Below are 144,179 nucleotides of genomic sequence, written 5' to 3' on the forward strand. Positions count from 1 at the left end.
CTTTGGTAAGCTCGCTCCCTTTCCTAGGTGGAAAGAAGATTACTTATTGCCTTTTCCTGCTTGTTCACTGCCCCCAGAAGATGTCACTCATATGGAAGCATTAGGAAGGGCTCATGTCCCCTTCTGCCTCTGCAACCGCCCAGGCCATGAGCCATCATGGAGGTGGGTCATTTTCATGTGACTCAGCATTAAGCTGATGCCCAGAGAGGGAAGGCGGGGGCAGAAGGATGAGAGAGAGGGCATGAATGAATTGGTGTGTAAGTGGATGTGTGTGAATAGATGAGTGTGTCATCCCACCACTTGGGAAGTGAAGGATCAGAATGGCAAGGTAATCCTTGGCTACAAAGCGAGTTCAAGGCCTTATAAAAAACTAAGGAACTGGGAAGATAGTTCAGTCGATAAATATTTGCCTTACTTTTAAAATGTATTTTAAGGATATCCATGACCTCACCATGCCTGACACTACCTACACAAGACCATCTTAAGAGGAGGAAAAGATCATGACATCAAAATAAAAGAGAGACTGATTGAGATGGGGAGGGAATATGATGGAGAATGGAATTTAAAAGGGGAAAGTGGGGGAAATGAGGGAGGGTATTACCATGGGATATTTTTTATAATCATGGAAAATGTTAATAAAAATTGAGAAAAAAATAGAAAACAATGTATTTTAATTTGAGGATGAGAGAGAGAGAGAGAGAGAGAGAGAGAGAGAGAGAGAGAGAATGGGCACTCCAGGACCTCTAGCTTCTACACACAAACTCCAGATGCATGTGCCCCCTTGTTCATCTGGCTTATATGGGACCTGGAGAATCAAACCTGGATCCTTAGGCTTCACAGGCAAATGCCTTACCCACTAAGCCATCTCTCCAGCCCAGTATTTGGCTTGTAAACATGAAGGTTCCTGAGTTCATTCCTCATACCCATGTAACAGAGCCGGGCGTGGTGACACGTGGCCATAAACCCAGCACTGGGGAAGCAGAGCCAGAGCTGCGGGATTCACTGACCAGCTAGTCTGGTCGACTTGGTGAGTATGTGGAAAACCTAAAGACAGGGACTGGCCTTGGGAACAGATGTTCTGCCCTGAGTTCTAAAAAGAACATAGGCCAGAGAAGACGCCTGGTGAGTGGGCTCCACTCATATAGCCAGGGCCCCACGGGACAGCGGGGCAGGGGTCACTGCATGGGTCTGGAGCCCCATCTCCGCAGAACTCAGGTGAACATAAATGAGGTAAAAGCAGACAGCCCATAACTTCCTAAAGACAGGCTGAAGTGCCCCCCCCCCAAAAAAATCTAACGGGAACATTTTATTCATTCATTCATTCATTGACTTTTTTTTTTTTTTCCCCATGGTAGGGTCTCACTCTAGCCCATGCTGACCTGGAATTCACTATGTAGTCTCAAGGTGGCCTTGAACTCACAGCGATCCTCCTACCTCTGCCTCTCAAGTGCTGGGATTAAAGGCGTGTGCCACCACACCCCAGCTTCACCATGCCTTCTTACGTGTACAGTGTACAAGTGTGTATGTGCTCATACATGTGTGTGGACACCTGTGTGTGAGGTGTATGTGCACATGTCTATGTGGAGGCCAGAGGTCAATGTCACATATACCGTTCAACTCAGTCACTCTCCACCTACGTTATTTTTAAAATTTTTTTTAAATTTTTAATTTTTATCTTTCTTTTTTTTAAATTTTCATTAGCATTTTCCATGATTATAAAAAAAAACCCATGGCAATTCCCTCCCTGCCCCACCTACATTATTTTTTGAGACAGGGTCACTCACTGATATGACTAGATAAGCTAGCCAGCAAGCCCTGGGGATCCTCTTGCGTCTGCCTCCCCAGTGCTGGGGGTGACAGAGGCACGCTGCAACACCTGGCTTTTACATTGGTGCTGAGGGCCAGAGCTCGGGTCTTCACGCTTGTGCGGCAAGCACTTCGCTTCCCGAACCTTCTCCTCAGCCCCATTCACCACATTCTCTAGCAGCAGCTAATTTCATACCCTCTGGACAGCCATGAACCAAGATTCCTGCCCTCGAGGAAGGAGTTGACCATGGAGGGGAAGATATATTAATAAGTGAGTAAACAGACAAATGGACGAAGCCATTCTCTTGGTGACAAACGGCATGGAAACAAATCACAGGAAGGAAAATGGGTCAGAGTGACATGCGTGCTATCAGCAAGGGACACTGAAGGGGCATCTCTTGTAGCTGGAGACACATTCCAGCCACTGACTCACCCACTGCCCTCCAATACAGAATTTAACCTCTTATGCTTTACTTAGTTTTTATAAAAAATGTTTCCTTGGAGCTGGATAGATGGCTTAGCAGTTAAGGCACTGGCCCATGAAACCTAAGGACCCAGGTTCAATTCCCCAGTACCCACATAAGCAGATGCACAAGGCGGCGTGTGCATCTGGTGTTCATTTGCAGTGGCTAGAGGTCCTGGTGCACCCATTCTCTCTCTGCCTCTTTTTCTCTCTCAAATAAATAAATACATTAAAATTTTTAAATTTTTTTAACTTTATTTTTTATTTATTTATTTGAGAGCGAGAGAGAAAGAGGCAGAGAGAAGCGAATGGGCACGCAAGGGCCTCCAACCACTGCAAACGAACGAACTCCAGACGCATGTGCCCCTTGTTCATCTGGCTTTTGTGAGTCCTGGAGAGTTGAACTGGGATCCTTTGGCTTTGCAGGCAAACGTCTTAACCGCTAAGCCATCTCCCCAGCCCCTAAAAAAATGTTTTATTTGCAAGCACAGAGGGACAGGCATGCCAGGACCTCTAGCCACTGTAAATGAACTCTAGATGCATGCACCACTTTGTACATCTGGCTTATGTGGGTACTAGTGAATTGAATCTGGGCTGTCAGACTTTGCAAGCAAGTATCCTTAACTACTGAGCCATCTCTTGTGTCCCTTAGTATTTTTTGTTTTGTTTTGGTTTTTTGAAGTAGGGTCTCACTTCTGGCCCAGGCTGATCTGGAATTCACTATGGAGTCTCAGGGTGGCCTTGAACTCACAGTGATCCACCTACCTCTGCCTCCCGAGTGCTGGGATTAAAGGCGTGCGCCACCACGCCCAGCTTCCTTATGTTTTTTTTTTTTTGAGTTAGGGTCTCACTCTAGCCCAGGCTAGCTCACAGCAGTCCTCCTACCACAGCATGTGCTGTGACTAAAGGTGTGTGCAACCATACCTGGCTAACCTCTTATTCTTTAACCTCACCAGGCAAGGGGCCAGTGGACTTTTCTGTTAACGACCAGGTAGCACATATGGGGGCTGTAGGCAACTCTGCCACTCAATTACTTAAGACTGGTAAAGGAGCTGGGCACTCAGGAGGCTGGGGTAGGAAGATCACTGTGAGTATGAGGCCAGCCTGGGACTATAGCCTGGGCTAGAGTGAAACCTTGCCTCCAAACACCAGCTAAGACTGATAATGTGACATAGCCCTACAGACAGCATGTAGTAAGTGGGTGCAACTGTGTTCCCATAAAACTTTATTTACAAACACGGGCAGTTGCTAGCCAGTTTGCCAGCTCCTTGAGTGAGTTTAAAAATTAATAGAATTTGAATGCTGAAGGACTGCAGAACAAGGAAGGAGGTGGGGGGGGGGGGGGGGGGTGATAGCAGCATGTCCTGGCTTGTTTGTTGCCATGTAGCACATGGGAGGAATTCGGTGGCCAAACAAGCGAGGCTGTGGGCACAAAGAAGGAAGTGGCCGCACAGTGCTGCATGACACAGAAACCCAGGGCAGCAGGCATGCCAGGGGAAGAACGGGCGTGCCATAGGGAGGGCGGGTGTGCCAACAATAATACAAAACCACATTCCTCCACTATGCAGAATGGCACCAAATTGAGGGAAGTGGAGACCCAGAGGCCACTGGCTTGTTTGAACAGATGGTCACACACAGAAAGCAAGGGCTGGGGGTGTGAAAAGTGAAGTACTTGCCCAGCAGGTGAGGGGCTCTAGGTTAAAAAAAAAAAAAAAAAGAAGTAGTAATAGGCTCGGGAGAGGGCTCAGCGGTTAAAAGTGTTTGCTTGCAAAGCCTGCAGGTTCAGAGTCCAACTGCCTAGTACCTACATAAGGACAAATGCACGAAATGGTGCATGTGTCTGGAGAGGGCCCTGGTGCACCCATTCTCTCTCAAATGAATAAATAAATAAATAAATATATGAAAAGCATAATAAGGGGGCTGGAGAGATGGGTCAGTGGTTAAGGTGCTTGCCTGTGAAACCTATGGACCTGTAATGGGGTGCTCAGGGTCCAGGAAAGTCCTTGAACCCCAAATCCTAGGTTTGTTTCTAATTTTCAAAGATCTGAATAAAAAAAGACTGAGAACTATTAAATTGTATGAATTGAGGGAAGTACAGAGCCAAGGAAAAGCACCCATGTGTCTAGAGAACCCATGTAGAGAGCTTGGAAAAACCATGGAAAAAGAGATTTCAAGGTGCTCCTGCCATGTGAGGAGCTGAAGGGAATAGAGATCCCACGTAAAGCCTGAGGCCGAGGGGCCTCCCTTCAGCTCAACCTGACGGCACAGGTTGAGTCCAGGCCCAGCTGAAGGAAAACTCACCCACAGCTAGAAGTTCCCAAGTGGCCAGAGAGCCTGTACCCCTTTGCGAAGGTATTTATAACCTTATGGTTGGTGGGCTGTCTTCCAGCTCAGGTGAACCTGAGGGACAGCTGGTTGGTCAGGGCTAGGGTCTGTCTCAGGAAGAGGCTATCCTTGACACCAAGTTCCAGGGGCTGAACTTGACCAACCACAATGTTTAAATCCTAAACCCTCCCTCCCAGGAGGGGTCCTGGCTGTTTGTGGAGGCCTAGGGAACTAGGCCAGAGATAAGAAGTCAGATCATCTTTGATTTCTGGTAAGTGCAGACTTACTTTCAGGGGGCCAGTCACCCTAACTGTAACCCTCTCAGACCCAGGTTCAATTCCCCAGTACCCATGTAAAGCCAGATACACAAAATGGTGCATGTGCTTGTTTGCAATGGTAGAGGCCCTGGTGTGCCCTTTCTCTCTGTGTGTGTGCTTGCAAATAGATAAAAATATTTAAAATAATATTAATAACAACAAATAAATAGGGTTGGGGACGTAGTTCGGTTGGCAGAGTGCTGGCCCAGCACGCAGAAGCCCTGGTCCTACCCTCAGCACTGCATAAACTGGGGTGCATGTCTGTAATACCAGCAATGAGGAAGAGCAGGAGGGGGCCACAGGACAGCCGTCAGCTCCAGCTCATTCTCAGCGATGCAGTGATGGACCAGGATGAACTGGTGATGGAACAGAGAAGAAAGCCAGGTGTCTACCTTCATGGAATTTCATCTTGGGGGGCTGCCGGCAAACACAGTGTGAAGGGAGAGGAACCCTGGGAATAGAGCAGAGTAGGAAGGGCGAGGGCACCCTAGTTTGAGCGCTTCTCCAGGGGCTCCCCAGGGAAATTTTATTTACTAGTATTTATTTATTTATTTTGGTTTTCTAAGGTAAGGTCTCACTCTAGCTCAGGCCAACCTGGAATTCACTATGTAGTCTCAGGGTGGCCTCAAACTCTCGGCGATCCTCCTACCTCTGCCTCCCGAGTGCTGGGATTAAAGGTGCAAGCCACCATGCCCAGATCTCTCCAGGGATTTTGATATTTATGGGAGGAAGCGCTCACCATGGAAAAAGGTCTCCAAAACAGTTAAGTAATGGACTTAAGGCAATCACAGAACCGTTTAAAAAACTCAAGTGTCTTTATTTCCCTATATATACATGTAAGCATGTACACGTCAAAAGTGCTAAAGGAGAGAGATGTAAAATCTTTCCAGCAAGCATTGCTTTTGTAATAAAATTCCTTTTCAGCTGTGGCTGTGAATAAATGCTATTAGGCCATATGCAAAAAAAAAAAAAAAAAAAAAAAAAAAAGAAAAGAAAGAAAAGCAGCTGTGAGAAGTTACATTTCCTTGGACCCAGCTGCTCACTTCGTGACCTCAGACACTGCATGGCTTCCATTCCTCTACAACAGCTGCCTCCAGAGTCACCTGATGTCTGGTGACATTTCGGGTTGGCAGCCAGCAGCAGAGGCTAGGAGTGCTGGACATCCCACCACGTGCTGTGTACCCTAAAGTGGCTCCCCGTCCTTCCTCACATGGAAAACCTGGCCTGTGAAATGACAAATGGCACTCAAGCCAGGCAGCTGGACGGCATGATGGCGTTGTGTCCTGGGTGCTCTGACAAGTCCCCTCAGCACATGGCAACTATTACTAGGTGATTCTGAGTGGTGGTAATAGTGCGAATCTATCCTGTCGAGTTCCAGGTCTGCTGTCTGAGGGGACTGGTAACCACATAGAAACACCAATTGTTGTTACACAGTGTCACATCCGCCAGCTATATGGCCAGTAAAGAGCTTCCGGCTCCTCCTGTCAGTGCTGGTATTTAATAACGTTTTTATTTTTATTCATTTATGACAGAGAATGGGTGTGTCAGGACCTCTAGCCACTGCAAACAAATTTCAGATGCGCCACCATATGCATCTGGTTTATATGGGTTCTGGGGAATTGAACCTAGGTCCTTAGGCTTTGCAGGCAAGTGCCTTAATGGTTAAGCCATCTCTCAGCCCAGTGCTGGTGTTTAAAACCCTCCCCTGCTGCAGATTCAGGCACGGTCCTCAGGGCCACCCATCAGTTGGGCCCTCCTCAGTTGATGTACCCTGTGGACCAAAAGCTTTGCTTGAAAAGCCAGAGCCCAGATTCTCCCCGTCCTCGCTGGTTCTTCCAACCCAGTCTGCACTTTTCGTCCCTTCAGGTGAGGTTCCAGAGGCCCTGCCCTCCCTGCTAAGTCATTTCCATGGCCTGCTCTATGGTGGCTGCCCTCAGCAGGTCAGCAAGGTGGCCTCTGTCACATTGCCAAGGTCTCCCCGCTGCCAGTTCATTTGTGTGTTGTGTGGAGGCTGAAGGACGGTGCTTCCTCCCTCCTCCCCCAGCCCCTTTACTTCCTTGAGACAGTCTTTCCCTGAATCTGGAGCTCTCTGGTCTTGTGTTATACTGATGACCAGTGAGTCCCAGCCATCCGCATCAGGCTCAGCTTTTTTTATTTTTTTTAATTATTTATTTATTTGAGAGTGACAGGCACAGAGAGAAAGACAGGCAGAGGGAGAGAGAGAGAATGGGTGCGCCAGGGCTTCCAGCCTCTGCAAACGAACTCCAGACGCGTGCGCCCCCTTGTGCATCTGGCTAACGTGGGACCTGGGGAACCGAGCCTCAAACCGGGGTCCTTAGGCTTCGCAGGCAAGCGCTTAACCGCTAAGCCATCTCTCCAGCCCCAGGCCCAGCTTTTGATGTGTGGGTTCCTGGAATTGAACTCAGGTCCTCATGCTTATACACAAGCGCTCTTACCATTGAGCCATCTCCTTGGCTCTTAGTTGTTTTCATCGTCCCATGTCATTTCGCGGTGGTGTTCAGTGGTCTCGAGCAGACACTGCTGCCAGCACCTCCTCTTCCACTCCACACTTGCCCCCAGTGGTGGCGCCATGGGCATGTGGCAGCTCTGCTTACCCCAAGGCTGCCTGGGGCTTGCGAGCTGCTGGGGGTGAGGCTCCTTGGGACACGGAGGCCCCACGTGGGCACCCTAGTACAAAGAGCCGACCACCACAGTTTGGTTCTTGAATATGTATTTTTTTTTTACTGAAAAAATCATTCATAAATTAACATACAAAAATGTACAAACACATGAGTAAATAATGTAATGGTAAGGGACTATTTTGTGAAAAGTGTTTTTAAAACATCTTTAGATTTCAGTGCAAAAATGTACCCTGGCACCTCTTCAAACAAAGAGCGAGCTCACAAGAGAAAAAAAGTAGTGATGGAAAGAAGCCAGCTGCATTCAATGCCACTGCCGCAGGGGTGGACACAACCAGTACAAGGCCGCTGCCTGGCTAGCGTCTGCGGAAGGGATGCCCTCTGACTGACCAGCATCCCTCTTGTATCAAAGTGAATGTTTTTGTAAATCCCCCCAAAAAAATCAACATGAAAAGAGGGCCCTCCCCATACATGGCAATCAAAAGCAAGATTGATCTGAGGGTCCCATAGCCTTGCAGAATTTCAGCTGCCAAATATACGCAGGGTTGCACTTGGTTCTTGTTTAGTTAATGTAAGAACGTCGTGCTCCAACGGCACATGGCCTGGCAGACAGTCCACACAGCACTGTACACTTGGACATGATTGCAGGAGAATCCACGTGACTCTACTTGAGCAGTAAGAGACTTTCCTTTTGCCCCCAAATCAGTGTTTCCTTTTTTCCATCAAGCATTGGCCTTTGTCCAGCAGTAGTCCCCCACCTGCACCAGGCAACTGTGGAACAGACATCCAATGGGACAAGGCTCACAAGGCCACTGCACCCGTCATGCCAGACACCTTTCCAGACGACACGCCACAGTTGTGCCACAGTGAAAGCGGCTCATGGTGTTCGGTGACAGGGAGGGAGAGAAGGGTGAGGGCTGGGGAGGTGGCTCAGTCGTAGAGCACTTGCCCAGCATGCGCAAGGCCCTGGGTTCCATTCCAGTACTGGAGAGACGAGGGCGGGGGTGTTAAAGGGCCAAGGCTGGCACAAAGGGCGGGGCAAGAAGAAAGAAAGAAAGAAGTCATATTGCTAAGTGCACCATAAGACAGAGGAACAATCAAATGAGCCTGTGTGTGTGTCGCTCCCTGAAAAGTATTTAAACGTGAGCGACACCTTACCGGCCCTTCCAAGGGCAGCGCCTGCTCTCTCATGCGGGCCGATAAGCACTTCGCAATACAATTTGTTTCCTAACCACACTATATTCTTCAAAAAAATAAAAATAAAAATAACAACAACAAAAAAAGGCCTGGTCAATCACGCCCACAGTCTGTGGGGATCATATGTCCACGGAACCAACAAGTGACAGAAAAACTCCAAAGCACACATATATACACCCCACCCCCACCCGTGTAAACCACAAAGATCAGGACGAACAAGGCCATGAACGCAATACAAAGTACTCTTCAGAAAGTCCTCATCACAACGTAGAAGTGAGTCTGCTGTGTGGGAGAGGGGACCAGCACTGAGACCCTGTAGACAGAGAGAGGGACGGACGGAGGGCTTTGGCTCAGGGAAAGAGGCACATGTTCAAAAACCATTTGGAATCTGGCTCCAGAGGCCTGTCTGGCTGAGCAGTGCAGCACCACCTGCTCCTGAGCGCACTGCTCACTGCCACACGCGACGCACAATTGCATGGGGACAAGGACACTTTCCAGAAGCCAAAAGGGAAACAGAGGTCTCACTGAAGCCAGCTGGTCTTGTAAGACACAGCTCTCAGAAACTACAGCAAGCTCCAAAAGAAGGGGAAAGACACTACTCCCATCCCTGATGTCAAAAGGGCTCCAGAGCTGGGGTGTGCCCACTGTGAGCCCTGGAGGATCCTGCTTTGTACTCCAGGCCAGCCTGGAACTTGCTGGATAGCACAGAATGGCCTCAAACTTGTGATCCTCTTCTCTGCCTCCCGAGCACTGGATGACAGACCTGCACCACTATGCCTGGTCCGAGGGCTTTTTGAGAAGGTAGAGTGTGCCCTGTCACAGCAGCCTACTGCTTAGTACAGAGCCATGGGGACAGGGACTCCACTCCAGGTGGAGAGGAGGGGAGAGGAGGGAGCACTGACGTGGGCTCCAGTGAGAAAGGCTGGATTCTCCTCTTCTGTGACAGCCCTGTGTCCAGTCCCTTCCATAGTGACCGCAGTCTGGGAGATGGTCTTCCTCAGTCAGCTGCATTGGCTCTTGCAGTTACCAGCCAAACAAGCAACCTGGTGTACAGATCCTCTCGGAAATAGAGCCAGCTATAAAATTAAATCTTCAAGGGCATTTTACACGGCATATTTACAATTACACTTCTTCAAGAAGTGACTGTGATTTGTCTATTTACCATCCCTAGGCCCTCCCTCCACCCTCAGTCCCAACCCAAAGCAGGTAATGTTTTAAAAACGAAAGCAGAGAACACCCAGGGTGCAGAGGATGGCGAGGTGTTCCACCTGCTTCCGAGCCAGCGGATGGCAGCAGCCCGGAGGCCATCCCAGGGCGGACTCCACACGGGCGCCGGCCCTCCAGACCCATCTCCTCTGGGGCTCTGGAGCTTGTGGCTGAGACAGGATACTGGAGAGGGGCTGGGAGGGAGCAGCAGGGCAGACGTCCGTCAGTCATGGTGGAACAGAGAGCCAGTGCTGACGGGGTATCCCGAAGCTGACCTCGATCCCAGCGGGTCCTCATGAAGGCGTTTGTGCGTGTGCTCTGTCACCCTGTGGTCCTTCATTTGACTCCGTACTTCTGTCCTCGTCCGGTGGCGACCCCCAGGACGGCCCACCAGACCCTGCTGCCGTGGTGGGAAGTGCACGTGTCTTCCCACCGTGTCTCAGTACTCAGTAACCTGAGCCAGCTCAGGGGTCAGGTTGACAGTTACGTTCTTATACAAGGCGTCATATGTGACGTTTGCAGAGTAGTTCAGGTTGTTGAGGCCATCCAGCCCTTGTCGCTCCTTTGATTTCCTCAACAGAGCATACCTGAAAGCCAAGGACACCCAGGGCTCCAGGTGAGAACCCCAGTTCAGCAAGACCACACAGGGAGTGCCAGAGCTGCTGCCCCCCGCCAGGCCGTTGACCAGAGGCCTGCAGCGTATCCCCCTTACTAACCTCGTCATCACGTCTAATGTGCCCCCAATCCCAAGTAAATGAAAAAACCCAGCCTCAGTCACATTAAGTGACTTGCCCCAGGTCACAGAGAGGAGGACGTCCAGGAAAGAGATTACCAACAGGTCAGAAGACAAAAAAAGGCCACCTGGGCTCCGTGCCTTCCACTCCTATGTAGACACAAGGTGACTGTGGCCCCAGGAACCAATGCGGTAAAGGAAGGTATCGTGCTCAAAGCCACCCGGGGTCACTGGTGAGGAGAGCATCAAAAGGTGGTACCAACCTTCCAAGAAACTGGACCTCTCCTCGGTGGTGGTGAGGGATGGACTTGTACTTCCCCGTGTCCCCTTCTGGCCGGCTCACAGAATAGCCTGCGTTCTGCACTCTGTCCAAAACCAAAGGGGTCGGGGAGGGGGGGGAGGTTGAGACCTGAAGCTTACAACCCTGAAGGGACCAAAGCCCAAAAGATGCACCGCTGGCCCCAGCAGCAAGCACCTCCCCATTCACCTCCCTCTGACCCACGGCACTTATTCTCAGTTAACATTTCTTTCTCTTTTTCTATGTTTTGCATGCATGTGCACACATGTACAAGTGCAGGCCAGACTACTACCTCGGGTGTCACCCTCGGGAACACTGTCTACCTTTTTCTCTTCTTTTGGTTTCTCAAGGTAGGGTCTCACTGACCTGGAATTCACTATGTAATCTCAGGCTAGCCTGAAACTCAGCAAGCCTCCTACCTCTGCCTCCCAAGTGCTGGAATTAAAGGTATGTACCACCATACCACCATGCCTGGCAATATTATTATTATTTTTGTTTTGTTTTGTTTTTCAAGGTAAGGTTTCTCTCTAGCCCAGCCTGACCTAGCATTCAATATGTAGCCTCAGATTGACCTCGAACCCACGGTGATCCTCCTACCTCTGCCTCCTAAGTGCTGGGACTAAAGGCGCACACCACCATGCCCGGCTTCAACCTTTTTTTTTTTGGTTTTCCGAGGTAGGGTCTCACTTTAGCTCAGGCTGACCTGGAATTCATTATGTAGTCCCCTCGAACTCACAGGGATCCTCCTACTCTGGCTCCTGAGTGCTGGGATTAAAGGCATCACCACATCTGGCCAACTTTTTTTTTTTTTTTAACGTAACAAAGTTTTATTTTATTTTATTTTGGTTTTTCGAAGTAGGGTCTCACTCTAGTCCAAGCTGACCTGGAATTCATTATGGAGTCTCAGGGTGGCCTCAAACTCACAGCAATCCTCCAACCTCTGCCTCCCAAGTGCTGGGATTAAAGGTGTGCACCACCACGACTGGCCAAAGTTTTACTTTTAAAAGTTTTTAAAAATTTATTTATGTGTGTGTGTGTGTGAGAGAGAGAGAGAGGGGGGTAGGGTGGGGTGGGGGGTGGGGGGAGAATGGGCATGCCGGGCCTTCAGCTGCTACAGATGAACTCCAAACACATACACCACCTTGTGCATTTGGCTTACATGGGTACCTGGAGAATTGAATCTGGGTCCTTTGGCTTTGCAAGCAAGTATGTCAACCACCAAGCCATCTCTCTAGCCCTCAATATTTTTGTTTTATTTTATTTATTTATTTGAGAGTGACAGGCAGAGAAAGAGAGAGAGAGAAAATGGGTGCATCAGGGCCTCCAGCCACTGCAAACATACTCCAGATGCATGTGCCACCTTGTGCATCCAGCTTACATGGATACTGAGGAATTGAGCCTTGAACCAGGGTCCTTTGGCTTCACAGGCAAACACTTAACCCCTAAGCCATCTCTCTAGCCCCCCAATATTTTTGGGGGGATAGGGTCTGTCATGGAACTACAGCTTACCAAGTAGGCTGGAATGGCTAGCCAGTGGATCCCAGGTGTCCTTCTGTTCCTCCTGAAGTCGGGATTATAATTGTACCACCATACCTGGCATTTCTGTGTGGGTACCAGGGGTCAAACTTGGGTCTTCATACTTGTGAAGCAAGCACTTTACTAAGTGAGCCATCTCCAAAGTCAAGGAAAGCTGACTGGAGCAGCTCTGCCCATTGTGGTGCGTTTATTCCTGATTAGTTACTGCTCACTTTCTACTTCAGAAACACTATGACACACAAACGTTCACACAGGGCGGAGCAAGCCTGTGTGAGGGCATGAACTCATCTGGGCACAGGTCACCTAACAATCTTCCCCAGTCTGGGAAGGTTTCAATGACATGGACACTTAGTACATAGAATGTTCTGGAGGGTCAATTTTAGTCCTGTAAGAGCTTTACAATGATCTTACTCAGGCCAAATTCATCGGTAGGATGTTTTCCCCAGCAGCAATCAGTATCAGTCAAGAGAATGCTTGTTGTCAGAATCCATTCCTGGAAAACTGCACTGTACTGGGAGGTTATGTGAGTGATGGACCCCCTTCCATCTAGAGGAATCTAGTGGAATCCAGCAGAGCACCCAGCAGCATCTATTGTCTCAAGTGCTAAGAGCACTATGCAATTGGTATCATGAAGAAGCTTGACATTCGTCACTTGCTAGACCCTCATTGTTCCAAGACTGACCACTGTCACTTGCAGATGTGAAAAACTGACACACAGGGGGGTTTTAGATCATTATTTCTCCAATACTTTTTAAAGACAAGACTGCTGACACAGTGACAATGTGTGATTTCAGGGTTTTCAGCGTGTGTTGGTAATTTTTTTTTTTACTCATCTTTTATGATGAGTATCTCCTCTTTCTTTTAAAAAATTATATATTTATTGGGGCGGGATAGATGGCTCAGTGGTCAAAGGTACTTGCTTGCAAAGCCTGGCAGCCCGAGGTTCGATTTCCCAGTTCCCATGTAAAGCCAGATGCATAAAGGGAAGGGTGTATGTATCTGAAGCTCATTTACAGTGGCAGAAAGCCCAGGGGTGCCCATTCTCTCCTTTTCTCTTTCTCTCAAATAAGCAAATAATTTAACAAACTTACTTGCTTATTTATTTGAATGTGTGTGTGTGGGTGCACTGGAGTCTCTTGCTGTTACAAATGGAGCCCAGATGCTTGTATCTCTAGCTTAAACTGGGCAGCTGGCAAATTGAACCTGGGCCGGAAGACTTTGAAAGCAAGAGCCTTTAACTGCTGGGCCATCTCCCCAATTTGTCCTTTTTTAAAATTTTTTGTTTTTTGAAACAGATTCTCCTTCTGTAGCCAAGCCTTGCCTGGGAACTAGAGGCAATCCTTGTACCTCAGCCTCTCGAGTGCTGAGATTACAGGTGTTAGACACCACACCCAGCTAGCATAGTCTAACATTTTTCAAAAGGAGAATAAAAGGAAAATAGCTGCCTTGGATGGGATAGAGTTATTTTGGTTTAAATCATTTTTAGGACAGTAAAGGTTTTGCTATGGTTTTCATATTAAAAAATAACAAAGCCGGACATGGTGGTGCATGCCTTTAATCCTAGCACTCAGGAGGCAGAGGTAGGAGGATCACCATGAGTTCAAGGCTACCCTAAGACTATACAGTGAATTCCAGGTCAGCCTGAGCTAGAGTGAGACCCTACTTTGAGGAAAAAAAAAAGTACTAGGTGTGGTGGCACAAGCCTCCAATCCTAGAACTGGGGAGGTAGAAGGATCACTGTGAGTTCGAGGCCACCCTGAGACTACATAGTAAATTCCAGGTCAGCCTGGGCTGGAGCAAGACTCTACCCAGAAAAACCAAAAAAAGGTTAAAAATAACAAAATAAATACACATCATTTTCCTGACACCAAGTACTCATCTCTGTCATAAAAGAAAATAATTCAGCTATTCCTTAGACCCAAGGCAGCTGGGGCTGCTGTGAAGGGTGGTGGCCGCTAAGCGCAGTAGGGACGTGACCACTCAGAAGGAAGACTGCTGAGCAGACTGCTGCGGGCCAGCGAGAGCTTGTCTGTGCACTACGTCCACCACAACCCACACCAGCACCATGCGAAGCCGTGCTCGGTGTGGCGACACTGATGACACTCATAGTCTATCTTCCTGACGCCAGAGGGAGGGCAGTACCTGTTCCACAGGTCATCGTCTTCGCCGCCCCAGCCCCAGAAAGCATTTGGAAAGCCATTGATTTTCCGGAACTGTTCCACTGTCAGTCCACTCACTCCACCAAAGAACTCAGTGTAGGGAAGCCTAAAGAAAGAGAGATCCTGGGATCACTGTGTGCTCCAGAGCTAATTCTCCCAACTTATTTACTGTCCCGCCCTGTTGGGGATAATGCCCAGGGTTGCACACCTGCTAGGCAATGTTCTACCATCCAGCTCCCCACTAGGCCCAAATGACTTCTAACTTTAAAGTGTCTTAAGTGACATGCCCCGCCATCCCCTCAGTTACAGCATGTGATGTGATGTTTCTAGTCTGTTCAATGAGTAGTATGACTGTGACCACCATCAATATCAGTGAATTTCATTCCCCTCCAAAAAAAGCCTTGTAGCCACTGCTGTCACCGCTCTTAGGCCCTACCCCTGACAACTAGCCAGGAACCTACACTTTCTATGTGGTAACTGTAGTCACAGCACAAGGCCGCGTGCCTGGCGCCTTACACTCAGCCCGATACTCTCAAGGTCCTCCGTGCTGTCGCGCTGCAGTCCTTCTCGTTGCTGAGCAGCCCAGCACACATGAGTATGCTACTGTCACCCGTCCATCACTGATGGACATGTGGCCACAGCTAATCGCAAGTCATCACTTCTGTAGTTCCCAGCCTTGGAGAGCAAAGCTCTGGGGAAGGAGGAAAAGACACTCACAGATACATGTACTTATCCAATTTGGTTGCAAAGTGTCTGGGCATCTGTCCACAGCCGTAATAGTTGCGATCACTCTCTGGGATGTGGTCCACATCATGAAAGATCAGACAGTCCCAGTCCAAGTCCTTCATTGCTTCTTGAAAACCCACGTTGAAGAGCATGGCTCTGTTAAAGGGCTGTGTGCCCGCCTAGAAGAAGCAGAGCTCCTCTGAAAATTCTGATTCTGTGTGCGTGTGTAAGTGTGCACATGTGTGTGTGTGCACATACATGGCATGTGTGTGTCATGGCGCACATGTGGAGGTCAGAGGGCAACCTTTGGGTGCTGGTCCTCTCCTCCCACCTTGTTTAGGACAGTCTCTCGTTACTGTTGGCCTGTGTGAATTTCAGGATTCTCCTGACTCCATCCCTTTGCTGCAGGTCTTTTGGGACTACTGATGCGCTTTGCATCAGGCTTTACACAGGTGCTAGGGATCTGAACTCTAGTTGGCAGGACAAGCACCTTTCACCACTGGGTCATCTTCCCAGTCCCTGCAAAGGATTCTTGAAGCGAAGCCTTCACCACACCCTGGCTCATGTGAGCCCGCGTGCACCACTCATTGAGGACGCATGGTGAACCTTGACGTCAATTAACAGCAGTAGCACACCCAAGCTCCTCTGGTCCAGGCCAGTGACAGAAGAGAGCCACTGTGTGACAGGATGTGGACAGAACAAGACTGAGGGACCATTATTACTTCTACTCCCCTTGTGCACAATGCTCATACTTTCCCGCCATTACCTTCAGCCTTTGACCAAGAGAGGGCTCTGTTTGTTACCTCATCTTGTTTCACTCTGAAGACCCAATTATGACAGTTCTGAGCCCTCCCCAGGGACTGGAAGTGACTAGTCCATAGCAACAATCGCCTCGCTAAACTAAATGCTAACATTCGCTCATGTTAGCCACTACAAAATATCCACTCAGGACAGGCATAAAGAGTGTAGTATTAAATCAAATTCAAGTATGTGATCTGACATTTAATCAAGCAAGGGATATTAGGCAACAATTTCAACCAACCACAAACACAGCAAAAATATAAGTCTCTACGTTTCTTTCCTTTGGTGTATGTTGTAATACAGGGTCTCTCTACATAGCCCAGGCTGGCCTCAAACTCATGACCCTCCTACTTCAGCCTCTAGAGTACTAGGACTATATGCATGCAATACTATACCCAGCTCCAACACAGATGTAAAAGTTCCTTTCTAGAAAGCTCTGTACTATTTATTCTGTTCTATTTCCAGCTAAGCCTTCCCTTTTCAGAACAGTGGGACTTACCCTTTTCCTTGTCCTGCCTGAGGCCACCACATACTACAACCACTGAGCCCAGTACAGGCCACAGGTCTGAGGAGTGTGTGCTGGTGGGAGGGAGAGTCTGAATCACGTTGAGGGGCTCTGCATACCTGTCTGTCTGTGGAGCCCTGAGTTAAAGGATCTAAAAGTATGCCCAAGAATCAAGAGCAATCGTGTGAACACATGAAGTAGGCGGTGAAAGAATATCACAGGGGCTGGGGAGATGGCTCTGTCATTAAGTGCACTTCCTGCAATAGCACTGGGGCCTGAGGGGGCCTGAAACTGCCAGTTCAAACTTCCAAATCCCACATAAACACTGGAGTGTGGCAACACATGCCTGTAATCCCAGGCCTACACAGGAGACTCATGAAAAACAACAAACTCTGGGATAAGTAAGTGACTCCAGCTCAAATAAGAGCAGCCAGACAGCTATGGAGCTGGACACCAGAGGTTCAGCTCCAGCCATTGAAGGCGAGTGTCCCCTGCTACAGGCAAGTGCATGGGGCTCTGCAAGGGCACATACATGTCTGTACACAATATCCCACTACACACACAGTACACAGACATGCAAGCAAGAAAAAAAGGAGCTGCAAACAGAATCTCAACACTCATTAAGATAAAAACAAAAACAAATCCTGAGGCTCAGAAATCCATGAAAGGCCCAGAGCACATGGTTAGTCAACACCAGGTCTGGCTTCCTGACTCCAAGGCCATTTCTGCCATACTGGACTATGATGCAGCTCCTTAGCATAAGGGGAGTTTCCTGGTTGGAGCAGGAAAACATCTCCCACATCACACCAGAGCAAAACAGGAGGTCTTTGTTCCCAGGCAAACAAGAGTTCCACTCTGTCCTTGAACCTGCCAGCTTTGGCAGCAACCAAGAGCGTGGCCCCTCTGTTCCCTCCAGCTGCTGCGGCTTGGCCCTGAGGCCTCAGCTCTGCTGGCTCTTCCCTGGACTTCAGAGAGAGGCAGGTCGCTCACCTGCTCCACCACGTAGAAGGCGAACTGCAGGCGCTGGCGCTGAAGCATAGGGATCAGGTGACGCAGCAGGACCGGAAGGTGCTCGTGGCGGTTCCGGAAGGGGATGAGGATGGCTACCTGCAGTGGGTCACGGAAAAAGAAAACCCCCAGTTAAACCCCTGAACTTCTGCCGCACAGCTGGACATCCCTCTGCGAGGCCAGCTGCCTTGTCCCTGACATATTTTTTAAGGCTATTCTTTTATTAATTTTTATTTATTTTTGAGAGACAGAAAGAGGGGAACTAAGATTCTGAAAACAGGACTCAGGAAAAAAAAAAAAAAAGAAAGAGGGGAAGATAGAGAATGGGCACGCTAGGGCCTTCAGCCACTGTAAATGAACTCCAGATGCATGTGCCACCTTGTGCCTCTGGCTTATGTGTTCTGGGGAATTGCACCTGGATCCTTTGGCTTCCCAGGCAAACACCTCAACTACTAAGCCATCTCTCCAGCCCATCCCTGACATATTCTAATGCCAACCCACTCTGGCCAGGCCCTCTTAGCACTAGCTGGATCTTACGTGGGCTGCGCCCTGGGCACTGCAGGCCTGCTGACCGAACCCTTTCCAGACCCCAGCCTCGAGCAGACATACATCCCCTGACTCAGCACATAAGTGCATCTACAGACAGGCAAGCATACAAGGAAATTAAGCTTTAATGACATGTTGCATGCTTACACACAGCGCTGTACACTATATATATATATGTATGTACACACACACACACACATACATACTGCACCTCTACAATCACTGTGTATTCTGTTTCCCAGCGCTCATCATTAAACTGAGCTTACTCCTGGCCTGCCTGCTCTCTGTTGCACTGCCAGCCTCGCTGGCATCAAATGAGTAGTCAACAGACAGTGAAGCTGGGGTCACAACCAGATCCACACTGGCCTCAGACTCTGGCTAGATAACTCTGCCTTTCTTCTAGTAACCATGGAGATCAGGCAGGAAGCACTACTCCAAGAGGACATCTGTACACATGACATCAGACCCAGCAGCCCTTCCCTTGCTGTTGATATTCCCGTGACCACAGGTGAGGCAGGGCATAAATAATGTGAGGTCACAACTCCCGCCTCACCCCCCTGGGTTTCCAGCCACCTTCCATCGGGGCACACAGTCGGAAGGTCTCCAGTGGCCTCCAAGCTTGATGGCTGGGTCTCTGGAGAAGAGCTCGTGAATGGTGTCCATCCCAATTTCACTCATGTTTACGTCTATTGGGCCCTCTGACAGACAGAGAGGGAGAGAAAGGGTTAGGATGCCAGGTTTCTCCTTGGCTGCAAGTCCTGACCTTATACCCACTGCCCATCTCTCTTCATCACTACCACCAGGTAAAGAAGCACTCCACAGGATCAAGATCCTACAGATCTCACTGTGCATGTTCATGACCCTGTGCTGGGAGGTGGGGACAGAAGCCGGCAGCCACCTCCTGATCAGCCCCAGGCGCAGTGAGAAACTGCCTCAGAGAAGTAGGATGGAGGAGCCATGGAGCAGGACACCAGACATCTTTCTCTGGCCTCCACACACAAGGACAAGGGTCTGGTCTTTCCATGACATCTGAAGAGACTCCAAGTCATAAATGAGGAGCATTACACGACACTGCTAGGAACAGCCACCTATAGCAGGCTGGGTTGAAGAGGAACTGGGATCACAGAGACTCTCCAGACTGCTCCCAGGGGCAGGGAGTCACTTCACCCTGCAAAGAGGCACGCAGGAAGACGGGCCATGCTCTTCTGCTGTGAGAGGCTTGGAGGCGGGCAGAGCTGCAGTCTACTCACTCATGGAAGGGAGCCTCTCCGGGCAGGGGAGGTTGGCAAAGTAGGTGAAGTCTTCAGGAAGAAACGTTGTGGTCGGAGGGAAGGTTTCACTGTGGTTCAAGTCAAGGGGATAATCTAGGGAGGGAAGCAAAGGTGGCTCAGACAGTGTGCCCACATCCCACACTTCCTTCCACCCCATGCAAGTGCTTTGTACCCATGGGACTTGGAGGGAGAGGGCACAGGATGGCTCCACATGGGAGCTAAAACCAGGAAACCATCAAAGGGAAAGTAAGCAGACGACTGGCGTGATGGTGCTCCTGTTCTCACTGGCATCGTGGACTCTTAAGCGCTTGGTCTCAGCTAACTGTGATTACAGCGAGGCTAAACAGCACAGCCTCTTCCCACCTCTTCTGGAGCTGGCAGCATTCACACAGAGTTCATGCCTCAGCCTGCACGCTGGCCTCACGCTTCCACTTGGCCGCCTTGATTGGTCCCACAGCAGATGGGACAGGCTACCTGCATTTCCTTCTTGCCACCCCATACCTGACCACTTCCTGGCACCTAGTACTTAAGCGCTGATATGATGTTGTAGCTATCAGTCATGGCTGGGGAATGTGGGAAGCAACACCTGGCTTTCACCTGGCATGACTCTCATCTTCTGCTGGCTCACTTAACATGCTCACCTACTAGCTCAGCTCCAACCCCTCCCCTCCACGTGACACCTACCATACCTGTGTTTCCTCACCTGCAGCCTCCTGCAGGGCAGGCACCTTGGGCCTTTCCTGTGGACCGACCATGCCGCTGCCACTCTAGGACCTGCCACGCTGCCTGGGAGTCTACAGTCACCTCCCCACAATGGTACTGAGCCCAACTTAGCCTAGTTCACTTTCTCCTTTCTCTTGTCTGAGGAGGAGGAAGGAAGTGATTCTTAAACCCAGTGAGCCTGGTGACGTCTGCTCTGCTCACTTGACTCAAGAGTGTGTGAGTTGTGCAAGTCTGGGCTTCAGATAACGAGTACTCGCCACTGCCATCTAGAATGTCCTGTGCAGGTGCAGATGGGGCTCATTCCAATTCCTAACTTTTGTGGGTGACAATAACTTTTCCCTGGAAGTGTGAAGAACCTATTGTTTGTTCCCTTGCTATGGCCATTTAGTGACCTATCAAGTCCAGAAAAGTGGTCACTGGTTCTAGACTGTCCGGGGCAGGAGTCAGCCCTCCTGCATTCTCCTTTTCCTTGTTCCGCCTCTAGCACAGTGGCCCAGGGTCACTAAGCTTTAAGAGTGAGGCACTCAGCTGCTAACTGCAAGGGCATGGCCAGAGGGCCACATGAGAGGACATTGGCTTGAAACTTGGTCAGGAGACCTAGAGTGTCATTGTCTTTAGGTCTTTCATGAGGTCTGGCCAGATTCTGCAGAGAAATCAGTTCCAGTCCCCTGGGTCCTGGCTAAGTATCCTGGGACAGAGCAGTACGGTCATAAGAAACCTCTATCTTTTCATATCCTCTAGTCATACCAGATGTCCCTATGTTGAAAGCACCCTGCTTTGCATATGGGGGTGCTCAGGGCTCCAGTTCCTCCCCAGGACGGAGAGAGTGCTCCGGACATCTGGGGGTTTAACTACTGTCAGGTTCCCTTGATCTAGGTGGCTACCTTTATTATTTGCTTAGTCTTTGAGTCATGTAAGACACGGCTGGCCTTGAATTCACAATGTAGCTGAGGATAGCCATGAATTCCTGATCCTGCCTCTACCTCCCAATTGATGGTATTACAGTTGTGTACCATCACACCTGACACCTTTATTTCTGTTTCCAAAGGTATTGAACACTTGCCATTCCCAAGCATAAAGAGTCTAGGGAACTTTGGGGACACCCTGGGCAGTGAGGTGTTCCTGCCCAGCACCAGTGGCCAGTTGTCCTGGATCTGTTTAATCCTTTATCCTTGGCTCATTTGCTTCCGAACTTCCAGGAAGAAGTCTCTTTTCCCTTTCTTCTTCTTTTTTTAATTTTTATTTTTTGAGGTATCCCAGGCTGACATGGAGTTCACTATATAGTCTTAGGGTAGCCTCAAACTCATGGTGATTCTCCTACCTCTGCCATCAGAGTGCTGGGATTAAAGGTGTGCACCACCACACCCAGCTTCTCCTTACTTTTGAGGGTTTGTGGCACTGAAAAAAAAAAAAAAGAAAAAAAAAACCACCATCCTCTCCTATCATTTTAGTGGGATTTGGAGTGAAATCAGGAGTCTCTTTCCTAAGCAACTATAACTACCCCATATAACAGCACCCTTGCAGCCACCCCTCCACAAGAAGCCCCAGCAGTGCTGACCCCTGACCCTTCAGAGCTATGGGCTGCCTGTTTTACATTCACTTGGCAGGAAAGACTCTTTATAGAGCTTTCAATTCTGCCCCCCAACCCCCAAGGTAGGGTCTCACTCTAGCCCAAGCTGATCTGTAGTCCCAGGCTGGTCTCAAAATCACACATCATCCTCCTACCTCTGCCTCTTAAGTGCTGGGATTAAAGGCATGTGCTACCACATCTGGCCTGATTTTTTTTTTAACTACCATGAACCGTATCTCAGCCTTTTAGAGGGCCCTCAAGAGTCAACTACCTACCACAGACCCCTTTACAACAGGTACAAGGCTGCCAACTAAAAGACAGCTGGAAGAGCACTGTGACTATCTCACTGAAGGGAGAATGTGCTCCGCCCTTCAGTGACAGCTTCCCTAAGAACACTAAGCCTGCATGCACAGTGACTAGTGGAGATTAGCCTGGATAAAGTCTTAAGCCAACTGAGCAGGGGCTTTCCAACAGAATTATTTACACAGAAAATTAGCTCAGGGTTCTCAATTTATCCACACAACCTATCCTGGGGTAATCCTTTGAAAGGGAGTAACTACTTCAAAAATGAATGCTGGGCTGGAGAGATGGCTTAGCGGTTAAGCGCTTGCCTGTGAAGCCTAAGGACCCCGGTTCGAGGCTCGGTTCCCCAGGTCCCACGTTAGCCAGATGCACAAGGGGGAGCACACGTCTGGAGTTCGTTTGCAGAGGCTGGAAGCCCTGGCGCGCCCATTCTCTCTCTCTCCCTCTATCTGTCTTTCTCTAAAAAAAAAAAATTAAAAAAAAAATAATGAATGCTGACAAACTTCCACACTATTCTCCATGATGGCTTATTTCTATTTTTCAGTTGTATGTGTGCGTGTGTGTGTACATACACACACATGTGGATGCTCAAGGCCTCTGCTGCTGCAAACAAATGCCATTTTTTTTGTATCTGGCTCAGGTAGGCAGCTTGGGAACTGAACCCCAGGCTGGCAAGTGTCTTTGACCAATGAGCCATCTTCCAGCCCCTGCTAGATGACAACTTTTTTTTTTCCCCCCCTGAGGTAGGATCTTGCTGTAACCCAGGCTGACCTCGAATTCACTATGTAGTCTCAGGTGGTCTTGAACTCACAGCAATCCTTCTACCTCTGCCTCCTGAGCACTGGGATTAAAGACGTGCACCACCATTCCTGGATAGATGACAACTTTTTAAAAAAACACTGTTGGTTGGGACTTCTGTTTGGGGTTTAAAAACAAGAGGAGCACACATTTCACACCAGGCCCCACACTAAACAGGTTGTGGAAGTGGACAGACCCCAGAGCCTCAGGCATGCTAGGCAAGCATCATATAACTAAGCCACATTCACTGGCTGGCCTGAAATTCACTATGTAGACCAGGCTAGCCTTAAACTTGACCTTGAAGTGATCCTCCTGCCTCTACCTCCCTAGTGCTAGGATTTCAAGTGCAATGTTACCATGCCTGGAATTATTCTAGATGACTTTGGTGTGTGTGTTTGTATGTGCACACGCACGAGCATCTTTAAGACAAACTAAGATTTCACATGTACTAGAAATCATGTATATGATGCATGTGTCTATGCAATGCTCACATGTGGAGAGGCAAAGTGGCCAGCGGTAGCTGGCTACTCCATGCTGCTAGAAGGCAATGCAATCCCCAAAGATGTAACACTAAATGTTTTCTCAAACAAAACCAAGCAGCAAGAATTCTGAGCGATGGCAGAGCCACGCTCAGTCAGTTACAAGCTAAACAGGAAGCAGGGAGTTGGAAAGAAAGGAAACAGGGAGTTAGAGAAAAAGGACACAAACCTTCCTAAGCGGAGGGCCCTGCAAAATGGGGCTAGTTTGAAGCCATAGCCACTTTCCACTTCTTTCAGCGCAGAGCAGATCTCATGAGACACACTTCCGACGTGCACTGAGTGAGGAGCCCATGCTACTTTCTAAAAGCAACGCTCTAGAGTGAGAGTCCTCTCCACACTCACCCTACACCTGGGAGGGAGGGGCCATAAACCACTTCCTCATTTCCCCCCCCCCTTTTTATTTTTTTTTTTTTTGAGGTAGGGTTTCACTCTAGTCCAGGCTGACCTGGAACTCACTATGCAGTCTCAGGGTGGCCTCGAACCTATGGCAATCTTCCTACCTTTGCTTCCTGAGTGCTGGGATCAAAGGCATGAGCCACCACACCAAGCTCCTAATTTTTAAAAAATTTTTATTTACTTATTTTTTTTGTGTGTGGAGGTCAGGAGTTGCCTGTCCTCCACCTTCTTTGAGACAGTTTCTTGGCTGGCCCACGAGCAGCTTGACGTGGACGCTAGGGAAGTGAAGCTGGAAGGCTTTGCAAGCGAGTGCCTTTAACCAGTCAGCCATTTCCTCCAGCCCTGAAAGCTTCACATAAAAGTATAAAAAAATCCATGTCCTCAGTAGCTGCAAAATCCTTTTGAAGTGAAAGGGGCTAGAGCGACAGCTCAGCCGTTAAAGGCGCTTGCTGACAAAGCCCAATAGCCTGGGTTCAACTCTCCAGGACCCATGTCAAGCCAGGCACAAAGTGGTGTGTGCGTCTGGAGTTCACTTGTAGTGAGTGGCAGGATGCCCTGAGTGCCCATATTCTCATTCTCTCTCTTCTTGCAAATAAATAAACCTTTTCTTAAAAACTGAAAGGGAGGGAGGGAATTACCATGGGATATTTTTTTATAATCATGGAAAATGCTAATAAAAATTTAAAAAAATAAAATATTTAAAGTGATATATTTTAAATGGCACATAAAATATCTTGGCAGGGCTGGAGGGATGGCTTAGTGGTTAAGGCATTTGGCTGCAAAGCCAAAGGACCCAGGTTCGATTCCTCAAAACCCACATTAGTCAGATGCACAAGGGGGCACACACGTCTGGAGTACATTTGCAGTGGCTGGGCCCTGGCACACCCATTCTCTCTCTCTCTCCCCCCTTTCTCTGTCAAATAAATAAATCAATCAAAATACAATATATTTTTTAAAAGGAAATAAAAAAATAAAAATAAAAATAAAAAATGAAAGGGACAGAGGAAATCAACTGCTCATATCCTGGGGAGCCCTGGCAAATGACAGCTGCTGTGAAGGGACAGAGCTCTCTGCACACCCTCAGCGTCACTGTTCCTGTCCTGGACATGCCCCTACGTTGGTCTCAAACACACTATAGTTCAAGCTTGTTTTGAACTCAAGACCTTCCTGCCTCCCCCATCCCCCAGTGCTGGGATCACAGGCGTACATCAGCACACCCAGCTCCAGCAGGGAGGTGGAGGCAGCGCTCCTGCAGTTCATGGAGGAGACAGCAGACGTGGCCTCCGGGGCGGGGTGCCAAGCTGTCTGCCTCAGCAGCTGCTATCTGCCAGACCCTCGCCAGGCATGCTGAAGGGTGGGGACTGGCAAAGTCATCGAGGAAGCCCTGAGGAACCCTAATCCCATACTCTCCCTCTGGCGTCATGTGTAGACATGGGGCATTTTAGAGCAACCTGAAGATCCCAGTGGCCAGTCAGGTTTGTACAATTGCCTCAACACTGGGGAGCAGTGAAAGCTGCTCTCCCCCCAAATCACCAAACCCAGCTGAGTGGGAACCAGAAAGTGCTGACATGCAGGTTTCAGAGAGCTACACTTTCCTCTCCACTTGAAAAAGACAAAGCACTGTCTTTGTGCGAGAAGAGTCAGCACCGCCGGGCCTGCTGCCTCACGCTCACCAGCAACCCCAGCAGCGGAGGCTGGTGCGGAAGGACTGTCCAAGTTCTAGGCTAGTCTGGGCTACAAAGTGAGACCCTGGCTCAACACAGCACAAACAAAAGAATGAAAAGGGTTGGGGAGATGGCTAAATGGGTAAAGCATTTGCTGCATAAGCACAAGGACCTGAGTTCAGATCCCCAGACCCCACTTCAAGCTGGAGGCTCAGCACTGGGGAAGCAGAGGCAGGATGACCCTTGCTGCATGCTGGGCAGTTAGGCCGAGAATGGGTAAGCTCCCTGTTTATTGAGACACTCTACCTCAAAAGAAGGGGCACCTGAAATTGACCTCTGGCCTTCATAAACATGCACACATGGATACCCACATACATACAAACATGCACACACGTAGGGAAAAAAATTAGCATTCTCAGGAGTTAAAATGATGCCCACCTTAAAGGGACAGCAAGCCCAAGAGAAAAGGGCTCAGACATCCACCCCAGGGCCACATCCTCCACGAGAGCACAGCTGACTGCGGCCAAAGACTGCTTTGAAGTGGGTGAGAGGATATTTCTTCTGAGTATGTGACCAGCAGTTGTGGGAGCTCCGTGTGCACGCATGCACATATAGGAACACAGGAGCAGGCTACCCCAGCCCAGCCTGCTGTTCAAAACCCAGTGGAACGGCACCTGAAGCTCACAGAGGAAAGACCCACACCAGTCACTTAACCTGGAGGAATCTCTGGATGCCAAGACTCTTTGGAACTCCCTTCCTTAGTTCCCGTCTCTCAGCTCATGGGAAGTCCTATAGGATGTGACATGTTATATCCCAATGCCTTTCAGTGACAACAGGAAGCTGCTCCAAGGCACATCATCAAGCCTATTTCCAGACTCCAAGTTCTGACCGACCACAGGACATGCTGCATGTGTGTAGAGATCAAGGACAACTTTGGAGTCCATCCTCACCTACCCACTTCGTTTGGAGGTGGGGTTCTCTTGAGACGTCCCCTCGCCTGGTGTTTTTGCTGCACTCACTGCCAGGAGCTTGTGGACGTTTCTGTTTCCATCCCACACTGCGCATCAGTGCTGGGGTTACAGACGCCCATCATGGCCTCCCGCTTTCATATAGGCTTTGGAGAGGACGCAGCTCAGTACTCAGGCTTGAGCAGTGAGCACTGTATCCACTGAGCCATCTCCCCAGCCCCCAAGTGCATTTTCTTAAGGCACTGACCACTTGGGTTTGTAAGCTTAGAGGCTAACGTTACTAAAATGTCACACTGAGCTTTTTAGCTATTTTTAGTTTAATAAAGGCTGTAAGGTGTGTGCGTTGGGTGGCTGCCTGGCAGAATTCCAGTGCAGGCTAAGGAAGTGGGGTCACCAAGTCAGAGGTTACAGGCCTCTGGCTAACTGAGCAGATACCCTTGTAGACTGTGTGAGGCTAAAATGAACATGAATGGTGGGTTTTCCCTGGATAAGCTTCCCATGGGGTGGTATTTCCTTCCCAACACTCATTCATCAAGAATAGACGGTAACACAGCTGGGCGTGGTGGCACACGCCTTTAATCCCAGCACTCGGGGGGCAGAGGTAGGAGTTCTAGGCCACCCTGAGACTCCATAGTGAATTCCAGGTCAGCCTGGACCAGAGTGAGACCCTACCTTGAAAAACCAAAAAAAAAAAAAAAAAAAAAAAAAAAAGATGGTAACACAGGAGCCAAGATGTGATGTCATCAGAAATATGTTACAGCACTTACATTGGTCATGCCCTGTGTGCCAGGCAGTCCCTGGCAGTGGGGACACAAAGGTAACAAAGGAAAGACGGTGACCTAACCCTGACTGAAAGTTTCATGAAGTTCTGTAACTTCTCAGTGCCTTGGCACCTTCATCCTGGGGATTGGGGACAAGAGTGACTTTCCTGAACACCTGAGAAAGTTACATGAAAAAATCAAGTCAAGCATCCAGCATACGCTGGGCACTAGAAGGTTTGGGACAAGCCTTAGGAAGTCATGTGGCCAAGCCACCACATACATACATACAACACCCTGAGGTTGTTTGCACTGCATGTAGAAAGTAGAGGGGCTGGCAGTGTGACTCAGTGGAACATCCTAGCATACACAAGGATGCAGACTTGAAGAAACACCATCAAATCTTGCCTTACCTGACAGCCCCTGGCTGAGTCCCCTGAAACCATGTGTGAGACCATCTGAAAACCTGATGGCACACATGCTCGTTCCTCTGCTGGGCACAAACAGCCAAGACCTCAGGCAGCGCACGCCAGCAGAATGAGGAGCATCTAAAAAGCTTCGGGAAGTCTTCTGCTTGCTCTTGGCAAACCCGAAGAGTCAAAAGGTTATCTGGGGCTGGAGAGATGGCTTAGCGGTTAAGCGCTTGCCTGTGAAGCCTAAGGACCCCGGTTCGAGGCTCGGTTCCCCAGGTCCCACGTTAGCCAGATGCACAAGGGGGCGCACGCGTCTGGAGTTCGTTTGCAGAGGCTGGAAGCCCTGGCGCGCCCATTCTCTCTCTCTCCCTCTATCTGTCTTTCTCTCTGTGTCTGTCGCTCTCAAATAAATAAAAATAAAAAAAAAATGTGTGCCACAACACCAGGACACTATTAAAAAAAAAAAAAAAAGGTTACCTGTTTGCTGCTACTAACTTAGCCAGCAGTGCACACTGATAAATTAGGACGCCGTTCCTTCTGTTAAGGGTCTCACTTCCCACTGAGACACAGCACCTTCTCTTGACTTCCCAAGCACATTGGAGTGTGTGTGTGTGTGTGTGTGTAACTTCAGACACATGCACCATTTTTTGAAATATCTATTTAAGGGGGAGTGGGTGGAGAATGTATGCTTCAGGGCCTCTAGCCACTGCAAACAAACTCCAGACACATGTGCCACCTTGTGCATCTGGCTTTATGTGGATACTAGGGAATTGAACTTGGGTCCTTTGGCTTTGCAGGTAAGCGCCTTAACGGTTAAACCATCTCTCCAGCCCGTGTGTACCATTTTGTACATCTGACTTTACATGGGTACTGGGGAGTCAAGTCCAGGCATGCAGGCTTTGCAAGCAACAAGCACCTTTAACCACTGAGCCATCTCCTCCTTAGCCCACCCTTTTCTTTCTTTCTTTCTCCCTTTTTGTTTTTGTTTGTTTTTTGAAGTAGGGTTTCACTCTAGCCCAGGATGACCTGGAGTTCAGTATGTAGTCTCAGGGTTGCTTCAAACTCATGGTGATCCTCCTACCTCTGCCTCCTGAGTACCTCCACCACGCCCAGCTCCACCCTTTTCCTTTTGAGAGAGGGTCACATGTAGATCAAGCTGGACTCAAACTCACTTTGATGAGCTTCTTTCTGATGCTCCTGGCTCCACTTCCCAAGTGCTGTGACAACAAACACACCCTACCATACCTGGCTGAAGAGTATTTTAAAACACACACATGTCATTTATACCAAGGTTGGTGGGATCAGTCCAAAGCCACAGAAACATGACTCTCATAAAGCACCAGCCAATCTTGAATGTGTGCCAAGAGGGAATCCTGAAACAGCCATGCCTGGCAACATAAAGCCTCCAGGCAATAGAAGTTACTTCTACCAAGTTCTCAAAGTCCAAAAGAAAAACAGCTTTGGGCTGGTGGGTAGCTTCAGTGGTAGGGCACATGGTAAAGCATGTACAATGGCCTACATTCAATCCCTAGTAACACACACACACACACACACACACTTTATCTTAAAGGTGAAGACCTTTCCACATCATTATCTTTTATGAAAACACATATACAATGGTCTATGTTCAACCCCTAGTGTCTGTCTGTCTGTTTGTCTCTCTCTCTCTCACACACACACTCTTTTACTTTATCTTAAAGGTGAAGACCTTTCCACATCACTGTCTTTTATAAAAACACATGGAATGGGTCATGAAGCACACACATGGTTCCAGGAGCCGCTGCTGAGATGCAACACATGGCAGGATGTGATGACCCCAATAGGCTTACAAAGCCATTGGAAGATGGACCACGGTTTGCATGAAGACCCAAAGATGTTTGAGAAATACCAGGACTGTGCAAGGGCTACTGTGGAAGCTGTTGGTTTGGATAAATGTTTTCCCTGGCTACCCAGCCCAGCTGGTGGGCAAAATTAGAAAATCTAGAGACTGTCAGTCATTAGTTATGATATCAGACTTAAGCTGCAAAAGTTTGATGTCTGCTTGATGGTTACTGAGTTTACATTGTTCCACTCTCCTTGCTATGCCTTATAACAGTTAAAAATGTTGCCAGGCATGGTGGCACACACGTTTAATCCCAGCACTTGGGAGGCAGAGGTAGGAGGATCACTGTGAGTTGGAGACCACCCTGACACTACACAGACAATTCCAGGTCAGCCTGGGCTAGAGTGAGATCCTACCTCAAAAAAAAAAAAAAAAAAAAAAAAAAAAAGTTTACTCTGTGCCTTTACATGTTGAAAGTACATAACTTGTTTTGATTTTACAGGGCTCATAACTAAGAGACAATCTTAAACCTCAGATAAGACTTAGGACTTTAAAAGTATTTTAAATTGGGCAAGGCATGGTGGCACACACTGTTAATCCCAGCATTTAGGAGGCTGAGGTAAGAGTTCAAGACCACCCTGAGACTACAAAGTGAGTTCAAGCCTGGGCTAGAGCAAGACCTTACCTTGAAAAACCAAAGAAATAAAAAACAACAAAAACAATTTTTTAAATCTTAAGTTGATAAAGACTGTGGGACCTTTAAATTTGACAATATACAACGTGAGATGGTTATGAAGTTATTGGGGGCCAGGGGCAGAATGTGGTAGTTTGAATGGATGATCCCCAATATATTCAGGCTTTTATTAAAGTATGTCACTTAGATCTATAGCCATCTAGCTGGAGGAGGTGTCACTGTGGGTGGATCCTAGAGTCCAGCCCTAAGGTGTGGTGGTAGATTTGGAATTCCAGTCCAAAAATATACAAAGTGCCTAAACTTTGCCTGGAATTCCTAAGCGTGCTGTGTGGTGTGGTTTTTTGGGGGTTTGCTTATGGATCTTCTCTCTCTCTGCAAGGACCTGTGAAAACAGACCAGCTTCTTCTGCCATTATAAAACTTCCCCTGGGCCAGGCATGGTGGCACATGCCTTTAATCCTAGTATTCGGGAGGCAGAGGTAGGAGGATCACCGTGAGTTCAAGGCCACCCTGAAATGACATAGTGAATTCCAGGTCAGCCTGAGCTAGAATGAGACCCTACCACAAAAAAATAAAACAACAACAACAACAAAAAACCTTCCCCATGATCTGTGTCAATAAATATTCCTTCTTCCATAACTGTCTGGTTTAAAAGTTCATCTCAGCAACATGAGGCTGTCTACTACTGACACTGTCCACAGAAGTGAGTGAGCTAGGACTCTTGTGGCAAGCTTCTTTCTCAATACACTTTTCTCCTTTGAAAATAATGTGCCAAATTTGCCTCTTGGAAAGAGACACTCTGGCCAGACCACCCCATCACCAAAACATACCTGAGTCGTTCAGGCTGCTGTTCCTCTTGGCATAGGCACTGCGGACCACCTGCTCGTACACCTGAGCACCAATGGTTCTCACGTTGTCCCGCAGCAGAATGCCTTGAGCTTGCATCATGAAGAGGTAGGTGTTCACTACAGAAAGCAGAAGGAACAAGAGGTGAGCTCAAAAGCAAGGATGAAACAGCCACCACATAGCTTGGGTTTCTATTTCTTCTGGGGACCTCAAAGCCTTCCTCAGGTCTAACATCCCATGGCTACATCTCTATTTCCTACGACTCAGAACATGTTTCTGAAGTGTCCTATAGGACTCGGGAATTTTGGCCAATACCCAGTAGCTTTAGAAAAGCCATCAGCAAAAAAAAAAAAAAAAAAAAAGATGGCTTTTAATCCTAGCACTTGGGAGGCAAAGGTAGGAGGATCACCATGAGTTTGAGGCCACCCTGAGACTACATAGTGAATTCCAGGTCAGCCTGGGCTAGAGTGAAATACTGCCGAAAGGAAAGAAAGAAAAGAAAGAAAGAAAGAAAAAGAAAAGCCATCAGCTTCCAGATTACATCCTACCTGCTTTGCAAATACTCAAACTACCTTCCCTGATGATCCAAAACACTTTGACAAACAAACCTTTAAAAGGTGCCTGCACTCTGACCACTCTCCCTTGCTTATGGTCAGAGAATCATGCCCCAGACCTCTCTGTTCTTCAGATGTGAAATCTAACGATCCTGGCCACCTTTATAACATGGTGGCCTGTGACGCACAGAGAAAAGGATGATGGAGCTGCTTGCTTCCCGCCCAATCTGCCAAGCAGCCTAAGTGCAGCACATATACTAAGACTGGAATGGTACAGGGAAGATTAGCAGGGCCCCTGTGCAAGGATGGCATGCAAATTCGTGAAACACTGAATAATAAAGTATGTGGACTGGCCTGCCAGTTGCCTCTGGGTGCTCTCTGAGTGGATGCTCCTGAAGTCCCTCTAGGGCACAAACTAGGAGGTTACCTCCATAGCATAGTGGAACCATGCAGCTCTTTTAACAGAAGCTGCAAGAGTTAAACACCTTCTTTCCCAACCAGCCATTCTAAATGACTCACTCCCCTCCTCCCTGGGAAAAGGGGTGTCTAACAAGTGAGGCCAATTTACAAGTTAGTTCTGCCAGTATCTGAAGGTGGAAATCTTCAACACCTGGCTGGCTTCCAAGCTGGCCTCGGGCAGGACAGGGCCTACTGTTTGGGCCATTCCTCCTCACTTGGGTGCACACAGCCTCTGGCTATCACTTTCAGCTCCTTAACAACCTGGGTCTAGTGACTCGCACACTATTATCACAGTGTCCTGTGCATAATGGGCAACAAATGATGACTGAATGATGAAAGGAAGACACCAGCTGACTTAACCCAAGCAGCTCGGTTTGGTCTGTGCTGGTAGAGGGAACAAGAAGTATGGGACGATTTTCAGTGCCAAGACCCCACTGGCCAGCATGAAGTGCTGGTGAGAACTCTTGCGCAAGTTTTCAAGTCATTGCTATGAGCCATAGGCTAATGTCAGAACACTTTCAGAAAAGAGGCAGTGGCCTCAAAGCCAGCCAGCTCTGCTCTGGAAGATACACTCACCCTAACCTTCCCGCACCAGAGAACAGACCAGACACAGAGTTCATCCTCCAGTGGCTGCAAGTTAAGGGAAGGGAGCCTCAAACCTCAAAGCCTACGCAACATGAGCAGCGCCACATCTTGGACGGCACTTAAAGCAGCGCAGGGTCACATCTGAGGGCAGCCTACGAGCTGCTCCTAAGTACAGACATAAACTGTCTATCACAGCTGTCACTGGCTTCTGTGGTAGGGTTATTATGTAGGCTATAAATGTCCCCAATGCCCTAAAATCCTCCTTTCATCTCCCACACACTAAACCAGTTGTCAGTAACTAAAAACAAGCAGCTAACAAGTGCATGGCTTAGGTACTCAGGAATTACCTCCTCCCTTCACACATTGCCAAGGCCGCAACCGCTCCTCCCCCCTCAGCCTCCCTCAGCTCAGGACTGCCTCTGGCCTAGCCTTCTTACTTACCCCAGTCTCCCCCATCTGCATCAGCACCTGCCCCCAGAGATTGTCCCTTTTGGCAGGTCTGAGTGAGGCCCATGAATCTGCACTTGTAATAACCTCACAGGTGACATCAATGTTGTTGGTTGGCCCAAGGGCCACTCTTCAAGACACACTGCTACTGCCAACTTCCAAGATTTACTGTGCATTCAGATGCACACTTCCTTATCCTGTGCGATCACCTTAACCATCCTAAGAGGCAAGACACACAAGAGTCACTGTCAACTGCCAGGCTCCAGCTTCTCCAAGTGCCTCCATTGAGGTCAGTGAGGAACAACATGTATGAGCCCGGTGTCCCTGGCCACCACTCAGGAGTTTGGTTCACTTTTTAAATTTTTTATTTATTTTTATTTGAGAGCAAGAGAGAGAGAGAGAGAGAAGGAAGCAGACACAGAGAAAGTATGGGCACACCAGGGCCACCATCCACTGCAAAGGAACTCCAGACGCATGCACCACCTTGTGCATCTGGCTTACGTAGGTACTGGGGAATTGAACCTTGAACCAGGGTCCGTAGGCTTCACAGGCAAGCGCTGAACCACTAAGCCATCTCCCCAGCCCTGGTCCACTTTTTTTTCTCAGCTTGAGTGCTGGGACTACAAGTATGTGTCACCATGCCAGACTACCATTATGCTTGTTTTTTTCTAAGATTTTATTTTTATTTATTTATTTATTACAGAGAGAGAGAATGGGCACACCAGGGCCTTTAGCCACTGCAAACGAACTCCAAACATATGCGCCACCATGTGCTTATGTGGGACCTGAAGAACTGAACCTGGGTCCTTAGGCTTCGCAGGCATGTGCCTTAACCAGTAAGCCATCTCTCTAGCCCCCATTATGGTTTAATACCTATTCAAACAGATTGTCCCCATCAAGGTGTCAAGCAGCCACAGGGCTTAAATGATTACTCAGAAGGAACAAGCTTCCCATCTTCACCTCTTGCAAAGAACTGCCGGGTAGCTTTTTCTTCATCCATGCTTCCTCCTTCACCACAGGCTGCTGCTGATCCACACTAGACTGCCTGCTCTACTGCCATGCCATTCCCACAAAACCTTCAAACCCAGGTCTACCACCTTCCCCTCTCTCCAACCCATCGACAAATGTTGTCTTTTGTTGACATTCTGTCTGTTTGCTAGTGCTGCCGCATGTGCTGGTCTTGTCATTACAACTAAGAAAGTCACACAGAGCACACATTACTAAAAGCCTTTCTCATCACCCACAGGGACTAGCTGAATGCTGCAAAAATAAAGACTGAGAAGGGCTGGGCATGGGCCTTTAATCCCAGCACTCGGGAGGCAGAAGTAGGAGAATCTCCATGAGTTCAAGGCCACCCTGAGACTACATAGTTAATTCCAGGTCAGCTAGAGTGAGATCCTACCTCAAAAAACAAAACAGGAAAAACCCCCACAAAAACATCAACCTCCCCCTGACACCCCCCCCCCCCCCCACCAGGACTTCCAAGAACACAGGCAGTCTATAAGGCACTTGCAGAGAAAACTACTTTGGGTTGGGTCCAGAATGCTTCCCGCTGGCATTCACCCACGGTGTCTCATTCAGCCCTCCCTAGCCACCCCAGACGGCCCCCGCTTCATGCTCATTCCACCCACGGCAGCGTCACAGCTCCATCCTGGCTGCGCTAAGGATGGCCCAGCTGTTGGCATTGACAGAGTGGGCGCCCATGCTGACGGAGGGGTCCAGGTGCAGCAACAAGACCACCAGCAGCCTGTGCATCTGTTCCGAAGAACTGCTAACCTTGGAGAAATGCCACCCTGGAGACTGACGGCAGATGACTGAAGATTGTACGTAGCCTGTCAATTATCTGACCTGCCTTTGCAAGGCAGCGAGACTTCTTCCGCACCGTGGGAAGCTCTGCGTACAGTGTGGGTGTTCCATTAGCCACACATGCATGCCTTGGTGAGATTCAGGTGACAACTGCTTTGGGTTGGTGAGTAACAACCTCAGCACACTATTAATTCATATTAAGCTTGCCGGAGGCAAAGTCCCCTTAATCTTAACAGCGATGCGATGCGCTAAGCCGCCCTCTGTTAGGCACTCAAACTGGTCAGCGGCTCAACCTGCAGGACCTTGGCAAGTCTCCCGTGCTGGCCGGCCTGAGGAGTGTGTAAGTAGAAATGCTGCTTCCAGCACCAATGCTCGCTCGCAAGCACACCTCTAGGAAGTAGACACTTGGCTTGGTTTCTGCTAAGTCTTGGGCTTTTGACTTGAAACGGCTTCCAGAAAAATACCCAGGTCCTAAGGACAAAGAGTCTCCAACCAGTCAGCCCAGAGCTTAGGGATGCCAGACATTTGAGCTTTTCTTCTGAAAAGCATTGCTTTTCATACCACGCTCCCAACCAACAATGGCTGAGTCACACTTCAAAGCCAATTTTGGGATTCCCATTTTGGATCCCCTCCTCCCACGAGGAGTCTGTGTACACTCTCTGTGTCTTATTTTCACTTTTAAATTATCTTTGCTCTTCTTTACATTAAAGGAAAAAACAAAACCAATTTTAACTTAGCACACAGTTGTTAGTAGGTCCAAGCTCAATGTGTCAAGGGGTTGCACTGAGGTGCTCAGCACACACTCAAGTCTTCTTAGACCCTTAGCAGCTCTGTCGGTTAACAGCCCTGGCTCTGAATGGAGGAATCTCTTCGAAGCACAGCTCAGCTGAGAAAATGAAGTCCCACAGAGGCACGCATGATGGGAAACTTCCACATAGATACCCATGTAAGCAGCCACGGGCCTTGGGTTTACCTGGAGCTCCTCTGGAGCCGAGCCTGCAGCTCCTGCCCTGTGTCCCTCTTGGCCACAGAGCTTTCCTGGGATTCCAACAAGAAGACCGGCTCTCCCTTCCTCCCTCCCAATCCCAGTCAGTCTTCATCTCCATGTGAATCAGGTACCATGGTTTCACTTAACACACACACTGGAAATGACTAGGACCTGGAAAAATTCCTCACTAAACAATGTAATCTGACATTGTAGGTTAAAAATAAAATAATCTGACACAATGAACCCAAGAGCAAACAAACTAAGAGTCTGTACACTTCAAAGCTGAGTGGTTACCTACGCACGTGCCCCTTTAACATTTGTCAGCTGGCCTGGGAAACTAAATAAAGCCTAAGAAGCAGAAAATAAGCTGGGCAGGAAGATGCCCAGTTCAAGGCCAACCTGAGCAACTTAGCAAAACTGTATCAAAATAAAAATGGGGAGGAAAAAAACAAAAAGGCTGGTAACTTAGTTCTGTGGCAGACTGCCTGCCATTCACAAAGGAGTTGTCTACAAGCTCCTGAGCCCAAGGAGAAGTAGGTGTGGGATCTCAGCCTTCCTCTGTTTGATATCACCCTCCTCCTCTGAGAGGAACGAAAATGTATATATGCAAATCAGCTTCGCCATACTAACCTGCTTCTAAGAAAAGCTTACCAACTCCCTTCCAGTGAGCACAGCTGCCACACAGATCCACTTTCTCCTCAAAATGTTCCATTCCTTTCATCCACCCCAAAGCTTTTAAAAAAATGTTCCTTTTAGCCAGGTATGGTGGTGCATACCTTTAATCCCAGCACTCAAGAGGCAGAGGTAGGAGGACCGATGTGCGTTCGAGGCCACCCTGAGACTACATAGTGAAGCCAGCTTGCGCTAGAGACCCTACCTCAAAAAACCAAAAAAAATTAAAATAAAATAAAAAGTTCCTTTTAGGGCTAGGAAGAAGGCTCAGCAGGTAAAGTGCCTCTCACAGGTGTGAGGACTGGCATTCCATCCGCATCACCTACCTAAAAAGCCAGGTGTGGTGGCATGTACCTGTAACCCCAGTGACGGGGAAGTGGAGACAGGAGGATCCCTGGAACTCACTGACCAGCTTGTTTAACCTACTTAGTAAGCTTCTGGCCTGCTGCAAAAAAAAAGTTTACAAGGGCTGGAGGGATGGCTTAGTGGTTAAGGCATTTGTCTGCAAAGCCAAAGGACCCAGGCTCGATTCCCTAGGACCCACGTTAGCCAGATGCACAAGGGGGCACATGTGTCTGGAGTTCATCTGCAGTGGCTGGAGGCCATGGCACACCCATTCTCTCACTCTCTCTCCCTCTTTCTCTGTCAAATAAATAAATAAAAATAAAACATTTTTAAACAAGGTGGACAAGCCAGGTGTGGTGGTACACACCTTTTTAATCCTAGCGCTCAGGAGGCCAGATGCAAAAAGTGGCCATGCATCTTGAGTTCATTTGAAGTGGCAAGAAGTCCTGGTATGCCCATTCTCACATTCTCATTCTCTCCCCATGAAAATGAATTAAAAAAAAAAATAAGCTATATTTCTTTTCTTTTCTCTCTCTCTTTTTTTTTTTTTTTTTTTTTTTGAGGTTGGGTCTCCCTCTAGCCCAGGCTGACCTGGAATTCACTATGTAGTCTCAGACTGGCCTCAAACTCAGGGCAATCCTCTTACCTCTGCCTCCCAAGTGCTGAGATTAAAGGTGTGTGCCACCATGCAAGGCCTTTAAAAAAAAAAAAAAAGATGCGAGACATTTTTTGGCAACACACTTTACACCCTTATCACATCTATTTAAATGTTTTGGGGGGCACCGGTGTGATAATTTTCACCCAGAAAGTGTTTAAAGAAAACTGGAGGTGGGGTAGCACATATTAACAAGCAAAGAATCTCAAAACTGGGAGAGGAACAGCTCAATGCAACTTTGCATTCATAGCCCTTCCCTGAGGCAGAGAAGCCATCAACTATCCCAGGCTGCTTTCCAGTACTAAATTAAGGTATTAAAATTAACAGCTATGAAGTATCCTGCAAACATTTCTAACACTCTCCTTGTCTGTTATCTGGATTATCTAACTATGTATGTGATTAGACATAAAATGATATCTAGCCAGGTATGGTGGCACAAGCCTTTAATCCCAGCATTTGGGAGGCAGAGGTAAAATAGCTGTGAGTTCGAGGCTACATAGTGAATTCCAAGTCAGCCTGGAGTAAAGTGATTTACTCTACCTCGAAAAACAAAACAGAAAGTTATCTAAACAAAAATGAACTGGACAGTTTCTGATAATCACTTACTCGACAGGGCTTCAGCGTTCACCATCTTTATGAAATGTAAGTGCTTGGAGTAGGGGAGATGATTCGGTGCTTAAAGGTACTTATTTGCAAAGCCAGCCGACCCAGGTTCAATTTCCCAGCATACACAAAGCCAAGACCCTGTTATTGACCCCCACCGCCAACACACATAAATAAATTAAAAACTTTTACACAAGAATGTATGTTTTGGGCGTGTGCGGGCTGCCATGTGACCCCTGCTGGCGTGAGACCCCACTGCCGCCCGCACAGAAGGACAAAGCTGAGGCGAGAAGCAAGCCATGGGCAGCGTGAAGCAGGTTTGCTGGATGCCTGCATGGAGACCCGATGGAGCCATGAAGATGGACTATGGGGTTGCAGTGGAGACCCAGTAGAGATGCCAGGACCACAAGATGGCTGCTAAGGAGAGCTGCCAGTCCCAGATGAAGTGTTCCAGGATTGTGAGCAGCCTAGCTGTAGGGGCAGAATTGGAACTCCAGAGACTTGCTGCTGGTCAGAATTATCAGACTTGGAAACTTGTCATTGGCTAGAGTGGTTGGAGCTACAAAGTTTGATATTTTCCCTGGGGTTTTTTTTTTTTAATCTCATATTGGTTGAATATTTCTTTGCTATAACCTAAAAAAAAAAATGTAAGTTTTAGCCAGGTGTGACAGCACATACTTTTCCCTTTCTTTCCTCCTTTCTTTCTTCCTTTCTTCCTTTCCTCCTTTCCTCCTTTCCTCCTTTCCTCCTTTCTTTCTTTCTTTCTTTCTTTCTTTCTTTCTTTCTTTCTTTCTTTCTTTCTTTCTTTCTTTCTTTCTTTCTTTCTTTCTTTCTTTTTGGTGGTTGTTGCTTTCTGAGGTAGGGTCTCATCTAGCTCAGGCTGACCTGGAATTCACTCTGTAGCCTTACACTCATGGCGGTCCCCCTACCTCTGCTTCCCAAGAGCCGGGATTAAAGGAATGAGCCACCATGCCCAGCACACACGCTTTTTAAAAAATACTTTATTTTTATTTATTTGAAAAAGAGAGAGAGAAATGAGTGTGAATGAGCATGCTAGGGCCTCCAGCCACTGAAAACAAACTTCAGACGCATGTGCCACCTTGTGCATCTGGCTATACGTGGGTTCTGAGGTAATCAAACCTGGGTCCTTTGGCTTTGCAGGCAAGCACCTTAACCACTAAGCCATCTCTTTAGCCCTCACACTTTTAATCCCAGCACGTGGGAGGCAGAGGTAGGAGGATCCCTGAGAGTTTGAGGCCACTCTGAGACTAAATAGTGAATATAATAAAGTCAGCTTGGGCTAGAGTGATACCCTACCTCTACAAACAAACAAAAAAATGTAATTTCTTATTTACAATCTTTTCATCATTGTATAGATCAGAATAGAAATCCTAATTATAACCAAGAATTGAAAATTGTGAAGTACCCACATCTAGGCACAGGCCTCAGAGAAGCACAGAACACAAAGATATCTGATCGTACATCACACAGCCTGCAGGGAACCCTGGCCACAGAAAGCGAATGCCTGAGGCCTCAGTGAGAGGAGATGCTCACTGCCACCATAGCAGGGCTGGCTACCTTTTCGGCCAAGCCCGCTCTGTTCTTGAAATGCACCCCTGCCTGGGTGTCTGTGGCTTAAAGGGCCACTGCTGACTCATCCGCGCACCCTTCCCACCACGTCCTGATCTCATTTCACTCCCACCTTCTGCTTCCTTCTCTCCGCACACAGAACCTTTTTACGCAGGGCTATCTCTTGCAGAGGCTGTAGGCTCCTCACGAACATGGGCGCTGTGTCTTCCCCTACAGTGTCAGGTGAACAGTAGGCATTAGCTGTTTATAATTAATGAGTTACAGCCTGGCACAGAGCATGCTGTGATGGCCACTTCCAGCTTCCACACCTGAATAACCTCCTCATCAACATTCCGCTCTGGAAAGGCTGCCAATGATGACTGCTACATTCTCACGACTTTCTTGTCCTGAAGCCTAAAAGAGCTTATCAGAACCAGAGTTACTGACAGAAACTAAGAACTTAGGTACTGACAAGGACAGTATTTCATTTCATGGGAGTCATGTATATCCATATCGCACAAGTGACAGGCATAATTGAAGGAGTTGATATCCTTTTTTATATATTTTATTTTTATTTATTTGATGGGGGGGCAGGGAGAGAGAGAAAGAGATAGAGGGAATGGGCATGCCAGGGCCTTCAGCCACTGCAAACGAACTCCAGACACGTATGTCCCCTGTTAGCATCTGGCTAACCTGGGTCCTGGGGAACTGAACCAGGGTCCTTTGGCTTTGCAGGCAAATGCCTTAAAAGCTAAGTTGCTTTCCTACAAAGCCTAAGGACCCAGGTTTGATTCCCCAGTACCCACGTAAGCCAGATGCACAAGATGGTGCATACATCTGGAGTTCGTCTGCAGTGGCTGGAGGCCCTGGCATGCCAATTTTTTTCCTCTCTCTCTCCTCCTCTGCCTCTCTCTCTGTCACTCTCAAATAAATAAATAAAATTAAACAAAAAAAATTTTTTAAAAAGGAATCAGGCCAAATGAGTCAATGGGTGCAATAGTGTCATGTCTGTTATAGGGGAAAGCCAACCACTCTCTAATTAGACTGGAAGCCCACTCCACAGAAGGGAATACATGCCTAATACTGAAAACCTATGATGGAGGAGGTCATGAGCCCTAAGGGTGTAATGCCTGCTGGTGTCTGGCTAAATGCATATATTAGGCTCACCAAACTATCCAGTAAACACTAGTTTTTTTGTGTGAGGTAGAGTCTTGCTCTAGTCCAGGCTGACCTAGAATTCACTCTGTAGTCTCATGGTGGGCTTGAACTCATGGCAATCCTCCTACCTCTGCTTCTCAAGTGCGGGGATTAAAGGCGTGCACCTCTTAATGTCCATACCCATATATTAATGCTACTCTACACTTTTGGTTAGGGAAGCTTCTCTTTTCAGATGGCAGTGACCTCTGGGATGACTCAAAAGGCAAAATAGTGCTGAGAAGAAGTGACAGAGGAGTGTTCAGCACTGAAACCTCTTTATCACACCTTCCAAGACTCAGGGTCATACTCAACCATGAGATCCAGTCTTTAAAAAAAAGAAAGAAAAGAAAGACTGCTGAGTGCTCAGCACTCGATGTGACATCTCAATGAGACACCCTCCAGGGCTCACTACAGAGAACATTGCAGAAGGGGGCAGAAAGAAAATAAGAGCCACAGGACGGGCAGAGGCTTTGGAAGAGAGTCCTCTGGACATGAAGTGGCTGCTGCATTCATGATCTCACAGCAGTAGTTGTTGCCTGTGCACGACCTGAGCTCTACTGGGCCCATCGACATTCTGATATAGATCGTGGAGGAAAAAAGACATAAAAGTTAGATTGGGGGCTGCAGTGAGGGGCAAAGGAGGCCAACCATGGTTTGGACCTTTTTGGTGACCCACTAAATTCCTCTCAACTAGGAACAATTTAAAGAATACAAGTCCAGGGGCTGGGGAGATGGCTCAGCAGTTAAGGTGCTTGCTTGGGCAGGGTCAATCCCCAGCACCCATGTAGAGGTGAATACAAAGTACCTGGGAGGCCTCAAAGCTGTCCTCCAGCCTCCATACAAGCACCGTGGCACGCACACTCAGACATATACAAATAAGAGAGATGGCTTAGCTGTTAAGGCACTTGCCTGCAAAGCCTGAAGAGCAAGGTCTGACTCCCCAGAACCCACATAAGCCAGATGCACAAGGTGGCATGGAGTTCATGTGCAGCAGCTAGAGGCCCTGGTGAGCCCATTCTCTCTCTCTCACAAATAAATAAATAAATAAACAAACATTTAAAAAAATACAATTCTAGGGCAAGGAGCCCTGTTTCTTCAACTCTTCTAACGCTCTGCAAACAAGAACAAAACCTAAGGCTGAAGCTAAAATCTGATGAGGACTGGTAAGGCATAAGGAAACACCCTCTCATTACCTGTCCATGGACACAAACTGTTATAAACTGGTAACTGCCTCTAGAGGGCAACTGGGCCACACAAACAGAAGCAACACATTCACATTACATCCAGTAGCTCCTCCTGGCAGGGATTTGCTCTAAAGACAAGCTGCACAGAGAAGCATGCTGAGTTCAAAATAGACTCTGGAGAAGGCATTTTATGTGACCATGAGAAGCTGAACTTTTAAACAAGAACAGAGCATGGATGGAGAGATGGCTTAGCAGTTAAGGTGCTTGCCTGTGAAGCTTAGGACCCACGTAAGCCTGATGCACAAGGTGGCACATGCGTCTGGAGTTCATTTGCAGTGGCTAAAGGCCCTGGCATACCCGTGCTCTCTCTCCGCCTCTTTCTCTGTCAAATAAATAAACAAATAAATAAAATATTAAGAGAGGAGGAGTGATAAGAATTTTCTAAGGCAAAATTAGGAAAGCTTATTTTTTGAGTTGAGAGTCAGTGATAGAAAGACTGACTGACAGGAAGTATCAGTTCTCCTACGGAGTGAAGACAGAATCTGAGGTACCCTCTGCCAAAAAGGAAGCATGCTTGAGGGTGTTTATGTCTGTATTGCTATCCAAGGCACAACTACAACCTGAGCTCCAAGTGCAACAAGGCTCTAGGGAAAAAAATCAGGTGACATTATACCATGGCAAACTAATCAGTGAAAAGTTCTCATTTGAGGAATACCACAATTTCCTTAGTTAAAAACCTATCACATAAGCTAGGAGTGGTGGCGCATGCCTTTAATCCCAGCACTCGGGAGGCAGAGGTAGGATCACCTTGAGTTCGAGGCCACCCTGAGACTCCATAGTGAATTCCAGGTCAGCCTGGGCTACAGTGAGACCCTACCTCAAAAAAAACAAAAAACAAAAAATTCCATCACAGGAGAATGGAATTTCAAAGGGTAAAGGGGGGGGGGTATTACCATGGGATATTTTTTATAATCATGAAAAATGTTAATAAAAATTTAGAAAAAAAAACTGATTTCAATAAAAAAAAAATCCATCACAGTGCTGGAGAGATGGCTTAGCAGTTAAGGGCTTGCCTGTGAAGCCTAAGGACCGTGGTTCAAGGCTCAATTCCCCAGGACCCATGTAAGCCAGATGTACAAGGAGGTGCATGCATCTGGAGTTAGTCTGCAGTGGCTGGAGACCCTGGCGCACCCATTCTCTATCTATCTATCTGCCTCCTTCTCTCTTTGTCAGTCTCAAATAAACAAATAAAAAATAAACAAGAAATTTTTTTTAAAAAAATCCATCACACCGGGGCTGGAGAGATGGCTTAGCGGTTAAGGCACTTGCCTGTGAAGTCTAAGGATCCAGGTTCGATTATCCAGGTCCCACATAAGCCAAATGCACTATGGTAGTGCATGCAACTGGAGTTTGTTTGCAGTGGCCAGAGGCCCTGGCATGCCCATTCTCTCTCCCTCTTTCTCTGTCTCGAATAAATAAATAAATAAAAATAAAAATCTTTTTAAAAAATCCATCACATGTAATAATGTACACACTATGTTACACCTGTGTGAGGGAACAAGGGTAAGAAAACTGCCGAGTTTTCCAAAGTATATGGCAGGACCCACAGCTATGTGCATGCCCATAGACTACCCTCACCCGCGTGGTCATGATGTGGCCTCCTTTCTAAGACAAAGGTGTTCTCTGTTCACAGCGAAGGTTCCTACAGTCTCCCAGTCTGTTTGGGCTGAATGACCTTGATAGCTCCCCGCTTCACGCAGTGCCTGGGGAGCATCCATGAGCACACCCTAGGACAGTGGGCCGTCCTGGGACATGGTCTTTGCTTAGTTCTTCCCTTTGTAAACTGTGACCACACATTCTTTGTATGGGGGAGCACAAAAACCCGGCGTGGTGGCACACTCATGAGTCCAAGGCCACCCTGAGACCACACAGTTGAATTCCAGGTCAGCCTGGGCTATAGCAAGACCTTACCTTGGGGAGGGGGGCCACCAAGCTTCTGCTCTATCAAGGCCCTTCATCCCTGCTCCAGTCACAGGCCCCTAGTGAGTCCTTGTTGCCCTAGAGCTTCTGAGCTGGCAAGCTAACACTTCACCCAAACTTCCTCCCTCTGGCCTCCAGTGCAAACCAAATAAATAAATAAATAAATAAATAAATAAATAAATAAATAAGACCAGGCTGGCCTTGAATTTATGACCCTCCTTGTCTCAATCTGAGTCACCAGACTTCAATGTATCCTTCCACAGACTCTCCTCTGCTCCCCGCCCAGATTCTCTTTTGAGAAGATTATTCTTCTTCCTGTCTGGTGAGGATAATGTTTCATAATCACATTACCATCAGTCTCAAAGACTGTGACAGACTAGTGGGGTAATCTATGTGTTAGGCATCTGTCAGCAAGAAGGGGCCACTCATTGTAGCTGATGATACCAGCAGCTCGTCAAACACTGGAGCTCAGAGTCATGCTTCCCCCAGGAAGGCAGGAGACTTCCGAGAATGTGTGCGAAACTACCCAGCCTGGGCTCCGAGTAGCGAGGGGCAGCCTTCCCAGAGCAGCCTGTGCGTGGAGGCCGTGCCTGCTGTCCAGAGCAAGTCTTCAGCCAGCACCCCACTGCAGAACTGGAGTGGGCTCTAAGACTGCTTCTCCTAGTGTAACTTTGATGTGCTCAATTGCTTGTTTGTTTGTTTTTTTTTTCCTTGAGACAGGGTCCCATGTAGCCAAGGCTGGCCTCAAAGTTGCACACACCAGAGTGCTGTGCCATGAGGCAGGGGTGGTGGACAGAATGCAGGCTTCGAGTGCGCTAGTCAAGCACTCTCGCAACTCAACTACATCCCCGAGCCCAGTGTTTCAAACAGGAAACCGTCTCCACCAAAACGAAGCAGGAGGAAAACTGAAGAGGAAAGGGGTGTGACGGGAGGGCGGGAAAAGACCAAAAGCTCCTGTTACATTCAACACAGAATCCTGGAGCAGCCTGCCTGGTGGCTCTCTTCAGTCCCGCCTGCAGGCTCACCAACACACAGATGATGGGTTCTGGAGGTTCATGGTACCCTCTCTTTAGTTTTTGGTTTTTCGAGGTAGGGTCTGGCACCAGCTCAGGCTGACCTGTCATTGACTAGGTAATCTAAGGGTGGCCTCAATGCTACCTCTGCCTCTGGAGTGCTGGTATTGAAGGTGTGCACCACCACACCCGGCTCCTGTTTCTCTTATCCCTAGACCTCACACTCCTAGAGAACTGAAGTGGGTAATGGTTCAAACTCAGCCCAAAGACCTCAGGACACAATCCCATGCTGGCACCACTGCAACTCCACAAAAATTAAATTACGATGGCTTAATAGATTTAGCACTTTATTTTTAAATATTAACGAGATTGCCAGAGGGAGTGTATTTATCAAGGGAGGAGAACAGTCCCTCCAACAGTACCTCCTGTTCCACTCAGAGGCCAATTAGCACTTCCCAGCACCCTGGCAACCAGCCTCTGCTGTTCAAGGCTGCTCTGCCTCTGCCCGTGGTCTATGAGGAGCAATGCACCAGGGGCCTGGGCACCGGGAGGCAGTGCCTGCACTGACAGCAACTGAGGGAACCTAAGATCTCAGCTTGGCTGGTTCCCTTGTCATCTGAAGACTAAAACCTGGCATAGGTTTTAGAAGGTGGAAGCAGGAGATTCAGGAGTTATACAAAGATGGAGGCCAGCCTGGGCACAGAAGCTTTGTGCTGTTTTGTGTTTGTTTTTGTTTTTAAAAAGGCAGCTTGAGCCGGGCGTGGTGGCGCATGCCTTTGATCCCAGCACTCGGGAGGCAGAGGTAGGAGGATTGCTAGGAGTTCAAGGCCACCCTGGATGACAGAGTTAATTCCAGGTCAGCCTGGACCAGAGTGAAAAAAAGAAAAAAAAACAAAAAACTAAGCCTAAGGGCTGAGATATGTGGCTCAGTGATACACTGGTTGCCTCATGTATTTAAGGCCCTGGGTTTGGTTCCCTAAACCAAAAAGGCAGCTTGATGCGAGTCCTTCCTCTTACCAGGCTTTCCACCTGGGTTACTGTTAAAGCTAGTGCATGCCACACATGGTGGTGAATGCCTCTAGTTGTAGCACTCAGGAGTCCAAGGTAGGAGTTCGAGGCTAGCCTGAGAGTACATAGTGAATTCCAGGTCAGCCTGGGCTAGCACAAGAACCCTACCTCAAAAAAAAAAAAAATTACGGGCTGGAGGAATGGCTTAGTGGTTAAGGCGTTTGCCTGCAAAGCCAAAGGACCCAGGTTCTATTCCTTAGGACCCATGTTAGCCAGAAGCACAAGGGGGTGCAAGCGTCTAGAGTTTGTTTGCAGTGGCTGGAAGCCCTGACACACCCATTCTCTCCCCGCCTTCTCTGTCAAATAAATAAAATATTTTTTTAAAGAATGGGGCTGGAGAGATGGCTTAGTGGTTAAGTGTTTGCCTGTGAAGGCTAAGGACCTCAGTTGGAGGCTTGATTCCCTAGTAAACCTGTAAGCCAGATGCACAAGGTGGTGCATACATATGGAATTTGTTTGCAGTGGCTGGAGGCCCTGATGCACCCATTCTCTCCCTCTCTCCCTCCCTCCCTCCCTCTCGCTCTCTCTCTCTCTGCCTCAGTCTTTCTCAGTCTGTCTGTCTCTCTCAAATAAATAAAAATAAACAAAAATTAAATATATGTATAATTTTTAATTTTTTTGTTGTTTTTGAGGTAAGGTCTCACTATAGACCAGGCTGATCTGGAATTCACTATGTAGTCTCAGGGTGGCCTCAAACTCACAGCGATTCTCCTACCTCTACCTCCCAAGTGCTAGGACTAAGGTGTGCACCACCATGCCCAGCTTAACAACCAGAAATAGGGCTGGAGAGATGGCTTAGCAGTTAAGGTGCATGCCTGTGAAGTCTAAGGACCCAGGTTCGATTTTCCAGGTCCCATGTAAGCCAGATGTACATGGTGGTACATGCATCTGGAGTTTGTTTGCAGTGGCTAGAGGCCCTGGCATGCAGCCACCCCCCCATGTTTCTAATAAATAAATAAATAATCTTTTAAAAATAAATAAAAACACATTTTAAAAAGCTGGCCCATGCCCACATTAGGAAGCTGTCAGGAGCCACCTGTGCTTTTCACTGTCCCGTGTCAGAAAGGAGCACAGTTACAGTTCCAGGCTGGGTGACCTCATCTTCAGAGTGGGCGGGTGCACGGAGGCTACCCTAAGACACTCATCCCAGCACCTTAGGCCCTCCAGAGCCTCAGGGCCAGTGTTCATGGTGTCCTCCCCAAGCCCCAGCCCCACACACCAAGATCTACATTTTCGGATCCCTGGCGTTGTCCACAGATGAACGACTGACAAATCCTCCAGGGACTAAAATACAATCAGATGAAAAGTGAATTAAAAATATCCACATGAGCTTGTTGTGGTCATGTGTGCCTGTATCCCAGCACTCAGGAGCTACAGCAGGAGACTGCAAGCTTGAGGCCAGCATATGCTACATATAACAAGAGGCTGTCTCAAGAAAAACAAAAAGCATTCATGGATGATCACGCTCATGTATGCACATACACACGCACACACACAGGGTTACAGGAGAGCTGTTAGCTGATTAATAAAAGAAGAGACCCAGGCCTGGAGGGCACACCTTTAATCCCAGCACTCGGGAGGCAGAGGTAGCAAGACTGCCATGAATACGAAGTCACTCTGTGACTACATAGTGAATTCCAGGTCAGCTTAGGCTATAGCAAGACCCTACCTTGAAAAACAAAAAAACAAAAGAAGATAGAAAGAAAGAAAATGTCCAGTGAGGACCAATTACAACTTCCTGACCAAACTACCCTCTAAATGAATACTCAGGCATACTTTCTGGAAGTATCTCGATAATTTTCAATAAGAGCAAAACATACTCAAGAAAATGATGCTCCCAGCAGGACCCTGGCACTCCATGGCTCATGGGACTGTGCCTGCTTCAGTGCTCAGTACCGGCCAGAGAGCAGCACAGCGGTGAGAGAGGACGGCCCGCCACCGCGCAGACACGCCAACACTGCTGGGAGCGACCAAGAGCCTGATCACACAGCCCTGCCAACCGGCCTCACCCTAATATGCCCAGCAGGGATGGGCAGGGCAGGATTCTGGGCTAGCTTAAAAGGTCAGGGTTGGGGTGTAGCTGGCCTCACATGCATGAAGCCCTTGGTTCAAGCCCCAGCAGCACCAAGAAGAAACAAAGAAAACTGATGAAGGTCACCTTGGCTTGGACTTTCACAGTGCCACTCACTGACCAGGTCAGGGAACAGTGACCTGGCTGGAGAAGAACAGCTCTGTCCACAGGCTTGCTCCTCTATCGTCCAAGACCATGGAAGCTGTCTGTGGTAGTTTGAATTTATGTCCCCCAATAGACTCAAATGTTTTATTTAAGCTTATAACTTGGATTTCCAGCTGCTTGGCTGGAGGAGGTGTCACTGTGCGTGGATCTGAATTCCAGCCTAAGGTATACAGAGTCCTAAGTGGTCATACCCTGTGAAGGACAAACCTAGACTTAGGAAACAGCCTACTGGGCATGCTTGGTGATGTGTGTTATCAGTAAGCTGGGAGCCAGCCAGGCGCGTACCAGGGCTCTACGAGGGTGAAGTGATGGCCTTGTAACAAGGACATGGTCTGCTCAGACTTCCTCCCTGGACACACCCCAGCCAAGAAGAAAATGCAAAGTCCAGAGGTCTCATTTTATTTGGATGAGTAATTTATAGAAAAGCAATCGGTCACTGCTCTGCTCTGGCTGGGAGCCCACTACTACATGGGCCACTAAAACCTTGGTGATTCTCAGCGTCCTGTCCACCTCAATGTCAACACTCAGTGTTCTATGCTAATGGCAAGCATTACTGTCTTCAGGGCTCCTGAAGTCCCAAGCAAAGCTACCTACAACCTTCTGGACAGATGAACAGTAGTCAACTACACGAAGGGAGGGGCTGGGGCCAAGGCCAAGGCCGATCCAATGCAGACAACCCAGGCCATCTAAACTCCCTGTCCTCTTCTTGTAGCTGACTTTAGAACTGCTGGCACCACTCCATGTTAAGGGAAACCACCTGAGAGGTCTCCTGGACACTAGACTAAACCAACCCCATCTTCAAATTAACCTCTGTTTCTCTCTCTCTCCCTCTCTCTGTCTTTTTCCCTCCCTCGCTCCCTCTCTATCCCTTTTCTCCCTATTTCTCTCCCTTCCTCCCTCTCCTAAAAGGGGTTTGCTGTTCTGTTTTTGCAACTGCTAGTCCTGATACCTACAAGTCAGTGTCCATCCCATCCTCAGCTATCCCCCATCACCACAGAGAAGAAGTTCTGAGCCCGCCTGTTTCTGGGTGCAGAACACAGGTGTGCACATTGCAGCCGACAGGCAGGATGACGAGCAGGCTGAGGAGACATGGCAAACAACATGGCTTGTCAATGTGCCAGCCTCAAACAGCAAGCCCGCTGCCAGCAGGCTGGGTTTGGGCTGGCTACCTCAATGACTCCGTCTACCCTACAGGGTTTGGGATGTGTGCCAAGGTCAGCTGTTGGGCTGGATCCTGACATATAATTTTACACCTATTTAATCCTTAGCTCAGAAGTTGCAAATAAATGTTTGCACATAAAAGTCTTGAGTTTCGTCTCCTGGTGTTTTCTGTTTCCTTTTCTTTTTAATGGAATAGACTGCAAAGTAAATTGTCTGATGGTTCAAGGTACAAACTCTGAAGAGGGCCATGTAGGCTGATATACTGAGAAGCTTTGTGACTCTGAGCAAATGACGTAACTTCTGAGCTTCTGTCTCTCGGCCCTACAGTGGTGTGCAGAGTCCAATCATTTAGGATGAAGTGAGCCAAGCAGGAGCTACACTTCTATTCAAATATATGCTACTGACATTCACTGAAAACTCCATATTTTCAGAGTCCCTGGAAACACTGAAAGATCGAACGACAGTGGCTGTCCCATTGTGATGCAATCATGAGATGCTATGGTGTTTCCTCTCCTCCCAACAGAATACAGTCTGCAGAGACCCAAGTCCTCACCAGGGCCCCATCAGCATTTATATGAATGCCCTCTGACCTAAGCGAAAAGGGTAATACTTTATATAGTCAGAATATCATTGTTTCAACCCTCCAAGGAGTTATTTTATATCCACCGATTTTTTTTTTAATGGGGGTCTCATGCAGCCCAAGCTGGCAATGAACTCACTATGTATCTCAGGATGAATCTGAACTTCTTTCTGATCCTCCTGCCCCTGCCTCCCCAGTGCTGGCTGGGATTACAGGTATGTACTACCATGCCTGGTTTATTTTTTCCATTTAAAACAACAAGGTGTCAGGCTCTTTTCTTTTCTGTGGTTATGATCTTCCTACAAGAACATGCTTCTTGCAACTCCCTTCTCCCTTGGCACAGGAGAATAGGGTTTCTAAGAAGTCATGTCTGGTGCAGAGCCCAAGTCCTGCTTCATGAATGTGGAGCACCCAAGATACTATTGAAGCCCCAGGGTCTCTAGCCATTAACACTTGTGCCAACCTGCCAGGGGGGAAGGAAGGCCTGAGAAGGATGCTTCTTCAAGCAGCACTAACACCGCCCTGAAAAGAGATGAGTGAGGATCAACAAAGAAAAAGACAGGCAAAAAAATTAAAAAAAAAAAAAAAGAAACAGAGCTAGGCATGGTGATGCACACCTTTAATCCCAGAGGTAGGAGGATCGCTGTGACTTCAAGGCCATGCTGAAACTACATAGTGAATTCTAGGTCAGCCTGGGCTAAAGCGAGACCCTACCTTGAAAGACAAAAAACAGGAAAAAAAAAAAAAAAAAAAAAGAAGAAAAGAAAAAGGCTGGAGAAATGGCTTAGCAATTAAGGCACCTACCTTCAAAGTCCAAAGGATCCAGGTTTGATTCCCCAGGACCCATGTAAGCCAGACACACAAGGTGGTGCCTGAGCATTTACAGCAGCTGGAGGTTCTGGAATGCCCGTTCTCTCTCTCTCTCTCTCTCAAATAAAAAAATAAAAAATACTTCTAAAACTTAAATAAGGAAGGGGCTTCCACACAGCAGGGGGGGGAATTTAGCAAGTCTGTTTGCCTGTGTCACAGTTTAAGGCTGGCATGAGGAAGAGGCCCCTTCAGCCCACACCACATCCTTTCTCTTCGAGGCTCTCTCAAAATACAGCATCTCCTCACCTGCAGAAAAGGAAGAAGAAAAAAAAAAGCAAGCTGGGGTCTACAGGGAGAGCAGCTGCTGAGCCCCAGAAAGTGGGACACTGGAGAGGCACCCAGAAAGCTGCGAGTAAGAAAGGTGGGAGGGAAACCACTGGGTCCAGGTCAGCCTCCCAAAGCTCACAGAGTCAATATTGACACAACTGCCCATCACAAAGACGGTGTGAAGACATTTTTAAACGTATCTTATTTATATATTAGAGAGAATGGGCACACCAGGGTCTCCAGCCACTGGAAATGAACTCCAAGTATATGCAACACCTTGTGCATCTGGCTTTACGGGGGTATTGGGGAATGGAACTTGGGTCATTAGGCTTTGCAGGCAAGTGCCTTAAAAACTGATAAGCCATCTCTCTAGCCCTGACATTTTTAACTTTATAGAAACTAGAGGTTTAGAAGAGACATATCCAGACCCCCAGCTAGACAGGCAGAAGATTAATAACTACCAACACAGAAATAAAAGGCTGTCTCCATTTAGACCTGCTTTTCAGATCTGAGAGACCTCAAATCATTCTAGATACTTGTGGAGAAGTTGTACAGTGTACTTTAGCAGTAAGAGAAACCTATCCTCTAAGTGGAAGTTTTAAAGGATTTAAGATGAAAACATGGGGCTGGGGAGATAGCCCAGTGGTTAAAGACACTTGTTTGCAAAGCCTGATGGCTTGGGTTCAATTGCCTAGTACCCACATAAAGCCAGATGCATAGTGGATCATGTCTGGAGTTCCTTTACAGTGGCTAGAGACCCTGCCACACCTATTTTCATATTCTTTCTCTCTCTACTTGCAAATAAATACAAGTAAATAAATACAAGGTGAAAATCTTGTTATAGAACAAACATTCATGAAAAACCACCAATCAGAATAGAGGAAACTCCTCTTTCCTGTCTCCAGCTACTGCTGTGAGTCTCCTGACTCAGCAACATAAGTTGAAGGTCATACTTGGCAACACAGTGAGATGGAGGCAAGCTTGGGAGGTCTCTCACCAGGCAAAAAAAAAAAAAAAAAAAATAGAATTGAGCAATATAGTAGCTGAAATTAGAAGACAAGAAAGACAGAGAATGAATTAATGAACTAGAACCCAAATCAACAGAAATTCTGCAGACTGAAGTTTAGAGAAAAACAAACCAGCTTTGGCAAACAAACATCTAGAGACTGCTTACAGAAAAAAGACAAGTGCCTTAACAATTATACAGGGTTTACATGACAGGACAATAATCACACCAGTAACCTTTCAGATTCAGGGCGAAAGACACTGAGAGATCTTTAAGATGAAGACCCCTTGGGTCTCAGGCCCCTCTCTCATCAGTGAGCAGATCAGCTTCATTCTGTGATAAGGTCATGGACCTTAAGACACTGACTAGTAACCTTGGCCAACATCTTATGTTGAAAAGTCCAAGTCTTCAGAATTCTCACACATACTATCTAGACTCCATCACCTGCTTATCACAAATACAGTCTCCCTTCTTTCATTCTTCCCTTCCCCCTCTTTTCCTGATGCATTTCTAGCAACCTGCAGGGGGCACTCTCCCTGAAGACTTTAGCATGCCCAGCGGTCACAAGTAGGTATTTACTCAGTTCTGACCTCCCTGTACAATAAGTGCACTTTTGCTGGGTTCTGACAAGTGCACATGCCTGTGGAACCCAAGTCCTTGTGAGGACAGGAAACATCACACCATCACCCTGGAAGTTTCCTCAAGCCCCTTCTCTTTCCCTCCCCTCCCAGAACAGGAGTCATTATACAGCATGCTCAACAGCCTTCAAGTGTCTTGAAAAGTAATGTTTAGGGCATGGTGGCTCAAATCTGTAATTCTAGCACTCAAGAGACAGAGGTAGGAAGATCACCATGAGGCAGTTGGCAAGGACTGGGAGCCCTCCTCACCAGGCCCACATAAGGGAAAGAGCACGTGAGAGAAAAGCCTGAGATACACAAACACGGGGAGGCAAAAGCTACTTAAGTGACCCAGAAAGGATCAAAACTCACATCACACAGGGCTTTTAAGCCCAGCTATATCCTTTCCCACCTCACTAGGACACTTCCAACCTTAGGAGAGCCTTATTTTCTTTCTATTTTAATCAATTGCTTCTATTTCTACCACTAAGAAAAAAAGTAGTGTTTAAAAGGTAATTATTTTCATCATAAAATATTCCATGAACAGGGGGATGGCTCGATGGGCAGTGTTTACCACACAAGCAGGAGAGCTTGAGTCCTGATGCCCAACATTCCCACAAAATGCTGAGCATGATGATGTGTGCATATGATCCCAGCACTGGGGAAGCAGAGACAGGAGGCTCCCTGGGGCTTGCTGGCTGAATCAGTAAGCTCTGCATTCTGTGAGAAATTCTGTCTCAATAAGGTGGAGAACAACTGAGAAAGACACATGACATCTACCTCTGGCCTCCAAATGCACAGGCACACATGGGCACACAAACACGCCTACAGGTATACAAACATGCATACACATGCCTGCATATTACAGACATGTGTGCAGCCACTCACGCCTATAATCCCAGCATTCAGGAGGCTGAGCTAGCAGGATTGCCATGAGTTTAAGGCCAACCAAGGCCAGGGTGAGACCCTGCTTCAAAAAGAAGGGGGGGGGACTAGTGAGATGGCTTAGCAGTTAAGGCACTTGCCTGCAAAGCCAAATGACCCAAGTTCAATTCCCCAGGACCCACATAAGACAGATGCACAAGGTGGTGCAAGCATCTGGAGTTTGTCTGCAGTGGCTGGATGCCCTGGTGCACCCATTCTCTCTCTCTCTGCTTCTTTTTTGCTCTTTCTCAAATAAATAAAAATAAAGATATTTTTTAAAAAGGGGGTTGGAGAGATGGTTTAGTGGTTAAGGCACTTGCACGCAAAGGCTAAAGACCCATGTTTGATCTCTCCAGATCCCACTTAAGCCAGACGCACAAGTGTGAGGCAAGTGCTAGGTCACACATGTCCACTAGGTGGTGCAAGCATCTGGAGTTTGACTGCAGTGGCTGAGGCCCTGGCACCCCTCTAAAAAAATAAAAACTAAAAAATTAATGCACATTTTTAGCTAAATTTAATGCCTATATAGGTCAAGTAGCAATATGTGTTTTTTTTCCTAAGTTCCTATAAACCACCCTACTATATACATGAAGCAGCGCATCTATGGTATTGGTCAACGGAATACTTGAGTATTTGGCCCCAAAGAAGGCACACTGGTGAGCATACATGCTTGGTAGGGAATGAGGGGAGGGTACAAGGTCTCCCTGACTATAACCCTGGATGGCCTTGAACTCTTGCCCTGCCTTGGGGATCACAGCCACCCTGGCAGAACCATGTTTTAATGACTGTAAGGAGGCAGCACATTCTGGGAAGACTCACACCCTGAGGCCTTGCACATCTATAATTACATTCCTTGAATGTGACTTTCTCTGCCACACATGGCTAGGCAGGCTCCTTGATGGAGAGAACGGAATGCCGGCCCTGTTTGAGCTACACTCCCATGGCAATCACCTCACTTAACATAAATTAGCAGAATATGCCTACTCTCCCGGGCTATTATGTAACAGATAGCAGACAAGAGCTGGAAACAATCCCAGTGGTTTGTTGTCACAGGCAAGGCTGCCTAGCCTTGCAGATGGAGTAATTTATTATGATCTTGATTTCTGAGACAAGCCTAGGGATGGGAAAATGTGAGTCACTGTGATAGAAACAAAGCTGACAAGGACAGAAGATAGTGCATGCACCGTGGACATACGCAGGCTGAGGTGGGTCTGGGAGCTACAGGTATGTGTGTGTGGGGGGGGGGTAGTTGGATGGTTACCTGCTGCAGGGATGCGGCTAGAGGATAGCTTCCAGTGTTCCATAACACAATCATAATGTCAGCTCAATTATAGTTCTGGAAAATTATAAACATACTCTGTGTAAACACTATGTGTAAAATCAGGGGCTGGAGAGATGGCTCAGTGGTTAAGGCACTAGCCTCCAAAGCCGAACCACCCAGGCTTGACTCCCCAGTATCCACATAAAGCCAGATGCACAAAGTGGCGTATGTATCTGGAGTTCATTTGCAGTGGCTTGAGGCCCTAGAGCACCCATTCTCTCTGTCTCTCTTCTATCTCTCACTGCTTGCAAAGAAATAAATAAAACTAACTTAAACTATAACCCTAGCACCTAGGAAGCAGAAGCAGGGGGATAATAAAATTGCAAGCCAGGCAGCACTACATAGTGAGTTCTGGGCCAGCCTAAGCTACAAAGTGAAGTGCTGTCTCAAATAATACCCTACAACTATGTCAATTACACAAACGTTAATGTAAAACAATCATGAGGGAAGAGGACAACAGGCCATTTGCAGACACTACGCCCATGCAGGGTAGGAAAGAGCAGCAATTGCAGTCACCTGGAGCACTGAGGCTGACAATCACGCTGCCTCTAAACCAGACTTCAACACTTCTACACTGTATAGAACCATCCATGGAGCCGAGAAGATAACTCAGCAGTTAAGGGCACTTGCTTGCAAAGCCTGCTGGCCTGAGTTCATTTCCCAAGCCACCCACGTAAGCCAGAAGCAAAAAGTATTGCAAGAGTGGCACAAGCATCTGGTGTGTGTTTGTAGAGGCAAGAAGCCCTAGAGTGCCCATTCACACACACACAAATAAATACATAATTAAAAAAAAGATTGCCCACATACTATAAGCTCTACTGTGGCTGTAAATAATTACACAAACAAAAAAAGCACCAAAATATGAATGGTATGGTATCTCCAGGTTATGAAACTTTAGACTTTTTTTCTATTCTTTTGGATGTGTGGTATATGTACAGTGTGTGCATGTGTCTATAAAAATATGCACACACACAGAGGCCAGAAGAGAATACCAGGCGTATGTGCAGTATATGGGTGTGATATACAGAGGTGCACACACTTACAGAGGCCAGAGGAGAATGCTGGGTTCCTCCCCTCCCATGCTTCACTTTCCTTCTCTGCCACACAGCCTCTCACTGACCCCATAATAAGCTACACTAGCGAATGGGAAGCACTACGGGGCCTCCTGCTTCCACCTCCCTGCACTGAGATTACAGGCATGCCGCCACACCCAGCTTTTACATGGGTGCTGTGGATCCTAACTCAGGTCTACACGCATGTGCAACAGGCATGTTACTACCTAAGCCATGCCCCAGGCCTGAATATGCTGTTTTTTAATCAAAACCAATAAAAGCTATTAAGAAAGAAGCACAACCAAACCCTAGCCAGCACCTGGCCTGTGGGAGCCCTCCTGTGCAGGGTCGCCTCACCCTGTGCTCTGGTGCCCTTTGTGCCCAATTTGTCCTTGCTGCCACTTAGCTATGTACACATAACCTGGCAGCTCTCCCAGCAGCAAACGTGCAGGCAGGTCACCAGCACCTGCTCGGCAGGGCAGCCATTCACCTGTTTACCCCAGGCTGGAGAGATGACTCAGCACTTAGGGCACTTGCCTGTGAAGCCCAATGATCCAGGTTCGACTCCCCAGAACCCACGAAAGCCGATGTACAAGGTGGCACAGGCGCACAGGTGGCGCATGCGTCTGGAGTTCGTTTGCAGTGGCTGAGGCCCTGGCGCACCAATTCTCTCTCCTAAGATAAGATAAAATAAAATAAAACTCTACCCCCTCACGCCTTTAATTCCAGCACTCGAGAGGCAGAGGCAGGAGGACCACTGTGAGTTCGAGGCCAGCACTTCACAGCTGGTAGAAACTGCTGAGTCCCCAGGAGTAAACAACTGAGACCCAGCTGAGAGTTGGGACGGGGCACAGAGGGCTGGCTCCTGAGTGGGAGCAACGGGTGCACCCTGGGTGCTCCCTTTGTCCTTCACACAGCAGCGTAACAGCTCCTCCACTTGCTGTGTGGTTTAAGGGCCAGTAAGCCAGATGACTGTAAGCTTTCTACACTCTGATTTTAGGAGCCCAGCAAGTCTGCATTCAGCCAGCACTACTATTCTCACAGCTAAATATTACTGAGATACCAGCTTTCTTTCCTTATTGGTTTCTTTTTTGAAGACAAGGTCTCACACAGGCTGCCTGGAACTCTCTCTAGAGCCCAGGCTGGCCTCGAGTTCACTGGAGTTCACAGCGATCCTCCTACCTCAGCCTCTAAGTGATGGGATTAAAGGCATGCACTACCACACCTGGCTCTCACCGCTTTTAAGAGACCCAGAAAGCGTGGCTGGGAGTGTGGGTGGGAGGCACATTCTGGCAGGCGCATAAACGCAGGATTGGCAGGGGGTACTTGTGCTGGGGTGTGACTAGGAGCTCCACAACCAAGAGGGCAAGAAGGTGGCAGTGCCAGGGTGACTCCAGGACAGGCCTACAGCCCTGCATAAAGGCACTCTGCGTGCAGACAGACCACGTGGGCTCCACGGTTCTTGGTGGCTCTTCCTTAAAAGAAGCATGGGCAGTGTGAGTGTGCAACTTCAAGGCTTGTTTTCTGTTCCTCATTCTTCAAAGCTCCATTTGATACAAGGGGAAATCCGTTGGGAAGAAAAAGCACAGAGCTTATCTGGCTCCCACCCACGTGGTTTCTGCTAGTCAGATATGACAGCAAGTCAATTTCCCGTACTTGGTGGCATCAGCTTTTCCTTTTCCAACTACGAATTTCATGAGGCGCCAAGCACAATGACTAAAGGACTCAACTGGGTTTGATCTCAGCACTGCATAAAGTCAGGCTTAAGAGAAGGCGCAGACCTGAGGGAGGGAGACAAGTGGGTTCTGATTATAGCTCTACCACATGCCAGTCGGGTGACTGTGAGCTAATTCTTTAGCCTTCCAAGCCTTGGCTGTTTCTGCAGCGCGGCACCTGCTCCTCCAACAGCAGCACCGTTAAGAGGCTGACACCTGCAGCCACTCAGGGAAGGCTGCACACGCCATGCTGGAGCCTGGGAGGTGGCTGTGCGGCCTGGAGGAGAGGCAGCAATGCCCCCTTCGGACCTAAGGGCACTGTGGGAAATGAGGCATCTCACACTTCAGTTCCTGCTGCAGCCAGAGGAAAGACACGTCACAGCTCATGGCCTAATGTCCCACTCTATCACTAAACATTTCAGCAAAATGTGCAGTCTGAAGGAAGAAGTCAAGACACAGGAAGTGTTAAAGATTTCAGAGGTGGGTGGTACAGTGGGATGCACCTGCCGCCCTAGTACTCAAGAGGCTAAGGAACACTGGGCCCATGAGTTGGAGACCATCCTGGGTTACAGAAGAGACCCTGTCCCCAAAACATGATAAAACAAAACACAACTTTCAAGCCTGGTGTGGTGAGCATACCTGAAATCCTAACATTTGGGAGACTGAGGCAAGAGGATCACCTTGAGGCCAACCTGGGCTACATGGTGAGTTCTAGGCTAGAACTAAACTATATAAAGCAAGACCCTGTCCCAAAAATAAAAACAAGTGACTAAAGACATAAACAGTAGTAACTAATGCTGGCCTGGCATGTGCAAGACCCTGGGTTCAAGTTCCAAGAGCTATTAAAAAAAAATTCTGAGGACTAGAGGGGTGACTGAATAAAGAGCTTACAAACATGAGGGCCTGAGTTTGGATCCCCAGCACCTCTGTATATCCAGGCATGTACCTCCACTGCTGATGAGGTAGAGGCAAGAAGATCCTTAGGGCTGGCTAACTAGCTGAATCAGTGAGCTCTGGGTTCAGTCAGAGACCCTGTCTCAAAAAATACAGACTGGGGGCTACAGAGATTTCTCAGTGGTTAAGGCACTTGCCTATGAAGCCTAAGAGCCCAGCTTCAATTCCCCAGTACCCACATAAAGCCAGAGGCACAAGGTGGCACACAGGTCTGGAGTTCGTTTGCAGTGGTTACAGGGTCTCACTCTGGCTCAGGCTGACCTGGAATTCACTATGTAGACTCAGGGTGGCCTCGAACTCTCAGCGATCCTCCTATCTCTGCCTCCTGAGTGCTGAGATTAAAGGCGTGCGCTACCATGCCCGGCTCCCCATTCTTTCTCTATTTGCCTCTTCCTCTCGCCCTCTCTCAGATAAATAAAATATAAAAAAAATAAAAAAAAACAAGGCCTGAGCCAGGCATGGTGGTGCATACCTTTAATCCCAGCACTTGGGAAGCAGAGGTAGGAGGATCTTCCTGAGTTCAAGGCCACCCTAGACTACATAGTGAATTCCAGGTCAGCCTGGGCTAGAGTAAAACCCTACCTCAAAAAAAAATAAAACAGTGGTGGGTCACAAGTTCAAGGTCAGCCTCATCTACATACATACAATGCAAACTATGCAAACTAGACAGGACTAAACAGTAAGAACCTATCTCAAAACACCAATTAACAAAAATAATAATAATTGTTCAAGAAGTTGGGGGCTGGGGAAATAGTTCAATCAGTGAAGTGCTTGCCCAGACCCCACATAAAATTAAAAAGCCAGACACGGTGGTGCAAGCTTATTACAAGCAGTGCTGGGGCTGGAGAGGCAGATCCCTGGGGCTCATCAGGCAGCCAGGCTAGCCTAATGAGGCAAGGTCCCCACCTGTCTCCAAGGTGGACAGCGTCTGAAGAAACACACCTGAGGTTGTCCTCTGGCCTCATGGACACACACACATGTGCACGCACACCTGCACAGAACACATATGAGTGAACACAGTATCGTGCAGCTTTCCCTCCCTTTCCTGTGCAAATCCAGTTCTTAGGTGCTTCCTGGCAAGAGATGAGGAAGGCACACTTGCAGGGAGAGCTTGTCTCCACCAAGGAGAATCCAGTTCTTTGGAGAGGTAGTGGCTCCTAGCCTCAGGGACCATGGGGCATGCCAACAAGGCAGGTGCCAGAGTGAATGAAAGGGCTCCCACCAGACGGGGACAATGGAGCCCAGAAATAATGAATTAACAGATTAAGGGCTTCCAGCCCTGCTTCAATTCCCTAGTACTCAGCAGGAAACACAAAGTGTTGCACGTGTCTGGAGTTCATTTGCAATTGCATGAGGCCTAGGCCAGCTCATAGTGCTCTCCTCTTATATAAACAAACAAGACTAAAATAGCAAGATCAAGCCGGGCGTGGTGGCGCACGCCTTTAATCCCAGCACTCGGGAGGCAGAGGTAGGAGGATCGCCGTGAGTTCGAGGCCACCCTGAGACTACATAGTGAATTCCAGGTCAGCCTGAGCCAGAGTGAGACCCTGCCTCGAAAAACCAAAAAAAAAAAAATAATAAAAATAAATAAATAAATAAAATAAAATAGCAAGATCAGCCAGGTGTGGTCGGATGCACACCTTTAATTCCACCACTTAAGAGGCAGAGGTAGAAGGATGCGCCACCCCTAGTACCACAAAGATAGGTAGGAGGGTGGAAAGGTAGGGAGGGAGGGAAGAGAGACAGAGAAAGTAACTATACCAAAAGGTGTGACAAGAAACAAACCGGGCATGGTGGCGCACACCTTTAATCCCAGCACTGGGGAGACAGAGGTAGGAGGATCGCCCTGAGTTTGAAGCCACCCTGAGACTACATAGTGAATTCCAGGCCAGCCTGAGCTAGAGCGAGACCCTATCTCAGAAAACTAAAAAAAAAATAACAACAATAATAATAAAAATAAATAAATAAAACTAAAATAAGTCTAAGTGGAATTCTGTTTGCTTTATGTGCAAGTAATTCTGAGAAACAGCAGAAAAAGAACTCTAGCTCCGGGAGACGCACACCTCAAAGGCCAAACTCCCAGCTCCCGGCAGGCCACAACTGCTCACCCCATGCATAGCTCTGAGCATTTTCAGGATATCTTCCAGCCACCACACACTGACTTCAGATAGCGCTTCCACAAGCAAATCTCAGGACATTTTCAAGAGCCATATATATGGTGCTTCGCAACCATTTCATGATCAAACTGCAAATTGTGCCTCTGTTTTCACAACAAGGTAGTTTTTGTTAATAGGTCACCAACAAAATCTGTAAGGGGGGGGGTGCTGGAGAGATGGCTTAGTGGTTAAGTGCTTGCTTGTGAAGCCTAAGGAGCCCAGTTCAAGCCTCAATTCCCCAGGACCCATGTAAGCCAGATGCACAAGATGATGCATGCATCTGGAGTTCATCTGCAGTGGCTGGAGGCCTTGGCGCACCCATTCTCTCTCTCTCTCTGCCTCTTTCTCTCTCTGTCTGGCCCTCTCAAATAAAGAAATAAAAAGTTAACAAAAATTTTCTTTTAAAAATTGTAAGTGGTACATACCTAGATGTTTCCCCCTGCAAACTTGATAGCTTTTATGATTTTGCATGTCATGATTAATGCTTATGTCATGCTGTGGAAAAACTAACTAGAATTTTTTTTGGGGGGGGGATGGTTTTGAGGTAGGGACTTGCTGTAGCCCAGGCTGACTGGGAATTCACTATGTAGTCTCAGAGTAGCCTCAAACTCACAGTGATACTCCTACCTCTTACTGTAATTTAATATAATATTTACAGAAAAGAAACAAAAATGCAGGCTGGGGGGCTGGAGAGATGGCTTAGCAGTTAAAGCAGTTTTGCCTACAAAGCCAAAGGATCCTGGTTTGATTCTCTAGGACCCACATAAGCCAGATGCACAAGGGAGCACATGCATCTGGAATTTGTCTGCAATGACTAGAGGCCCTGGTGTGCCCATTCTCCCTCCCTCCCTCTCCCTGCTTTCTCTCTGCCTCTTTGTCTCTCTCAAATAAATAAATAAATTATATATATATTTATAAAAATGTTTTTTGGGAAAAAAAGAAGACTGGGGAGGTGCCTCAGCAGTTAAAAGACCTTGCTTGCAAAGCTTGCTGGAGTGAGTTCAATTCTCCACTACTCAGGTAAAGCCAGATGCACAAAGTGGTGGATGCATCTGGAGTTCATCTGCAGTGGCAAGACGCCGTGGGGCACTCATTCTCTGTCTTTCTGTCTTCTCTCTCTCTGCCTAAGTGAGGTCAGGGGACGAGAGTAAAGGAAAGAGGGCAAGAGGGCTAATCAAAATCTAAGAAGATACAAATAAGTCATATGGAAACCTACTTTTTTGGACTATGGAACACTCAGGAGCAATAGATTGTTACTAGAAAATTTTCAGTGCCAGAGATGGGACACCTTCCAGTGAGTTCTTGGTTAGGGAGGTCCCTGATGCCCCCAAAACATTACAGGCCATTGCCAAGGTCCTTGGTTTCCTACCAGAAATAGATGGTAAGACCTTATGGCTGAAGACTCCACATACTTGGGCTGCAAGGCCCCTGAAAAATCCTGCTGGAACTGAACTGAAAACCTCCTCCATATAGACCAGCTGCCAGAAAACTGGAAAAAGCCATGCTGCATGCAGTTCAATGGGAAAGAGAGATTACCAGTGCAGATACCCAACAGCGGACACTGTAAGCCTTACTATATCTGGCCAGCCAGGCCAAATGAGCCAACGGATGCACTAGTGGCATGTCTGTCATGGTGAAAACCAACTGCCCTAATTGGACTGGAAGCCTGCTCCATGGGAGGGAATACATCCCTGGTACTAAAAACCTACAACAGGGGTAGTCATGAGCCCTAGGGGTTATAACGTCTGTTGGTGTTTGGCTAAATGTACATACTATGCTCACCAAACTGCCCAGTAAGCACTTCTGTTAATGTTCATACCCACATATTAATGCTACTCTCACTTCTCATTAGAGAACCTTCTCTTTTCAGATGGCAATGACCTTGGGATGACTCAGAAGGCACCATGGTACTCAGAAGTGACAGAGGAGTGCTCAGCACTGAAATATCTCAATCACACCTTCCATGGCTCAGGGTCTATTGCAGAAGAGGAAGCAGAAAAAATATAAGAGCCAAAGGAAGGGTAGGACTCCTTACGATTCCAGACAAAAAATAGCCTGGAAATCCATGACCTCACAGTGCCTGACACTACATACACAAGACCATCATAATAGAAGGAAAAGATGATGACATCAAAATAAAAGAGAGACTGATTGAGAGGGGGAGGGGATATGATGGAGAGTGGAGTCCCAAAGGGGAAAGTGGGGGGAGGGAGGGAATTACCATGGAATATTGTTTACAATTATGGAAGTTGTCAATAAAAAAAAGTTATTGACTGGGCTGGAGAGATGGCTTAGTGGTTAAGGTGCTTGCCTGCAAAGCCTAAGGACTCATATTTGATTCTCCAGGTCCCGCATAAGCCAGGCACACAGTGACACAAGCATGCAATGTTGCACATGCACAAAAGGAGGTGAACGTGTCTGGAGTTCAAACGCAGTGGCTGGAGGCCCTGGTATGCCAATCCTTTCTCTCTCCCTCAAAAAGAAAAAAGAAAGAGAGAGAGTCCAAGGCAAGCCTTAAGTACAAAAGAATCTGTTTCCAAAAAAAAAGTTTAAAAAAATTTTATACAACAACTTTATTTGAGAGAGAAAATGGGTGCACCAGGGCCTTCAGCCACTACAAATGAACTCCAGACATATACACCCTTTGTGCATCTGGCTTACATCTTGGAGACTCAAACCTGGGTCTTTTGGTTTTGCAAGCAAGTGCCCTAACTGCTAAGCCATCTCTCCAGCCCCCAAAAAATGTTTCTAAAAAGCCTGTAAGAAGGTTAATCCACCACATGCCCAGCATCACTCAACTGCTACCATTCTCCTTCCTCAGCCTTACAGCTGCTAAGTGCAAACTTTTCCAGTGTGGGTGTTTATGAAAGATAAGAAGGAAGAAAAAGAAATGAAAACTGTGAAGGAGAAGATTATGAATAAATTAGTGTAATTTCTTTTTATTGCTCTTAAAGTCGATTTAATGGTTATGGTTTAAAAATAGTTTCAACAGAACAAGGGTGGTAACATGTGTTCAATTCCAATTAGGCATGATTCATTCGGGACTGCCTCAGATGACATGCTTACATAAATAATCCTCCACTGAGTCTTGATGCACACCAGCATCACTCCAGCACGACTCACACCTGGAGCCGCAGGGTAGGTCAATCACACCGCTACGAGGAAATGACACCCAACACAAACCACACTCTGTGCCCAATCTCTGGTCAAGGCTGACATAAATAAAGCACAGGCAAAACTGGCAATGGATTCCCAGCAGAGAAGTCCAGGATTGGAAGGACACAGGTGTGAGAGGCGGGAGGAGGAGTCATCTCGGGGGACTCAGCTTAGGCACCTGCCACTCGGGCTGGGCAGTGCCCTCCTCCAGGTGTCAACATAGCTGGAAGGGTCTGGTCCTGAAGATGAGCTAATTTGAGGCTCTCAATTTCAAAGGTTCAAATGAGAGCTAGGGTGATGGGGAAGTTTTATGAAAGTTTCGACCACTGCAGTGGAGCACTCCAAAGCCTCGCCTCCCCTCCACTTGGCATGCACACAGTTCACGGGAGCAGCTGACTGGAGGAAGCTTCCTACTTAGCACCCAGCCCTCTTCCAGTGAGCACTTAGCCAGGGCATCTGGACAGGAAGCAGACACTTGCTCAATTGGCACACAGCCCTGTGCAGGATCTCTCCCTTAATCCTCACACCATCCCCGTTAGCTTACCTATCGCCTGTCATTCTTTTCACACATAAATACCTGAGAGGGCAAGACGTCTGAGCTCAATGAAGCCCCGTTATTCAAAGGCCATGGATGAGCCTAAACCTGGGCTTATGTTCTGCTGTATTTATGCTGGGGGAGGGGCTCTTCTGGTCCCATCACTCTTTGTTTCTAGATAAACCCCTGGCCACATCCTATAGATCCATTATAGTATTTGCTTTTTTTGTATCTTGAAATTTTCTGCAACTATTAAGGAAATAAATTACCTTAAACATAAAGCCAACCTGAAAAAAAGTGGCTCTTAACCTTGTGTTAATTTCCCTTTAGAGCCAAGTCCAATTCAAATAAATGCACATGTTCTAATTCCTACAAGTGGTAAGATTCCTGATGCTTTAACCCAGAAACACAAGAAGCTGAGCAGAGAAGCCAAATCAAAGCATTTCCCTCTCTCCCCTGCATCCCCCGAACACACATTCAGACCCACTACACAGTGGACAATGCTGCCGTCTGGGCAAGACACGCAAGACCCTTCCTGCCTGGCTTTTAGAAACACAGAACACTGGAGACTGAATTCCAGGCTGACTTCACAGCATCCACACACCTCCAATTTCATAAAGGTGTCCTTGTTCACTACTTTCAAAGATGCAGAAGATAATCAATTTCTCAGATCCTAAGCAAAAACTAACTGCCTCTCAGAACAAGCATGTGTGGTGGAACACACCAGGAATACTAATGCTGTGGGGAGGCTGAGGCAGGAGGACTGTCATGGGTTTGAGGTCAGCGTGAACCACAGTTTAAGACCCTGTCTCAAAAAGGGGGTGGAGGGGCTGGAGGGATGGCTTAGCAGTTCTCCAGGAGCCACGTTAACCAGATGCACAAGGGGGCACATGCATCTGGAATTTATTTGCAGTGGCTGGAGGCCCTGGCATAACCATTCTCATTCTCTCTCTCTCCCTCCCTATTTCTCTATCAAATAAATAAATTAAATTAAATGAGTTTTAAAAGGGGGTGGAGATATGGTTTACAGGTTACAGCATTTGTCTGAGAAGCCAAAGGACCCAGGTTTGATTCCCAGGACCCACGTAAGCCAGTTGCACAAGGTGGTGCATGTGTATGGAGTTCACTTGCAGTGGCTGATGGCCATGGTGTGACCATATTTTCTCTCTCAAATAAACTTTTTAAAAAAAAACGCCGAGCATGGTGGTGCATGCCTTTAATCCCAGCACTCGGGAGGGAGAGGCAGGAGGATCGCCATGAGTTCAAGGCCACCCTGAGACTACACAGTGAATTCCAGGTCAGCCTCGACTACAGTGAAACCTAACCTCAAAAAGTGAACAACAACAACAAAATAATAATAATTTTAAAACCCTTTAAAAAGGGAGGGGGTGAGGTAGTGCATGCTTTTAATCCTAGCACTTGGGAGGCAGAAGTAGAGGATCCCCACAAGTTCAAAGCCACCCTGAGACTACATCATGAATTCCAGGTCAGCCTGGGCTAGAGTGAGACAATGCCTCAAAAAGAAGAGAGAGAAAAAAAAACATTCACAGAACGCTGTAGGATCCCTGTACCTGCTGCACTGAATCAGTACTGACTGCTCTCTCATCTGTATCAGTGCTTCAAGATGTCAGGCTCAAGTCTGAGACAAACCACTACTCTAGTCCCTTGTGATTTGCAGGACAGCAGCATCAGACACTCTATAGGCACACAGGGCTTTATTGTAAAAGAGCAAAAATTAATCTTAAATTTTAAACATGTGGACTGGAGAGATGGCTAAGCAGTTAAGGCACTTGCCTGCAAATTCAAAGGACCTAGGTTCGACTCTCCAGGACCTAGTAAGCCAGATACACAAGGGGGGGGCACGCATCTGGAGTTTGTTTACAGTGGCTGGGGACCCTGGCTCCCATTCTACCTGCCTATTTCTGTATCTCTCTCTCAAATAAATAAATAAATATAAAACATTAAAAACTCTCAAACATGCAACAACAACAACAACAAAATAACACCTCCCACTAGTCAATGCCCACACACAAACCTGGCCCCCACACAGCTACCTGGCACCTGACTGCAGTGGGCATGGCGAATCTGACCCTGAAGCTGTGCCATGAACTGCACCTTCAATCCAGACACTCTTACAAATCCATAAAGTGTAGCTGAGCCTGAGTTCATCGCCTGGAAGGATTACCACCTGCAGACAGGGAACCACAGTAAGACAGGCACTTCCAGACCTCCGATCCTCCCACCTCCGCCTGCATTCACTTGCTGACACGTAGCACTGTGGGAGCGGGGGACACAATGATGACCAGGAACAAAGCGAGGCCCACACACTTCCTACTGAATGAGAGGACTGGCTCTGCTGAAAAGTGGGTAGAGCCTGGAGGGCACAAGGAGGAATGGTGTGCAAACACACACACAGAGGCTGGGAAGACCAGGAAAGATCTATGAGCTACAGGGGGGTGGAACTTTACCCTAAGAGTACCCCAAAGAAAGCCAGAGAAAGGGTTAGGGAGATGGCTTGGCTGCTAAAGGTGCTTGTTTGCAGAGCCTGCTAGCCTGGGTTCAAGTTCAGTTTGCCAGACATAAAAAGTGGTGTAAGCACCTGGTGCTCACTTGTCACAAGAGGCCTGGCACACCCATACACATGTGCAAATGAGTAATTTTTGATACAGCCAGAGAAAGGCAGGTTCATGAAGCCAGACCAATGTTTACAGCAGAGCACCAGACACGTGCCACACTTAACTTTTTTGTTTGTTTGTTTGTTTGTTTATTTGAGCGCAACAGAGAGAGAGAGAGAAAATGGATGCGCCAGGGCCTCCAGCCACTGCAAACGAACGCCCCCTTGTGCATCTGGCTAACGTGGGTCCTGGGGAATTAAGCCTCAAACTGGGGTCCTTAGGCTTCATAGGCAAGTGCTTAACCGCTAAGCCATCTCTCCAGCCCTTAACTTTTTTTAGAGACAGGGTCTCCCAATGTAGCCCAGGCTGGTCTTGCACTCTTGATCCACAGGTTTCAGCCTCCCACATGCTGAGAATACAAGCATGTGCTGCCATGCCTATGAGATGTCTGTATTATTAAGAAAATGGGAGCTGGGTGTAGTGGTGCATGCCTTTAACAGCACTTGGGAGGCAGAGGTAGGAGGATCGCCATGGGTTCGAGGGCACCTGAGACTACAGAGTCAGCCTAGGCTTGAGCAAGACCCTACCTTGAAAAACCAAAAAGAAAGAAAGAAAATGGGGGCTGGGAAGATGGCTCAGTGGATGCAAGCACTTGCTGCAACTCTTGAGTGCCTGGGTTCAGGTCCCCAGGCCCCAAGTAAAAGCTGGACACTGTGGCAGGCTTCTGCAATCCCAGTGCACCTCAAGTGAGAAGGGAGGCAGAGACAGGAGAATTTTCCTGAAGCTCAAGAATGGAGTGATGAAGAATGAGACACTGCCTGCTTCAAATTAAGTACAAAGCAAGGACAGACCCAAAGGTCATACCACTCTCTCTTTCAAATATATGTATTTTTAAAAAGAGGGCTGGGGACATAGTTTAGTGGTTAAGGTGTTTGCCTGCAAAGCCAAAGGACCTAGGTTTGATTCCCCAGGACCCACGTAAGCCAGATACACAGGGTGGCGCATGTGTCTTAGTTCCTTTGCAGTGGCTAGAGGCCCTGATGTATACATTCTCTTTATCTCAAATAAGTAAATAAAATTAAGAGGTAGGAGGATTACCATGAATTCGAGGCTACCCTGAAATTACATACAGCTAGAGTGAGACGCTACCTTGAAAAACCAAACAAACAAAACAGAAATCACAACACTTCTGCTCAGGAGATAAAGGCTTTAATAAAGATAGATAAAGGATGCTATGTCCATATGAACACTGCCAAGAACAGGCACAACCCATGGGCCCAGAGGCGTTAGAAATTAAACATCTTGTCAGGCACATGCTTCACGTTCATTAACTTTCCGAGCTTGGGGTAGGTGCTGAACTGCTCCATCACCATGCCCCCAAGCCTCGCCCACACAGTGCCAGTGGGTTTGGCTGTAGGGAAACAGTCACACCAGACAAGCACAGTGAGTGTGCACTCCTTTGCCCAAGCCCACATGCAGAAGTTCTCTGGGACCCACCTGCCTACCTCCCTGTAATTACACTATATTCTTAAATGCATGTGCTGTCCAGCTGATACCAGGGAAAATCACCAAGCTGCCAAAGTTTACCACAAAAGAGCTGCAGGAGCCCAACAGGATTTCCAGATCTTTCCATTTCCCTGTTCACTCCATATTCTGCTATTTTGAAGAAGGGGAGGAAAAAAAAAACCAACCTGTGGTCACACCACATCCCTCCTAGTCATAGAGGTGCCATGGCAGCAGCCTGTTTCTCATGCTTGCCACCCAGTGCTGGCACAGATTGCGGAAGCATGGGCAAAGAGAATGTTGTGGTGAGTAAACAATCACCATCTCAAAGAACCATGACCAGGCAATAAGACATAAAAAACATCCCAGGCTCAAAGTCATGCCTCACGGTTATTATACATGGTGCAGGAAAAAAAAACTCACCAGACTGGGTTCACTTCTCCACGGAGAAGCCACAGCTCTTTTGCCTCCACAAGGAGAAAGCAAACTTAGTGCTCACCACCCGTACTTCTGCTTAACTGGAAAGCTGTACTCGTGCCACAATTTTGGTGACCCAGATCTTGTCCTGTCCTGCAAGCACCTTCAGAGAACTGCATTTCCAAGCAGAAAACAGCAAGATGGAGTCACACTCCAGTCCTGTTGAGCAAAGCCATGACCAACCCGAAGCATCAAAGAAGACAGGAACAAGCCCCTGTGTCAGGAGCAGCCACAGGGTTCTTCCCTTGAAAGGAACAGAGGCAGAACAGTCCAGGTACAGCAGACAGGTGAGCCATTCTGAAGACAAACGATGTGAAATCAGGTGGCCCCGGTAGCCGATGATCACTCCGAGAAACTGAGACAGGAGGACTGCAACTAATTTGAGGACAGCCTGAACTACAGAGTGAAACCCTGTCTTAGAACCACAGGGCCCAATATGCAGGAAGGAAGCGCTAGATTCAAACCCCAGCACCACATAGGCAGAGCGTGGTGCTGCACACCTGTAATCCCAGCCCTGGGGAGATAGAGATGGGAAGAACAGAAGTTCAAGGTCATCCTTAGCTATCAGCCTAGGATACCTGAGAACTTACTGACAACAGAGAGAGGCAGAAGTCTGATTAAGAAACCAGTATCAGGGGCTACAGAGATGGCTTACTGGTCAAGGCGTTTGCCTGCAAACATTAAAAGCCAGATACACAATGTGACACATGCATCTAGAGTTCATTTGCAATGGCAGGAGATCCTGACATGCCCATGCCCATTCCCCCCCTCTCCCTCCCCCTCCTCCTTCTTCTTCTCCTTCTCTCTCTCTCTCAAATAAAGAAATATATTTTTAAATATTTTTATTTATTTATTAGAGAGAGAGCCGGGGTGGGGAGAGACAGGTAAAGAGAAAGAGAATGGGCATGCCAGGGCATCCAGCCACTGCAAATGAACTCCAGATGCATGGGCCACCTTGTGCATCTGGCTTATATGGGTCCTGGGAATCAAACCTGGGTCCTTTGGCTTTGCAGACAAGTGCCTTAATTGCTAAGCCATCTCTCTAGCCTGAAAGAAAAAAAAAATTTTTTAAAGAAATGGGCTGGAGAGGTGGCTCGGCAGTTAAGGCACCTGCCTACAAAGCCTAACAACCCAGGTTCGATTCCCTATTACCCATGTAAAGCCAAATACACCAAGTGGCTCATGCATCTGGAGTCTGTGTTCATCTGAGGGAGGGCCTGGCATGTCCATTCTGTCCCTTTCTCTTCCCTCTATCTCTCTGCTTGCAAATAAATAAATAAAATATTGAGGGCTGGAGGGATGGCTTAGCAGTTAAGGCGTTTGCCTGCATAGCCAAAGGACCCAGGTTCAATTCCCCAGGACCTATGTTAGCCAGATGCACAAGGGGGCGCACACATAGGCAGAGGTAGGAGGATCATGTTGAGTTCAAGGCCACCCTGAGACTACATATTGAATTCCAGATCAGCCTGGACTAGAGTAAAACCCTACCTTGAAAAATCAAAAATAAATAAAATATTGAAAGAAAAAAATCAGTATCAGGGTATAAGGACTAGGGAGATGGCCCACTCAGTGGACAAAGGACATACCACTCAAAGGAGTACCTGAGTTTGAATCCCAAGAACCCCGACAAAGTCCAACAAGAATGTCAAGAATGTCCGTAAAAAGCCAGGCATGGTGACGCACACCTTTAATCCCAGTACTTGGGAGGCAGAGATAGGAGGGTCACCATGAGTTCAAGGCCAGCCTGAGACTAGATAGTGAATTCCAGGTCGGCCTGAGCTAGAGTGAGACCCTACCTCGAAGAAGAAAAAAAAAGTCTGTTAAAAAAAAATATATATATATATACACATATATATATATATTTACATATAATTTGTTTATTTGCAAGGAGGGAGGGAGGGAAAGGGGGGAGAGAAAGAGGACAAGAATGGGCACACCAGGTCCTCTTGACATTGCAAATGAACTCCAGACCATGTACCACTTTGTGCATCTGGCTTTACGTGGGTACTGGGGAACCAAACCCAGTCTATCAGACTTTGAAAGCAAGTACATTTAACCACTGAGCCATCCCTCCAGCCCCTTGCTTTTGTTTTTTTGAGGCAGGCTCTCACTCTAGCCCAGGCTGACCTGCAACTCATTCTGTGGCCCCAGACTGTACCCTTAAACTCAAGGCAATCCTCCTACCTCAGCCTCCTAAATGCTGCCTTGGGCTTGCCTAACCTTTGTGCATCTGGCTTACATGGGATCTGGAAAGAGACTGAACATGGGTCCTCTGGCTTTGCAAACGAGTGCCTTAACCACTAACCCATCTCTCCAGCCGCCCCCCCCCAAATTTTTTAATGAAATGTTTGAATTGTACCAAAGGACACTAACAGGAAAATAAAGACAAGCCACAAAACAAGAGAAAATACTTGTGAAACAAATATGAGGCTTTAATATTGTTCAAAATATTATACAAAGAGCCAAGTAATACAAGCAAAGGTCCTGGCATCACTGGTCAGCAGGGAGATGGAAACTGAAAGATGGCACCACTGCACATGCCTTCTTTGTGAGACAAGGCCTCAGGTAGTCCAGGCTGCCTTTGAACTCCTGATCCTCCTTCCTGTATCTCCCAAGTGCTAGGATTACAAACACGTGCCACCATGTGTGGTATTCTTTTATTTTTTTTTTAAGAAAAAAAGTATAGGTCTTGGACATAATACTGAATAGGCACAGTTTCTGTTTGATAGAAAATTAAAAAAAAAAAACTGATCTTGGTGGATATATTTGGAATCCTAGCTTTTTAGAGGTAAAGACAGGAGGATTAGTAGTTCCAGGTCATCCTTCACTACACAGCAAACTAAAGCTAACCTGGGCTACATAAGATGCTGTATCACAAAAAAAGGTAATTTTATTTATTTGTTTGTAAACTAGGAGAGAGAGTGTATGACACCCAGGGCATCTAGCCACTGCAAACAAACTCCAGATGCATGCGTCACTTTGTACATCTGGCTTTATGTAGGTATGGGGCACCTGAACATGGGTCATTAGGTTTTGTAGGCAAACGCCCTAACCGCTGAGCCGTCTCTCCAACCCAAACAAGGAAATCTTTGAAAATGGTGATGATTGCTTAGTATTTTGAATGGAATTAATGACACATATATACTTAAACTATTAATTACAATGTACATTTTGTACTTTACCACCAAGAAGAAAAACAGCATGGGAAAAAAAGTAAAGTAGATTTGGACAAAATCAAGACTAATTTCTCCCTCCAGAGTAAATGCCACCCAACAACAACAACAAAAAAAATAGTTTGCCCAAAGCTAGGTGTGGTGGTACACGCCTTTAGTCCCAGCACTCAGGAGGCAAAGATAGGAGGATCACTGTGAGTTTGAGGCCACCCTGAGACTACATAGTGAATTCCAGGTCAGCCTAGGCTCGAGTAAGGCCCTACCACGAAAAACTTAAAAAACAAACAAACAAAAAAAAAACAGGTGTGGTGGCACACACCTTTAATCCCAGCACTGGGGAAGCAGAGGTAGGAAGATCACCATGAGTTCAAGGCCACTTTGAGACTACATAGTGAATTCCAGGTAAGCCTGGGGTAGATGGAGATCCTACCTCAACAACAATAATAAAAGGCTGCCGGGCATGGTGGCACACACCTCTAACCCAGGATCACTGTGAGTTCAAGGCCAGCTTAGAACTACAAAGTGAGTTCCACATCAGCCTGGGCTAGAGTGAGACCCTACCTGTGTGTGGCGGGGGAGAAGGAAACAAGGCTAAGGAGATGGTTCAGTGAATAAAAGCACTTGTCACTCAAGCCCAAGTACTGAGGTTCAAATCCCCAAAGTCCACATAAAAGCTAGAACCTGGAGGTCTTTTGTAATGCCAGCAAGCTGACAGCAAGGTAAGAGGCGAACATGTTATTTCTCAGAAGCCCACAGACCAGCTGGCCTAAGGGATGCAGTAACAAGCAACCATGTGGAGAGAAAGTGCCTCAAATGAAGAGTGACACCAATACCAGAAAGTGTCCTTTAACCTCCACAGATACAGCATGGACACTACACATCATGCTCACATATATAAATAAGAATAGAGTAAATGAACTAAATGAGGCATGGTAGCTCTCACCTTTAATCTCAACACTTGGAAGATTAAGGCCGGCCAATCACCATGAGTTCAAGGCCAGGTTGGACTAGAGACTCTGTCTTAAAAACTCCACATAAGGGCTGGAGAGATGGCTTAGCGGTTAAGGCATTTGCCTGCAAAGTCAAAGGACCTCGGTTCGGTTCCCCAGGACCCACGTAAGCCAGAGATGCACAGTGGCTGGAGGCCCTGGTGCACCCATTCTCTCTCTCTCTCCCTCTTTTGCTCTCTCAAATAAATAAAATTAATAATTTTAAAAACTCCACACAAGATATGGATCATGGATTCTAAGATCATGGAGTCTTAGGCTACGCAGTGTGTGACTCAGGAGCACAGCTCAGGCCTTACACCAGGGCCCTGGATGCGATGAGGAGGATAATCACTGTCATTTCTGACCCATCTGGCTTGATTTCCTCAGATAGAAACTCTTAGTAAGTGAAGTAATAAAGGAGTGGAAATTCCTCTAAGCTAAAACACAGAAATAAAAATTCAGATCCAAATAATTTCATAATTTCCAGGACTGAGGGTAGATGTAAACCAGAAGTCCTTGCCTAGCATGTGCAAAGCCCAGGGTTCCAGCCCCAGCACCGCTGCAGGGCATGGTGGCACACACTTTAATCCTAGGATCACCGTGAGTTCAGGGCCAGATTGGAACTACAGAGTGAATTCCAGGTCAGCCTGTGCTAGAGTGAGACCCTACCTCAAAAAAAACAAAATAATAATAAAAACACTGGGCGTGGTAGTGCACACATTTAATCCCACCATTTGGAAGGCTGAAGTAAGAGGATTTCCATGAATTTCAGGCTAGCCTGGAACTACAGAATGAGTTCTACAACATCCTGGGCTAAAGTAAACCTTACCTTAGAAAACCAAAATAATAATAATAAAAACAGGTGTGCAATGATATGCTGTACAGTCAGCCTGGACTTCCTTGCTCTCACCTCTACTCTGCCCGGCTCCTCACTACACAGGGCTCATCCCACGAGGCGCGCCCTGCTTCAAGGACTGTTCATAATTGATGTAAGTAACTAAGGCACCTGGGGAACAATGACAGACTCTCTTCTGCTGGCTGTGTCCGTCACCTGGAAAGGTGGAACAGGACCCAGAGGCAGGTAACTCATGTTAACAAAAGGAAGGGAAAATAGGGAACTTGAGAAGGGCCAGTCTCTGAATTATTGACCTTAAGTCCAGGCCTGGGGAAACAATGAATTGGGGATCCAGGGGTCTGAATATCCCTCAGCACCGAGATGAGAAAGGAATGAGGGGAAGAGGCAACTTCAGTCTGCAGATAAGCCTTCCAAGGAAGACCCCAGGACAAAGACAGGCAGGGCTAGAGAGATGGCCCAGCGGTTAAGGGGCTTGTGTGTGGAGCCTCATCAAGCAGAGGAAGGACACATCCTGCCCTGTGATTGCAACAGCAGGCTCTCCCTGGGACCTGAGACCTTTAAGAACTGGGGCTGATGGAAGTCCCTGATGCCCCCAAAACATTACAGGCCATTGGCAAGGCCCTTGGTTTCCCACAGGAATAGATGGTAAGACCCTATTGCTGAAGAGTCCACATACTTGGGCTGCAAGGCCACTGAAAAATCCTGCTAGAACTGAACTGATAATTTCCTCCATGTAGACCAGCTGACAGAAAGCTGGAAGAAGCCATTCTGCTGCAGTTCAATGGGAGAAAGAGATACCACCAGTGAAGATACTCAACAGTGGACACTGCAAGACTTATATTTGGCCAGCCATGCCAAATGAGCCAAAGGGTGCAATAGTGGCATGTCTGTCATGGTGGAAACCAACTGACCTCCAATTAGACTGGAGGCCTGCTCCATGGGAGGGAATACATCCCTGATACTGAAAACCTAAAACAGGGGTAGTCATGAGCCCTAGGAGTGTAACGTCTGCTGCTGTCTGGCTAAATGTATATGCTATGCTTAACAAACTGCCCAGTAAGCACTTCTCTTAATGTTCATACCTTTATATTAATGCTACTCTCACTGTTGGTTGAGAACCTTCTCTTTTCAGATGGCAATGACCTTGGGAGGCACCTTGGTGCTGGGAAGAAGTGATAGGAGTGCTCAGCACTGCAATATCTCTATCACACCTTCCAAGGCTAAGGGTCCATTGCGGAAGAGGTGGCACAAAGAACCTAAGAGCCAAAGGAAGGGTAGGACTCCTTACAACATGCTCCCCCCAGACACAAAATGGCCTGGATATCCATGACCTCACAGGGCCTGTCACTACCTACACAAGACCATCATAACAGGAGAAAATGATGACATCAAAATAAAAGAGACTGAGAGAAGGAGGGGATATGGTGGAGAATGGAGTTTCAAAGGGGAAAGTGGGTGTGGGAGGGCATTACCATGGAATATTGCTTATAATCATGGAAGTTGTTGATAAAAAAAAATAAGTAAACAATAAATAAATAAAAAGAACTGGGGCTGAGCTACAGCTCCTTGGTAAAGCGCCTGCCTGGAATGTATGAGGCTCTGGACTCCATCCCCAAGACCCAGAAAAGAAGAATGGAGTCTCACTCATGTGATTTCAGATCCAAAAGGAGAGAAAACTGAACCATCTAGTATCTAGTTGTGGGTCGAGTCGGCCTGGAGCCCATTGCCTTTGCAAAGAAGCAGTGATCAACACAGGGGCTTGGGTCCAGCTCTGTGCTAAGCCCTTTACACCTGTATGAGACAATTCTGACAACCACATGGAGTAGGGCGGTCTCCTCTATTTGATGGGGGAAAAAAAGACAATTTGCCCACTCAGTTGTTATCGCTGCTGGCAGGATCCCAAGGGCTGACCTTTCTAGACTGATCTCCTTATGTGGGCCCCTTACAGAATTCCCTCTGTATCCCTGCCCCAGGGCCTTTGTATCCACTGCTGCCCTCCCCACCAAAGAGTGACAACTCTATCCCACCTGTGAATGACAGCCCTGCCCCTTGGAACCAAATACTGCCTGCTCAACTAGATTCTCCCAGCCACACTAAAGCAATCTCAAATTATCCTGTCTATAGCTGTGCCCTGTCAGAATGAAAGGACAAGGACAAAACCTCTCACTAGAATGCGACCACAGAGATTTCTCCACTCTGCATGACCTCACCATGCCCAGAAATGTATGACAAGAGGAAGTGCCAAAAAAAAAAAAAAATTTGTTGGGCTGGGGAAATGGCTTAGCAGTTAAGGCGCTTGCCTGCAAAGCCTAGGGACCCAGGTTCGATTCCCCAGTACCCATGTAAGCCAGATGCATAAGAAGGCACATGTACCTGGAGTTCATTTACAGTGGCTACAGGCCCTGGTATGCCCATTCTCTATCTGCCTCTTTCTCTCTCTCTCTCAAATAAATAAATAAAATATATTTTTAAAAAAAACTACTGGTTGACTAAATGCATGAATGCCTCTGCCTGCCTCAGGTCTGGCCACCATCTCCTTAAAGGCTTCATGACACACTGTCTCTGTTTCTCATCGTCTCTTGCAACTAATTTAGCCATATCCTAACAGCCACACCACCTGCGCTTCTGGAATATCTTCTAACCCTCAACTTTGGGCTGAGGAAGGCCTCAACCTGGCCTGACATGACCAGCTATGAGATGAAGGCAACAGTCAAACGTAAGAATTCAAGGATTTCCCACAGCTGGGAACAAACAACTTAATTACAACGAATGCCATATTTCTTAATTTCCTTTGACTGACAGTGATCTACAAAAGCAAGGACAGCAGTGTGAAAGGCAGGCCCGCCTTGACTTGGCGGGTGCTGGGCCTGAGAGCACCCAGATAGCAGAAGGCACCTCCTCTCCCCTCCAGCCCACACCCCACCTGTTGGCTCCTGATTATCTCCTGTCTCTCTCCACTTCTCTCTATTCTTGACAAGCCCAACGGCTTTCCATTTCTCACTTCTGGCCTGCTCTCAGGACTGGACCCCCTAGGCTTTGTCCATGGTCACCAAAGCCCATGATGGGAGGAGCAGATGAGTAAGTGGGCGGCATCTTGGCCACCCACAGCTTTGGAATGCCACTCTCTCTCCTAGTGAGCTCTAAGAGCCAGGGTAAGAGAGCCTCTCCTTCCTGGAGTTTATGGTCCTCAGCTCCCACTGTCCTGTCCAGCCCAGGGCAAGGAGCTGTAAGGGAGAGTAAGTATCACGGCTCCCTGGAGTGTCCAGGTCCGCAATGGACAAATGTCTGAACAGCTGCTTCCAGACTGCCCAGGACTAGCCTGTTCTCACTGTAAATATAAGCTCAGCTCCTACCCCAAGTCCTGGTGTCCAAGACAGCAAGAGGTCTGCAGAGAGGACAAAACATTGCCCAAGTCCTGACCGTTATGGCACTGTTGGGTTCTGAAAACATCCCCCTGGTCCCCAAATATGGCTTTCTTCTAAGAAGTAATTAATGCTGGACACTATATTCAAAAACATCTATGAACCTGAGGTGAGGGGACACAGAGGGAAAAGGAGGTGTCCAATCAGAAGTGTTTTTAACGCTCCAAGGAAAAACAAGCCCCTTTCACTGTGTGTACTTCACTGTAGAAAAGCCCGGGCGTTAAGTGCATGGAGGCATTCGGAAGCCATCTGCAGGGCAAGAACACGGAAGAGCTATCTTGTTGCTAGAACTGACTGGAGGAAATCTGAAAATGCACAAGACTGACTACGTAAAACAAGAACCTTCTCTGCAATCATAGGTCCAGAATGGGTCTAGAATGTCAATACTAGAATGATAGTATAGAGACTATCAAGTGTCTATACACTGAAACAGGTATTAGCTTGATTGAGGCATGACCTAAAAAAAAGAAAAACTCCCGCAGGAGAGATGGCTTAGTGGTTAATCGCTTGCCTCTGAAGCCTAAGGACCCCGGTTCGAGGCTCGATTCCCCAGGACCCACGTTAGCCAGATGCACAAGGGGGTGCATGCATCTAGAGTTCGTTTGCAGTGGCTGGAGGCCCTGGGGAGCCCATTCTCTCTCTCTCTCTGCCTCTTCCTCTCTCTGTCTGTTTGCTCTCAAATAAATAAATAAATTTAAAAAATGTATTTTTTAAAAAAGAAAATCTCACTAAAAGTTTGAGTCAGATGTAGTTCTAATTTTTCAATCAGCTTTTTTTTTTTTTTTAAGTACCAGACCAGGCTGGGCTTAGTGGAACAAGCCCATAAATTCAGCTACTCAGGAGGCTGAGACAGTAAAATAGCAAGTTCAAAGCCAGCCTCTGCAATTTGGTGAGACCTTGCGTCAATTTTTTTTTTAAATGAAGAAAGGGATGTGTAGCCCTTAGATTCAAGTCCTAGCACCACAAAATAAGTGCCAAATAAGAGATATCAAGTGACTTCCTTGTGGTTTTGGGGCCAAATCAGGTGGGATTAGGATGAATGGCTCTTTCTTGCCTTTTAAGAGGCATCAATCAAACTTTTCTCCAGAAGAAGCAGGCCAAAATGGAAAAGTCTTTCCCCATTTTCTTTCTTTGGCAATCAAAGAACAAGAGAAAAATTAGTTGAAACAGCAGAACTGAAGTTCAAAGAGTAGCCAGAGCCGGGCATGGTGGTGTACGCCTTTAATCCCAGCACTCAGGAGGCAGAGGTAGGAGGATCATTGAGGTCAAGGCCGGCCTGGAGCTACAGAGTGAGTTCCAGGTCAGCCTGGGCTAGAATGAGACCCTCTCTCTTAAAATAAAAAAAAGTGCAGCTGGGTGCATGCCTTTGATCCCAGTGCTTGGGAGACTGAGGTATGAGGGTTGCCTTGTGTATAAGGCCAGCCTGGGCTAGAGTGAGACCTTGCTTCAGAAAAACAAAAAAGGAAGAAAATAAGTTCAAAGAGTAAAATTTTAAAAACGCATTTGCTTTTACCCTTTACCACATGCAGGCTCTCAAAGCCTGTCACAACCAGCAAAGGTCAGTGACATCTAGAAGCCTTGTCAAAGGGTGGACCATAATAAAGTTACTGAGATACTTTTAAATCAGCACTTTTGAAGCGTATTTGTAAATAGTTATCTACTAAATTACCAGGTCAGACTAGAATACTATGAGCACTCTGAGCTCATACATTCCCTAAGCTAGAAGGTCATAAATAAGATCAAAGTTTTCTCCAGAGCCATGAAAGAAAGAGAGCTGTCAACAGCACAGGTAAAACAACGATGAAAGAAAAACAATAGAAGTCTGGGATGATGGCCCAGTGGTCAAAGGCATCTTCTTGCAAAGCTTGTGGGCCTGGTAAGCAGAACACAAAAAGTGGTGCAATCTTCTAAGACTCCTTTGCAATGGCAAGAGACCCCTAGTGGGCATACATACACACACACACACACACACACACACACACAGTGTGTGTACACACATGCAAATAAATAATAAAAATAAAGAACTAGGCAGGCAGGGGAGAGGGTTGGGAAGAAAGGCAGCTACACACATTCACACACCTTACAGCCTTCATCTTCCTCTTTCAAAGCCGTCACTTCTTTTTTTTTTTTTTTAACGATGTTTGACCTCAAGCACGCTAGCCCCTCAACACTGAGGTGTTTTTTTGTTTTTTTTGTTTTTTTTTTTGGAGGTAGGGTCTCACTAGTGCTAGCCCAGGCTGACCTGGAATTCACTATGGAGTCTCAGGCTGGTCTCGAACTCACAGCAATCCTACTACCTCTGCCTCCCGAGTGCTGGGATTAAAGGTGCCCACCACACCCTGCCCTTTTTTAATTTATTTTCTATTTTTGGAGGGGGGTTGTCGAGGTCAGGTTTCACTCTGCATTCTCAGGCTGGCCTTGAACTCACGACAATCCTCCTACCTCTGCCTCCTGAGTGCTAGGATTCAAGGCGTGTGCCACCACACCCGGCATCCTTTTTGTATTTTTTAAAATATTTTTTATTTTACTTATATTATTTAAAAAATTTACTTATTTATTGGAGAGAGAAAAAAAGTGGGTGAACCAGGGCCCCTAGCGACTGCAAACAAACTCTAGACACATGTGCCACTATGTACATCTGGCTTACATGGGTTCTGGGGAGTCAAACCTGGGTACTCGGGCTTGGCAGAAAAGCACCTTAACTGCTAAACCATCTCGCCAACTGCCTGTTTGTATTTATTTTTAAAGACAAAGTAGGGTCTCACTAAGTCACCCAAACTGGCCTTCAACTTCCTTGATAGCCCAGGCAGGCCTTGAACTTTTTTTTTTTTTTGTTTCTTTGTTTTTAGTTTCTTGAGATAGAATCTTTCCCTAGCCCATGCTGAAGTAGAATTCACTATATAGTCTCAGACTGGCCTCAAACTCACAGAGGTCCTCCCTGAGTACTGGGATTAAACCAGTGTGCCACCAGGCACTGCTGAACTTCAGAATATAGTTGTGATTACTCTTGAAGTGGTGACTTCTCTTTAGCCCTTGAGCATGTGGCCACAAGAAATAGAAACCAACTCAAAAGCAAGGACTGGAAAAACATCAGACCTGGAAGGAAATGCAAATCTGCCACTTCCCACTGTACCAAAAAGAAAACCAAACTTTTCATCATTTGGAAATGTACTAGTTTGAACTGTAAGTGATTCAAAACTCATTCTGACCTACAAAGATGGGATTTCATGTGGTTCAACCTAATATTCTTTTTCTTAAGCTCATTTAATAACTGTCTCAAATAAGACCTTCATATTCCAAGACACATAAGACTTTATATTCCCTAGGCTGCCTCCACCTTTGGAAAATACCTGCCACCCCATAGTCTAATGCTATGCATTTGAAAAAGTTAAGTTCATTTATAAGAAAGGCAAGATAAATAAAGCTACCAAACTGCTACACAGAACTGTGGTTGTGGGAACCCTAAGATTCCTCCAAATCCTTTTTTGCTGCCCCGCCCCCTCCATCTGGGCTAGGAATCAAACCCAGGGCCCTTGCACAATACTAGGCAAGTGCTCTATCCCCTACTGGGTCCCCGGCCCTGTGGTTCCTCTTTCCTGGGCACAGAGTTTGAGTCGTCAATGGATCTGTTCTTTCAAACATTTCCACCTTCAGAGATACTAATGAAAGCTGAAGTGTTCTATATCTTCAATGACACAGGACCTGGGATTCTAAGCACATTAATAACGTGTCATTTTGCATAGATCTATAATCTACCATTGACAAGTCTTAAGTTGGTAAGTTTCACTTCTGCTGAAGAATCTAGCTCCTGATCTAATCAAATTATCCCTGTGGGTTCTAACCCTCCATTCAGACATAGAAGATCCACGGGCCCGGACCAAAAACACCTGTCTTTCACTTACATCAAAGGACAGAAAAGGTGTCCTGGCTCAGAGATGCCTCTAGGTCCAAACCCATCATTTCACACCCACTTTATGAGAATCTAATATCCAATTTGCTAATGAGTTCTTTTCTCAATTACTTCTACTAATTAGTAACCTATTCTTGTTCTGCCAGAATCCTCCGCCTTTTACCATCTACCCATCACAACCAACAAGCCACACACACTGTGCCTCCCGGAGTCTGGGGTTGAGGTTCACCAAGCCACCAGGGTCCTCGCGTGTAGGCTGTTTCTCTCTTCCCAGATCCAGTTTATAGACCCACACATCACCAGCAACCACCAAGGGAAACATGCCTACAAGATAGTCGGAAGAGAGCCTCTAGCTCTGCCTGGAAATTTCTGTCTGCCAGCCCAGTGTTACTGGGTCAACAGAGAACCACATTTACTACCACAATTCTAAAAGGCACTTCCCCGTTACTTCCCCCCAACAACACCTCGCCCCCCCAAATCCCAAACATCTCAAGTTGTCAGAGCATTCTCGCACCCTAACCCCACCCACCCCAGCAGCAGCTTGTCATTTTTGTAACCCTACACCTAAGTTTTCTCCAGACTCCGTGGAAATGCTCGGTCAGGCGAATACCACTCCTTAAATGCGCAACCTACTCCCTTCTTTCCTTGAAGTTATAGTAGCTAATTTTATGTATTTATAAAACTCGGCATCGGGACAGTGATAAAGAGCACACATGAAAGGCATGTGTGTACTTTTCATCCTTTAAAACCTTACAGAGGTTGGGATGCATTTGGATCCCCATTTTACAGAGGAGAAAAGCTGAGGCTTAGTAACCTCCTCAAGGTCATACGGGACAGGGGTTGGAATCCAAGTGTGAGTGACCTCAGCGTCCCCTGCCCTTTAACCATCAGGCTGTCTTCTCCCTGTCAGCTCTGCGTGGCTGGGAAGGGCTCTTTCCCTGCGGAGGCTGTCGCCTCCCCTTTAAAGAACAAGCCTTGGAGAAGAATCACTTACTCAAAACCATTCCCCACCCCGTCAGTACCCCCTCCTTTCCACCTGGCACCATTTCCCCGCAGGCCCTTGTCACAGCACCTCCTCGAGGACCCATTCAAACTTCCCATCTGTCCCCAGAGCAGGTACCATCCGCCACCAGACGAGCCACCCTCCGGGATGGGGAGAGGGCACGGTGGAAGGAGGAGGAGGAGAGGAAGAAAAAAAAAACAGGCGTGGGGAAGACACACCGGCGTGGGCTTGGGGAGGACGGAGACCGGGGAAGTGCCCTGGTGGGGGAGCTGGGAACGCCAGGCGGGACGCTCGGGGCCAAGAGCCGGGATGGGGGTGGGGATGGAGGAAGGGCAGGAAACGGCGAGTCACGGGAGGAAGGATGGCCGGGGCGGCGGAGGTGGGCACGGGCGGGCGGGAAGGGGCGTGGGGCGGCGGCGGCGGCGGCGGCGGCTCGCGAGGGCGGGAAGGTGCCCGGGGTGGGGTGGGAGGTGGATCCCGTTCCTTACCTATGCCGGGCGCCACATAGACGAAGTAGAGCAGCGACGACGACAGCGAGAAGAAGAAGAGCGCGGCGAGCAGCGAGCGGCGCGGCAGCCGCAGCAGCCCCCGGCGGGCGCGCATGCTGAGCCGGCGGCCGCTCGAGGGCCGGGGCCGGGGCCGGGCCTGCTCCCGCCGCTCCTCCCTCCTGCCGCTCCCGTCCGCCGCCGCCGCCGCCGCCGCCTGGGCCTCGGCCGCCGCAGCCGCCGCCTTCCGGGCCTCGCGCGCCGCCGCCGCCGCCGCCGCCGCCGCCTCGCCGCTCCCAGCCGCCGGCCGCCGCGGGCCGGGCCACATGAGGCGGGCGGGGTGGGGGGGGGCGGTGGAGAGCCGGCGGCCTGAGGAGCGCAGCGCCGAGGGCGGGGCCTGGCGGAGGGGCGGGGCCTGTGGGGCGGGGCCTGAGCCGGCGCCGGGCACCGTCGCTAAAGACCCGCGCGCGGGCGGGGGGGCGCGCGCGCACACTGTCCGTCCCGAGCCCCCTGCGCTGCAGCTACGGCCGCCCTGGCTGGCAGGGAGCGTCTGGCAAGTGCGGGTTGACTCCGCGCTTGGGAACCCCACACGGGGCTGTGTACGACAAGGTGTGATGCGCCACGGTAGCCCACCGCAGCACGCCGAGCTGGGGGCTCGGCCTGGTGCACGGCTCTCCTTCCTTCCTTTAGTTCTTTTTATTTTGGGGGGGTGGGGAGAGGAGGCTCGAGGTAGGGTCTCGCTCTGGCCCAGGCTGACCTGGAATTCACTATGTCGTCTCAGGCTGGCCTCGAACCCACGGCGATCCTCCTACCTCTGCCTCCCAAGTGCTGGCCAATTTATTTCTTGGCTACCGGTTTCAGGGAGGCTATATCGGACACCACAGGGAACATTTTGCCCTCTGGGAACCTACTCAGGCAGGTGGAGGGGAAAGCCAGGTCAGGAATATCCGGTGCTGGTAACAGATGTGAGCACTTGGAAGACAAGGAGATGTCCCGGATGCAGGCTGGAGCGGTCAAAAGCCTCCCTGAGCAAGTGCCCTGAGCTGAGACACAAAAGGGTTAGACAGCATCCGCTGTAGAATGAGCTGGGGAAAGACAAGCCCCACCAAGGGGCAGGAGCAGGTGCAAAGGCCAGGGCGCCATGAAAGACCTGACCTGTCCCCGGGTTGAATCCAAGACCAGCTTGGATCAAATGCAGCGCTGTGGGGAGAGGTCTAGGCTAGTCCACATCCAACAGAACATAGGGGAATGGTTAAGAACTATCATCCTAGCCGGGCGAGGGGGCGCATGCCTTTAATCCCAGCACTAGGAAGGCAGAGGTAGGAGGATCACCAATGAGTTTCAGGCCACCCTGAGACTCCATAATGAATTCCAGGTCAGCCTGAGCTACAGTGAGACCCTACCTCCAAAAAAAAAAACAAAAAAAAAAACAACTATCATCTGTACATGCTGAGAGACTGGGTTGTCCTCGCCCACTGACAGTCCCCCTTCCCCCAAAGTCCTGAGGTGGATGCCGTTATTCCTATAGCACAGACTGCTGTGCAAACTTTGGGGAGTTACCTAAGCACTCTGTGCCTCCGTAAAATGGGGCATCGGGTTGTTATGAGGATTTGAGTGAGTAACAGAGGCAAGGCATGGCACGCAGAACATGCAGGGGTTCCCACCTAATTCGACAACCTCGGTACACGGGGTGAGAGAGGAGAGATTTGCACAACGAAAAGGGAAAACACACATGCACCTGCACAAACGTGAGCGTGCACACACATGTACCTACCTGCACATACTTGGACATGCACCTGCACACGTGAATATACACGTGAACACACACACACACAAAGATATACATATATTTATTTTCATATATGTATGTTCAAAACAAACGCCTTTAATCCCAGGAATTGGAAGGCAGAGGTAGGAGGGTCACTGTTAGTTCAAGGCCACCCTGAGACTACATAGTGAATTCCAGGTCAGCCTGGACTAGTGTGAGACCCTACCAAAAAAAAAAACAAAAAAAAAAACAAATGTTGACTTGGTATCAGCTGGTTGTGTGACCTTGAGCAAAATGCCAACCTCTTTGAACTTGTGTTCATTTCACTGGAGCGCTGCCCACCCTACAGGGATGTGATTTAGATTAGGTGAGTGCATGTTATATCCTGAACCAGAAATCCTAAATGAGCTAGAATCATCTGGCTTGCTCTTTTTTTTTTTTTCAAATTTGCAGGGTTTTTAAAAAAAATATGTTTTATTTGTTTATTTACTTGCAAGTAGAGAGAGATAGGAGATTGGCAGAGAGAATGAGTGTGGCTGGGCCTCGAACTGCTGCAAACAAACTCTAGATGCGTGTGCCACTTCCTGCATCTGATTTGACATGGGCACCGGGGAATCGAACCTGGCTCATTAGACTTTGCAGGCAAGTGCTCAGCCACTCAACCATCTCTCCAGCCTGCTAACGCTTTTTGTTTGACCAACATAAAGTCCCCTTGGGCCCTACGAGTCAACCATATAGAAAAGCTGAAGGAAAAACTGCAAGGAACACTTGCCTACTCAACGCCTGAACTCAGCGACTGCTACGCTTTCAGCAGATTAATCCATACTTGTAAGAAGGCTTTTCTTAAACTAGGCATAGTGGCGCACACCTTTAACCCCAGCACTCAGGAGGCTGAGGTAGGGAGAATCACTGTGAGTCTGAGGCCAGCCTGGGCTACAGAGTGAGTTCCAGGTCAACCTGAGCTTAATGAGATCCTGCCTCAAAAAATTTTTATCTTTTTGCTAAACTGGTTTTTGCGTGCTTATGTGTGTATGGTGTGTATGTGTTTGCATGTTGGGATGTGTGTAGGGGCACATGTGTGTGCAGGGGCACATATATGTGTGGGTGTGGGTGTGGGTGTTTGTTTCCACCAAGCTCTTTAAGACAGGATTTCTTACTGAACCTGGAGCTCACCAATTTGGCTAGACTAACTGGCCAGCATGTCCCAAGGATTCTGTCTTTACCTCCCCAGCACTGGCATTACAAACAGGACAGGCCCAGTTGTTGCTGATGTTTTTCAAAATTTATTTATTTATTTATTTGAGGTGGGGGCAGATAGAGAGAGAATGCATGCACCAAGACCTCTAGCCACTGTAAACAAATTCCAGACAGCATCTGGCTTACATGGGTACTGGAGAATCGAACCTGGGTCCCTAGGTTACTCAAGCAAGCACCTTAACTGCTAAGCCATCACTCCAGCCCTGTATTTTTTAAAATATTTTATTTTTATTTGTTTAGTTATTTGACAGAGAGGGAGGGAGAGAGAGAGAGAATGGGTGCGCCAGGGTCTCCAGCCACTGCAAACGAACTCCAGATGTGTGCTCCTCCTTGTGCCTCTGACTAGTGTGAGTCCTGGGGAACTGAACCTGGGTCTTTTGGCTTTGCAGGCAAACGCCTTAACTGATAAGCCATCCCTCCAGTCTGTACTTTTTTTTTTAAGTTGGTGCCTTTTATAGCCAGGAGTGGTGCTAGGATTACTGGCGTTCAGCATGTGGAGATAGATAGGATTGCCGTGAGTCTGAGGGCAGCCTGAGACCACATAATGGATTCCAGGTCAGCCTGGGATAGAGAGTGTGACCCTACCTTGGGGGAGAAAAAAAGGTGGTGCATTCTGATTGCTTTATGCCCCCCAATATTTCAGCAGTAACTCCTAAGGACAATGACATTCTCTTCTACCACTTAAAATTTTTTGGTGGTGTTGGAAGGATGGCTTATCAGTTAAGGCATTTGCCTGCAAAGCCAAAAGGACCCTGGTTCGATTCCCCAGGACCCAAGCTAGCCAGATGCACAAGGGGGCACACGCAACTGGAGTTCGTTTGCAGTGGCTGGAGGTCCTGGCATGCCCATTCTCTCTCTCTTACACTCTCTCTCTCTCCCCCTCTTTCTCTGTCAAATAAATAGATAAATAAATATAAAATACTTTTTAAAAATTTTGTGTGTATTTTAAGGTAGGGTCTTGTTGTAGCCCAGGCTGACCTGGAATTAGTTTCAGGCTGGCCTAGAACTCACAGCAATCTTCCTACCTCAGCCTCCCAAATGCTGGGATTAAAGGCATGTGCCACCACACCTGGCTTTAAAATATTTTTATTTATGTAATTTTTTTTTGGTGAGGATGTGGGTAATGACGCATTTATTTATTTGTCCGTGTGTGTATGAATGGGCACCCTGCCACTGCAAACAAACTCCAGGTGCATGAATCACTTTATGCATCTGGCTTTACATGGGTACTGGGGAATTAAACTGGACCATCAGGCTTTATTAACAAGTGCCTTTAACTGCTGAGCCATCTCTCCAGCCTGCCTTGATTTTTTTTGTTTTGTTTTGTTTTTTGTTTTTCGAGGTAGGTTCTCACTCTGGTCCAGGCTGACCTGGAATTAACTCTATCATCTCAGGGTGGCCTTGAACTCACGGCAATCCTCCTACCTCTGCCTCCCGAGTGCTGGGATTAAAGGCGTGCCCCACCACGCCTAGCGATTATTTTTAATGGAAGAAAAGCAAATGGCAGGGCCATCCATTTCTCACACTCTGCTCCTACCCAGTTTTCAACTCCAAGTTAGGTGTCTAGCTCACTCGTTCATTCTCCTAGCTATTCAGTTTCTCAAACAAACTCACTGCATTTTGCCCTGAGCTCAAATGCTGCCTCCCAAAAAGACCTTTCCTCTAAAATCGCCACACACCCCCATGCTCTCATCCTGCTGTCTTGTTCCCTGGTGCCTTGACTTTCTGCTGACAGTCAGTGACGATGCATTCATTTGCTAATACATTTTCAACTCCCAGGCATTTGATTTCATTTTCTACCATGTCCTTGCATGTGGTACAGGGCCCAGTGGCCAGTACATTCTCGAGAGCAGTTGAAAGTAGGAATACCGAAGGAGCAGCAGAGATGCCCAGGCACCTGCTGGGAATGGCAGAAGCAGCGATGACTCAGTGGAGATTCTTGCAGTCCAACAGCAGGCCTGACCAGAAAGTGAGTCACCGGGGACAGTGAGCTGAGGGCAGGACTCCTCATGGCCCACAGAGAGAAAGGCTGTCCGTGAAATTCGAGGTGGGAGCTAGGCGTGGTGACATACTTGGGAGACAATACAGAAGGATTGCTACAAATTCAAGGGCAGCCTGGGCTCCATAGCAAGACCCCATCTCAACAGAAAGAAACAAAAAAAATCCAAGGTGGGCTTTGAAGGGGCAATGTTGCTGTGATAGGGAAGCTTCTGGTTTTTCTGGCCAGAGCAGCTGATCACTGTGAGGAAAAGACAAAAGAAACCACCTAAATCTGCAGGGGAGCGGACAGGCTCTGAGGCTTAGCAGGGCCCTGGAGACACTCAGATCCCATGACAACCAGTTCTTCCTTGCCCTGTCTTGTTGAAAGGCCATTGATCTCTTGAGATCTGTTTCCTGGCCCAGCCTGTTGCAGGTGAACCATTGCTATTCTTATGGGGTTTTTTTGTTTTGTTTTGTTTTTCCCCTGGAAGCTATAGGGAGCCCCTGGAAGCTCAGAGAGCAAGGAGTGGCATAAAGAAAAGGTCTGGAGCTGGCGTGGTGGTGCTCACCTTTAATACCAGCATTTGGGAGGCAGAAGTAGGAGGATGCCCTGAGTTCGAGGCCACCCTGAGATTATATAATAAATTCCAGGTCACCCTGAGTTAGAATGAAACCCTACCTCAAAAAAGAAAGAAAGAAAGAAAGAAAGAAAGAAAGAAAGAAAGAAAGAAAGAAAGAAAGAAAGAAGAGAAAAAGGAGGTCATACCTGTTATCCTGATACTGGGAAGGTGGAGGGGGATTAGGAATTCAAAGTCATCCTCAGCTACTAGTGACTTAGAGGTCAGGCTAGGCTATGTGAGACTGTCACAATCCCCTCCCTCCAAGAGAGACAGAAATAGGCTGAAAAGTTTGCTCAGTAGTTAAATGTGCTTTCTGAGTCAGTATAAGGGCCTGAAACTGCCTGGGTTCAAATCTCTAGACCCCACAAAAATAGCTGGGCATGACCACACACACCTGTAACCCCAGACCTGCAAAGGGGAGCAGTGACCAGGAAATTGCCAGGCTCATAGGAAAAAAAAAAAAAACAACATAAAGCTAGCCAGGCATGGTGGCGCACGCCTTTAATCCCAGCACTCAGGAGGCAGAGGTAGGAGGATCGCCATGAGTTCAAAGCCACCCTGAGACTACATAATGAATTCCAGGTCAGCCTGGGCTAGAGTGAGACCCTACCTCAAAAAATAAAAATAAAGCATGAAGCTATGGTATCAGTAAGAGACTGGCTCAAACAAGGACAGAGAAAGAGCAACGGAGTGGGGAAATAGGACATTCTACTCTCGTCACTGCAGGCAAGCAACTCCCCGCCACCACCTCAGGCAAGTGTAAGGGGCACCTCAAGGGCGCATACACATCCATACACCACACCATATGTACATACAGAACATTATTTGCACACAGAAAAAAAAAAAGAGAGAGAGGGAAAAAAAAAAAAGAAATGGTCTGTATAGGCTAGAGAGATGGGTTAGTGGTTAAGGTGCTTGCCTATGAAGCCTAAGGACCCAGATTCGATTATCCAGGTCCCAGGTAAGCCCAGGTAAGTACAAGGTGGCATATGCATCTGGAGTTCGTTTTCAGTGGCTAGAGGCCCTGGGGCACCCATTCTTTCTCTCTCTATGTAGGTGTCTCTTTCTCCTACTCTCTCTTTGTCTCAAATAAAAATAAAGAAAAAAAAAAAGTTGGGCATGGTGGCATACTCCTTTAATCCCAGCACTCACTCGGGAGGCAGAGGTAGGAGGATCGCTGTGAGTTCAGGGCCACCCTGAGACTACATAGTAAATTCCAGGTCAGCCTGGGCTAGAGCGAGACGCTACCTTGAAAAGCCACACACACACAAAAAAAGGTCTGTGGATCAATGTTCATTATAAGCTCTGAAGTCACACACACACAGAAAAGGACCCACACAGTCTAGAGGTACGCTGCTCAACTCCTCCACTCTCCTGAAGAAGATTCCAGACACCCGCCTGAGGAAGTCATTGCATAATCCACAAACATGCAGAAGGGAGATACCATCGCTCAACCCTGATTAGCCCAGTTCAAACTCCCTGAGGCAATGAGCAGATAAAACCCGAGCTTGCTTTTATAAAAACATCACCCAGGACCCAGGAACTGCTGAGCACTTCCTCAGGCTGGAAGTTCCTGGGAGCTGAGCGGTCACCCTGGGAGCCCCCACTAAACTGTGGTTCCTTGGGCCCTTTCAGGGGAAGTGAAACTAGAAGAAAAGCAATAGGTATCACTTTCTAGCAGCAATTTCAGAGCCGGAGTGGTGGCTCATGCCAGTAATCTCAGCATTTAAGAGGTAGAAGCAGGATGATCAGGAATTCAAGGTCATCCTCAGCTACATAGCAAGTTCGAGATCAGCCTGGGCTACATGAAAACCTGTCTCCAAAACGTTAAAATACAGTGGTTGGGCCCGGTGTGGTGGCGTACGCCTTTAATCCCAGCACTTGGGAGGCAGGAGCAGGATCATGGTGAGTTTGGGGCCACCCTGAGACTACATCGTAAATTCCAGGTCAGCCTGAGCTAGAGTGAGACCCTACCTCGAAAAACCAAAAAATAAAATATAGTGGCTGGGAGGTGGATGGCTCAGCAGTTAAAAGCACTTGCTTGCAAAACTTTCTCCCTCCCCACCCCCCACCAGAGTTCAATTCCCCAGTACATGCCTAAAGCTAGATGCCCAGTGACAAGTGTACCTAGAATTCACTGCAATGGCAAAGAGACCCTGACACACCCATTCATTCTCTGTCTCTCCCTCTTTCTCTCAAATAATTTTTTTGTTTGTTTTTGTTTTTCAAGGCAAGGTGTCACTGTAGTACAGGCTGACCTGGAATTAACTATGTAGTCTCAGGGTGGCCTTGAACTCATGGTGATTCTCCTACCTCTGCCTCCTGAGTGCTGGGATTAAAGGCATGCGCCACCACACCGGGCTTTTCTCTCAAATAAAAAGAAAGTACACACCTTTAATCCCAGTACTTGGGAGGTGAAGGTAGGAAGATTTTTGTGAGTTCAAAGACACCCTAAAACTACATACAAGATCCTACCTCAAAAAAAACAAACAAACAAAAAGGTAGAGGTAGGTGGATTGCTGTGTGTTCGAGGCAACCTTGAGACTACATAGTGAATTCCTGGTCAGAGTGAAACCCTACCTCGACAAACTGAAAAAAAGAGAGAGAGAGAGAGAGAGAGAGAGAGAGAAATCAAGGGTGGTGGCACACACTTGTCATTCCAATACTGGATTTACAATTAGGTAAATTTCAGGTCAATGAGAAACCCTGCCTCAAGAAAGATAGATGGCATTCCTAAGAAACCACATCCAAGGTTGTCCTCCAAAAGGTCTCACATTGTTGCTTGGGCTGACCTAGAACTCACTATGTAGTCTAGGCTGACCTTGTAGTCAAGGCAATCCTCCTGCTTCAGCTTCCCGAGGGCTGGGATTCTCAGGGTGAGCCACTATGCCTGCCCCTAGGAGCAATCTTGTCATTCCCTGGGTCCCTCTGTCCAGGATGGAAGCGATGGGGAGAAGTTCAAAAGGGATTTCTGTTGGGCTATGATTGCCAGGAGTCTGTGGAATCCAGGGTCTTGGAGAGCTTTGTCCAACTTATCTGTCACAGTTACTCTGGCCCCTCTCCGCCCTGCGGAGTTCTGAGACAGAGCATCTGGGCCCTGGGAGGTGATTACAGAGGCCAGAACCCCTCAGACCCTGCTCTGGTATAATTGCTTTGTGGAACCATTTGGAAGCAGTTGAGACTTACACTCATTTCCTGTTGGGCAACCTGTTTCTTGTCCACATGTGTGCTGAGAAACTGTGGTCCCTGCCCACAGGAGACATCCACCAGGGCATTGCATTTCCTACTGTTGCCTAACAAACCCCTCTAACTTAGTGGCACCTGGCAACAGCCATTCTGTGGTCCTCGCTTATGGATTTGGGGAAAGGCGTAGTGTCACAGGCTGGCTGGGGCCTCAGCCGAGAGGACACCTAGATGGCCGTGGCCTGGGGTGTCTATGGTTGAGTTCTCTCTGGGGTCTCCTGGTTGATGCTCACCAGCAGCTGGGGCCTCAGCTGGGGTCATGATGCCAGCACCTACCTGTGGCCTCCATGTGGCCAGCTTCCTCACAGTGCTGTGGCTCAAGGCTCCAAAGACGACGACCTCAACCCACGAGAAGTTCCTCAGAAGGTGTGCAAGCCCCATCTCCACTTCTTTTTGTTGATTGCACAGGAGTTATCATTTCACCCAGATTCAAAGGGAAGAGAACTATAGAAAGTTCAAGAATAGTTTGGGATTGGGAAATACTGCTAAAGCCATCTTTGGCAATTACATTGTGTCATTGGTAGTCATTGCAACAGTGCTTGAACTGGTCCCCTGTCACTTATCCAAACCTCTGGGGGCAGGTGTGTGTGTGTGTGTGTGTGTGTGTGTGTGTGTGTGTGTTTGTATATTTATTTCAAATATTTTATTAGCCTATGTTAATTATACATAATAATGTTTTTAAAAATATTTTATTTACTCATTTATTTGAGAGAAATAGGCTCCTTCTTTTTTTTCCCCCTACTTTTTTGATGACCCAATGAGTTTCATTAGGTTTTCTCACAGGATCCTGGTGAGAGATTGGTCACAGAAACATGGGTTCCTTACCAGCAGAGACACCATTAAAGAAAGTATGTCTTGGGGTTGGAGAGATGGCTTAGAGTTTAAGGCTGTTGCCTTCAAAGCCAAAGGACCACAGTTCAACGTCCCAGGACCCACAAAAGCCACATGCACAAGGTTGCACATGAGTCTGGAGTTCATTTGCAGTGGCTGGAAGCCCTGGCGCTCCCATTCTCTCTCTTTCTCTCTCTCCGTCTTTCCCTCTCTCAAATACATAAATAAAAATAAAACATATATATATAAAGAAAGTATCTCTCCATCTCCCCAGTGACCATTAGCAGCCCATAGATCCTTCAGAGGAATGAGGTCTTGTCAGTCTCTCCCTCTGGGAGGTGGTTTTCTTGAGGTAGGGTCTTACTGAACAGCCCAGTCTGGCCTGGAATTCACTATGGATCCAAGTTTGCCTTGAACTCATGTCAATCCCCCTGCCTCAGTCTCCCGAGTCTGAGATTTCAGACATGAGCCACTGTATCTGGCCAGATGTGTTTGGAAGGTTAGGTGTTTTGAGATGTTGGCAAGGTAATTGCATTCATTGACTCTCACAGTCTTCAAGCATAGTGGCTCACCCTGAGAATCCCAGCCCTCAGGAAGCTGAAGCAGTAGGATTGCCTTGACTACAAGGCCAGCCTAGACTACATAGTGAGTTCTAGGTCAGCCCAAGCAACAATGTGAGACCTTGTTTCAAAAAAAAAAAAAAAAAAAAGGTTGATATGTAGTGGAGAATAACCATGAACTTCGATACTTGCTCCCATCTTCTGAGTTCTGGGACCTTAGGCATTCACCATCTTGTTAGGTTTATGCAGTACTGGGGATGGAGCTCAGGGCTTGCCACACACTAGACAAGCCTGCTACAACTGAGCCACATCTCCAGACCTGCCAAGCATCTTTGGGTATTTAAAAAAAAATTTTTAATTTTTTTTGGTTTATTTTTATTTATTTATTTGAGAGCAACAGACAGAGAAAGAGGCAGAGAGAGAGAGAATGGGCGCCCCAGGGCCTCCAGCCACTGCAGACAAATTCCAGACGCGTGCGCCCCCTTGTGCATCTGGCTAACGTGGGTCCTGGGAAATCGAGCCTCGAACCGGGATCCTTAGGCTTCACAGGCAAACGCTTAACTGCTAAACCATCTCTCCAGCCCTTAAAAAATATTTTATTTGCTGGGTGTGGTGGCGCACGCCTTTAATCTCAGCACTCGGGAGGCAGAGGTAGGAGGATTGCTGAGAGTTTGGGGCCACCCTGAGACTACATAGTGAATTCCAGGTCAGCCTGAGCCAGAGTGAGACCCCACCTCGAAAAACCAAAAAAAGGAGTACTTTATTTGCTTATTAGAGAGAGAGAGAATGGGCACACCAAAAAAAAGAGTACTTTATTTGCTTATTAGAGAGAGAGAGAGAGAGAATGGGCACACCAGGGCCTCTAGCCACTGCAAACGAACTCCAGATACATGTAACATCTTGTGCATCTGGCTCATGTGGGTACTGAGGAATGGAACCTGGGTCCCTAGGCTTTGCAGGCAAATACCTTAACCACTAAGCCATCTCCCCAGCCCCTGGATATGTGTAAGAACCATCTGTGTGTTTCTGTTAATTTCTTCTGCGTTTTCCCCTCAGGGTGTGCACCTGTCCTGCTACTTCTAAGAGGAGCCACTTGTCCATTGGAGGACATACCTGTCTCCATGTCAGTTGATGATGCTCCTAGGCTGTTTGATGACTTGGCTTGTGGTGCTTTTGAAAAAAAAATTTTTTTTTATTTATTATCTGAGAGATAAAGAAAGACAGGTAAGAGAGAGAGAGAGAGAGAGAGAGAGAGAATGGGCATGCCAGAACCTCTAGCCACTGCAAATGAACTCCAGGTGCATGCACATCTGGCTTTGTGTGGGTACTGGGGAATCAAACCCAGGTCTTTAGGCTTTGCAGGCAAGCACCCTAACTGCTGAGCCTGGTGCTTTTAGGAAAACAAAACAAAACATTGTAGGGCTAAGAAGATGGCTTAGCGGTTAAAGGGGCTTGCTTGCAAAGCCTGATGGCTCCAGTTCAATATCCCAGGACCTATGTAAATCCAGATGCAAAAAGTAGTACATTGCACTGGAGAGATGGCTTAGCAGTTAAGGCATTTGCCTGCAAAGCCAAAGGACTCAGGTTCAACTCCCCAGGACCCACGTAATCCAGATACAAAAGGGGGCAGACACATCTGGAGTTCATCTGCAGTGGCTGGATGCCCTGGCACGCCCATTCTCTCTCTCTCTCTGCTTATTTCTGTATCTCTCTCTATCAAATAAATACATAAAAATAAAATATAAAAAAAGTGGTACATGCAATTGGCATTTGTTGACAGCAGCAAGAGACCCTGGTGCATGTGTACACACACGCGCGCACACACACACGCGCGCGAAGTTAGCATTTAGTGAAGGGTGTTTTCTGGTCCTGGATGTCTTCTCAGGGTGCCTGCAGGTGCGGCTTTCCTGCGCCTCCTTTGCACAGGCACAAATTCCATCCATGTGAACTCCATCCTCATACCTCACTTTCCAAAATCCTGTAGCTACTACCATTATATGGATGATGAGATTTTGGAGGTGGGGGGTGGTGGGAGGGTTGATGCCTGGCATGGTGGCACATGCCTTAAATCTCAACACTCGGGAGGCAGAGGTAGGAGGATCGCGTGAGTTTGAGGCCACCCTGAGACTCCATAGTGAATTCCAGGTCAGCCTGGGCTAAGAGTGAGACCCTACCTCAAAACACCATTAAAAAAAAAAAAAAAGACATGACAAAATGTTGCAACTTTGATCTTGTTAGCTGAAGTCACCCCTTTCCCAATATTAACTGAAATTCCACCTACTTCAGTGAGTGTGGAGGGCTGGAATGCTAAGCCCACAGCTGGATTATTTTAAACAGTCATTTATTGCCCATTTCTGTGGGTGACCTAACATTCTTGTGACTATGAGGTAAGTCCCTTTAAAATGTCCTAACAGACCTCTATCTCCACCAACCCAAAGGCTATTTTGTCATCAGATGACATCTAAAGTCTATGGCGGAGACTTCTTTGCATTGTCATAACCTCTGTGATGTTCACACCAACGTATTTGAAAAGCATCTTGATGTATGATCTTCTTTGTTCTGATGCTATTAAAACTTCATTACACCAAGTATGGTGGTGCACTCCTTTAATCCCAGCACTATGGAGGCTGAAGTCAGAGGATCGCTGTGAATTCAAAGCCAACCTGGGCTATCGAGTCCCAGGTCTGCCTGCACTAGGGTGAGATACTGCCTCAAAAAAACAAAACAAAGAGGCTGGAGAGATGGCTTAGTGGTTAAGTGCTTGCCTGTGAAACCTAAGGACCCCGGTTCAAGGATCGATTCCCCAGGACACACATAAACCAGATGCACAAGGGGGTGCATGCATCTGTAGTTCGTTTGCAGTAGCTAGAGGCCCTGATGTCTGCCTCTCACTCTCAAATAAATAAAAATAAACAAAAAAAAATTTTTTTAAAGCCAGGCATGGCACTTGGGAGGCAGAGGTAGGAGCATTGCTGTGAGTTCAAGGCCATGCTGAGGATACATAGTGAATTCCAGGTCAGCGGGCCAGAGTGAGACCCTACCTCAGAAAAAAAGGCAGGGCTGGAGAAATCACTCAGTGGCTAAATGTACTTGCTTGCAAAGGCTGGAAGCCAGGGTTCAAGTCCCCAGCCACCCACATAAAGCCAGCAAGAGACCCTGGTGTGCCCACTGCCCATCACCCCACACACATGCAAATAAGGAAGAATGGATGGCCAGGTGGTGTGCGTGCCTTTAATCCCATCACTTGAGAGGCAGTGGAAGGTGGACCACTGTGAGATCAAGGCCACCCTGAGACTACATAGTGAATTCCAGGTCAGCCTGGGCTAGAGCAGGACCCTACCTTAGGGGTCAATGCAGTTGCTGCAAAGCCAAAGGACCCAGGTTTGATTCCCCAGGACCCACATAAGTCAGATGCACAAGGTGGTGCATGTGTCTGGAGTTTGTAAATTAAAGAAAAAAACGGAATTTAAAAAAAATAGCCAGGTACCAGGGGTGCTGGCATGCACCTTTAATCCCAGCATTCAGGAGGCCAAGGTGGGAAGATCACTGTGAGTTCAAGGTCAGTCTGGAACTACAGAGTGAATTCCAGGTCAGCCTGGGCTACAGAGAGACCCTACCTTGAAACACTAAAAAAAGTAAATAAAAAAAAACCAAAAAATAAATAAGTAAACAATACTTGCATTTTGTCAGTAAAAAGTAAACAGACAGACAATATTACGAAGTAACTTCCATTAGGGTACATTTCTCTATTTTTAAATATTTTTATTCGTTTATTTATTTGAGAGAGAAAAATAGGCAGGGAGAGAGATGGAAGGAGAGAGAGAATAGGCACGCTAGGGTCTCCATCCGCTGTAAGCAAACTCCAGATGCGTATGTCCCCTTGTACATCTTACTTATGTGGGTCCTGGGGAATTGAACCTAGGTCCTTTGGCTTTGCAGGCAAGCACCAGAACCTCTGAGCCATCTTTCCAGCCCCATTTCTCTATTTTTATATTTGGATTTATTTTATTTTATCTTATGGTTTTCTGACATAGGGACTCTAGCTCAGGCTGACCTGGAATTTACTCTGCAGTCCAGCTGGCTTCAAACTCAGTGATCATCCTACCTGTGCCTCCCAAGTGTTGGGATTAAAGGCTGGGCTTTTCTTTTTATTTTATTATTACTAGTTTTTTGGGGGGTGTGGGGGGTTCAAGGTAGGTCTTGCTCTACCTCAGGCTGACCTGGGATTCACTATGTAGTCTCAGGGTGGTCTTGAACTCATGGCAATCCTCCTACCTCAGCCTCCCAAGTGCTGAGATTCAAGGCGTGTGCCACTATGCCCAGCTATATTTTATTTTTTTGAGACAGGGTATCACTGTAGCCCAGGCTGACCTGGAACTCATTCTATATCCCCAGACTAGCTTTGAACTCATAGAAATCCTCCTACCTCAGCATTCAGAGCTGGGGTTATAGGCAAGAAACACCATGCTTAAGGCACTTGTTTGCAAAGCCATAGGACCCAGGTTCAATTCCCCAGAAACCATATAAGCCAGACACACAATGTGGCACATGCTTCTGGAGTTTATTTGCAGCAGCTGAAGGCCCTGGTGGGCCCATTCTCTCTCTTTTTCTCTCTCTCTCCCTCTTTCTCTCTCTCATAGATAAAATAATTTTTTTAAAAAGTTAAGGACTGGAGAGATGGCTTAGTGGTTAAACGCTTGCCTGTGAAGCCTAAGGACCCCGGTTCGAGGCTCGATTCCCCAGGACCCACGTTAGCCAGATGCACAAGATGGAGCATGCTTCTGGAGTTCGTTTGCAGTGGCTGGAGGCCCTTGTGTGCTCATTCTCTCTCTCTTTCTCTGTGTGTCACTCTCAAAAAAAAAAAAAGTTAAGCTGGGCATGGTGGCACACGCCTTTAATCCCAGCCCTCGGGAGGCAGAGGTAGGAGGATTGCTGTGAGTTCGAGGCCACCCTGAGTCTACATAGTTAATTCCAGGTCAGCCTATACCAGAGTGAGACCCTACCTTGTAAAAAAAAAAAAAAAAAAAAAAAAAAAAAGTTAAGCCCACAAAACCTATAAATCCTGATTTCTAATAGGATTGATGTCTTATTTCTTTATTTTGTTTTGGTTTGTCTTAGGGTTTTTTTTGTTGTTTTGTTTTTCGAGGTAGGGTCTCTCTCTAGTCCAGGCTGACCTGGAATTCACTATATCTATGTAGTGTCAGGATGGCCTTGAACTCACGGCAATCCTCCTACCACTCCGGAGTGCTGGGATTAAAGGTGTGTACCACCAGGCCCGGCTTGGTTTAGGTTTTTTGAGGTAGGGTCTCCCTCTAGCCCAGGCTGGCCTAGAAGTCACTCTATAGTCCCAGGCTGGCCTTGAACTCACAGTAATGCTCCTATCTCTGCTGGGATTAAAGGAATGTGCCACCACCCCTGGCTTAACCTCTTATTTCTATCCCTGTTATTAATAGCACATTTTTTTTTCTAAAATCTAAAATCATTTTAAAGTAAACTACAGCCACAACACTTCCACTACCCTCTTTTTTTGTTTCCTTCTTCTTCTTCTTTTTTTTTTTTTTGGTTCTTGAGTTGTGTGTGTCAGGGATGGGAAGGGGAGTGACATACTGAGGCTGGAGGACAATCTATGGGTGCTGATCCTCACTCACCTTCCGCCCCCTTTTAGACAGGCCTCATGCTGTTCTCTGTTGCTGTTTCCCCAGGCTAGCTGACGTGACTCCCCTGTGCTTCAGCCTGGCTCTCCTGTCTCCTCCCTTCTCAATGTAGGTGTGCTGAGAACACAGCCACCCACCCCAACTTTTGGCCTTTTGACAAAATTTATTTATACATGTGTATGTGTGTGTGGGGCACACCTGGGCTTCTTGCCACTGCAAACAAACACTAGATATCTGTGCCACTTTTTTGTGTCCAGTTTACGTGGGTGGCTTAGGATTGAATCTGGGTTGGCAACCTTTATAAGCAAACACCTTTAGCCACTGAGCTATGTTCCTAGTCCTAGATTTGTTTTTTGGTTTTTGTTTTTAAAAAAATTTTTTGAGGTATGGTCACACGCTAGCCCAGGCTGACCTGGAATTCAATATATAGTCCCAGGGCTGGAGGGATTGCTTAGCGGTTAAGGCGTTTGCCTGCAAAGCCAAAGGACCCAGGTTCGATTCCCCAGGACCCACGTTAGCCAGATGCACTAGGTGGCGTACATGTCTGGAGTTCGTTTGCGGTAGCTGGAGGCCCTGGTGCGCCCATTCTCTCTCTCTCTTGCCTTCTTTTTCTCTGTCAAATAAATATATATTTTTAAATAAATCATTTCAATATGTAGTCCCAGACTGATCTCAAACTCATGGTGATCCTCCTAACTCTGCCTCCTGAGTGCTAGGATTAAGGGGGTACACCACCATCCTGGCTACTTCTTTTTTTTTTTTACTTGGTTGCTGGGGTTTCAGATACTCACACTTGCATGGAAAGTACTTTATCCATTAAGCCATCTCCCCAGCCCCTACACTTCCTGTCTTTCCCTCTCTCTCGTGCATGCTCTCTCTGTCTCTGAGTCAGGGTCTCATAGTAGCCCATACTGGCCTCAAACTCACTGTGATCCTCCTGCCTCAACCTCTGCTGAAATTACAGGCACAAGCCACCATGCTAGCTCTCACCCACGTAGACCTCTTAGGAGCAGGGATATCATCAACATGGGCATATGATTTTTCTTTTTTCTATTTTTTGGGGGGAGGTGTTCAAGGTAAGGTCTCACTTTGGCTCAGGCTGACCTGGAATTCACTATGCAGTCTCAGGGTGGCCTCAAACTCATAGCGATCCTCCTACCTCTGCCTCCCGAGTGCTGGGATTAAAGGCGTGCCCCACCACATCTGGCACCACGTAATTTTTTAAAGAATTTTCTGATTGATTCCATCTAACCATTCAACATCCAGCATTAAGGGCTAAGGAGACAGCTTCGGAGTGCTTGCTGCACAAGCAGGAGGACCTGAGTTTGACTCCCAGCACCCATGTAAAAAGCTGGGCATGGTCCCCTGCATTGGACATAACATTTATATATGACATATAAAAGGAGTTTTAGCCAGGTGTGGTGGTGCAAAGTTTTAATCCCAACACTCGGGAGGCAGAGGTAAGAGGATTGTCTTGAGTTCGAGGACACCCTGAGACTACATAGTGAATTCTAGGTCAGCCTGGGCCAGAGTGAGACCCTACCTTGTAAAACCAAAAAAAAAAAAAAAAAAAAAAGGAGTTTTAAAGCAAGGCATAGTGGTGCACACCTTTAATCCCAGCACTCGGAAAGCACAGGTAGGAGGATCGCAGTGAGTTTGAGGCCACCTGAGACCACAGAGTGAAGTCCAGGTCAACCTGGACTAGAGTGAGACCCTACCTTGACAAACCCAAAGGAAAAAAAAAAAAAAAAGATGGAGTTTCCCCTAGTCCTGAGGAAGGCAGAGACAGAAGAATCACCGGAGCTCACTGGTCAGCCAGGCTAGGCCAAACAACAGCCTCAGGCCCAGTGAGAGACTGTGTCTCAAGAAACAAGATGGAACAGCTGTAGAGAAGGGCGCATAATGTCCTCCTCAGGCCTGCACATGCGTGTGCACAGACATGCCCGCTTACACACACACACACGCACACACGCGTGTGTGTGCATACGCCATTACAGTACTCATCTTGTACACATCCCTCAGGGCTCTTCAGGCGCCCAGGTCAATGTCCACAGTAACAGTTGCAAGGTTGTTTGACTGGCAGGTCCCAACCCCTGGGCTTCAGGTATACGGGAGGGAACGCAGAACCAAGCCGATGCACTCGCCCAGGCGTTGGTACTCCCCTGGCAGAGTGGATTCGACGCAGCACTCCCCCTTGGGAGTTTGGCATGGCACCTGACCTTTGAGCTCCACCTAGACTCACCAGCCGCAGCACCACCCGCAGTCAGCCGATCCTACAAAGCCAGGCTGTGACTTCTCTCTGGAAGTCCTAGGGGGCATCTTCTTCCAAATCCAAGGCCACCCCCTACCACCCGCCCTCATCTGTGGTGGAAATCTGTCATTGGAGGTCACCACCTTCCCAGCGTCTCCACTGACCTTCCAGAGGACCAGCTGGGACCTCTGCACTGGCAAATACTGCTCCCCTTGTCTGTCTTGGATGGAGATGGCACTGTCCCTGCTTCTATACCTCCGTGAGCCTTCTTCCCAGGTTTTGGCTTAAGGCAATGTTGAGGTTGGTTTAATAACATTTTTAAAAAAATGTTTTTGTTCATTTTTATTTATTTGAGGGTGACAGAGACAGAAAGAGGCAGATAGATATAGAGAGAGAATGAGCGCGCCAGGACTTCCAGCCGCTGTAAAAGGAACTCCAGATGCGTGCGCCCCCTTGTGCATCTGGCTTACATGGGTCCTGGGGAATCGAGCCTCGAACTGGGGTCCTTAGGCTTCACAGGCAAGCACTTAACCACTAAGCCATCTCTCCAGCCCAATAATATTTAACACATGGGAAAAACAATTTTTATGTTGTTCTTGTTTTTTCAAGGTACGGTCTCACTCTAGCCCAGGCTGACCTGGGGACTCACTCTGTAGCCCCAGGCTGGGCTTGAACTCACCGTGATCCTCTTCCCTCAGCCTCCCTAGTGGTGGTATCAAAGGTATGGGTCACCATGCCTGGCTTTGTTCTTGATTATTTTAATTTCTGGCAATATTCCTTTATATGTTACATATAAGTGTTATGTCAAAGCCAAGCATGGTGGTGCACACCTTTAATCCCAGCACTTGGGAGACAGAGGTAGGAGGATCGCTGTGAGTTTGAGGCTACTCTGAGACTTCGCAGTGAATCCCAGGTCAGCCTGGGCTAGAGGGAGACCCTGCCTTGAAAAACAAAATAAATAAATAAATAAATAAATGTTATATCAAATGCAAAAGATTTACAAAGAAAAAAAAAAGGAAACAAACAAACTGATATCATGACGATTTGATATAATTCAAAAATCTCTTCTCTGATGGCTTCCCAGCTAGCTCTCTCTCTTCCGAAGGGCTGCCTTTCTGCCTATTCAGCTCCATTGACATCAGGTCTTTAAGATGAGCCTTCTTGACAATGTGGGACACAAAATAATATTCAGTCTTCACATACACAAAACCTGATGCTTGTCCAACAAGAAAAACTATGAACTAAAACTTCCAGATTGGTTGATGAGAACTTCAATGATTGTGGGAAGCTGGAATGTTGCTAATCCACAGCCAGATCTTTTCAGGCTGTCTTAGCCCTTAACTAACCACTTATTGCCCACCTCTGTGCAGGGTCTAACGTCCTGGGACTATTAGGTAAATCCTTTTTAAAAGGTACAAACAGACCAGCCAGGCGTGGTGGTGCGCGCCTTTAATCCCAGCACTCGGGAGGCAGAGGTAGGAAGATTGCCTGAGTTCAAGGCCACCCTGAGATTCCATAGTGAATTCCAGGTCAGCCTGGGCCAGAGACCCTACATCAAAAAACCAAAAAAAAAAAAAAAAAAAAGTACAAACAGACCCCTCAGCTTCCACCAACCCAAAGGCTAAAACTCACCAGCATATTTGAAAATGTGCCACTTTCTTTGTTCTGTTACTATAAATATACATTTTTTAAAGAACCCCATAAAACTGTTACCATATTGGAATATGGAATTTGGAGTAACTTCAAATCTGTGCTCCTGGGCTATGGCCACTCATATTTGGTTCCAGAATAAATTATTTCTTATTCCCTTTGAGGTGAGAGCTGTGTTTCTTTGGGGGTGGGAGGGTTCCTCTCTGACACCCCTGATACCCCTACCCTGTCTCTTAATTTTTCTTTCTTTCTTTCTTTTTTTTTTTTTTTTTCACTGATTTGTGTGCGTGCGTGGGTGCCAGGTCTCTCGCTGTGGCTAACGAGCACCTGTTCGGCATTACGTGGGTGTTGGGGAATTGAACCTGGGCCAGCAGGCTTTGCAAACAATGACCTTTAACCACTGAGCCATCTCCCAAGCTCCTAGTTTTTCTTCCTCAAAGGATTTCCTCTGGAGCTCCCTCCCATTGTAGGAGGAACACAACTGTTCCTTCCCCAGGAAAGTTTAATCCGAGAGGAGAGATTCACATCTCCCTATTCAGATCCACCCACCAGCAGACATCAGTTCTTCTAAGGGCCTCTGAGTAACTGGACAGATTCTAACACACCTGTCCCCATGCGTCCTGTCCCACCCCTCCCACAGTGTGTCACCGCCACCTGGGAACCCCAAGTGCCTCCCTGTTCAGGACTTAAAAAAAATTTTTTTTTAATTTTTATTTTTTGGTTTTTCAAGGTAGGGTCTCACTCCAGCTCATGCTGACCTGGAATTCACTATGTAGTCTCAGGGTGGCCTCGAACTCACAGTGATCCTTCTACCTCTGCCTCCCAAGGGCTGGTATTAAAGGTGTGCGCCACCAAGCCTGGCATTTATTTATTTATTTATTTATTTTTGAGGTAGGGTTTCACTCTAGCCCAGGCTGATCTAGAATTCACTATGCAGTTACAGGCTGGCCTCAAACTCACATTGATCCTCCTACCTCAGCCTCCTGAGTGCTGGGATTGAAAGGGTACACCACCATGCCTAGCTCAGAGCTATTATTTTTCATATTTATTTGGGAGAGAAAGAGAAAGAGGCAGATAGAGAGAGTGAGAATGGGCACGCCAGGGCCTCAAACCACTGCAAACGAACTCCAGATGCATGTGCCCTCTTGTGCATCTGGCTTACATGGCTCCTGGAGAATCGAACCAGAGTCTTAATTGCTAAGCCATTCCCCCCCAGCCCTCAGGACTGTTCTTCAGCCTGGCTCAGGAAGTTATTTGGGCCTCAGCCATGTGGCTGTCTAGGGAGGCTCATTTTTTGGAAATGATTCGTGGGCTCTAATAATAAGAAGAAGAAGAAAAAGAAGAACTGTATCTCTTCTACTTAAGCTGTCTGTTGTCAGTGCATTCCAGCAAAACCTCAGAGGGTGGAAGGAAAACCTCCCTTCACTTCTGCAGTTTCAACGCAGGAATTTCCAGAGGAACCCAAACATGCAGGAAGCAGCATTCTTTCCCAGTCACGCCTCTGCACACGTACGTCTTTCTCTCATGCAGAATGCATTCATGCCATCCCAGTAACTTCAAAGGTCTTAACTCACTCTATCATGAACTTGCAGGTCCAAGTCCGAAGTTTCATCTAAATGTCACATCAATTAGACATGGGTGAGACTCAGGGTATGATTCACCCCAGGGCACACTGCTCTCCAGCCTGACGCCTGAGAATGTGCAATGCTGGGGCCAGCGCGGGGTGTACTTTCTCCCGACAAAGGGGAGGAACAGGTCCCTAGCAAATCTGCAACCCAAGGCCACCGAATACTCCGCCAGAAGCTTCTGAGGTCCAGGCGGGACCTCTGCGGTTTTGCTGGGCCAAGTTTGGTTTCTGAGTCCCAGCAGGCTGTCCCCTGGCTTCTGTGGCTCCTACTACTGAGATGGCTCTACCTGGGGCCCCGACAAAGTCCTATAGCTTTAGGGACACTCTTTTTTTTTAATTTAAATTTTATTTTTATTTATTTATTTGAGAGAGAAAGAGAGAGAGAATGGGCATACCAGGGCCTCCACGGACTGCAGACGAACTCCAGATGCATGCACCCACCTTGTGCATCTGGCTTACATGGGTACTGGAGAATTGAACCTCGAACTGGGGTCCTTAGGCTTCACAGGAAGGCGCTTAACCACTAAGCCATCTCCAGCCCTCTTTTTTTTTTTTAATTTGATTTTATTTATTTGCAAGCACAGAGAGAAAGAGAGAAGATAGAGAGAGAATGGAATGGCCACACCAGGGCCTCCAGCCATCGCAAATGAACTGCAGATGCGTGTGTCCCCTTGTATATATGGCTTACGTGGGTCCGGGGGAATTGAACCTGGGTCCTTTGGCTTTGCAGGCAAGCTCTTTAACCGCAAAGCCAATCCCTCCAGCCCAGCTTTAGGGACATTCTTTAGATCTAGGGGGAGGCAGCCACACCCCCAGAGCTTTGCTGGGACCACAGGGGATATACCAGGGCCCATCGGGTCCAGCCCATGGAGGCTTTGAAAGAGATGGATTGTGAGGACCAGGGCCTGCAGTTGACACTGGAAGCTAAAGTCCCTGGGCACCTACGGCCCCTCCTTTGACTGAGCCTGAGAGGAAGGAGCAGCCACAAGATCCCGAAAATGCCTTTGGGTCATTCTTCCATTCTCCATCTACCATCCTATCACTGGTTCTACAGTCACCTAGCTGCGTCTTTGTGCTCCCCTGAACTGCTTTCTTTTTCCTTCCTTCCTTCCTTCCTTCCTTCCTTCCTTCCTTCCTCCTTCCTTCCTTCCTTCCTTCCTCCTTCCCTCCCTCTCTTCCTCCCCCCCCATCTTTTTCCTTATCAAAGTCTCATTCTGTAACCCAGGCTGGCCTCAAACTCATGGCAATCCCCCTGCCTCAGCCTCCTGAGTGCTGGGATCACAGGTATGAACCACCCCTCAGCTTTCTCATCTTTCCCCAGTGTGGACAGACTCAGTTCAAGTTCTGCTGCCATGATGATTCACAGGTCCCTCTTGAAGACATTTCTTCCATTTTGCTGCAAGCACTGGAAAACAAAACAAAACGGAGCAAAGCTAGCTGCACCCTCGAGGCTCTGCTTAAAAACAGCTTCCGGTCAGCATTCCACTTTATTGTTCCCAGATTGTACCTTGCACACAATGCAGCCAAACTCACTGCTGCCACTTTGTGACCTCTGCTTCAGTTGTCAGCCACAGGTCCTGGGTCATCTGGTCATGTCAGCCCTGTCACACAGGTATTCTCTGAGATGGTGAGGAGTGAGAGCTGTGAGTTACCAGCTCTCCTCTCTCCTGGACCCTCTCAGCCTCTATCCATTCCCCAGCTCCCAAGCTGCTGCCTCCACAGTTTACTTTTTATTTTATTTCTTTCTTATTTCTTATTATTTCTTATTTCTTCCAAGGTAGGGTTTCACTCTAGTCCATTCTGACTTGGAATTCTAGAATTTACTATGTAATCTCAGGGTAGCCTCGAACTCATGGTGATCCTCCTACCTCTACCTCCCAAGCGCTGGGATTAAAGGTGTGTGCCACCACACTCTGCTCTTTATTTCATTTTTTTGAGGCAGGGTCTCATATAGCCCAGGGTGGCCTCAAATGTGCTGTGTGTACCAGGCTATCCTTGACTTCCTGATCCTCCTGCCTCCACCGCCTGAGTACAGGGTTTACAGGCATGCACCACCAGGCCTGGATCCGTAAATATATGTACATACATATATATACATATATGTTTATATGTATATATACATATAGGTTTTTTGAGGTAGGGTCTTGCACTAGCCCAGGCTGACCTGGAATTCACTATGTAGTCTCAGGGTGGCCTTGAACTAGTAGTGATCTTATCTCTGCCTCCCAAACGCTGGGATTAAAGGCCTATTCCACCACGCCCAGCACACAATGTAAATATTTGTTACAGCACTGCCTCCCCCATCTTTTGGAACCAATTTTCAGTGTCAGTCCTGTTGAGTTGCCAAGGTGGCTTAGAAGCAATAGAAATTCAGCCTGCGGGGTAAGGCCCCTGTCCTACTTTGCGAGTGGAGATAGGACCGCCTACATTCATTCCAGAAACTAGACAGGGGGTGGGTGTAGCTCAGAGGTAGAACAGGGTCTTAGCGTGTACATGATTTTGGGGTTGATCCTCAGCACCAGACAAACAGAAGAGAAAGGAGGAGGAAAGAGAGAAGGGGAAGTCACAACAGCTCATATTTATTAAGCACACCTTTGTGTAGACACACCACCCAGCACCCCTAATAATCATATTAATTAATTTACGTATGTGTGTGCCAGCGTGCATGCATATTCCTTTGTGTGGGTGCATGTGTGTGGAGGCCAGAGGACAACCTCAGGTGTCATTCCTCAGCTACACTAGCCATGTCTTTAATATTTTTATTTATTTATTTGAGTTATTTGAGAGAGGGAGGGAAGGAGAGAAAGGAAAAAAGAGGCAGACAGAGAGAAAGAGAATGGGCACGCCAGGGCCTCCAGCCACTGCAAAACAAACTACAGACGCGTGCACCGCATTGTGCATCTGGCTTACGTGGGTCCTAGGGATTGTAACTGGGGTCTTTTGGCTTTTCAGGTAAGTGCCTTAACTACTAAGCCATCTCTCCAGCTCCCTCCGTTTCTTTTTGAGACAGGGTCTCTCAATGGACTGGAGCTGGCCATAAAACTCTAGCAATCCTCCTGTCTCTCCTTTCCTAGTGTTGGGATTACAGGCATGTGTTACCACACCCAGCATTAAAAAATTGGCAGGGGCCAGGCTGGAGGGATGGCTTAGCAGTTAAGGCCTTTGCCTGCAAAGCCAAACTATACTGGTTTGATTCTCCAGGACCCACATAAGCCAGATGCACAAGAGGGTGCATACATCTAGAGCTCATTTACAGTGGCTGGAGGCCCTGGCATGCCCATTCTCCCGCCCCTGCCTCTTTCTCTCTCTCAAATAAATAAAATAGTTTAAAAAATTGGGGGGGTGGGCGGGCTGGAGAGATGGTTTAGCAGTTAAGGTGTTTACCTGCAAAGCCAAAGGATCTCAGTTCAATTCCCTAGGACCCACATAAGGCAGATGCACAAGGTGGCACATGTGTCTGAAGTTTGTTTGCAGTGGCTGGAGGCCCTGGTGTGCCCATTCTCTCTCTCTCTCTCTCTCAAATATATAAATAAATAAACAAATAATAGGGCTGGAGAGATGGCTTAGCAGTTAAGGTGCATGTCTGCAAAGCCTAAGAACCTAGGTTCAATTCTCCAGGTCCCACATAAGCCAGATGCACATGATGGTTCATGTGTCTGGAATTCATTTGCAGTGGCTAGAGGCCCTGGCATACCCATTCCCAATCTTTCTCTCTCTCTGTCTCTAATAAATAAATAAAAATAAATCTTTAAATAAATAAATATTTTTTAAAAGAATAAAATATTTTTAAAAATTTATTTTATGGGCTGGAGGGATGGCTTAGCAGTTAAGGCACTTGCCTACGAAGCCAAAGGACCCAGGTTCGATTCTCCAGGTCCCACATAAGCCAGATGTACATGGTAGCACATGCCTCTGGAGTTCATTTATAGTGGCTAAAGGTCCTGGCATGCCCATTCTCCCTCTCTTTCTTTCTGCCAAATAAATAAGTAAAAATAAATTTTTTTTTTAATTTTATTATTTATTTATTTGAAAGCAACAGACACAGAGAGAAAGACAGGTAGAGGGAGAGAGAGAATGGGCGCGCCAGGGCTTCCAGCCTCTGCAAAGGAACTCCAGATGCGTGCACCCCCTTGTGCATCTGGCTAATGTGGGACCTGGGGAACCAAGCCTCGAACCGGGGTCCTTAGGCTTCACAGGCAAGCGCTTAACCGCTACGCCATCTCTCCAGCCCAAAATAAAATATTTTTCAAGTCCTTTTTTTTAGGGCTGGAGAGATGGCGTAGCAGTTAAGCGCTTGCCTGTGAAGCCTAAGGACCCTAGTTCTAGGCTCGATTCTCCAGGACCCACATTAGCCAGATGCACAGGAGGGCACACTCATCTGGAGTTTGTTTGCAGTGGACAGAGGCCCTGGTGTGCCCATTCTCTCTCTCTCTCTATCTGCCTCTTTCTCTCTCTCTCTGTCCATTGCTTTCAAATAAATAAATAAAAATAAACAAAAAAATTTAAAAAGTCCTTTTAAAAAATATTTTATTTATTTTCAAGGAAAGAGAGAGAAATTGAGATTGGATTTATATGGGCCTCCTGCCACTGCAAACTTCAGCCATATATATATAACTTTGTGGATTGGGCTTTTTGTGGGAACTGAGGAATTGAACCAAGGCTTCCAGGCTTTGCAAGAAAGTGTCTTTAAAAAAAAAAGAAAGAAAGAAAGTGTCTTTAACCACTGAGCCATCTCCCCAGCCTCATACCCAGAGTAAACTCAGGTCCTCAAGCTTGCATGGAAAGTTTTTTTTTACCCCCCACTGAGCCATTTCCCCAGGCCACCTTTTTATTTTTTTTTTTAATTTATTCATTATTTTTTATTTGAGTGGTAGAGAAAGGAAGGGAGGGAGAGAGGGAGGGAGAAAGAGGCAGATAAAGAGAATGGGCAAGTCAGGGCCTCTAGCCACTGCAAACCAACTCCAGATGCATGTGCCACCATATGCATCTGGCTTTATGTGGGACCTGAGGAATCGAACCTGGGTCCTTAGGCTTCACAGTCATGCACCTTAACCGCTAAGCCAGCTCTCCAGTCCTAAAAATTCTTTATTATTTATTTATTTGAGAGAGAGAGGCAGATAGAGAGAATGGGCCCAAGCCTGCCCGTATATATATATATACACACACCCCTGGACCTTGGTATGTGCTGCTCTCTGCCCAGGATGCCCTTCCTCCAGACCCTACCTGACTGGCTCCTTCTCATTCTTTTTTTTCTTTTTTCTTTTTTCCTTTTTTTTAAAATGTGGAAGCCAGGTTAGGATTGAACCCAACCCTGGGGTTTTATTCTGAATAGAGAAGTCAAGCACAAGCAGGATGTGGTGACACATACTTGTAATCCCAGTGATAAGACGAGGAAGCTGAGGCAGGAATTTCCCTAATTACTGAACAAGGTGAATCGTGACAAGGAAAAAAGTGTCCCACACAGACAAACCACAGTGAGTCCACTTGGAAAGATAGAGTTGGATGGAGCCGGGCATGGTGGCACACGCCTTTAATCCCAGCACCCAGGAGGCAGAGGTAGGAGGATCGCCATGAGTTCAAAGCCACCCTAAGACTACATAGTGAATTCCAGGTCAGCCAGGGCTAAAGTGAGACCCTACCTCAAAAAAAAACAAAAACAAACAAACAAACAAAAGATAGAGTTGGATGGGAAAAGCGAATCCAAATGTGCATCTTTTCTGCTCCTGACTTTTCCATGGTTCCTGGAACAGCGCCCTCAACAGAAAAGCCAATACTGGGCTGAAGAGATGGCTTAGCAGTTAAGCGCTTGCCTGTGAAGCCAAAGGACCCAGGTTCAATTCCCCCAGACCCACGTAAGCCAGATGTACAAGGGGACGCACGCATCTGGAGTTCTGCAGGGGCTGGAGGCCCTGATGCACCCATTCTCTCCCTCTCTTTCTCTCTCTCTCTGCCTCTGTGTCTGTCTCTCTCAAATAAATAAATAAATAAATAAATAAATAAATAAATAAATAAATAAATAAATAAATAAGCCAATACCCTGTCCACACCCGCCAGGCTTTGGCTGACCTGGCACCTGCCACCTCTCACCCCTTTGACATTTCCCAGTTTCTCTTAGGAACGTCACTACGCTGGTTCCCTTGAAGTACTGAGCGAGGTCTGCCTGCCTACTCTCTGTGCATAGTAGATCTTTTCTCCAGAACTCTGCCTCCTCCTCCTTGCCCTTCTCATCCACACACCCTGCAGATGCCCTGGCACCAATGGCAGTGCCAGGGCCCCGTTGGGAGGATCCAGAGGAGAGCAGGAGAGAGTGACAACCGGGAGCTGAGGTGGGAGGGCGCAGGAACAGGACCATGGGGATGGAGCACCCATGGCTTGGGAGCAGAGAAATGTAGATGATGTTGAGTTCCTTTCACATCTGGGGAGAGGCGGGCAAAGGTAAAAGCAGAGAGAGCCCAACGTCCTCCGTCAGAATTAGCTCCCGTCCCTTAACACAGCATAGACCGCTTCCAACAACCAAAGCCTGGATTCCCCCCTCCCCCGCCCCACCCGCTTTCTGTGCTGGCTGACAGTCCACAGCGATGCTCAAGCCCAGTGGTTAAGACCAGAGCTTCACAGCAAGGTGTTTTTCACTTTGGTTTCTTCACTTATAAAACAGAGATAAGCCAGGTGTGGTGGCGCACGCCTTTAATTCCAACACTTGGGAGACAGAGGTGGGAGGATCACTGTGAGTTCCAGGTCAGCCTGGGATAGAACTAGACCCCACCTCTAAAAACAAAACAAAAACAGACAAACCAACAAAGAAAAAAACAGAGGTGACAAAGTGCTGAGCAGTGACTGTGGCATGTTCAGCACTGAGACATTTCTATTACACCCTCCAGGGTTCAGGAACCATTGCAGAAGAGGTGGCGGAAAAAAAAAAAAAAACTGCAAGAGGCCTGGAGAGATGGCTTAGTGGTTAAGGAACTTGCCTGCAAAGCCAAAAGACCCAGGTTCAATTCCCCAGTACCCCCAATGTCTTTCTCTCTCAAATAAATTATATAGATAATGTAAGAGCCAAAAGACATGCATACACCCAAATAAATAAATAAACTTAAAAACAGAAATTCAGCTGGGGCATGGTGGCACAAGCCTTTAATCCCAGCACTTGGGAGGCAGAGGTAGGAAGATCACCACCCTGAGACTACACAGTGAATTTCAGGTCAGCCTGAGCTAGAGTGAGACCCTACCTCCAACCACCCCCCCCTCCAAAAAAGTTCAAGGTCATCCTCAGCTATATAGTGAGTTCAAGAGCAACCTGGGCACATGAGATACTATGTCAATAAATAAATAAGTAAATAAATTAATATCACTTGAAAAGCCAAACTAGGAAGATCTTTATAAATTCAAAGCTAGACTACAGAATGGGTTCTAGGTGGGTGTAGTGGTTTGATTCAGGTGTCCCCCATAAACTTAGGTGTTCTGAATGCTAGGTTCCCAGCTGGTGGATATTTGGGAATTAATGCCTCCTGGAGGGAGTGTATTGTTGGGGGCGGGCTTATGGGCTTTATAGCCAGTTTCCCCATGCCAGTGTTTGGCATGCTCTCCTGTTGCTATGGTCCACCTTATGTTGGCCAGGGGGTGATGTCCAGCCTCTGCTCATGCCATCGTTTTCCCCTGCCATCGTGGAGCTTCCCCTCGAGCCTGTAAGCCAAAATAAATCTTTTTTTCCCAGAAGCTGCTCTTGGTTGGGTGATTTCTATCAGCAATGCGAACCGGACTGCAACAGTGGGCTAAAGTGAGACCATCCTCAAAAAAACAAACAAACAAACAAAAAATGCTAGTAAAGGAGAAAAAAATGGCCATACTTTTATCATCTCATGATATTCTCTGAATTATGTCCTGTACTTGTTTTGTTTTGAAACAGGGTCCCCCTGTGGCCTAGGCTGGCCTTGAACTGCTGATCCTCCCGTCTCCACCTTCTGAGTGCTGGAATGTCAGGCGGCGTCATCAGGCCCGCCCCGCCCGGCTGCGCTGCTCTGTTTTCCACCATGGCAACACTGCCCGCGCTGGGATGGAGCTGTCACGGGAGGACTTTGGGTGTGTCTAGCATCGCTGTGGTTCTAGGGCTGAGGACTGTAGGCAGTGCAGAGGAAGTGCTCAGGGACGGTGGTCACGGCGTGGGGCCCCGGCTCAGAGGGAGAGAGCTTGCTTAGTGTGCGCTAGGCCCTGGGTTCCATTCCTGGCACTGAAAACATAGCCTGGCTGGGTGATACAGGCCTGTAAGCCCAGCTGCAGGAGGTTGAGGCAGGAAGGTGGCAAGTTAAAGGCCGGCCTGGGGAATTTAGTGTTCCCTGTCTCAAACTTTAAACATACTGGGTGTGGTGGTACGCACCTTTAATCCCTTGGGATTAAGCATTTGGGAGGCAGAGGTAGGAGGATCGCCGTGAGTTCGAGGCCACCCTGAGACTACAGAGTGAATTCCAGGTCAGCCTGGACTAGAGTGAGACCCTACCTTGAAAAACCCCAAACCAAAAAAAATTAATAATAATAAAATAATAAATAAAATACAGTAAAAATTTAAACGTGGGGGGTACTAGAGAGATGGCTTAGCAGTTAACACTTTTGCCTGCCAAGTCAAAGGACCCGAGTTCGATTCTCTACTACCCATGTAAAGCCAGATGCACAAAGTGGCGCACACATCTGGAGTTCATTTGCAGTGGCTGGAGGCCCTGCTTTGCCCATTCATTCTGTCTGTCTCTCTCTCTCTCATTGAAAATAAATAAAAATATTAAAATAATTTAAATGTGGGGAGGGGTGGCTGAGGATATAGCCCAGTGGAAGAGCACTTGTCTAGCATGCACAAGTCCCTAGGTTCAATTCCCAGAATCATGCACACACAATTCTCATGCTCCCCATACAAAGGTAATGATCAATTTGACTCCCCCCTTTTATTTATTTTATTATTTTTGGGGGCGGGGTTCGAGGTAGGGTCTCACTCTAGCTCAGGCTGACTTGGAATTCACTATGTAGTTTCTGGGTGGCCTCAAACTCACAGCAATCCTCCTACCTCTGCCTCCCAAGTGCTGAGATTAAAGGCAGGTGCCACCACACCCAGCTCTCCTTTTTTATTTTTTAAAATACAATTAAAAATGTTTTTATTTATTAGAGACAGAGAGAGAGAGAGAGAAGAGGCGCTCCAGAGCCTCCAGCCACTGCAAACACACTCCAGATGCATGCGCTAACTTTGTACGTCTGGCTTTACGTGGGTACTGGGAAATCAAACTCAGGTCATTAGGCTCTGCAGGCAAGCGCCTTAACCTCTGAGCCATCTCTCAAGCAGCCCTCCTGCTTTTTGAGACAGGTTCTTGGTAGAAAGTAGCCCTGGTTGGCCTGAAACTCACTGTGTAGTGCAGGCTAGCTCAGAACTTGCAGCTATTCTCCTGCCTCAGCCTCCCAAGTGCTGGGACTATATTCTTGACCCACCATACCTGGCTCACTTTGGCTTTTTTTTTTTTTTTTTTTTTTATAGTTTTGCTTTAAAAAAAAAATCAGTCAGGCGTGGTGGCGCATGCCTTTAATCCTGGCACTCAGGAGGCAGAGGTAGGAGGATCGCCATGAGTTCAAGGCCACCCATAGTGACTCCATAGTGAATTCCAGGTCAGCCTTGGTTACAGTGAGACCCTACCTCAAAAAAACAAAAAAAAAAATTTTTTTCCTAAGATTTTAGTTATTACAGTGACAGAGAAAGAGAGAGAGAGAGAGAGAATGGGTGCACCAGGGCTTCTAGCCACTGCAAATGAACCCCAGATGCACGTGCCATTATGTGCATCTGGCTTACGTGGGACCTGGAGAATTGAACCTGGGTCCTTATGCTTTGCAGGCATGGGCCTTGTTGCAGTCTGGGTTGCATTGCTGTTAGAAATCACCTAACCAAGAGCAGCTTCTGGGAAAAAGAGGTTTATTTGGCTTACAGGCTCGAGGGGAAGCTTCACGATGGCAAGGGAAAATGATGGCATGAGCAGAGGGTGGACATCACCCCCTGGCCAATAGAAGATGGACCACAGCAACAGGAGGGTGTGCCAAACACTGGCATGGGGAAATTGGCTATAAAGACCATAAGCCCGCCCCCAACAATACACTCCCTCCAGGAGGCATTAATTCCCAAATATCCATCAGCTGGGGAGCTAGCATTCAGAACACCTAAGTTTATGGGGGACACCTGAATCAAACCACCACAGGCCTTAACCATGAAGCCATCTCTCCAGCCTTCACTATGGCTTTAAAAAAAAATATATTACTTTTTTTTTTTTTTCGAGGTAGGGTCTTACTCTAGCCCAGGCTGACCTGGAATTCACTATGGAGTCTCAAGGTGGCCTCGAACTCATGGCAACCCTCCTACCTCTGCCTCCCGAGTGCCGGGATTAAAGGCATGCACCACCACGCCCGGCTTACTTTTTTTTTTTTTTTTCTGTGTGTGTGTAATTTGATGTATGTGTGGTGTGTGCGGCACGTGTGCCATGCTTGCCTGCAGCAGAGGGTGCGTGCCTGGATGGTCTTCTGTTTGGATTTGAGCCAGAGTCTCCTTACTGAGAGGGGAACTTGCTGTTTTTCTCGAGTCCTGGCCTCTGCTTCTCTGCAGGAGTTACAGGCACATGTAACCACCCCCAGCTGTTCATGTGTATTCTAGAGTTTTGAACTTGTGGTTTCACAGCCCCTTAGGTTCTCAAGCTTGTGCAGGAAGCACACTTAACTGCTGAGCCATCAGCCACTTTGGCCTTTTTTTTTTTTTTTTTTCTCGAAGTAGGGTCTCACTCTAATGCAGGCTGATCATCTGGACCTCACTCTGCAGTCCCAGGCTCAGGCTGGTTTCAGATTCACATCTATCATCCTACTAAACTCACAGCAGTCCTACTAAAGGAATGTACCATAATGCCCTGTCCCACTTTGGCTTTCTCTTTCTTTCTTTCCTTCTTTCCTTTCTTTCTTTCTTATTTTTAGGTTTTTGAGGTAGGCTCTCCCTCTAGCCCAGGCTGACCTGGAATTCACTATGTAATCTCAGAATGGCCTCAAACTCATGGCGATCCTCCTACCTCTGCCTCCCAAGCGCAATGATTAAAGGTCTGTGCCACCACACCTAGACCCGCTTTGGTTTTTTTAGCGCTCTAGATCAGTAAGTACATGGGCTAGAAGGTTCTGCCTCCTGGAGCAAGTTGACTGGCACAGAAGAGCTGAGCTTCATGTTTTCTTTCATTTTAATTCATTTGTCTTCAAACGAAAACAGCCACATGTGGGGGGTGAGGCCAGTGGCACCTGTGTCAGCCAGGCTGCTCCAGGCTCCTCCCTTCTCATTTGCATATGCATGATCACTCATGGATTATTTTGCATGTCTGCGTTTTGCATGCATTGCTAATCTCCTCGTTTCTTTCTGCTACTTGCTTTTCCCCCCACTGAACATTATTACATTTTGAGAATCCTTTTGAGGCAGCATTAAAAACAGGGGAGATAATGGAGACATGAGAAAGACAGCGTCCGTCATTCCGGAGTCTGGCTGAAGCCTTCAGAGAAGCGACACATCCAGCACAATTGACCACGGCTGAGGCCTCTCTCCCTGCCCCCCTGTAAACCTGCATTCTTCTAGAAGTCTTACCAGAACTCCAGTTCTGGTAGGACATGTACACAAACCTCTTGTGCAGCCCTAGTGGCTCCTGGTTTACTTTATCAGATTCTTTTTTTTTAATTTGTTTGGTTTTGGCTTTTCAAGGTATAGTCTCTCTCTAGCTTGGACTAACCTAGGATTCACTTATGTAGTCTCAGGGTGGCCTCGAACTCACAGCAATCTTCCTACCTCTGCCTCCCGAGTGCTGGTCTTAAATGTGTGGGCCACCATACCCGGCTACTTTATCAAATAATAATCCCATCTAAGATGCCTCCAGAGCCACCCTGTGATCTCACTTGAGAGAGAAAAAGACAGAGAGAGAGATGTAACTTGAGAACTAGCAAAATGGTAATATGATGAATGCTGTGACAACTGTCCTTCAAAAAGCTATTTTCCAAGCCGGGCGTGGTGGCGCACGCCTTTAATCCCAGCACTGGAGAGGCAGAGGTAGGAGTATTGCAGTGAGTTCGAGGCCACCCTGAGACTATGTAGTGAATTCCAGGTCAGCCTAGGCTAGAGTGAACCCTACCAAAAAAAAAAAAAAAAAAAATTGAATAGAATAAAATATCTTTAATGCCAGCACTCAGGAGGCTGAGATAGGATCTTTGCTGTGAGTTCAAGACCAACTTGGAGCTATAGAGTTCCTGGTCAGCCTGGGCTAAAGTGGGACCCTACTTCAAAAAAAACTAAAAACAGCTGAGCATGGTAGTGCATGTCTTCAATCCCAACATTCAGGAGGCAGAGGTAGGAGGATTGCAGTGAGTTCGAGGCCACTCTGAGACTACATAGTGAATTCCAGGTCAGCCTAAGCTAAAGTGAGACTCTACCTCAAAAACCAACAACAACAACAACAACAAAAAGCCAGCCCTGGGCTGGGGAGATGGCTCAACAGTTAAAGGCACATTAGGGTTTTTTTTGTTTACAAAACCTAATGGCCCAAGTTCAATGTAAAACCACATACACACAGTGGCACATATGTCTGAAGTTTGTTGGCAGAAGAAAGAGGCCCTGGCACACTCATTTCTTTCTTTTTGCAAATAAATAAATAAAAATATTTTTAAAAATACTTTAAAAAGGAAAGAAAATCTCCAGCTCTATACTGGCTACTCTTCAAGTTCCTTTCAGCATTACAGCTAAGAATGCTGAGTTCACCTGGGTTGTTTCTAAGTCAGACTGCTGAGCCTCATCTCAGCCCCTTTGCAATTAGCTTCATGTTGCTGGCATGAAACATCTGACCAAGAGCAGAATCATAACCTCCTTTTCCTGCACTTATTAGTGCCAGGTGGGCTACCAACTTGTTAATCCGGGGGGTGGGGGGGAATAAAGCACACTTTGAAGAATAGGACACTCAGCATTCAGGAACCTTCAAAAGAGACCACATTCTTCCTGTTGTCCCCAGTGTAGGTCAGCTGGTCCATCCTCAATGGTTGTAATCTCTCAAACAATTGCAGCTGAATGGGCAGCAGTTTCCACACAAAGAATTTTCTTTAATTTTTTTTTTTCTTGTGCCATATCCCTCTGCTCATACCAGTCCATTTCTATGCAACACAACCCTTGGCAAATTCTCAGGACACAGGCAGACAGAACTCAGCAAGCCTCTCATACAAACTGCTTCTAGACCAGTGCTGACAAAACTGTTTCTCGCCTTCATAACCCAAACCTCACAGTCCTTAGTTCTTACTGTATTCAGGTCTTTCAACTCTGAACAGAATCCATCAAGCTGTTCTCAGAGCACTACAAAGCATCTTTTAGGCCCAAGTTTCAAATCCATCAGCCTCCCTCCTGCAGATCAGTTCCAAAAGGCCAAAAGCTACATTATCAGTTTTCTGGCAGTAACAACCCCACTCCTGGTACCAGGTTTACTGTTGCAGTTAGCTTCACGTTGCTGGCAAAAATAAATAAATAAATAAAAATTCAACCAAGAGCAGTTTGTGGAAGAAAAGGGCTTATTTTGGTTTACAGACTTGAGGGGAAGCTCCATGACAGCAGGGAAAATAACAGCATTTAAAGAAGGTGGACATCACCTCCTGGCCAACATCAGGTGGACAACAGAAGCAGGAGAGTGTGCCAAACACTGGCAAGGGGAAGCTGGCTATGACACCCATAAGCCCGCCCCCAATAATATCACCCCCAGTAGGCTCCAAGTCCCGTATTGCCACCAGCTGTGGACCTAGCATTCAGAATGCATAAGTGTATGGGGGTCAACTGAATCAAACCACCACTCACCACTAACATTTTCATATTGATAGAGATTAGGAACGAGGTAGCTGGCTTTTGCAGGCAGCTAGTTAGAACGTAGATGTCAACCTGACCTGGCGAGATGAGAAGACTACTTCAATATGAACCCAAACCTAATTCATGAAGGTGGCAATCAGGGGTAGCCTGGTTCCATTTCTTGGTTCTTCCTTCTTCTAGATTTTTTTTTTTTTTTTTTTTTGGTTTTTCGAGGTAGGGTCTCACTCTGGTCAAGGCTGACCCGGAATTCACTATCTAGTCTCAGGGTGGCCTCGAACTCTCGGCGATCTTCCTACCTCTGCCTCCTGAGTGCTGGGATTAAAGGCATGCGCCACCACGCCCGGCTCGCTTCTAGGAATTTTTTGTTGGCTCTTTTCCCACTCACCCACAGCAAACCTATCCTGAGTCTGCGTTTTTCTTGCTGACCTGCCAACCAATTAAGACCTTCCATGTACATTTAAATTTTCTCAGGAGCCTTCTGCTTTGCCTTCTTTTTTTTTTTTTTTTAACTTTCTTCTTCTTTTAATATACATACACACCATATATAGTTTTTTGAGGTAGGGTCTCGCTTTAGGCCAAGCTGAACTGGAATTCACTATGCAGTTTTAGGCTGGCCTCAAACTCACAGTGATCCTTTTACCTCTGCCTCTCAAGTGTACCATCACGCTCAGCAATATATATTTTTAAATAGGCTTTTTTTTTTTTTTGTCATTGTTTTTTTCAAGGTAGGGGCTTGCTCTACCCCAGGCTGACCTGGAATTCACTATGTAGACTCAGGGTGGCCTCAAACTCGCAGTGATCCTCCTACCTCTGCCTCCCGAGTACTGGGATTAAAGGCGTGCGCCTCCACACCTGGCTCTGAAATAGTCTCTTTATTTTTTATTTTTTATTTATTTTTATTTTTATTTTTTTTAAATATTTTTTGTTTGTTTCTTTCTTTATTTATTTGAAAGTGACAGATGAGAGAGAATGGGCGCGCCAGGGCTTCCAGCCACTGCAAACGAACTCCAGACGCATGTGCATCTGGCTAACGTGGGTCCTGGGGAAACGAGCCTCGAACCGGGGTCCTTAGGCTTCACAGGCAAGCGCTTAACCGCTAAGCCATCTCTCCAGCCCTGAAATAGTCTCTTTTAATATTTTGTTTTTATTTAGTTATTTAACAGAAAAAGAGGGAGAGAGAGAGAGAATGGGCACACCAGGGCCACCAACCACTGCCAACAAACTCCTTGAGCATCTGGCTAATGTCAGTCCTGGGGAAGCAAACCTGGGCGCTTTGGCTTTGCAGGGAAATGCCTTAACCTCTAAGCCTTCCCTCCAGCCCTGGAATAGTCTTTTATTTATTTGAGAGACAGAGAGAGACAGAGGCAGATAGAGAGAGGGAATGGGCTTACCAGGGCCTCCAGACACTATAAACCAACTCCAGATGCATGCACCTCTTTGTGCATCTGACTTACATGGGTCCTGGGGAATCGAACCTGGATCCTTTGGTCATGCAGGCAAATGCTTTAATCGCCAAGCTGTCCCTCTAGTCCAGCAATTTTTAAAAATGATATTTTATTTATTTGCAAGGACAAAGAGAGAATGGGTCCACCAGGGACTCTAGCCACTGCAAACAAGTTCCAAATGCATGCACCACTTTGTGCATCTGGCTTTACATGGGTGCTGGGGAATCAAACTGGGGTCATTAGGCATTGTAGGAATGTGTCTTAACCACTGAGTCATCTCTCCAGCACTCTTCCTTTAAATTTTTTTATTTTTATTTTTTGATTTATTTACAAGAGAGAGGGAGGGGGAGAGAATGGGTGTGCCAGGACCTCTTGCTACTGCAAATGACCTCTAGCTGCACGCACCACTTTGTACACACGGCTTTACATGGGTACTGGGAAATTGAACATGGGCTGTCAGGTTTTGCAAGCAAGAGCCTTTAATTGCTGAGCCAGCCCCTCTTTTGGTTTGCCTGTGTTTTTGTTCTGTTTTGAGGCAGGGTCTCAATCTAGTCCAAGTTGACCCAGAACTCACTCTGTGACCCCAGGCTGGCCTTCAATTCACAGCAATCCTCCTACCTCAGCCTCAAGTGCTAGGATTAAAGATGTGCACCACCATAACTGGCTCTTTCTTTCTTAAAATACATCTTCCTTAATATGACTTCTTTTAAAAAATATGTATTTATGATTTATTTATCTAGAAAGACTATGGGTGCAGCAGGGCCTCTTAACATACTCCAGACACATGTGCCATTTTGTATATCTGGCTTTATGTGGGTCCTGGGGAATTGAACCTTGGGCCCACATCCTTTGCAAGCAAGTTCCCTTAACTGCTGAACCACCTTCCCAGCACTTCTGTCAGTTGTTTAAAAAGTATGAACTTAGAGCCACGTACATCAGCCTTAGCCCTGATCCACTTCTTTTCTTTGTTTGGTTTTTCGAGGTAGGATCTCACTCTAGCCCAGGCTGACCTGGAATTCACTATGAAGTCTCAGGATGGCCTCAAACTCACAGCAATCCTCCTACCTCTGCCTAATGAGCGCTGGAATTAAAGGCGTGTTCCACAACACCCAGCCTTCTTTTGCTTTTTTTAATTCTTGTTATAGTTGAATAGGAGGTTTTTATTATTGTCTCTGCCATAGAGAAGTAGAAACTGAGGCAAATTCAGAAATGTGCCTCAAATTATACACCAAATGAGAGAGCCAATGCTTGAATCCAGAGTCTTCATGGGCACATCTGTTTTGCTAGCCCCTGCCACACCACCCAACAGAGGGGCTTGTACCACATGCCGTGCCCCAGCTGCCACTCCAAGCATCATTCCCCAGGGCTGTGACTCTGGGCTCTTCAGTCTTGGGTCCATCTCGGAAAGGTCAAGCTTTTGGGCGATGCATCCTCTCTTCAGTCCCCTAGCTTCCTCCCTGGCCAAGGATGAGCTCAGGGTGCTAGGGAGATGCAGAGAGAGAGAACAGTTATATAACCTGGGGGAAAGCGAGACCCACCCTGCTGACTGGCAGCAAACAGGAGTCATGCGTGCTTCCTGGAATCCAGGGCCTAGAGCTGCCAAAAAAAAGGGGGGGGGGGCTCTTCGTTTAGGAACAATTGAATGTCACCGGGGTAACCCAACCCTGCTGGCCAGAGAGGTCTCCTGCCCACGGGTTCACAGTGCAGCCTGTGTGAGCCAGGCTGCGATCCAGAGGGGAAAAAAAGGCCTGGCAGAATGCCCCATGAGGCCATCTGAGGAGACACCATGAATCCCTGGGCAGCCACCATAATGAGCCACAGATTACAAATTGGGCATTCCTAGGCGCATCTCGGGCACGAGAACAGGGAGAGAGGAAAAGACCTAACTCAGTAGCCAGGATCTTAGAGTAACTACCCTGTTTTTTTCTTGCTATGTGCCGTGAGACTCGCGCTTCTCCTTGGTAGAAAGTAAATAAAGGCCTGGCATGCGACACACCCATGACCTTCGCATTTGGGGGACTGAGGCAAGAGAATTGCTACGAGGTCCAAGCCATCCTGTTCTACATAGTGGATTCCAGGATAGCCAAAGCAATATCCTGTCGCAAAAGAAAACTGAATAGGGCTGAGCATGGTGGCGCACGCCTTTTTTTTTTTTTTAATTTTTTTGTTCATTTTTTATTTATTTATTTGAGAGCGACAGACACAGAGAGACAGATAGAGGGAGAGAGAGAATGGGCGCACCAGGGCTTCCAGCCTCTGCAAACGAACTCCAGACGCGTGCGCCCCCTTGTGCATCTGGCTAACGTGGGACCTGGGGAACCGAGCCTCGAACTGGGGTCCTTAGGCTTCACAGGCAAGCGCTTAACCGCTAAGCCATCTCTCCAGCCCGGCGCACGCCTTTTAATCCCAGCACTAGGAAGACAGAGGTGGGAGGATCGCTGTGAGTGAGTTTGGGGCCACCCTGAGACTACATAGTGAATTCCAGGTCAGGCTGGGCTAGAGAAAGATCCTTCAAAAACAAAAAAAAAAAAAAACAAAAAAACTACACACAAAAACAAAAAACATTAAAAACAGATAAATAAATGAATAAGAACATAAAACATCCACTTTAGCTGGAAGGTTATGTAACAATTTATGGCTTGGTGTGGAAGCCAGCATAGTGCTCGGTGCCTATAAGAACTCCAACACAACCCTGCCGTGGTGGCGCACACCTTTAATGTCAGCACTCGGGAGGCAAAGGTAGGAGGATCACCGTGAGTTTGAGGCCACCCTGAGACTACATAGTGAATTCCAGGCCAGCCTGGGCTACAAGGAGACCTCACCTTGAAAAACCAAAGGGGAGAAAAAAAAGAACTCCAACACAGCAAGCATATCAAGGGGACACTTAGAAATTGCAAAAGGTATACAGGTGACCCTTTAAGATTTCTGCAGGGGTGGGGTAGATAGCTCAATGGTTGAGGTTTTGCCTAGCATGTTCAAGGTCCTGAGTTCCAATCCCTAGTACTGGAAAAAAAAAAAGCTTCAGCATGTATAACAACATTTAACATACATGAAATCCTTGCTGTCTTCCAGGCTCTGTGCTAAGCCCTTTGTACCAATGTAAATTCATAATACTCCTCTGATCAGACCCATTTTACAGATGAGGAAAGGAAAGGCTCAGAGAAGTTAAGGCTGGGACACCCACTCAGGGGATTTTTGTTGTTTTTTTTGAGGTAGGGTCTCACTCTGGTCCAGGCTGACCTAGAATTAACTATGTAGTCTCAGGGTGGCCTTGAACTCATGGTGATCCTCTTACCTCTGCCTCCCAAATGCTGGGATTAAAGGCGTGCGCCACCACGCCTGGCTCAGAGAATCTTTTTTTTTTTTTTTTAATATTTTTATTTATTTATTTGAGAAAGAGAGGGGGAAAGAGAGAGAAAGAGGCAACCATTGCAAACTAACTCCAGACACATGCACTACCTTGTGCATCTGGCTTACATGGGAGAAGCTGAACCTGGGTCCTTTGGCTTTGCTGGCAAGTGCCTTAACTGCTAAACCATCTCACCAGCCCCACTTAGGGAAGTTGCTGTAGCAGATTTCCCACTTACCTAAGTGACTCATGTGATACTTGTTTTTTTCTTTTTCTTTTTCCTTTTTTTTTTTTGGTAGGGTCTCACTTTAGCCAAGGCTGTCCTGGAATTCACTATGTAGTCTCAAGGTGGCCTCAAACTCATGGCGATCCTTCTACCTCAGCCTCCCAAGTGCTGGGATTAATGGTGGGCGCCACCACACCTGGATTTTTTATAAACTTTTTATTGACAATTTTTCATACATGTACAATTCAAATAAATTGAGCACGCCAGAGTCTCCTGTCATTGCAAATAAAGTCCAGACGCATGTGCCACTTTTGCATCTGGCTTTATGCAGGTAGCGGAGAATCAAATCCAGGCCATCAATCAGCCTTTGCAAGCAAGTGCCTTTAACTGCTGAGTCATCTCTCCAGCCCCCAGAATGTATTTTGATCATAATCCTTCCAATTACTTTCTTCTGTTCCCCTCCCCATCCCCCTTTCACCGAACCCCTTCTTCCCAATTACTCTGCTACTTTGATGCTTTCCCCCACCTCCTCTATAATCCATGACATCATAACAATGGGCTGAAATATGGTGTAGGTAACAGCTACCATGACGTCATGCATGTAAGCACGACTTTGCATCAGGAAGACAGCATTCCGAAGCACCCACCGTTTGGCTCTTACATTCTTTTTTCTAGGTAGGGTCTCTCTCTAGCCCAGGCTGACCTGGAATTCACTCGGTAGTCTCAGGGTGGCTTCGAACTCACTGCAATCCTCCTACCTCTGCCTCCCAAGTGCTGGGATTAAAGGCGTGCGCCACCATGCCCGGCTGGCTCTTACATTCTTTCTGCCACCTCTTCTGCAATGGCCCTTGAGCCTCGGAGGGTGTGATAGAGATGTCTCAGTTTGAACACCCTCCATTGTCCCTTCCCAGCACTTCAGTGAGTTTTGAGTCACCCCAGGGGTCACCACCATCTGAAAAGAGAAGCTTTTCTAACCAAAAATGAGAGCAGCACTAATGCGGGCCATAAACATAGATATTTAGAAAGCAGTGTGATAGGCATAACTTCTATTTAGTCAAAAAATAGTAATAGCTTCCCCTAGGGCTTATTTATGACCTTCCCAGGCTCTTGACTAGGTTTTCAGTTCCAGGCACGAATCTCCTCCCAGGGAGTGGGCCTCAGATCTTATCTGCTGGGCCGGGGTGGTGCAGGCCTTTAATGCCAGCATTTGGGAGGCAGAGGCAGGAGTACGCAGAGGTGAGTTCAAGGCCACCCTGAGACTACATAGTGAATTCCAGGTCAGCCTAAGCTAGGGTGAAACCCCACATCTAAAAACAAAAACGACAACAACAAAATCTTATCAGCTGGTCACCTGCATATCAGACGTGTCACTATTGCACTAATGACCATATCCTGCCCGGCTGGCCAGTTGTGTGGCCTGCAGGGTCCACTGCTGGCGAGGACTGTTGACTCTTCTCTCCCAGAAGCCTGCACAGCACTTCCCAGCATCATGACAGCCAGTCAGCAAGGAGGGGACTTCCAGCTCATTCCAGCTTGATTTCTCAGTGCCCCCAAACCAAAGAATGTGTCTTCAGCAACAGGGTCAGACCATTCAGTTCTGGTGGGCAACCAATAGCCTCAGCAATTGCCTGTGTTGTTGTCGGGGTCTCAGAGACCTCCCTGATCAACAACTGATTGGGAAGTCTCCCTCCTCTGATAGTGAGATTTTTCTCTAACAACCCATGGCTTCTGTGTGCAGCATTGTCCACTCCAAAGGCACTTCTGCCCAAACTCACTCTCTTTCTTTTTAAGGTAAGGTCTCTCTCCAGCCCAGATGGACTTGAATTCACTATGTATTCTCAGGGTGGCCTCGAACTCACAGCCATCCTCCTTCCTCAGCCTCCTAAGTGCTGGGATCAAAAGCATGCACCACCACGCCAGGCTCCAGAGCCTCTCTTCTAAAAAGATTACACACACACACACACACACACACAAAATCTTTGTGTCAACAATGAAAAGTAGTGGGAGCATGGTCATCTGAGATCTTTGGATCTTCTTTAAAAAAAATATATATATATATACATATATGTATGGAAGGGTCTCATTCTAGTTCATGCTGACCTAGAACTCACTCTAGCCTCAGGCTAGCCTCAAATTCACTGCAATCCTACCCTAACCTCTTGTGGTGGTTTGAATCAGAGGTTCCCTTATAAACTCATGTATTCTGAATGCTTGATCCCCAGCTGGCAGCAGTTTGGGAGGCAGAGCCTTGCTGGGGGGTGGGGGGGTGTTGCAGGGGGTGGGATCATGAGGGTCCTAGCCAGCTGCCCCTTGCAAGTGTTTGGTTCACTCTCCTACTGCCGTTGACTGCCTGATGTTGGCCAGGAAGTGATGCCCAGCCACTGCTCCACCATCTGTCCCCTGACGTCACAGAGCTTCCCCTCAAGACTGTAGGCCAAAATAAATCTTTTCTTCCTTTCAGCTGCTCTAGGTCAGGTGCTTTGTGTTGACAACACAAAGGTAACCGCAACCTCCTGACATTAAAGGTGCACGCCACTAAGTCTGGCTAAAAATTATATACTTAGGGCTGGAGAGATGGCTCAGCGGTTAAGCCTAAGGACCCCGGTTCGAGGCTCGATTCCCCAGGACCCACGTTAGCCAGATGCACAAGGGGGCGCACGCGTCTGGAGTTCGTTTGCACAGGCTGGAAGCCCTGGCGCACCCATTCTCTCTCTCTGCCTCTTTCTTGCTCTGTCTGTCACTCTCAAATAAATAAATAAAAATAACAAAAGAGTAAATTATATATTTAATCAGCTAGCAAAGAAGTAGGTTTCCAGCTGGGCATGGTGGCGCAGGAACTTTAATCCCAGCGTTTGGGAGGCAGAGATGGGAGGATCACCATGAGTTTGAGGCCACCCTGAGACTACATAGTGAATCCAAGGTCAGCCTGGGCCAAAGACCCTACTTCAAAAAACCAAAAAAGAGAGAGGGAATTAACATGGGATTTTTTTTTTATAATCATGGAAAATGCTAATAAAAATTAAAAAAAAAAAAAAACAAGCAAGCAAACAAATAAAAAAGAAGTAGGTTTCCATGTGGCTTATTGATAACCTCTTTGGTTTTGATTAACTCTTCTCCTCTCCTTCATTCCCCTCCCCTGATCATACATATGTATTTATACTGTGTATGTTTATGTGTGAGTGTGGGTGCACCATGTGGAGGTCAGAGGACAACCTTCAGTAGGTCCTCGCCTTCCACTTTGTTTTGAGCAGCCTGCTTAGTTGGCAGCTACATTTGCCAGGGTAGCTGGCCCTGGAGCCTCAGGGGTCTCCCTTCCCGCTCTTGGTGCTCTGGGCTTACGGATGGTCGCGGCATGTATCCGACTTCTCGTGGGCTCTAGGGAGCTGAGCAGGGTGGGCAGGTTTGCACAGCCCAGGCTTGAACTACAGAGCCATCTCGCCAGTGCTCATGGGATACGTCTAAGGACTCTGTTTTAGGCACTGGGGAGGTGGCTTAGCAGTTAAGGTGCTTTCCTGTGAAGGCTAAGGACCCAGGTTTAATTCCCCAAGTACCCTTGTCAGCCACATGCACAGATGACACATGTGTCTGAAGTTCATTTACAGTGGCTGGGGGCCCTGGCTGCCCCGGCCAGCGGGGAGTCGAACAAGGAAGCAAGGGGAAAATTAACCTGAATGACAAAAGGCAAACAGACACAAGAAGGAGACCATGCTAGGTGTTTGTCACGGCCTCGAGAGTTTATTCTTACATGTAGGTTTATATCGGGTTGTAGGGGGAAGGGGACGTGGTCAGGGCAAGGAGTTGTAGGGGGAAGGGGATGTGGTCAGGGCAAGGAGTTGTCAGGAAACCTAGAGGGGATGTAATTGGGTGTTCATCTAATCTTGCCTCACTGGCTTAACACCCTGACCATAAACTGGCCTTTTGCAAAAGATAAGATTCTGTAAGCAGTCTGCTGACCGGTTCCAGAAGTACCTAACAGAAAGCTGGATGGACCAGCTTTCAGAGTAATGAGTCAGTTTATGAGCAGGCCCAGGCAAAATGGAGAGGCTTTTGCTCTATGGCTCCTGACACCTGGCACAACCATTCTCTCTCTAATTAATGAATAAATAGCAATTAATTTTTTTCAAAAAGACTCTGTTTTAACTCAACCTCCACCTTTACTACTCCCCACCAAGAACACATTCTACTGAAGCTCAGTGGTCTGAAGAGCTTACTCCCTACAGCCGGGAGAGCAGAGATAGCATCTGACCACAGGTAACCCCAATCATCACCTATCGACAGCTTTCCCTGGCACCAGCTGGTGTGTCACACATACCTTGTGTAATTTCCACTCAGGGACACACAGATTGGATTGTCTCACCTTGCATTCAGTGCCTTGAAGTACGTCACCAGTGAGCCTTGTTTGATGGTTTCTTAAGATAAAACACCTGTGCCCGGAACAACAGGTCAAAGGGCAACAACATTGCCCTATATTGCCCAACCTTGTCCTATAGGCAGGTGTTTGGGCCGAAGGCTCTCACTGCTGAGAAGGAATGAGGCAGACCAAGGCCAGGCTCTAAAGTCTATGGGTCAGGTTCAATGTTCGAATCCACCTCGGGTTCGCAAGCCCGTTTGAGCGTTCACTTTCTCACCATCAAGCCCGGCCTCCCCGAGTCTCATCATCTTCTGACCTTGAACTGATGACTAATGACAAAAAAAATAAATAAATAAATGCTGGGCTAATGAGAATGCTTCCTCATAGAACAGTTACAGAGAGTGAGACTGTAACCCCTGGATGAGTGGAACTCTCGGCTTCTCTCTCCTCTGCAGGTTCTGAGAGAGAGGGAGAAAGAGAAAGAGGAAGGAAAAGGAAACAAGGCCCAAACCCAGAGCCACAGAACCTTTAGGAGTAATATGGGAGTGCAGTTGTCAGGACCTTCAATCAGTGAGATCTTCTTCTTGAAAAATGTTTTTAGCCGGGTGTGGTGGCTCACGCCTTTAATCCTAGCACTCAAGAGGCAGAGGTAGGAGGATCATGGCAAGTTTGAGACCAGTCTGAGACTCCATAGTGAATTCCCGGTCAGCCTGGGCTAGAATGAGACCCTACCTCAAAAAAACAAAAAAACGAAACAACAAAAATGGTTCTAGGAGCTGGAGAAATGGCTTAGTGGTTAAGGCATTTGCCTGCGAAGCTAAAGGACTGACTTTCGATTTCCCAGGACCCACGTAAACCAGATGCACAAAGGGCACATGCATCTGGTGTTTGTTTGAGGTGGCTATAGGCCCTAACGTGCCCATTCTCTATCTGTCTGTCTTCTCTCTCTCTGCTTGCAAATAAATAAAATTTAAAAAAAATTTATTTGTCTGGTATGGGGGCATATGCCTTTAATCCCAGCACTTGGAAGACAGAGGTAGAAGGATCTCTGTGAATTCAAGGTCAGCCTGGGACTACAGAGTGAGTTCTAGGTCAGCCTGTGCTAGACTAAGACCCTGCCTCAAAAAGCAAAATAAAAATGTTTTGGGACTGGAGAGATGGGTTAGCAGTTAAGGTGTATGCCTGCAAAGCCTAAGGACCCAGGTTTGATTCTCCAGGTGCCACATAAGCACGCTTCTGGAGTTCATTTGCAGTGGCTGGAGGCCCTGGCATGCCCATTCTCAATATATCTCTCTCTGTCTCTCCCTCTCTCTGTCTCAAATAAATAAAATAGATAAATAATTTTTTAATGTTTTTATGAATCCACTGTCCATCATATCCCTGCCCTCTCTCTGTTAGTCTCTCTTTTAGTTTGATGTCATCATCTTTTCCTCCTATTATGAAGGTCTTGTGAAGGTAGTGCTAGGCACTGTGAGGTTGTGGATATCGAGGCCAATTTCTGTCTGGTCAGTTGCATTGTAAGCAGTCCTACCCTTCCTTTGGCTCTTACATTCTTTCCACCACCTCTTGTGCAATGGACCCTGAACCTTGGAAGGTGTGATAGAGATGTTTCAGTGCTGAACACTCCTCTGTCACTTCTTCTCAGCACCATAGTGCCTTTTGGGTCATCCCAGTGGTCACCACCATCTGAAAAGAGAAGCTTCTCCAACCAAAAGTGAGAGTTGCGCTAATATATGGGTATGAACATTAAGTAAAATGCTTACAGGGCAGTTTAGTGAGCATAATATATGCATTTAGCCAGACACAAATAGATGTCACACTCCTAAGGCTCATGACCTCCCCCACCATATAGGCTTTTGATTAGGTTTTCAGTACCAGGCATGTATTCCCTCCCATAGACTGAGCCTCTAGTTTAATTAGAGAGTAGTTGGTTTCCCAGACATGCCACCATTGTACCCATTCGGTCATTTGGCCTGGCTGGCCAAGCTTGAGGCTTGCAGTGTCCACTGTTTTCACCTTTTGTGACTTCTGTCTCCCATAGGGCTGCATGCAGTGCAGCTTTTCCCAGATTTCTGTCCCACCTAAATATTTTTGTTTTTTACTTATTTATAAGCAGAGAGAGAGAGAGAGAGAGAGAGAGAGAGGGAGAGAGAGAAAGGAATGGGTGGGGCAGAACCCCCCACCACTGCAACCAAACTCTAGACACATGTACCACTCTGTGTATCTGGCTTCATGTGGGTAACTGGGGAATCAAACCCAAGCCTTCAGACCTTGTATGCAAGGGCCCTGAACCACTGAGTCATCTCTCCAGCTGCAACACTTCTACATCTGGCTTTATGTGGGCACTGGGGAATTGAACCCAGGCTGGCAGTCTTTGCAAGCAAACCATCACCCCAGCTGCTTTTTTTTAAAAAATATTTTATTTTATTTATTTATTTGACAGAGAAAGAGGGAGAAAAAGAGAATGGGCGCACCAGGACCTCTGGCCACTGCAAATGAACTCCATACATGTGCACCCCCTTTGCCTCTGGCTAATGTGGGTCCTGGGGAATCAAACCAGGGTCCTTTGGCTTTGCAGGCAAACGCCTTAACTGCTAAGCCATCCCTCCAGCACCTTTTCTTTTTGATACAGAGTTTCACTATGTAGACCAGGCTGGCCTCAAACTTTCAACAATTCTCCCACCTCTGTCTCCCGAGTGCTAGGATTATAGGCATACATGAATGTGCTGAGCGAGCTTTGGATCTTACAGAATCTGGTCAAACAAGCTCAAATGAAAAGAGCATTTGGGAGCCGGGCGTGGTGGCGCACACCTTTAATCCCAGCACTTGGGAGGCAGAGGTAGGAGGACTGCCGTGAGTTTGAGGCCAGCCTGGGAGTACAGAGGGAGTTCCAGGTCAGCCTAGACTAGAGTGAGACCCTGCCTCAAACACACACACACACACCACAAAACAAACCCACCAGGATGAGTGCCAGCTTCTGATCCCAAGGACTTCAGTGCCACCCCAGAGGTAGGCTCTCCTTTCCCAACTCTGCTCCTCTCATCTCCAAGTGAGAACCCCCCCCCACTCCCACACACACATACACCCCTTTCTGGAGACAAGTGACACAGGAAACCTCTCAGTGACCACAGGGCCAGGCCATTCTGTCTTTCCATTGGTTTCAACAGCAAGTCCCAGGACAGAGTCTCATTGGTTCTAACTGGGTCATGTGTCTGTCTCTAAAGCAGTCTCTAAGACCTTGGGATCAAGGACTGTGACTGGCCACCTGGGGCCAGAGGCATCAGCTGTGGCTGAGAGTAGAGGACAGATTTATACCTGCTGTTTCTGGAAGGTGTGATAAGACCAGAAAGGCCAAGGCAGTGGGTGGCCACGGTGTCAGCAGAAAGGCCAAGGCAGTGGGTGACCGCTGCGCCAGCAGTGAAAGCGCCTCCTCTCACGTAGCACAAGGGTGGAGTGCAGAGCCTCACACACGCCTGATCTAGCACCAGAAAGGCCAGGTGTCCCGCATCCCTTCATCACTCTGCCCGCAGACTCCCCACCTCCGCTTCCTCCTCTCTCCTCTCCCCCAGCCCCAGCCCAACAGGACCAACTGCAGCAGCCCAGCACCCGAACATGAATCTTCCTTTAAGCAGTAGCCCACAAGAAGCTCCAAGTCAAAATTCCCAAATTAAGCCAGGCGTGGTGGGGCACACCTTTAATCCCAGCACTCGGGAGGCAGAGATAGGAGGATCACCGCGAGTTCAAGGCCGCCCTGAGACTACGTAGTGAATTCCAGGTCAGCTTGGGCTGGAGGGAGACCCTACCTCGAAAGACAATAAATAACAACAAAAAATGAGAGAGAAAGGGAGTCTGGTGGGCCCAACCAATCAAGCGACCTTTACCCAGTCAACTTGGCTGAAGGTCAGGGTCATGTGGCTCATGCACTAAGCTTGCTGGGTTGCCCACACCTTCCCCGGGTATGGAGCAGAGTCCAGGAAGCTGTGCATCGGCCTGAGATTATCTGCAGTGAATCTGCTTCCTCAAGACCTGTGTGCTCTGCACCTGCGTGAGGGAGACAGGCCCAGCTGCCCAGGAGAAGGTGGGAGGGGCCCCCATCTGAGCAGAGCAGAGGCAGCTGGAGCCCTCAGGAAGCTACAGGCACACCTGCAAGAAATATAATGAAGATCACGATGCAAAGTTGTCCTCCTAAGCATCTTTCCTCCCTGCTATGGGCCAGACACTGCCATCACTTTGACTGGTTGATTGGGACAAAGATCATGTATTCTGGTCTGGCCTCTTGTTATGTAGCTCAAGCTGCCCTTGAACTTCTGCCTCCGCCAACCAAGTGCTGGGATTGCAGGTGTGTACCATGGCCTGCACCACCACACCTGGTTTAGGCAGCTCTGGGTCTCACTCTAGCCCAGGCTGACCTGGAATTCACTATGCAGTCTCAGGGTGGCCTCGAACTCTCAGCAATCCTCTTACCTTTGCCTCCCAAGTGCTGAGATTAAAGGCATGTGTCACCATGCCTACCATGATTGATTGATTTTTTGATGTAGGGTCTCACTTGAGCCCAGACTGACCTGGAACTCACTCTGTAACCCAGGCTGGCCTCAAACTCATGACGATCCTCCTGCCATGGCCTATGGAGTGGTAGGATTACATGTGTGCTCCACTGTGCTTGGCTTCTCTCCTGAGTATTTTCACTGAGCTTCAACTTTTTTTTTTTTAATGAGAGAGAGAGAGGGAGGGAGGAAGAGAGGAAAAGCCAGTCTGTCTTTTTTCTCCCTCAAATAAATAAATAAATAAATAAATAAATAAATAAATAAATAAATAAATAAAATATTTTAAAATTTATTTACTTGAGAGAAAGAGAGGCAGATAGAGAGGGAGAATGGGCATGCCAGGGCCTTCAGCCACTGCAAACAAACTCCAGACACATGTGCCACCTGTGCATCTGACTTATGTGGGTCCTGGAGAATGAAACCTAGGTCCTTTGGCTTTGCATGTAAGCACCTTAACTGCTAAGCCATCCCTCCAGCCCAATAAAATATATATATTTTTTTTTAATGAAACTACAGCCAGGTGTGGTGGCACATGCCTTTAATCCCGGCACTTGGGACGCAGAGGTAGGAGGATTGCTGTGAGTTCGAAGCCAGCCTGAGACCACATAGTGAATTCCAGGTCAGTATGGGCTAGAGTGAGACCCTCCCTCAAAAAAGTAACAAAAACAAAAATTCTGCATGTGTGTAGTGTGTGTGTTCATACATGCATGTGCCTGTGGAGGCCAAAGGTAGACATCAGGTACTCTCCTCTATTATTCCCCACTTTATTTTATTTTTAATTTTGTTTGTTTATTTATTTAAGAGCAACAGAGAGAGAAAAAGACAGAGAGAGAGAGAGAATGGGCACTCCAGGGCCTCAAACCACTGCAAATGAACTCCAGATGCACACGCCCCCCCCCTCTTGTGCATCTGGCTGACAAGGGTCCTGGGGAATCAAGCCTTGAACCAGGGTCCTTAGGCTTCATAGGCAAGCGCCCAACTGCTAGCCCATCTCTCCAGCCCTCCACTTTATTTATTGAGACATGGTTCCTCACTCGAACCTGGACCCACCAATTAGGCTCATCTAGCAGCCATCTTGCTCCCAGGGCTCTTGTCTCGGCCTTGGCCTCCTAGCACCGACAATCCAGCCGGCCACCACCCCAGCACCAGCCGGGTGATTTGACCTGTGCACTGGGGATTTGACCTCAAGTTGTCACACTTCAGCAGCAAGCCCCTGACCCACTGAACCATCATCTCCCCAGCCCTGCACGGTCCCATTTCTGATCTTCGCGACTCAGGACCTTAAGCCCTGCCCACTGGAACCTTCAGTTTTCTGAACTTTCTTTTTTTTTTAATTTTTTTTTTTTTTTTTTAATTTGAGAGCGAAAGACACAGAGAGAAAGACAGATAGAGGGAGAGAGAGAATGGGCGCGCCAGGGCTTCCAGCCTCTGCAAACGAACTCCAGACGCGTGCGCCCCCTTGTGCATCTGGCTAACGTGGGACCTGGGGAACCGAGCCTCGAACCGGGGTCCTTAGGCTTCACAGGCAAGCGCTTAATCGCCAAGCCATTTCTCCAGCCCAGTTTTCTGAACTTTCATTAGCTTGTCTCACATAGCCATGCTGGCCTCAGACTCGCTACGTAACCAAGACTGATCTTGAACTCCTTCCCATCCCAAGTGCTGGGCTAACAGACGCGTGCCTTGACATCTTGTCTAATTCTCTGGGCCTTTGCATATTCTGGTTTCTCGCCATCCACCATTTCATCTGGTTTCCTCCTGCCTTCTCCTCCAAGCAGCCTTTGCTGATTTCTAGAATGAACTCTGAACCCTTGGGAACCCACTTGCACCCAACGCTTTCCTCCACGAGCACACTTCTCAGTCCGTTGGGATGTGGAGGCAGGAGGATCAGATGTTCAGGGTCATTCTTGGCTACATAGGGAGTTCCAAGCCAGCCTGGGCTACCTGATACCTGGTCTCAAAAAACAAAACAAAACAAAACAAAACAAAACAAAACACATTTCTCACACCGGACGGCCACCTGTTTCCATGACTGTGGAGTTTAATTGTCCGTTCCCACTGAGCCGCTTCCAGTTCTTTCTCCTAGCTGCTGCCCTGCTGACCAAATCTGGCTTCACCCATGGCCACGTGGTGGCTTGGCTGGGCACTCACACAGGCAGACCTCCTCACACATGCCCTTTGCCATGGTCTGTCTGTGGCGGCACAGATGCGCTGAGATTTCCAGTGTGACTGAGGAAGTGGTCACGGTGGCCCACGCCTCTGATCCCACGGCTCAGGAGGTGGAGGCGGGAGGATCGGGGTGCCAGGTTACCTTGTGAGACTTCATGGTGAGTTTGAGGACATCCTGGGCTATGTGAGACCCTGCCACGGGGCACAGCAAGTATTTCAGTGACTGACCCCTCTTCCCTGTCCCTCCATGGGCACCTCCCAGCTCCACGCCCCCCACAATGAATGCCTCCACCCTCACAGCGGCTCTGCCATTTAATCACCTCCCACGGGCAGACAGCAGCTCTTGGCTTTGGGGAATGGAGGCATGACCTGAGTGAGTTAGCAAAGCTCTCTCTCTACAGGGGCTCTGAGAAATTCATCATACTTCTGCTGACTGTCAAGAAGTCTGTCAAGAGAGCCGGGCGTGGAGGCACACACCTTTAATCCCAGCGCTTGGGAGGCAGAGGTAGGAGGATCACAGTGAACTCAAGGCCAGCCAGAGACTACATAGTAAATTCCAGGTCAGCCTAGGCTAGAACAAGCCCCTACCCTGAAAAAACAAAAGCCTGTCAAGAGACTTCCAGGCTGGAAAGGTGACTTAGAGGTTAAGGCACTTGCCTGCGAAGCCCAAGGACCTATTTTTTTAAACAACTTCCATAATTGTAAATAATATCCCATAGTAATGTCCTCCCTCCCCCCACGTTCCCCTTTGAAACTCCATTCCCCATCATATCCCCTCCCCCTCTCAATCAGTCTCTCTTGTATTTTGATGCCAAGGACCTATTTTCGACTCTCCAGGTCCCAGGTAAGTCAGATGCACAATGCGACACAAGCATGCAAAGTTGCACATGCGCACGAGGTGGCCCACGTGTCTGGAGGTTGACTGCAGTGGCTGGAGGCCCTGGCATGCCAATATTTTCTCTCTCTCTCATTGGGAGGGAGACTTCCCTCATGCTATTTCAATAACTCCAGGGGAACTCGATACCTGGGTGACTTTCCCTGAAGAAAGAAGTTCAGGGACGTTCACTACCTTCACACTCGCTAACGCTTCTCCCTTCCCTGTCTCTATGAACAGAAAGCCTCCCTGGCCCTATGGCGCGTGGACACTTCGCATTTCCAGAGTCTCCGCAGCTGAGATGTGAAGTGTTCCAATGAAGTCTATATTCCCCTGTCATAGATATCCCTGGGAGTCTCTGTCCTTTTCTTTTTTTTTTTTTTTTGGTTTTTTTCGAGGTAGGGTCTCACTCTGGTCCAGGCTGACCTGGAATTCACTCTGTAGTCTCAGGGTGGCCTTGAACTCACGGCGATCCTCCTACCTCTGCCTCCCGAGTGCTGGGATTAAAGGTGTGCGCCACCACGCCTGGCTTCTCTGTCCTTTTCTAACGTGACCCAAGAATATCCACAGGATTCTCCCGCTCTATCCACAATCAGACATGGTCACATGACTGGTCCTGGCCAATGAGAGCCTGCCCTGGGCTTTTGCAGGACCAATCAGAAGGCAGGATTTATTCCCCCCTCCCCCACCCCGTACTGAGCTGGTCATTTGGAATCTGGCAGCTTCCTGGCACACACCGGGCTCTAAGGGCTGGTTGAGTGATCAGACAGGGCAGTAGCATGCAGAGAAGCACGTCTCCATGTGGCATGATTAAGCACTTAGGTCCAGCTTCTCTTGAAGCTAACTCTTCTTCCTGAGTTTTTTATTTTTGCATGTGTGTATGGTGTGTGTGGTGTGCTTGCATATATGCGAATTTGTATATGTGTATAAGAGTACACATGCAGGGCTGGAGAGATGGCCAAGCAGTTAAGGCACTTGCCTGCAAAACCTAACGACATGGGTTCAATTCCCCAGTACCCACATAAAGCCAGATGCACAAAGTGGTGCATGTATCTGGAGTTCATTTGCAGTGGCCAGAGGCCCTGGCGTACCCATTCTTTCTCTCTCGCTCTCTTTCTCCTTGCAAGTAAATAAATAATTTTTTTTTTTAAAGGAGTACATCTGGGCATAGAGGCACACACCTTTAATCCCAGCACTTGGGAGGCAAAGGTAGGAGGATGGCCATGAGTTCAAGGCCATCCTGAGACTACAGAGTGAATTCCAGGTCAGCCTGGGCTAGAGTGAGACCCTATCTTGAAAAACTAAAAAAAGAAAAAGAAACGGAGTATAGGGGCTGGAGAGATGGCTTAGCAGTTAAGACATTTGCCTGCGAAGCCAAAGGACCCAGGTTTGATTCCCCAGGACCCACGTAAGCCAGATGCACAAGTTGGCACAGGCATCTGGAGTTTGTTTACAGCGGCTGAAGGCCCTGGCATGCCCATTCTCTCTCTCTCTGCTTATAAATAAATAAAAGTTTAAAAAGAAAAGAAATTAGGGCTGGAGAGATGAGTCAGTGGCTAAGGCACTTGCCTACAAAGCCTAAGGACTCAGGTTCAATTCTCCAGTACCCATGTAAAGCCAGTTGTACAAAGTGGTGCATGTGCATTTGGAATGGCTAGAGGCTCTGGCACGCCCATTCTCTCTCTGCCTCTTTCTCTCAAATAAATAAATAATCTTTTAAATATTTTTTTTTTTTTTGGGAGGCCAGGGCCTCTTTTTTTTTTTTTTTTAATTTATTTATTTGAGAGTGACAGACACAGAGAGAAAGACAGATAGAGGGAGAGAGAGAGAATGGGCGCGCCAGGGCTTCCAGCCTCTGCAAACGAACTCCAGACGTGTGCGCCCCCTTGTGCATCTGGCTAACGTGGGACCTGGGGAACCGAGCCTCGAACCGGGGTCCTTAGGCTTCACAGGCAAGCACTTAACCGCTAAGCCATCTCTCCAGCCCTTAAATATTTTTTTAAAAAGAAATTAAACTTTATTGGAGGTGAGTCGTAGAAAGACACTTTGCATGTCAGCAGTTGGGACTCTGGAAATTAGAGGTGCCAATGTAGCATTTGGTGGTTTATATCAGAAGTTGGGGTCATGTTGGCAGGGAGGAGGAGGGGGAAGGGTTAGCAAATGTGAAGGAAGCAAACTTCTTTGAACTCCTTTCTTCCAAGATAGCCAGCCAGTAAGTACCCTGCTCCCCTGGGCCCTATGGACAGACTTCTTGGCGCTCAGCAGTAATAGGTTGCATTCCTGAAATTTGCTAACTCCTTCAGTTAGCAAATGAGTTGGAGGCCAGACTGAGCTACAGAGTAAGTTTCAGAGTAAGTAAGGTCAGCTTGGACTAGAGTGAGAACCTCTCTTGACTTTTTGAGGTCCAGTCTCTCTCTAACCCAGGCTGACCTCTAATTCATTATGTAGTTTCAGGCTGACCTCAAACTCACAACAATCCTCCTACCTCTGCCTCCTCAGTACTAGGATTAAAGGCGTGTGCCACCATGCCTGGCAAAAATAATATTTTTATATATTTATTTGAGTGAGACAGAAGGGGGGTATGGGCACACTGGGGCCTCTTGGGACTGCAAATAAACTCCATAATTCTGTGCCACTTTGTATATCTGGCTTTAAGTACGTACTGGGCATTGAACTTAGGTCATCAGGCTTTGCAAATGAGCATCTTTAACCTCTGAGCCCACTCTCCACCCTCCCCCCATATCTTTAAACACAGGGTTTAAGCTGGGCATGTGTGGTGGCTCACGCCTTTAATTCTAGCACTCGGGAAGCAGAGGTAGGAGAATTGCTGAGAGTTTGAGGCCATTCTGAGAATACATAGTGAACTCCAGGTTAGCCTGGGCTAGTGTGAGAAACTACCTCAAAAACTGCACAAAAAAGAGGCTGTCAGGTGACTAGTTCATCTCAGTCATGGCTATCTGTGCCAAGATGTCTAGATGGGTGAGTAAGACAGGACTGGGGAGAACACTCTCTTTTCTCTCATCAAGTACAATATTTTTTAAAATTTTATTTATTTATTTATTTATTTATTTATTTATTTATTTATTTGAGAGGGAAAAGGCAGCTAGAGAGAGAGAGAGAGAGAGAGAGAGAGAGAGAGAGAATGGACACGCCAGGTCCCCCAGCCACTGCAGACAAACTCTAGACACATGCACCACCCTGTGCAGCTGGGTCCTTGGGAATCAAACCTGGGTCCTTTGGTTTTGCAGGAAAGTGCCTTAACTGCTAAGCCATCTCTCCAGCCCAAATCACAGCATTGTTTAAAAATATATTTCTTTTATTTATTTGAGAGAGAGAAAGAGGCAGGTAGACAGAGAATGGGCATGCCAGAGCCTCTATCCACTTCAAACGAACTCCAAACGCATGTGCCACCATGTGCATCTGGCTTATATGGATACTGGGGAATCAAACTTGGGTCCTTAGGCTTCACAGTTAAGCGCCTTAACTGCTTAGTCTCCATACTCCTTTCTTTTTATTTATTTTTGGTTTTTCAAGGTAGGATCTTGCTCTGGCCCAGGCTGACCTGGAATTCACTATGTAGTCCCAGGCTGCCCTTGAACTCACAGCGATCCTCCTACCTCTGCCTCCCAAGGGCTGGGTTTAAAGGTGTGCGCCACCACGCCTGGTGAAATCACAATTTTCTGGAAATAGGCCTTTGGCAATGTGATTAAAGCGAGGCAGCAAATGGGGACACTGGGCTGCCACTTGTCCAGGGGACACCCACTGGGAACGTATTTGACCAAACAGCCATCAGCGACAAGGCTTCTCTGCTACCACGACTTCATGACTTCCCCTTGTTTGGGAGACATGTCTTTTCATAACCAGGGACTTTGGACTTGGCTCCACGCAGGGCCCCATACATATTTGTTTGCTCTGTAGTTTACAGATGGTTTGGCCAGTAGGCAACCTGACCACCATGCCCTGGAACTTCCCAAAGGCACCTACACTTGTCAGGAGCCTGGATTGGGGACAGCAGTGCAAGATGAGAGACAAGAGTGACCCCTGGAAAGTGTTGTCTCCAAGGCCCCTTAGAACAACCCACACAAACAGCCGGCTGTGCCCATCGCCAGCGAGGCTGCCATTTGTAAACTGTTGCATGCTGGTCCTCACAAGGAGTCAGCACTTGATCCTTTAAAATAATACTTCTTAAGCTGGCCATGGTGGCGCACACCTGTGATCTGGAGGCTGAGGCAGCCACAGTTAGTTGTGACACGTGACGGGTGACAGGTGCAAAGTGATTGCCCAATTTGTGAGCACAGAAACTATGAGGAGTCCATTAACATTTTTTCCCAAGTACTCAGTGCTTCTAGATGACAGATGTATGGGTGTGCACGTGCCACCACGTGTGTGTTAGAGTCAGGGGACAACTTAGGGGGGTGGTCCTTGCCTGCCACCTTGTTTGAGACAGGATATCTTGTTTTGTTTTTTAAAAGTTATTTTTTTAATATTTTTAAATTTTTGTTTATTTTTATTTATTTACTTGAAAGTGACAGGCAGAGAGAAAAAGAAGCAGATATATATATATATAGAGAGAGAATGGGCATGCCAGGGCCTCCAGTCACTGCAAACAAACTCCAGATGCGTGCGCCCCCTTGTGCATCTGGCTAACGTGGGTCCTGGGAAATAGAGCCTCAAACCGCGGTCCTTAGGCTTCACAGGCAAGCGCTTAACCGCTAAGCCATCTCTCCAGCCCGGGATGTCTTGTTTTTATGCTGCTGTGTCCAGTAGGTTAGCTGGTCCGTGAGCTCTGGGATTCCCCTGACTCCACCTACCATTGCTGTAGGCACATTGGGATTACAGACTGGCTTTATGTCATTCGGCTTACACAAGCAAGCACTTTTAGCCAGTGAACCATCTCCCTCGCCCTATATATGTATTTTCTGAGACAATGCCATGTAGCACAGGCTGGACTTGAACTTACTATGTAGCCAAAAATGACTTTGAACTTCTGACCCTCCTGCCTCCACCTCTCTGGCCACGGGATGACAGGCACGTGCCACCGTGACAGGTTTCTCAAGATTTTGACTTTGAAGAAACGTGGTTCAAAGGCAAGTTCTCAGGCCGGTAGTGGTGGCGCGCACCTGCCGCTCCACAGCCTGGGAGGCTGACACGGGGGAGCTCGTGTTTTAGGCCAGCCTGGGCTACATAGAAAGACCCCCCCCCCATCTCCTGAAAACGATGAAATGAAATAAAATAATATTAATGGCTGGAGAGGTGACTCCGTGGTTAAAGACGCTCGCTTGCAAAGTCTGATAGCCTAGGTTCAAATCCCCAGTACCCACGTAAAGCCAGATGCGCAAAGTGGTGGAGGCATATGGAGTTCATTTGAAGTGGCAAGAGGCCCTGGCATGCCCATACCACTTTCCTTTCGTCTGCCTCTTTCTCTGTTTCTCTTTCAAACAAACAAATGAATGAATGAATGAAAAAATTTTAGGTCCTGTCCCTAAAGATTATGACTCTGTGACTGAGTCATTTGACCTGGAGCCTGAGACTTAGACCTTTGGAACAGCCACTCCCAAGCCCTGGCTGTAGGGTTCTGCCCATTTGAATTTAATAGAAAACAATAAAATAAAACTTGAGAGCCTGTGGTCTGGGCCTGGAGCAAGGGTGGCTGTGAATTTCATCTGGAAGGTAAGAGCAGTGTCCACCCTTACCCAGCGCAGCTCGAAGCCACCTTCTTGGCTAAGCCGAGGGAAAGAGTTCTCATTCTCACACATGTCCTGGAGAGGCTGTGTGTCAATCACAACAGCAGTCACCATTGCCTGCCCCGTAATGGCCTTGCTTCTGGGGCAGAAGCAACTGGGAGCCCAGGCAAGGACACTTCCCAGCCAAACCCAGAGACTGCTTGGGGCAGACTGGGCCAGCAGACCTGGGGAGTGAGCGAAAGGGGACAGACCTGCCCACGGGCAGAAGGAGAGCTCAGCCTGGTCTCAGAAGGGGAGTCAGGTGCCATGTTCACAGCACATGGGAGCCAGGTGTGCACGTGGAGCCACCAAGACCTGGTGTCACCTCAGCATGGCCATCCTCTGATAAGGCTGCATTTCCAGCTAACATCCTGACACCCTAAAGAACCCAGCAGAAGCCAGGCGTGGTGGTGCACGCCTTTAATCCCAGCATTTGGGAGGCACAGGTAGAAGGATCACCGTGAGTTCGAGGCCACCCTGAGAATGCAGAGTGAATTCCAGGTCAGCCTGAGCTACAGTAAAACCCTACCTCGAAAAAAAAAAAAAAAAAAAAAACAGTTTCTCTTCCTCAGTTGTTCCAGAAAGTCTTGGGCTGTGGTAGACACTGAAACTGACTGGGGTTTGGCCAGATCTCCAGAAGCGGGCTCAGCAAGAAAGATCTAGGTGGATTATTAGAGGTGATTCCAGAAAGCACTGTTAGGAGGTGAAGGGATGAAAATGTGGGAAGAATAAAGGCAGTCAACGCAGCTCTCTATTTGCATTTGGTGTGTGTGTGTGTGTGTGTGTGTGTGTGTGTGTGCGCTCACGCGTGTGCAGGTGTGCATGAAGACTAGGGACAATCCTGTTCCCAGGCACCATCCATCTGATTTTAAAAAATATTGTATTTTTATTTCTTTATTTGAAAGAGGGAAAGAGGCAGAGTGAGAGGGAGAGAGAGAGAGAATGGGTACACCAGGCTTCCAACCACTGCAAATGAACTCCAGATGCATGCACCACCTTGTGCATCTGGCTTATGTGGGTCCTGGGGAATCAAACTGAGGTCCTTTGGCTTTGCAGGCAAGTGCCTTAACTGCTCAACTATCTCTCCAGCCCGCCATCCATCCTTTTTGACACAGGCTCTCTCATTGGCCTGGAGCTTGCTAAATTGGCTAGACTGGTTGGCTGTTGAGCCCCAGGGGACCTCCCCTCACTGGTCTCTGCCTCTCTCCAGCACTGGGGATTACAAACCTGCCCCTTCACACCTGACAGTTGTTTGTGAGTTTGGAGAACGAACTCGGGTCCTCATGCTTGTAAATCAGAATTTTACCAACTGAGCCATCTCTCCAGCCCTGTGGTTTTGTTTTTGGTTTATTTGTTTGAGACAGAGCACAACTCTGTAGCCCAGGCTGACCTCAAACCCATAGCAATCATCTTACTTTTATTTTCTTGTGGCTTTTTAAAAAATATTTTTCTGGTGACAGTATTTTGTCATTCACCATTTTGAAGTAGAAGTTGGACAGTTGAATCATTTGTCTATTTCCATATTTGATTATCTAGTTAGGTTACAAATTTTAGGAAGCTACTTTTTAAAACAAAATTCTAAAATAATGTGCATAGAACCTTAGAAATTATCTATTTAACTTATTGATTTATAACGAAGGGCTGGAGAGGTGGCTCAGCCATTAATGTGACAACCTGATTTGTAACTAAATGTAGGTGAAGAACCATGTGAACAGTGTAGAGATGTTGATCTTAAAAGCTTTCTCAGCTGGGTGTGGTGGTGCACACCTTTAGTCCCAGTACTTGGGAGGCAGAGGTAGGAGGATCACCATGAGTTCGAGGCCACTCTGAGACTACATAGTGAATCCCAGGTCAGCCTGAGTTACAGTGAGACCCCCCCCCCAACCTCAAAAAAAAAAAAAAAAAAAGCTTTCTCAGACATTGATGATTATGTTAACAGCTTTCTAAAAGCATGAAGTTTTCAGTCTTCAACTTGTATAAACTGTACCTTACAAATAACACTAAGCTATCTGTATAGATAGCACATTTTGGCAATCTATCAATGAAATGTTTAACTGGAAGTTGAATTTTTTTTTAACTGAAAATTGAAACTTCAAGTCATAATTTTAGCTCTCCTGAAATTTGGAGAATTTACCAAGAAAGAACTCTTCTTATGAGTCTTTAGTTCTATGGACTCATGATATAGTGATTTATAATTTGTGACAGTAATCTTTTCATTCATGGACATAAGTACATAATTTGGTGCTTAATAGATTAATCTTCAGATTACGTAATCAATGTCACATTAAATTATAGTTTACTAACAGCTGTAAGGCCTACTGGCCTAACTTCTTCCCCATTTGTTTTTGACTTTGAAATAGTACCAACTCAGATAGGATTTGATTATAAAATGAATGCAGGTTTGTCCAAAGGTGGACTCTTCCCCTTTAAAGTGCTAGTATGTAAAAGAGTTTACCTAGAAACTTCCATCACAGCAGAAGGAAGATAAGTGATTTATGAAAATTTAATGTTTCTTGAATTTTACTTTTGTTGTTTGTCCCAAAGTAGCCAGTTTGTAATGTTTATAGTTGTTCACTGTGCCTTAAATTTTTTATACTTTTGTTTATGCAAACTATAAAGTTTCCCACAAATGCATAATAAAAAATATATATGGCCGGGCGTGGTGGCGCACGCCTTTAATCCCAGCATTCGGGAGGCAGAGGTAGGAGGATTGCTGTGAGTTCGAGGCCACCCTGAGACTACAGAGTGAATTTCAGGTCAGCCTGGGATACAGTGAGACCCTACCTCGGAAAACCAAAAAAAAAAAAAAAAATATATATATATATATATATATATATATATTTATTTATTTATTTATTTATTTATTTATGGGCTGGAGAAATGGATTAGCGGTTAAGGCATTTGCCTGCAAAGCCAAAGGATCCCCGTTCGACTCTCCAGGACCCACATAAGCCAGATGCGCAAGGGGGCGCATGCATCTGGAGTTTGTTTGCAGTGGCTTTTTCAAGGTAGGGTAGTCCAGGTTGACATGGAACTCACTCTGTAGCCCCAGG

General features: G+C 47.4%; 1 protein-coding gene and 2 pseudogenes across 2 annotated transcripts; 1 reads left to right on the forward strand and 2 right to left on the reverse strand.

Moving 5' to 3' along the window:
• Window positions 1-7,625: 7,625 nt before the first annotated feature.
• B4galt5 (beta-1,4-galactosyltransferase 5) lies at window positions 7,626-83,259 on the reverse strand. 2 transcript variants are annotated; one of them, XM_045157183.1, is made up of 9 exons: window positions 83,141-83,259; window positions 31,014-31,148; window positions 19,516-19,629; window positions 18,839-18,963; window positions 17,702-17,818; window positions 15,397-15,584; window positions 14,663-14,785; window positions 10,950-11,051; window positions 7,626-10,540 (listed from the first exon to the last, which is right to left on the reverse strand). In XM_045157183.1, exons 1-9 carry the CDS (start codon window positions 83,253-83,255, stop codon window positions 10,393-10,395), a joined length of 1,167 nt encoding a protein of 388 aa, XP_045013118.1. In that variant the 5' UTR covers window positions 83,256-83,259; the 3' UTR covers window positions 7,626-10,392. The 2 variants fall into 2 exon arrangements, with proteins under 2 accessions (XP_045013118.1, XP_045013119.1); XM_045157184.1 differs by lacking the exon at window positions 83,141-83,259 and adding an exon at window positions 50,936-50,991.
• On the forward strand, window positions 31,827-31,923 carry LOC123463143 (annotated as a pseudogene).
• Window positions 83,260-139,452: 56,193 nt separating the features above from the next.
• Window positions 139,453-139,579, reverse strand: LOC123463198 (annotated as a pseudogene).
• Window positions 139,580-144,179: the final 4,600 nt, after the last annotated feature.

This window comes from Jaculus jaculus, chromosome 8, assembly GCF_020740685.1.
Source record: "Jaculus jaculus isolate mJacJac1 chromosome 8, mJacJac1.mat.Y.cur, whole genome shotgun sequence".
NCBI classification, from domain to species: Eukaryota; Metazoa; Chordata; class Mammalia; order Rodentia; family Dipodidae; genus Jaculus; species Jaculus jaculus.

What these genes read in the sequence shown, in the direction of transcription:
- B4galt5 (XM_045157183.1), bottom strand. Translation starts at nt 83,255, where the DNA reads ATGCGCGCCCGCCGGGGGCTGCTGCGGCTGCCGCGCCGCTCGCTGCTC. An exon ending in CCTTCTACGTGGTGGAGCAG is followed by an intron (nt 15,585 to 17,701) that starts GTGAGCGACCTG and finishes TGCTTCTTCTAG; the next exon opens with GCGGGCACACAGCCCTTTAA. An exon ending in TTGGATAAGTACATGTATCT is followed by an intron (nt 14,786 to 15,396) that starts GTGAGTGTCTTT and finishes CTCTTTCTTTAG; the next exon opens with GCTTCCCTACACTGAGTTCT.